This window comes from Synchiropus splendidus, chromosome 4 (genome assembly GCF_027744825.2).
Source record: "Synchiropus splendidus isolate RoL2022-P1 chromosome 4, RoL_Sspl_1.0, whole genome shotgun sequence".
NCBI classification, from domain to species: Eukaryota; Metazoa; Chordata; class Actinopteri; order Syngnathiformes; family Callionymidae; genus Synchiropus; species Synchiropus splendidus.
Window position 1 is genome coordinate 13,476,895 of NC_071337.1, and position 121,896 is coordinate 13,598,790.

Here is a 121,896-nt window from a genome sequence, read left to right on the forward strand (position 1 = left end):
CTACTGCTACCACTTTGCTTGTCAGGGTCATTCCGTAGTCTTCTTTATGCACCATGTGGCACCTACTTCAGTCTGCAGTTAGTCAGTTCAGTTCCATACAATTCAATAGCGTGACACTTTGACTGTTTGACATGCTCCTTTACTGAGCTGAATGGACTGATACCAAAAGTAGAACAAGAGGTGTCATTGCTTCCAAAAAGGCCGTCTACATACTGAACCTGTAGATGGTTGTTTCACCAAATGAGTCTGCACTGACCAGGGGTGAAATTACTGTGATGATGAAGATTTCAAGCAAACTGCACTTGAGATGCTTCTGTTTATGTTGTGTATTTTGTCTGCAGAATACATACACATAGGACATGGCTGGTGTATCCAGAATATGGTGTTGTATTTTATTTTAAGTGGAATATATGCTAGAGAGGTGGAGGTTTGCCTTAGAAAGGAGAGGAATGAAGGTTAGCCACAGTAAGACGGAATACATGTGTGTGAATGAGAGGGATCCAAGTGGACAGGTGAAGTTACAGGACCCAGAGATAAAGAAGGTGGGGGGTACTGAGACTCAACTGTCCAGGGTGATGGAGAGTGTGAGAAAGAGTTGAAGAAGCGGGTGCAGGGAGGATGGACTCATTGGAGAAAAGTGTCAGGTGTGATGTGTGACAAAAGGGTGTCGCAAGGACGAAAGGGAAGGTGTAGAAAACGGTGATCAGGCCAGCAATGTTGTATGGTTTGGAAACAGTGGCACTGAGGAAAAGACAGGAGGCAGAGCTGGAGGTAGCAGAGATGAAGATGATGAGGTTCTCTCTAGGAGTAGGATGGATAGGATCCGGAAGCAGTATATCAGAGGGACAGCACATGTCTGGTGTTCAGGAGACAAAGTCAGAGAGGCTAGAGGAGATGGTTTGGACCTGTACAGAGGAGAGAGAGACAGTACATTGGTAGAAAGATGTTGAGGTTGGAACTGCCAGACAGAAGGTGGAGAGGAAAGTCAGAGAGGAGATTTATGGATGTGGTGAAGGAGGACATGAGGTTTGTAGGTTTAAGAGAAGAGGAAGCAGAGGGCAGGGTGAGATGGAGGAAGATGATCCGCTGTGGCCACCCCTGAAGGGAGAAGCCCAAAGGAGAAGAAATTTTTTATTAAGTTAATGACAAATAACCTACATTTTGTATGCCATGGATTATTTTTGAAATGAGGAAGCAATGCCCCACAGGTTGTTTCATTCAGACGTGTTCAGTCTGTCAACAAGACCACCTTCCACCCGCTGCAGCCGGTCTGAAAACCTGACTCTGTCCCCCCTGTTGCCGTTGGCATACATGCTGCTAACCTGTAAACAATTCATGAGGAGCCGCTCCATTTTTCATGCTGCAGAAATGGATGTTTCATGTCAGGAGTGGGAGAGGGTGTAAAGAATGGAAGACAAAGCCCAAAACACGGAGGGAAGGACCGGTGACAAGAGCTGAACCATGGAAGTGAGAAGAGGGAGAATGAGAGGGTAAATACTGCTGGAAATTAAAGTGCGTGCGGTATAGAAGCGGCATATTCAGCCAAGAGAACGGCAGTTGAAGAATCTGTGCAATCTGTGCCAAGGATTCCCTCGTAGTTCATCTCTGATCTCGGCGCAATTAACTTCCACCTCACCTCATTCATTCACTGGCCGACTCCGCGGCAGTATGTGGAGCATTTTGGACTCATTGACACCGGTGAGAGATTGAGACGGTGAGGGAGAGGGAGAGGGAGAGAAAGGGACTGAGAGAGAGAGAGAGAGAGAGACATTGATGGAGAAGGAGAGAGACAGAGAGTCACACAATCGCCGGGTACGGCTAATGAATGCGCTGCGGCGGGTGGCGGCTCCTCCGCAGGGAGCTGCCCTCATAACCGGCAGGGCTTGGCTGGATGTAGTAATTGAAAGTAATGATAATTAATATCATCGGCATAATCACCATCGGTTATTACAGGGAGGATGTTTATGGCTTCCGTTGAAAGGGAGAAATAAGGCACTGTTTGTTCAAAAGAGTGAAATCTCATTAACCTTTCATCTATCCTAATCTTGTTTAATATCTGGGAGAGAGCAAACCGTCGGTGTATGGCTGTTATTAAAGATTTAAAATATCGCCTCTCCTCATTCATATTCTGGGGCTTTTCCTCTCCGCTGATCTCATCGCTGATGTTAAAGCAGGATAAATTGCGTTTGATGCCAAAAATAAGACTCTGGGATTAACCCGCATGATACTTTTTGCATCAGTGGAATAAAGAAAATGCATTTTGGGATGCAGGCGGTCTAAAATGGGACGTAATCACCCAGCTATGAACAGGAGGAAAGTAGGTCTCTAATTAATGAAGGCTTCTGGCTGGTTATGCATCAGCACGACTGATGCTCCGGTCCCCGCGATTAAGAACAAGGATGTCACATATATTACAGTGCCAGCATCCAGAGGCCGGAATATATTTTCATTTTTCTTTACGTAGTGAAATCGGAAACACGACAGTAGACCCATAATGAATTCAGTAAGCAATCAGGCCGAATTCATCGCTTCAGCCATTCATCCATTTAGGGTCGCAGAGCGCCGCAGTGAATCCCAGCTGATGCTACGTTGGAGGTGGGGCTGAACTCAGGCACACCACAGATAGTATTGGGACTAACTTGCACAGTCACTCACCACCTTTGTGGATGTTCAATCTAGGGGGTACACAGAAGCTTTGGCATTGTTTTCACTGGGTATACAGTACTCACAAAAATAAATAAATAAATAAAATTGACGGTGGATGATTTAATTCAAACGACTTTGTTGCAATATTAAAGGCTGCTCCAAGAACTTGTGCGGGCAGTCTTTTTTTTTATTAGATTAATAAATTCAGAGTAAAACAACATATTGTTTGGTATTACGCTGAACAGTAATAGCATAAAGTATAGCTCTAGGTGCAGAATTTGAGATAATGGTGTTATTTGTAATATACACTGTTTTCAGTAGCTTCAGGGTTAAGGGTTAGCATTTAGCGTTAGGGTTATGGTTAAGGGCTCTTGAGTCTTATATAGCTGCACAAGTTAAGTCCACAACTTATACCTTGTCATATATCAACATACATGATTATGAGCATCCATATTTACTATTACACCACATAAATACATTATGATGCCATTTGAATGTACTAATAATGCCTTATAGATGACAGCCTAAACTAAAATCTTATCAATTTTCTCATGAATTAATGTACAATAATACTTCAATCCAACCACTTTTATTTTGTCACGATTCTTCTTCCTCTGACATGTATTTCCTTCAGCCAGACCAACAACAGAAACACTGGTTCTATTTCGTACATGCTCGGAGAGTATAATGAAGTTCAATTCAAAGTGCCTGAGTGATAAGAGGGACAATTTCCTGTTGCAGAGGGCTTATAGTTAAAGGGTCTTCATGGCAAATATAATGCCTTATGGGGGATAAAGCAATGGTGATGTCTGTTGAGGGCTCAGCATGTACTCATAGAAGTGCAGTTACTTCCAGATAACTAGCGTGTTCAACTGTATGGCGACCAGTGTGCCATGTGGTCCACATGCAAGACGTTTGTTGTGTTGGCTCAAAGTGGAATGACTCATCAATCAGACAGTGAAAGCACTGTGCTGTTACATGTTGTGTTTTTCCCCAGCAAATTCCACAGTGTCATTCCATAAAGATGATGGATCTGAAGGACCGTAGGTCTCAGTTGGAATAAACATACACACACTTGCTTCAAGTACGATTATACGTCTTTCAATTGCAAATCAGACCGGAGGTGTGAAATAGAGCAAATGTAAATAGAGACTCAAGCAAGGGCTCGTCCAAAAAGCTGGCAGCATACGTTAGGCCAACACCAGCCTATTAGAGCCGAGACATATGTAGCTAAATTACACCAAATACACAGGGGAGATGCAAATACGCAGGACCTCCCGCAGGACGTACCTTCGTTTTTATCATGCAAACCATGTTGGCTTGATAAGCTTTGTGCCGAAATCCAAAGAGAAATTGGCAAACTGTGTGAAAACGCTTTTCTTTGTTGTGGAGTTTATCGCGTTATACTTCTCTACAACACCTGAACGCCACAAAGGGGTAATTATATTTATTCATTGAACAGTGAGGCTTTTGCACCAAACAATATGTGGAAATGTTTCTGTTATTCTGACTCTTACAGTAGCCTTACTGTCTTCTCGTTTCCCCCAAATTTTGTTCTACTTTTCCTAATTTTTTCCCATTTTCTTTCTCGCCCTCACAGTACGCATTTGTCGTGTACTGTTACGCAGTGGGGAAACGTAACGACTGTTTAATTGCTCGCAGGGCGATATTGAAACTAACAGTGGATGACTACATTTATGAACTATGTCAGGTGAAATATTATTTAATGGTTGTAATGGTACAATGTGGCCCAGGAGATCAAAATGTTAATGAGGGCTTTGAGGGTTTTGATTAATAGCCAATATGGCGCTAATATTAGGCGTTAATCTTGCGGTTGCCAGGCTGCACTTCTGTGCAGTACGGTCTTTCACTCAGCAAAGAAGAAGGTTTCATGAGTGAGCATATATTTATATGAGATTTTAATGTTGCACCATTTGTTAGAAATATCACTTCATAATAATAGGTCATAACCAACAGCCTTGCTGCGGTGCCATCATGGTTCAGTTTCCCATCACATCACATCATTTTAGCGCCATGTTTTGTGCCTCTTCTGGAAGGGCTTAATTTCAAAAGTAAACTCTGATGGGGCTTGTTGTTTATTATCAAACATTTATTTAGTTATCCACATTGTTTAAATACAGTGTGGTTCATCTTTGTCTTTTATGTATATTGTTGCATTGTGTACATCTTTGTAGTTTAATGTGAGTCTCTAATAGCTTTAATTGTTGAATTTCCCGGCTGGAGGACAAGTGAAGGATCTCTTACCTTATCTACTCTTGATCCACACTATATCCCTTGCTTACCCATTACTATCTTGTTTGGTCTTCTTTTTGAACTGTATCAGTCAAACCGCTGCAATTACATTGTCATATACAGTATGTCCCAACTGTAAGTGATGTCATCAAGTTTATTCATTATTTTCCCCACAAATATGAGAAGGGTGAGCACAGAAATATAGAAGAATATCTGGAGAAAAGGATGTTCACATCCCAGGAACTATGTTGGGGCCGTTTAGTGCTGGGGGCGCACCAGCCCAGGTTGCTTTGTGCCGACAATGCTCAGCCTATATTCAGAAAAATCAAAAATAATCCAAAATCTGAACTCAAGAGATCCAGGCTTTGGCCCCAGACGGGAGAGGTGGGTTTCAGTCACTGGAAAGCACAAACTCAACCTCGTCTTCAGCTTTCCAAATTCGTTTTGTTATGCTATGATGCTAGTTCAGCGCATAAGTTTTCTATGTGCATGCGCCATCTTTGTTGCTAGTTAGTTAACTTCCAACACCTGCTACTAGCCTGGGATATGTGTAACATAGTTTCAGAGTAGACTAGATTATATTTTCAGTGGACTTGCGTGGAGGCCTTTTTCAAATTGCTGGGGGAAAGATTGGATAGGAAAACACTAGTTTCCATGTGGGTGTAGCCCCAGTCTGACTTGGTGCAGCCTCACAGCAGGACACCAGTCAGTAGTATGAGACCCAAGGGTGGACAAAACCATTCTAAATAAGTATAAAACCAAAGGGTTTTATTAGGAAAAAAGACAATGAAGGGTAAAATGAAGAAATGGTGATTGAAGATACAGAAAAAAAGGACAAATCAACCCATCAACTCCAAAGAAAGAAAACTTAAATATCTTCTTGTGTCACTGCTCATATTTTCTCCTTTTGTGCTTAAACCACTTACACTTGCTGTAAAGATTATTTTTCCATCTGTGGGAGGTTACATTGAACAGGATTGAGGCTAGTAATGGGACTATTGATGCGTGGTCTTCTTTGAATAATTAGATATCGATGTGAATTGATCTTCCATAATTACCAGGATAAAGAGGAAACACACAAGTAGCTGCGTTCCTTTCTTGTTTTCTGCCACTTCTCTCTCGCTCCTCGTAACACCCTCCATTTTCAACATGTCCCTCTTGAACCAAAGCTTCTCCCTGTCTTTCATTCTCGCTCTTATTTCCCCTCCAAGCTTACACCCTCGCTGGTAACGGACCACCCAGACTGCCTTGCCTGTGTGCTCCAGCTGTTCCCCTGCTGTGGCTTGAATTTGTGTTACTTTGTTTCCGCGTGGCTAAGGATGAGGCAGCCCTCACAGCGACCCAACGAGCCCACTTTCTTTCTCTCGCGCTCAGTCCTCAGCCCTGCCTGTCTCCTCGTGTCTCATGGAAACAGGGAGAGTTGGCTTTTGTGCATGGTGCAGGTGTTCCGGGTGGGTGAAAAGGGAGTTGTGGCTGGGGTTTCCTACTGTTCTGCCTGGGATCCCCCACCTGTGGCAGGTCCTGACCCACATGAGTCAGCCAGTCACTCCAGAGCTATAGAGGGATCTTTGTGGCTGAATAGAACGATTCTCTGTGCTCACAAGCGATGGGAGACACGGCAATGTGGCCTGTTCCTCATCAGTGATTCACGCCTGGCCACTCATCCGTATGCCAGTCTAGACGGGTTTGACATGACAAGGAGAAGTTGAACGATTTCTCCGGTGCAGGAGCCACATATCCAGCATTGTGACTCAACACCCTCAAAACCATGAATATGGAACTTGTGGTCAAATCAGGCAGTCTGACTTGATTCTTGGCCTTGTACAGTAAATAGATAACATGGCCTCATTGTAATGTAAGAGCTGTAACGCCAAGTCAACAGCTATGATGAAGGCAGCAGTTCCTATAAACGCCAACAGACCATTACTAACCACAAACCTGAACATGTAAATCTGAGACAAAAATCTGCTGCACACATGTTGTAATGACTGGATGGATGCAGCGTCGAACATGACCGTTAACTTTTGCTTCCCATTAAAAGACCGTCTAAAATGCATTTTCCTAATAAAAAGTGGCAAAACACTGTTATCTTGGTTCAGGTTACTTACACAGATGAAGTGATTAAAAATAGTTACATTTTCAGACATGTGTTGCACTACTGTGCATTTTATTTAGCAGACACTTTCATAACATCCAGTCAGAGCATTAAAACAATATGGGGGTTGAAACCACAATAGCAATAATAAACTCAGTGAACCACATGTACAACAATAAACAACACCATCACTAATACTGAAAATTACCAAACATGTATCTAATTGTTTGCAGATAAACACAATTAATTATATTTTAATATTTGACAGAAGAAAAATCCAATTTAAGTTGAGTCAGCCCAATGCTCCAGTGATGGGTCAACTCCATGCTGCACAATCCTAACTGAAGAATGCTTTTCTGTGCTTTTATCCTGGCGTTTTGCTGAACTAAATTTAAGTGCAATCTCATTTACTTTCTTTCTTCATGGGTGTTTTGCTTATGACATCATATTGTTTTATATGGAGCGCCTATGGAGCGGTGTACTGAGAAACATACTCTGTCAAACAGACTTTTTATGCACCTCATCTGCTTTAAGTAGGTAAATTCTTTTTGTGTGTGTAATTGATTAACTGAAATTAACAGCTCAAATAAAAATAAATCCCGTCAAAACGGTTGAAAGTAAACAAGTTCTAGCTGTTGGGCTCACTTGTTTGTGAGCCAGAGCCACCAAGGCTGTGACAGGATGTCAGCTGACAGCAGTAAATAAGAGTGAATGCTGGTACACTGACAAGTGATTAGATGGTCGGATTTAAAAGATAAAAATGCTGGGTGACAATGAACACCCTCTCTTGTTAATGTGATGTCATGAGCAAGGTGAGTCAATGAAAGAAAATAATCTGACCACTACCGCATGGCTGAAAATGAACCCAAATGCGTAAAGGTGAATGTAAGGGAACAAAACTTTGTGTGTATTGTGTATTTTGTACTGTGGGAAAGCACTGACAGTGAAGAAGCTTTATATCTCCAAACAGCCAGATAAGTATGCTCCATAGAAACAACAAGAATTCAAAGGCAGACTGATGTTTCAAATTACTTATTAAACTATTACCAGTTATTGGAGGCTCAATAAATATTAAATCTGTTTGGCCTGAAGCTCAGACTGTGCTTTGATTCAGGACCTCCACGATGGGGTTTGACAAGCCTGCCTTATTGTAGGGCTACTAATGTGTTCGCAAATATCCAGGATGTGAGCTTGTGGTGAGTCACAGATGGACGTATGTTCTTGATGCTTAGGAAACACATATTGAGGCATACCTGGAAATACCTCGGAGGATACTTTAACGTCTCCAAAGCAGCCGAACACATGTAACGACTGCAGTTAAGCTGTGTAGGCTGCGGGGAGGAGGGTTGCCAGGTGAGCCTTGGGATGTCTGCCTCATTAGTAAAACACAACAACAGCCTTGAAGGCAGAAGTGAGGGCGAGTCATCCCCTGGCTCTGATCTTCACACAGCTTTGCATTTAGCTTCCAGATGGGTCAACTTAGGGCGCAGAGACGAGTGCGCTGATCCCAGATACGGTACATGCCCTGAGGAGCATTTCGCCCCGGAGCCTGGGGGTGTGGATATCCCTCCTGTTGATCCCCCTCCACTAGCCTACAGCCACCAAAACACAGGAAGTCATATATTTAAGACGACTGAAGCTGTTATTCACCTGAATGTAAAGTAAGGGAATCTGCCATGTGGCTGCTGCTTTGGTCTTTTATTTTAAATGACAAGATGTAAGACAGGACAGAAAAAGCCCATGAATGTAAAGTAATGGAATGTGCCACGTGGCTGCTGCTTTGGTCTTTTATTCTAAATTACAAGATGAAAGACAGGACAGAAAAGAGCCCATCAATGTTAGCAAATGTAAACATACAGTAAATCACAGGTGGAAAATTCAGGTTTAAGGTGGAACAGCCAGCCGTGTTATGAGTCAAGACGCGGAGTGGGAACCAAGGGCAGTGGTGAAAGAATCACAGGGAGTCTGGAGCGAGTAAAATACAAGTTTAATCCTTCACAACAATAAAACCAGAACAGAACACGTCACCGAACCAGCAGAAACAAAGCGAAGTCAGAATGTCCAAAATCAAAGAGTCACCAAACCGGCAGAAGTCCATAAACAAGAATCCAGAGAGAGTCATGCACACAGAAAGCAAGAACGAACGATGAGAGCCAATTTACCACGGGAACAAGAGGAGACGATCTGGCATATGTTGCTGGAGTCCTGGTGCTCTTATACATAGGTGATCAGCCGTGTGTCACAGGAACAGGACGAAAGGAAGGAGAAAGCAAAACAGGACTCAAGGGACCAAAATAACAGCGGAATCATGACAAGCCGGGTGATAAAAGGATTAGCCAGGTGTCATTACTGAACTCTTTCTTGTTTTAGATGGAAGAAAAATGGTCAAAATAGATTCCCATCCATCATTTCCATCAGCCGTACTGAAAGATATCACCCAATAAAAAGGCCAACTGCGATGGCAGGCCAGAAAGAACTCCCCTAATTAGCGACTCACACATCAGTAGACGACAGTTTTTACCTTCCACTGCATCCTTTTTTTTGTTGTGAGCAGATGTGATTACACTCTTGATATTTTCTCTCCTTTGAAGGGAAGTCTTTGGGGTTTATTTTCACACCGTGCGATGTATAGCCATTTCATCTTTCAACATTAATTTGGGATTCTTTGGCACCCTACCCATGCTATTCACACACACACACACACACACTGACAAACACGGAGCGAGGGAGAGGGAGAGACTCACCCTTTCCTTGGCTATCGGACATCAATCTAGCCAGCGCCGTCTGCTAAGCCTCACTGGGCAATTAAGCACATTGAGAGTGAAAGCTCTAATCAATCCCTGGCCTTTTCCATCACATACATTTAGATGCACACGTGCAAACAAACACACGCTTATATCTGTTGATGTCAATCTTTCTGATGTACGTAGGAGAATCTGGATTGAATGCATCTGATAAACGATCAGAATGAATTATCATGGAAATATGAATCAATTAAATATTAAAGTTAAGTGAGACATTTTATTGTTATATTCAATTATGAACTCAACCTAATGCTTCACTGTTTATTGCTATAGAATTCAGACAGAAAAGATTTACTTTGAAGTGAAAGGACGTGTTGTTTAATACACAAATTGCAATGTTATCATTATCCAATTAGAACATTTCTTAAAACAGTGATTTAGCAAGTATAAAATAGACATTTGATCACACAAGATCAGGCTGAATCCATCGTGACACGGCGACCCCGTTCACCGCACGTAGCGGGGGCTAAATGTGAAAGTTGGGGAGGTCTACTATGAAATTCAGGCATCCCTCCTCGGCCTGTCTCATTGATTCATGCAGGACTAAATGTCAGCACCAGCGGGGCAGAAGACCCTGGTAAACCCCCTGAGACCAAAGGGTGAAAGGAGGCACAGCCAGCTTTGAAAATAGCCTCCCTGACTCGGAGGCCATCAAAGGACAAACCATCATTGATTCATGCTGCAAAACAGTTCAATTTCAGTTTTGGGAATCTGACAGGACTCAAAGCTACATCGCATATGATCATTGCATTTTGATCTGTTACTGCATCAGTATGTCATTCAGCTATGCTTAATGTAACAGAAAGTGGGGGGGTTGGGGGAATGACTACATAAATATCATGTCACCCACAAGCGTTTCGATGGATTTATTGACCTGCCAGTCATTGATTCGGGCTCTATGCACATGCATTCATGTTTAAGTTCAGCAGTTTGATCACTTGGGGCGTTATGCAAAAATGACTTGAGACAAAGAAATCAATATCTCTGGAACACAAATTATAGTGGAATCATTTTAAGGCTCAGATAGAAATGATTCATTGAAGTTAGACTTGCTGTATTCAATACTATTACACTGCCGAGGATTAGTTCAGGAAGAGAAAGGTTATTTCAATTAGGTGAACTGAGAAGTGTATTTTCAGCTGTTACACGAAAAAAATGACTTAAACGTTAATATATAGATTTGGAAAAAAGCTATTAAAATTGAAGACCCATGCACATAGTTCCATCTTTTTTTGGCCTTCATATGATACCTAAATTCTTGAAATGTTGGTGATAGAGACGAAATTAGAGAAGTGAAACCACTCGGGAAATCTAACAAAAATTACAGCATTAAAAGTGAGTCGCGGCGTGAGTTTAGAGACAGTTGCTCTGACAGTGCTGACAGGAAGCTGGGTCAGAAGAGGCAGTGACTTGACTGTCCATCTCCTGACAACTGAAATTTGAATGACAATGTTGGAAGGATATCCTAAAATATATAATCTATTTCATCTTTGAAATCACTTGTTTTATGATTATTTAAATGCATATACTTAACATGTATAGTATTATAATTAAAATGTATGTTTAAAAAAAGATCACTTGTGACAAACTGCAACTGAAAACTCCATCTACATATTAGCAAATGATGTGAAGCACCTTTTCAATAGGAAGTACAGTCTTCTCCACAACAACTGACTGTCACGTGCTATTATTGACCCAAAACACAGGGCTCTGAGATTCTGCAACAAGCAAATAAAAGTGACTTCACAAAGACTTGCCGGTGACCCGACCCACAGGTCTCATAGGGGGGTCCATTCAAATGGTTGATTTTATAATGTCCCTCTACAGCCTAATGTTTAACCACATGGTGCGAGTCTGTGGGGGTTGGAGAAAAGAGTTGGGGGTTGGGATTGTGATTTACATACAAATTTGGGGAAACCCTCTTGTTATACAATTGGTCTTAAAAACTGAATTGTATCGAAAGTCTGTGGTCTTGGGTGGAAAGAAATAAGTAAAAATAAGTATATAACAAAGAGTGTTTGTGTTATATCTGTCAAGAAAAGTTCTGCATGATTTAAAATTCATTTTTCATCTGATCTTGTCCTTGTTTTGTTTCTTTAGAAAAGAGGTCTTTATTAATTGTTGCTTGTTTGATTCTCAAGCAGGAACTGGATGAGCCTGGCGTAACAAGTAATCATACTGCTCTGCATTGTAGAGCTACTAAACTATAGAAAATGCAACACAGTCTCACTCTCTGGAAGTGTTTGGGCAGAACAGCTCAGTCACATTGTGTTTGGCCAGGGAGTGAAACTGCATTGGAAAATAATAACCATGATGAAATACTGGCTGATGCAATGGATAGATATGTTTTGTTTAATACAGGGGGGGAAAGCATCAAACTTGACACACCACCATATATGTCAGCATATAGTTCACAAAATTTAAACGCAAAGTTAGGTGTTGGTATATTTGTCACTATAATAGCTAGCATATATCAGTGTTTATTTGTGTTATCCAACCGTTTTGTTCATAAAGAGTGGATTTTTTATGGTGAAAATCTTATTTTTCTTTTTCTTTTTTTATTGGAAGATATGATGTGTTACAATTGTAATGTCTGTGTCAATGTCAGATCATGGAGGAAGTGCACATGAGTAATTGAAAAAGTTAACAAGTCACACTACCACGTTTCTCTTTAGCTGAAGAAATTCATGCAAACAAACACTCTAAAAATAAATCAATAAAGTTGCTGGTAATTGAATGATAGTTTCACGCATTCCTATCAATGAAATATAATTTGCTGACCACAAATATTAGTCTTAAGGGACGGAATCCAATGACCTGAAAAAGGAAAGTGTTACAATTGTTACCAATAATTGTATGCTTAATGCTGCCTTGCTTAAAAAAGAACATGGTGTCTGTTGGCAACTAAACGGTGGCTTGGTCGACTTCCAGTGAAGACGTGGCGTGCTACTAAAGATGTAACACATCCAGTTGGTCATGTAACTTTGCCTGGGATTTTCGGGAAGGCCAACTGTAAAGTACTGGGGTATGTTGGACGTTGTTTCAAAGTAATTTTCCCAGAGGCGGCACAGTGCTGGACAAGAATAAAATGTGAGTTAAATTCAAGGTGATGTATTGCACTTATGACAATGGTCAGATAAGGTCTGTGGGCAAATGTGTCATCTTGTAAAAGCCCTCAATATGAACTCTAAAGCCACCATTCATTGTTAAACCTGACCCTTCCAAGGCCTCCCTTGACTTGGTCCCAAACTTAACATCAAGGAACTGGATGCTATTGTAAACCCAAACTTTTGACTTCAAGGCTTATGTTTAACCTCTCCACCCCAGATCTTTGGTGGATCACGTCAGATCAGCAAAGACCTGTGAGTAATCGAGTCGAATAACCTCTAAACAAACGACAGTTCGACTGTTAAAAGTGACGATTAAGACAGCATCGCAGAGAATTATTTAGACCTTTAAAGGCTCCGGATTGTTTTGGAAGGCGAAGCTGGGGGTCCGTGTCACTGGCTGTTTAAAGTTGCCGCTGCCTGCAGAGGGACGTGATAGGCTGATTCCGGGGAAGAAAGGAGCTGCTCACAGTCAGCAGCGCAGTACCGCTGGAGAGCTCTCTCGTCGACCGCAGGCTCCAGCGCAACCGAGACGCCACGCCGAAATCTTTTTATTTGCCTTTTCTATTTATTCGCGTTTGACCGCATCTTCCCACCAGGAACAAGATGTGACTCCGTGACGTCAGCTGGAGTAGATTCATGCATGTGAAAGGAGCCGGGAGTGAGTGCGCAAACGGCGAGCCGCTCCGGCGAATGGAACTTATTGTTGTGCATTTGTTATGACTATGTTATCCTCAAGTGAGTTCAGTCCAGTGTTCGACGCCGACCCTTGACTACCCTCTCATTTGTCCATCGAGTGGATTTATCGGCGAATACAGGGGGAAAAGAGCAGCGACGGAGGTGGATTGTGCAAAAGCCAAGCGAGCTTTTTTTTCTCTCGACAGAGCCGGGGATTTAAATCGACGATCGGTGGAGCTTCGGCAGCGGCGAGAGTCAAAAGAAAAGACATTCATGTGGCCATTCCCTCTATAGCCAAACATCTTTTCAGTGCGGAATAGCATAATGACAAAAGAAAGACCTAAGAGGAATATCATTCAGAAAAGATACGTAAGTGAAACCTTCATTTGCTCTCAATCAAGTTCGACTCGATGGAATAGCGTCAACTTTCAACACGGACGTGGAGTCCGGACTGTTGGGGTTGAATGTGGTGGATGTAAGTGAGGTGTTGGATGCTTATTGTCTATAGTTAAGCAGGCGTCGGTGCTGTGATCGAATAGCGCAGCGACTCACAAGTTCTCTCTGTTGTAAATGGAAGGACTTTGGGGTAGAAGGTGTGCTGTGGAGAAGCACGTCGGCCATGGTCGATGTAGTTCCTTTTCATACCCAAAATATCGAACCTTAAATGTGACCGGGTGTTTGTATTCAGCCTGAATTACGACGAAGAGACTGGGTTTACATATATTTCCTACCATTCTGCATGTGGCTTTGGTATTCGCTATTATTTACTTTGCTCGCGTGTAGTTAAATCCACCAGGTAGACGTGAGTGCTGTTTAAATCCCGGTGGGGAAACTCGGTTTTTTTTCTTTTCCACCGTTACTACGGCCGATGACTTCTTTCTGCCGCGTGCTCTCGGAGACTCCGAGCTCGCGTGAAACAGCACATTACGGTAACATGACCGAGCATCGCTGGCTTGTGTCACATTTAAAGAGACGTTTAGTCGCATTGCAGAGGCTCCCAAACCCGTAGAAACATCCGGCTTCATCGTGTAAGTAGCACCGGTGGGTTAGTTAGACGAGTGGGTTTAATCTGCCCAGTCCTCAAATGAAGTAGTTATGAACACTCCCACAGCATCTGTGCTGAATCAGGTTGAGCTAAAATGCTAGCTCAGTGTTTGCGAGCTGGGCTTTATAGCAACGCCAATGCTTGACGTTTAAATGGTGTCTTTGCCTTCAGTGGTGTCTATTTTTGTCCTGTTAATAGATGACAGTACACTACTTTATTATTATTGTTTTTTGGATTTTTTTTTTTTTTACAAAAACGCCCCCACAACCTCCAAACGCGTGAAGTGTCCCCCGAGTGGTTCCACTGGAAATGCGCTCACTTCCTTTTGGGTGTTGTGGACAAAGACAGTGGAATATATTGTTCCTCAACTTGACATTATTTTGCTTAGTTTAAAGTATCTGTTTTAATCTGTAATTTTAATCAGCACAATCTGTCAATACTATCAACCAGAGTTCATTTCTTGCCTCAAGTCTACATAACAGAACATAAAAAATGAACAGTTGATTTAACCTACTTAAAAAATACCAAACAAAGTAGTGTTTAGTATTTAACACTAAACAATGGGTGGCTTCAGGTGTTGCTTCACACCATGTATTCTGTCTGCTGCTGGCTCAAATCGTTTTATTATTGAATTTTATTCAGTTGTAGTTTAGTAACATTGTCAATTGTACAAATATATTTATTTAAAGTTGGCTAGTATGTGAATGTAAATTACTCTGAATATGAGGAGGATGGGAGCTGCTGAAAAGTGAGTAATTGCCTATTTATCAGAAATTACTCATCACTTCTGAAGAAGTGGTGTATTCAAATTGTTGACAAATCTCAATCTGACCAAAAACCCTGGTGCGCTGTCCGCTCAGTCACGTGTGTGCATGTATGTGTGAATGTGGCTGTGTGTATCCGTGTCACATCTGTCTTGTGTTTTCAGCAGCTGCAACTGATGTTTTGAGTCTGTCTCGGGTCAAACTAGACTCTGAAACATGCATCTGCAGACTGGAAAGATCCAGGTCTCCGAGCTCCCCCACAGGGCTTTGAGAAAGAACTCCTGGCCCGGCTGATCAGCCTCCCTCCCCCGCTGTAGCTCCCCCTTAATTAGCGTAAGACAATTATACATGCTTGGCTTAACCATTTCCCCTGAAACATGAGCGTTAGCCCTCCAACTCCACCCACTGTCCCCCAAAACACCTACAATCTGCTAATGATTATGGAATACATCAGTCATAAAATGATTGACGGATGCTGAGTGAGAACTATCAGAGTAGAGAGGCACACTTTTCCAATAATAACTGATGTAAACAAAGCTACAGCTATATATGCTTTTTCAGAGACGCTTTGGGCCAAATACATTGACAAAGTCAGCACATTTCTTCCCCGTCCTCCCATAATCAGAGCAGGACCTGTTTGAAACGCGAAGTTTGCCCTTGACACTCAAAACAAGCCGCTGTAAGGAGGCAATTTGTCGTGTGCACCAGTGTTTTATCTAACAGAACATGACACGCTGTGTGTGGAGATCGTGGCAGAGTGCAGCTCATCGCAGTCCTGGCCATTTTGTGCAGAGTTGGCTCTTCCTGCAGGCCCCAGCTGGAGCTGCTAGGCCTCTGACTCTTGTCGGTGTGTGTGTGTGTGTGTGTGTATGTGCATATGGGCATGCGTGGTGCATGTGTGGGACAAGCCCAGCTGCTGCGAGGGCCTTTACAAATGTAAAGAGGCTGTCAGTGTTTGTTTCATCAGGCTCACAACTGATGAGGGCTAAGTTAGAAATCCAGTGCGAGTGCATGCATCAAGCGTGTCAGAGAAGAGGAAACCAAAATAGAGAGCGGGGGCAGAGTGGGGAGTGCTGTGGCATAGACTCTCCCCCTCCACTCCTGCTCTCTTTATCTCTCTCCGTGGCTTGTATCCGTCTTGCTCTCGGCCCTGTCCAAATGAAATGTGGGCCTCGTGGTGGACTGTGAAGAGAAGGTCGCTAGGCTGTGCTTTCAGTGGGCCGGACTCTCAGTGTGCCTCATTTAACCTTATGTTTCAATGCAAATTCCTCATTCAGAAGCTGCCGTCGTCTCACGTGTGCAACTCACTTTGCAACCTTCCTGTTTCTATAGCTACCAGGCCACGATAAAGTGAACTTTGGCAATAGCTGTGTTTAATTGATCGTTGATTTGACTGGGCAAAGAACTCGATCTGTTTAGTCTCTTTCTAGCACTGTAAAGAATACAATTATGTTTCAGAGAAAGTTGTCGTTTTTTACTACAACTATTTGTTACTTCAATTCAAACCAATGTGGGCTACCATGCGCTGAACTCTATAAAGGAAGAAAAAAGGTAGCGTTGTAGTCTGGACTCTCAGGTCTGCAAAGCTTGCCAAGTCTCTCCACAGAAATATTGTGTTTAACTGGTAAGAAAGGCCTAATATATTTGGCCTGATCTTTTTTTTCTCGTAGGATGCTCCAACTCTGCCAGACAAATTTGTGGTGGTGAAGTTGGCAAGCAAAGCACCTTTTAATTTAGCCGTCTCAATTTTTGCTGAAAGCAGAGCGGCGTAACACTTTTCTTACGCTGATGGAGCCTAATTGTTGCTCCTTTTATTTCCTTTTTTACAACAGTGTGATGTCACACAGGAGGAAAGAATTTATGTTATGTAATCTGACCTTTTCTCTTGATCGGGTTTTGGCACAGAGACTAATCTTTGTCTGTGTGCCGCCACCAGCACACACGAGGGCAAAGGCCCTCAGGTGTACGACTGCAGATAGTGGGAGGGATAAACCTGTTTTAAGGCCAATGTCACGCACAGGTCTTGTGCACACTTACTATGATGACGTTTTATAGCCATAGTGGCATGAAACTAGGTGTGACTGCCTTATTCATCGTGGTTGTGTTTTACTGATTTGACTGAACGATTTCTTCAATGGCTGTGTTTGGATAATATTGAGGGTTGTGTGCGTCACTTACACAGAACCAAAACCTTCTCTGTCTTCATTCAGCCAAGAGATTTATATCCTCCCGCTGTCCCGTGGGTTCGGACGTAGATGGGGGAACGGGACAGCTGGTCAGGCCAAGAGCGCGTGCGTTGGTTTTTGTGTGTGTGAGTGAGTGACTGGTTGCCAGAGCTTATCTGCTCAGGATCCCCATGAAGCTGAATCAGCACCCTGTCTTTTCTTTTGTATTGAACAGCAGAACAGCATACATTTTTAAAAAGGAAACATTCAGTTATTAACAGTTATTAGTACCCATTCGATTATGATCCGTTACAGTGAATTGAAAAATGAACCACTGAAAGCCTTCGGATGGCAAATAAAAGCTTAACCCATGGCTTCTTTTTAATCTCTGTCAAGCTCACATCAGGAGTATTAACTTGTTTTTCATTGGTTTTGGAATCCGTTTGTTTTTTTGTTGAGACTTATGTTAACTGAACAGTTTCTGTCACTGCTTTTCTCACATTTTTCATTAACATCCTAGGTTTGAGAACTCCTCACACTTTTACCATTGTTCAGTCAGAGCTCATTTTCGGTTCCCATTGACTGGACCAGAAGGCGTCAGAGTGTATGCACAGACTTATTGATCGTTTCGTACCGCCACCCTTACAACTGTATGTATGTCTAAAGCCTGTGGTGACATTGTACAGCACAGTGCTTGTCTGTCGTATGGTTGAAGTGGCTTGGAAAGGGGAAGTGACAATCAGACGAAACATTGTTCCTTGTCGATTATTTTCTTTCTGTCCTAAAGGCATTTTAGATTGCCAGATTTTGTCCATACAACAGCCTGAAAACATGAATACTGATTATACCTAGGCAAGACACTTTCTTCCTTTTGTTTGCCCAATTCTTATACATTTTCAGGATTGTTGCATCATATTTTGGAAGCATGAAACCTGTAAAACCGGTTTGCTGTCTTATCTTACCACAGTTATGACTCTGACCAAGAGCAGAATTTTAACAGTCTTGTCATTGTGCCATAAGGATTGGTTTATGGCAGGAACCACCGGGCGTTTAAGGAAGGCTGTTTTAGCACTGCCCTAACTTGGCCTTTCAATTATGTTATAACATGGTTGTAGTGTCTGCAGGCTGAATATGAGAATGTTTAATGGCTGTGGTCGCATCATTCACGGAATTTAATTAATTTAATATCTACAAAAACTGACCTTTATGAGTGATACACAAAGATCTGTGGAAGAATCAATGAAGTCTCTCTGTTTTCATCTTCCTTTTGTGCTCCTTTTTTAAGAACTGACACACATTGTCAGGCAGTGCAGAAAAGCAATAGAAACTGTTCAAACAAAAAGTGAAAATGCACACCAGGGCACAGTTTTATTAATAGCAGTCGCCAGTTTTGCATTTTAAACAAACTGTGGAGACAGATCTATGAGGCTTTAAAGACTAGAACTGAGAAATGAATGGTTGAAGTAGTGGGGTATTTTAATACATTTCATTTGTAACACAATACTCACAAATTATTGAGAAACACATAATTTCCCATCTACTCTTTTGATAGAAACATGAGTGGATTTCCCCTTTCGCTGAGACTAATTTTTCTGTGTTACTCAATGGAAGGCTGCTGTCTGGAAGGCCCGTGTTCACATCCTCATTTTCAGATGTGAGAACTACACACATTTGTTGCTAGAAAGTGTGTTCCTCAATGTGACGTTATCAGTGGCCTAACTACAACTGTGTCTGTGTCTTCTCTTGCCACCTCTTATATTACTCCGTCCCATTTTATTTTCATTCCAGCTGCCAAAATCATGATTTTGTTAAAAAAAGGTGATTTAATGAAAAGCTTGTTGACAAACCCCCTGATCCGACAGATATTCTGATCTGTTGTGGTCAGTTTTTCTTGGTGATGCTTTCCGTCCTAGATAGTGAGCCACCTGTTCTTCATTGGCAGCTTTTGTCTAGTTTTATGATTTTACAATGCCAAATGTCAATTCAGCCATGGACAATAGCATTTACATCTTAGCAGGCTGAATTATTTCCTGTAAGCCTAACGGCAGGCAACCCCTGGCTCTGGATAAAACATGACTGAAACTGAAGGCAGAGTATCATGACATGTCACTGATGAGGAGTTCTAGCTGTTCCTAAATGCCGTTTTAGTATTGTTCAAGTCGCAACTCTTCATTCAGTGTAAATGCTGATGATCAATCCATTTACTTTACTTAACTGATCCATTTCTTTCATACTCTAAGATTATTTACAGTAATTTTCTTTATGACTAGTGAGAAGTTGAGCTCTTCCGCTGAAATCGAGAGTGGAATTTCACATGACTCATTTCAGGGGATTACCTCTTAAAATCTGGGTTAAATTCTTGTCACTACTCTTTTTGAGAAGAGAGCGTTAACTATGTGGCTTGCCTTACAAAAAAAAGCAAGATAAAATAAGTTGAGCTGCTGTATTACTGATGTCTGTTCAACATTTTTACTTTCCTTTATATTGAATTCCTTGTTTTTTGGCAGGTCATAATTTGTGTTTTTTACTTTTGATTATTGATCACAAGATATACTTTCCTTAACACTGTGAGCCTAGGCTAGTGATGGTGCTGCAGCCATTGGTTTTCTCTATATTTTCTCCTTTTTTCTTATTTTCTTCATCCCACATGAGTCACACCATTATTTAGCCCTTTTAATCCTCCTATTTTTTACTATTTTTCCTTTGCTCCTCCCTTTTTCTGCAAGCTCAGGTTCCACCCTCAGTTCTGTTTCTCCGTCTTTCCCCTGGCTCTGAGGCACTTCAGTGGGGATCAGGGTTTTGTCTCAAACTTTGAGGTGAAGTCGTGGCATAATCGCCTTCTGTTGTGGCAGCATTTTCGTCGCGCGATGGACTGACAATCCACTGGTGCACGTCCCTGAGCAGTGGAAGACCTGTGGCTAATGTTTTGTTTTGTAACAGCCTCTGTCATCAGCATAACCTTCCATCATATAGCAATACACATACAAACAAATATGTGCAGTGGCGTGAATGAGAATAGCAATCGAAGTTCATTTTTGCTGTTCTGACTTTGGCTGTATCCTGTATATACTGTATATGTAGTAAGCAAATGTGCATATGTGCCAACATATGTTTCGAATGGAGCATTTATTGAATCATGTTGCATGTTTTTGACCTATTGTCAGAGGGTTGCTTGGCTGTCACTTAACTTCCAGACGAAATGCTGAGCCTATCTTGCAGACAGCCAGCATTTGACTCCGTCTGCAGCTGGTGAACCTGCCCCAGACTGATTTAACCTAACAAAAATTGCTGAAAATAAGCAGCAAGACTAGTCTGTTTCATGAACATCTGCAAATTTCTCAGAGATTAGCTACGTTATCAGTATCTAATGATGATCTAATGAGATCAAATCTGCTCGTCACTCTTCCCTTTGAGCTTCCGACTGTCATGATCCGACTCCCCGTTAATTTTACTCTGCGGCAGTATCCAACATACCACCTGATTGTTGTTTCCTGTGAGCCGGCATGATGTTGTTGTAACATAATCATTTAGTTTCCCTCCTGTGGTTCTGGCAAGATACATGCCGAAATCTATCCACAGCTTTATACCCTTTTTTTTCTGTTCGCTGCTGCCGCCACAAATGGCTTGCCAGAACCGTATTTACTGCAGGGGATGGATATCTCTCTCACTAAACGTCGGAGGAATGACACATGTTATATAAACATTTAATATACCCCAGAGGTCATGCTTGTGAATTTGATTAGCACCAGTGAGAAATGGTAATTGTGATACCGGCTGGCTGGGCAAGTATTGAATTTTTAATCTCAGTTTCAGATGATGAGTTGTGCCATTCATCGTGATCTTTGCTGCTGAGACGTAAGCTGATAATTGCGACCACAATGTGGATGATGGGCTTGAAAAACAAATATCTGTAACTCTGATTTATAATATAGACTTCATAATTAAATCTAATTGAAACAACACTTTCATTTTGATGTTTCCCTTACCATTCTCGCGCCTCTCCATTTTTCAGTGTATGACTGCAATAAATCCTATATTCCCACTTCATGTTATTACACCTGTAGCACATTGTGGAGACTATTGATTCGTCCTGTCTGTTGTGTCAAAGGCAGCAGCATTGCATAGAGGGAGGTGGAGAGTCAACTTTTATTGATTTTCTGGGCCTTGTGCGACACAAGGGGCCCTAGAACATGACAGGGATTAAACATTTATTGTCCCAGCTCTGGTGTGAACTGGTGAAATGGGTCTTATTTTTATTGTTAGCCTTAGCTTATCCAAACCAGGCACACAAGTCTGCCTTTGCTGACTGAAAACATGCTAAACATTTACGTGCCAATTGTGATCCATAAACTAGCTTGTTTGGTTGCTATCACTGGCAGCTGGCTGACTAAGAGTTAACAGGAGACTCATCCAAACAGTGCTACCTTTTTCCTCCTGTTTCTCTTTGTCCAAATCACTCCCCTTTCCTCCCTCCCATTGGTAGGTGTTGTCAATGCAGCTACTCTCAGGCTTGAAATAGCTGGGGGCCTCGTGCGACCCTTGACAATGGGCACATGCTCTGTCTTTTGTGTGCGCATGAATGAGTGTGTGTATGTGTTTGTCTGAAGGCAATGATAGGGCCTTTGGATGTCTGAAACCCCCCTTCCCCCTTTTTCAAAACTTATTTTTACCCTTTTTGTTACTGCAATTCAACTCAAAAGTCAAGATGATAATGAAACTTTGCGAACTAAAAGTACTAGTGTTGTATTTCTGCTCATGAACCTTTTCTCCTGGATAAGCGTGAACTAGTTATTAATCGCTAAAGAATTGAGTTTCAGTCATAAGTACTTGTCTTAGCTTAATATATACCCGTTTGATTTATTCTTTAAAACATCATTCCGTATTTTGACCAGGGACCTTTTGATTGGTCTGAATATTGAAAGGCTTTTGACAACACAAGAATTATTAGTCTTGAATTCCCAGGAGTTAGTCATGCCCTGAAGACTAACAGCAAGGGGAGTAGACAGAGGCCACGATAAGGACATTAGTGTTTGAAGTGCCTTGTGCTTAATATATTTATAGACAAAGAAAGACTTCAGTAATTCTGCTGCCCTATTTTTTTTTAAAGCAAACACAATCTATTCCTTTTGCAAGCAGAAAACGTGCCAAGGTTGCAAGTGGATGTTTTAAGACTGTCGACTGGGGGTATGAAAATGTGACAGTATGAGTAGATTATAAGGTATTGTTAAAGTATCATCTTCAATGACAAAATAGATGTCATTAACTATACTTTGGGTTTCATAAGGGTTCTATGCAAACTCATGGTTAGTGCTTCCAAGACAGCGTTTTCCTCCTAAACTCGCTCTATTATGCCCATAAATCCAGATTGTCAAGATGGCTGCTTGAGGCTGTTAACACCTCCAGCCTACCCAAGGTGGGACTCTTGTTCTCTTCACCACAGGAAGATGAGGGGGAGGCTCTAAGGTTTTTAAACACCTACTTATCCTAAATGTTCACATCATGCGAACAGCAGTCATCGCTGCTGTGTATGTTGAGTACGCATGTGCCCGGCTTTGCCTCTGAATGACAGTAAAGAAGTAGGTCAATAGAGAGACCTTGTTCAACCCGAGCTGAGCTGCTTGTGTGTCAGCCAGCATGCACATATGCACTTGTGTCAGCATGTGGGGGCATATGTAGCGCAGTGTGTTGTTTCCTTCCGCTAGGAACCAGTTTGACCTCCCTCAGTGAGCTGCGTGTGTATATGGCTCTGAACAAGGCTGAATCTTCGACAAAATTTTCTTCATCGTATCAGTGCCCATCAGCCGACTGAAAAATGGAGAGAGATTTATTTTCAAAGAGGCACCAAGTCATTTCAGTGGGTGATGTGTAGTGAAAGTAAATAGTTGTATGAGACATGTTATTCAAAGGTAAGATAGGGTCAAAATGTTAAAAAAAATTGAAATGTATGACATCTCTGGCTCCCTCAGTCATTTCACAGCATGCTGCTGTTGTTAGGGGATGGCTGAACGACCCCACCCCTTACTCTTTAGTAGCCAATCCACTATCAGGCTCCACTCTATCCTGCCCTCGGATTGGTGGGCTGTCTGAGCCAGTGGAATAAAATGGGATTGATGGGTAATCTGGGGCTGGAGCTCAGGAAAGAAGGGTAGAGACTCACTGTAAGCCTCAAAGCTGGTGTGGGCAATGATGAAGTCAAGACAGCACACTCATTGGTAAAATAGATCACATTGTCAATTTTCTGTGCTCCCACTGCTGAAAGAGACCCAGTAGGTGAAATTGCTGAGTAATTTTTAACAATTTCAATCCAGTGTAGTGTCTTTAATGTTGTCTCTCTGGGTTGTATCACTTATCACGCAGGAAAGAACAATGAAAAGAAGACAAACTTTCATTCACTGAATGAAAAATATCCTCTTTTAAGACTCACTGCATCTTAATGCAGTGGAGAAAGAGAAGTGACTAATGTGAAGGCCTTGGCTGAGGGGAAAAGCCAGGGCTACCCTGTCTCCCCTGTGGGTATTGTCATGCCGCTGAATGGCTAATGGGGAGTGAAACCAGAGTTGGATATTGCTCTGTAATGTCTTCTCAGCTAATGTCCTTGAGTAAGTTGCAATTTATACACCGTAGAGTTTTATGCAGCGATGTTCAATAAGCACATATCTGCATGTCACCCCGTCATCTGTGCAGGTTATTTCTACCGATTTGTCAATACTTTCGTCCGACATACGAACAACTACTTTATGATCCGCAAGACCGAATAATATCTCTTATTCAATGACACTTTTAATTTGATCATTCATTGGAATATTTAATGCTCTTGTGAACGTATGCTTCAGAATCCCAAACTTGGCTGCCTTTGAAAACTTGGTCACCCCAAATGAAAGCCGTTCACGTCATCATTTTATCTTTGTATTTACTTAGAAATGTGTTGTTTCAGTCAGCTGCTTGACACTATCTCACTGCCACTTTCACTTGGCTGTGATGACAGGAAGGGTTCGTTCTTAGTTGTTTCAATATTACACAACGAGCATCTATATACATCACAGTCAGGAATTGATTTCAGACGGAAAGTTTTGTTGTGTCACTAGAACGCCTCTCTTCAAATTGAAGTAGTTGCCAGTAACAGAACTTGACACTTGCCACAGTGTGGTGCATTTGGCTCTCATCCCACTTTGCTAGTAAGAAAAGAAAAATGGCACCCTGATGTGTTTCTATAGGCAGCTGCAGCATTATGTCCTGTGGATGGTCATTTTGTTGAACCTTCCTTTTTATATGCTTGACACAGTGATATGACATATTGATGTCGTGTGGCTTTTCCTCTTGACTTCACTGGAGAGCGCTTGTTGCATATTATTTGCTCAACAGAAGGGATGATCAGCTACCTTTGTCCTGGTTTCCCACAATATAGCTACACCTTGATAACCACTATGATACAGCTTAAAGAGCTTGTGTCATAAGCCTGGTTTGCTGTAAGACTACTTTGAAAAAATAGTCTAAAAAATAGTTAAAAAAAAAAAAGTAACTTTTTTTTACAATTCAAAATTCATTTTAATTTATTAAAATAATTATTTTTAGCTGTCAGCTTTTTCATCTGTGGACTGGTCTGTGTGTTTGCAGTCCAATGAAGCAGTGTTTTTTTAATTGTTTTCTATGTAGGAAAAAACAATTATGCCTTTTTGAACCCACATGAAAGATAGCTGCCATATTCCAATTGTCTTGTATCTGTCATTGATATCCAGACGTGTGACTTATCCGTGATCCTTCTACATAAAGAAATAAACATTTGTGTTGAGCAGCGTTTGAATCATTTGTTTATTATGTGACGTCTGAGTGATGACAACTTATCAGTCTTTGCTTGTGCGGTACCATGTGTGGGTTGCTTGCTGGCTGGGTGACAATGGCTGTAGTGTACCGGCCTTTTTCCCCCACTGAGTCCCCACTGTACTTGCGGTCGCGCTGAGAATTCCTCTATCTTTTTGACAGGATACCATCCCTCCCCCTCACTGTGAAGTTTCTGTGGGAAAAGTGTATAGGAATAAAAGGGAGTGCGCAGGGAGCCATCAAAATTCCTGACCGTCCCAAATGGTGGTCACTTGGTGAATTTTATAGTTTCCCCGCATTTCTCATTATTCTACTGAGCTTTGACAGTGTGGGAAAACAATATTGGCAGGAGAGAATCAAATACATCCAAGGTTCTTTAATGTTCACATGTGGTCTGCACAGCTATCAGCAGGACTGTCAATGTTAGGTTGAGTTAAATCAGCACCCTCACCACAGAAATCCACAGCTCAGAGGGAAGCAGAGGAGCAAGATAGAAAAGTACAAGATTAACAAAACAAGGGTGAACTGGTGTATCAGAGAACATTAAGCAGGAGTGGGGGTTGTTGAGAGGGAGATTAGTTGCAGGGGCACCTAAATGAAGGATGTTTGGGCTGGCAGTGCTGTGGCCTCTCTTCCGCTGTGTGCAGACACCAGCAGTTAACCTGTCTCCAGTGTACAAGGAGGCGGCACTACTCTGTGTAAGCTCTCGCACACTTAAACACACACACACACGGTCCCCTATGGCCTTTCCTGTGCTAATTCTGCTTAGTCTGGTTAGAGAGCATTTTCGCCCCAGACTCCCTGACTGGCCTTGTGGTCAATAAATCCCCTCAGTTCCCTACGCTTGTGGTTTTGATGACCAAAATCACAGTGGACACTTCTTTTTATCCACTCGATGTGTTGCTCTTTTAACTATTTATTTATTTCACTATTTCACTGTAGACGTCAGATACACATTATTGAGCTGAAGTGCACAACACCATGCTTCTCTGCTTCAATAAATTGCTATTGTTTGTGAGTGCAACTTTGTCTCCAATTGATTGCCTCAAGTGACTCAAGCAGAAGACATTTGCAATGCCTGCAGACTGGCGTTAGGACATTAGGGCAATAATAAATACGTTGCAAATCATTTGAAACTAGTGTCTCCTGCTCCGGCGAGATAAGGACGTGCTACTGATGTGCACAAGTGAGCATTTGATTGTCTTTTTGTAGCTCTTAACTTCCATGGAAAATCATTATGAAGTTGAGTCAAAGTGACATTTGAGGAGAAGATCCGTTTAAGTCTCCCTCTGATGCTCGGAAAGTGCTTCACCCAGCGCTACTTAGATCTGCTCGTCTGGCACTTTTCCAACTTGTGTGTGCTTGTGTTTGTGTGTGTGATGGCGAGACAAAAGCAAGAAGACTGAGTTGTGAAGAGTAGAGACAGGCTGCAAAGACAATTCACCTTGAACTATGTAAAGACTTGGTTTACGCACTGAGTATTGGGAATCATTATTTCACAGCACTTTGTTTTTGTAGACACAGTTCTACACCGCTGTGTAAATCATCTGTCTTTGTTTCATCCCTCTCATTCTAACAGTGAGTTGTGTGTTCTTTTGTTAGAATTTTAAGTTCACTTTAGTATAGAAATTGAGTATACCTTAAAGACTGTTGGACTGTTGGAAGTACAAGGTGCATCGTAGAAAAATTAGATCTTAAAAAAAGCGAATCATTCATACATTTCATTGCTATTTCTGAAGGATTGGTGAAAGATAAGTTTTGTCAGTGTTTCAACTGTAATGTGTTAACTAATTTTGCCCTTCAAGCATACTTAGAAATCATTTTCGTCTCACAGGGGCTCAACTCACTCACAGTTTTGTTGGAAAATTCCATCATGTACAGAGTAATCTATAACTGCCTTGACTTCTCACAATTGAAGCCTTTCTTTTCTCCACTCGTTGATCTCATACCTCACATTCCCACATAGTTTCCTCTTTAAAAAAACTCCTCAGGGCTTCATTAAATAAGGACTTTGACATGAAAGAGTGATTCAGATGACTCAGGCCTGGAATCGCCGCTCCCCCACCACCTCCCCCGTTGCAGAATCAGCTCCAGTCTCTGTGAGCTTGTTTAAAAAGTGTAATCAGTGGAGCAGCGTGCCTGAGTAGTGGCTGACACAGATTTGAGTCAGCTACATAATTTCCTTTACATAATTTCCTTTACATGCGATTTTTTTTCTTCCTTTGTTGTGGTTGATGTTGTTGCGTCATTTCCTTGAGATAAACATGAGGAAACCTCCCGAGGTATTTTCCAGACACAGGATACACCAAATAACATCATGGTAAGTGCCGCGGTGTGACCACTTGGAGAGACCGTTTTTTTTTCTTTGATCCCTATGTTAGACATGTTATGAACAAAGTGTTCATGAATAAAGGGTTTGCTTGCTTGACTACTTAGCGAAAAGTGAACATTGTATCAGCATCTAAAAGGTGTATTGCCAACAAGATATTACCAAATGTACTGGGATTCCTGTTTGACATGCTCTTCACACAGTCAGCAAGGGAAAAAAAACAATCCTTTACAGAAACCACCAGCTCCGTGTCAGGTTCCCTCACATATCGTCTGACGTATCAAATCAAGCATATGAAGACCACGAACCAGACAGCTCATTTCCCTTTTGACACGAACCTGACCCCACTCCCCGGTGTCTGCTGTTTTTCGTCTGCAATATCAAAGTGCAGTCTAATCTTATTCACCAACGTCGCTGCCTACAGTGTTTCCGACTTTCATTAGGAGCCAATTTAGCTCCAGTCATTTTGGAGGCCCAATAAAACGGTGCCGCCCATAAATCTGGCAAGTTTAATGTGGTCGCTAACACCATGAAGAGGTTTTATGACAATACAGGGACGGCCTTGAGTCTGAGCTGTAAGCTGGCCCCCGCGAGCACATGTGAAGTCTCTCACGGCGCTTACACATCACTCACCTGATGTGGTTGCTATGGCTATTTAGGTCTTTCTTTGGGCTCGCTTGGATTCCAAACACAAAAGCTGTCTGATTCAATGAAAGGGTCAGGAGGATCACCTGTGGAAGTTGTGTTTGTGCAACTGGGGATGCAAGCACTTATGTCTGTGCTGCAGGATTTAAGTAGGATGATCATTTAAATCCATTTAAACTGGCCAGCAAGGAGGTTTGCAGATACTTTGGTGCTTCAGAAAGACTTGATGATTTAAACATGGTTCACTATCATATCAATATCTTTCTGAGAAACCAGAAATAATTGTGTATATTCTGTATAATTCTGTATTCTATATGTCATGTCTATATGATCATGTGCACAATAACATGATTAATAACATGAACATGAATAAGATTGCTTCTGTTTCACTCTCACCTGAAGTGTCTTTTTTTAATGGTGATTTAAAATGTCCTGGGCTCTGTGTTCATATAGTGGCTGTAGAGAAACACCACTCTCTTTCACAGCTTGATTTCAGTGCATCTCTCTCTGACTCCCTCTCATCTCCTGTCTGACTCACAGCTCTCCAGCACAGATCTTCGGGATGCTCTGTGTGTATACATTCTTCCACTCCTTTAGGTTTATGATCTGCTTTTTGCAACATCAAGTCATATTCAGTTGCCCATCCATGATGAACAAATTGTTCTGGCAAAGTTCCAGCTAGACCATGAGGTGAACATAACATTCTCAATAACCGATCGTTGTTTCTAAATGGAGCCACAAATATAAGGCTTTTCAGAATCGCAAGTGACTTTCTTATCTTGCTTTTATTTTTTTTGTGTGTGCATTAAGATTCAGTCCCAGCACAGAAAATCTTGCATTACTACAGTACATGTGATGAAAGAAAGAAGAAACGTCACAACTGGTGGAAAACACAACACAGATTTTTGATCATAAATATTGAACATGTTTGGCATTTATAACCGCAACCGTTTTTGGAGCCTATTGTCAATACAAATTTACTCTCAACATTTCCCTGACCGCTGGAGTATGTCACAGGATAATTTTAAGAGTTATGATAATTGGGTGTTTACGATTCATGGTCGGAAAGGGGCAGAAGTGAGGCTGACAAGACTGATTATCACGTGGGTGGTCCTCTTAAGAGGGACAAATGTGAGATTTGGATTGTGTGAATGGTTGTATGCATTCTTAAACCACACCTTATGATGTAATGCATGCCAGATCTACACGTCTACAGCGTTTCTGCCAGTGTTATATCTTATATCCTCATGAATCCTCCTTGTGGTAGTGGCTCATACTTGACTTACGGTACTCAGGATTGTGTTGACAACTCACCCGGATGTTAGTTCCCAGCAGAGATTCAGCCCTCTCTAACTGCCGTGCAGTACACATAGACCGGACCTTGTGCACACACAGCAGTCGTATCTCTCCGTCACTCCGTGTCTGTCAGTAATGCACTACTGACCCCTCCCCAGCTCTGCGGACCTTGGGTTTTCCTGTGGCCTCAACCTGTTAAGTACATAGTCACGCGCACATGCAGACTGTGACCATACTGACCTTTACTTCGCAGAACGGGACTTGATTTCCAATATGGGTTTGTCTTACAGCACTCAGCCTCTGTCCCTTCTGCTCCACTCAAGCCTTCCGCCAGTCAGCGTTAATGTGATTAGGCGTGTGTGTCTACTTTCCTGCACGCACATCTACCGTCTTTGCTTTCTCTTTTTCATTCAACACTCTTACATTGTGATCATCACAGGGTTTGGGTTTTCAATGTTGTGGGTCAAACTTACACCCTCCTATCAATCTGATCTTGCTAGACTCAATTCTCCCAAACACTCCAAATACTGCTTAAATTGGATAAATGCAGTGTATGTGTACTTTTGGACTTCATAAAGTTTGAAGTTTGGGATGACAAGAATTGAAGAAAACAATGGTCTACTTGTTATAAACAAATGGATTAAAGCTCAGAAATCTGGAATTCAATTACTGAATTTAATATTTAGTTGCTTTCCATGGTTTCCTTTGACATTGCCAAGTAGTTAGGTCTTCAATGGATGCTCGAGGATCATGCGCTCCAACCTGGCTTTTTGGTTATTACTGACTGCAGGCACGAGATGAGCATGTGTCAAGGTAGTGTCGAGAGAAGCATTTAGATACTTTGCAGGCCCATTTATCTGAAGAGCCACGGGTTGTTTTTCAGCCAGCAGTGCCCACTTACAGCAATATTTACAACCAGTTTTTGGCAGGTGAGAGTAATTGAACAAGCGTTTGTTATTTGGCGAACAAATCTCTGGCACACTCTCAAAACTCCCCTTGTGCTGTAGTTTTTAACACTCAACTAATTGGACTATATTTAAGCAGCAGTTGTAATGTATTTAATGGGCAGGGGTCTCATTTTACTGCCTGGTGTTTTATTGTTCGTGTAAACAATTATTGCTGCTTTCAGCCTCTTATTACATGCATTTCATTTTATAAGTCATTTGATTATTTCCTGCCATGCACTTTATCTTTCATTGTTTTGACAACATTGAGATTAGATGTGGATTTCATTCTACATGATACGTGACCGTCTTTCCCCTATAACCTGATGGTAAAGACAAGCTATAGTGCTAGATGTAGTTGATGCACACGAGGCCAGTCTCGGGCTCATGTCTGTACTTATAAAGTCTTGTTCTTGTAGTATGTTTCACTAATAAATGAATCCAAGAGTTAGAATGTAACCACTTTAGTCTTTTGTTAGAGTTACACTGATCAAGTAGCAAGGATTTTGACCCCAAACACCGGAGAGTTTTCCGGTGCTTTTGTCAATATGTAGTGAAATGGAACCCGCCCTTTGCACTTGCCCTACCTCTGTCTTGTTCTTGACCTGGTCTTGTCTACAGCACTGAAAGTAGGTGCACGTAAAACCCAAAGGCAGTTGAATCTTTGTTCCCAAATAACCCCTAGTTTTATTGCACTTCAGTATGATGTTTCTGTGTTATTACCAGTCCACAGTATAAGATTGGTAGGTAGTCTTTTGTGTTTCAAAAAGGTGATCCATGCTGCTGTGTTTTACAAACAAGTGAAGAAAAGTAGTGAGCAATTCACCTAAAAGAATGCTGATTGTAAAGAATTAGTTTTTATTGTCTCATTAAAATACAGCAAGCAGAGATTTATACAGTTAGTCGCAATCTAAGCAGCACGAAAAAGACTCATTTTAGTTGATTACAAGTGGCGTGCAATTATGCCCTTGTTTTCTCCACAGTCTGGACTCCCCTTCTCTTTTTCCGATCACCAAACTGCAGACTCCTCACCGAGGAAAACCATTGTGCACTTTTTCTAACAGGCTGAAATCGAACTGCACATTTTTATGAAAGCTGGAGAAATCACAAGACTCAGCTTGACATGTAAAAACACAAGCTTCCGTTTAAATGGTACACAGTGCGCAATTATCTGTGCTCACTCGATGGCCTGTAATTTCTTGGAAAGGTGTAAACGGTGAATGGAAAGCACTGTTAATGGCTTCAGACTAGGAGCGAAGCGTTTTTGACTCAGCATGTTTCTATAAGCCTTTTCTGCTCTTGTTTCTGCTGTTGTCATGGCGAATGGCTGTTTTAGCATCGGCTTTGTTGGAGGACTGAAAGAAACAGGGACATCGGAGCAGAGTGTCACGGTGCCATGAAGCTACCAGCCTGTGTGGGTAAACCGGGCCAAGGGAAACAGCTGCCCCACACACAGCTCACAAAGAACGCCTATCTTTGACTCATACATACGCAGCTTAAGAGAAGTGCAGTTTCCACCGACATTGGCACAACTGTCCGCCGTGTGTTCGCTGCGCATCTGTGTGTCTCGCTGGTTGGCCTTGAAAGACGCACGTTGTTCTCACTCATGTCTGATGATTTCATGTGACAGGTGCATTCCTCTTAGCTTTTTATTAAAGCACATGGATCAATTAAGACTCACGGTGATGTGGGGCTGAAGCGCTCACAGCCTTCTACCCAGCATGCAGGTTCTTGCCAGGAAAGCCGAGCAAAGCTGGCCTGCATCGAGGCAGGCTGTGCCACGCATGGCTGAGTGTCAGTTACCAGACTGCCCAGTAATTCATGAGGCGGTTATGGTCGATACTACAACACAGTTGGATAAATAAGGTTTGGCAAGATGAGCGGGTCTTGCATTATTAATCAAGTGACTCATCACCCAGTCGGGTATTGTGAGAAATCTCAGGATCCTGTTTTTAGATTTTTATCCACAAGTAGTAGTGTCCTACTCTTCTCGTGATTTACACATCCTTGTTAAACATGTCTTTTGTGTTACATAGGGTAATAGCCAACCTTTAAAACATGGACGTAGAATTAAAATTCCAGGCCAGTGAAGGGACTTGTGAAGTACTAATGTCAGTTTTGTTTATTATTACTGCCAAAATGAAAGAAGAAAGAGAAGTGTAAGAAGACCAATAGGGAAGCAATTTAAAATAAACGTTTTTGACTACAGATAATGAAACTGTTTGACTATCCTACAATCTTGTATGTTGTAGTTTACTTGTTTATAGTTTATTTAATGATTATTAATATAGATTTTTGTGAAAGTAATTAAAATGTGAAAATAATATCAATCACATTAAAATTAATGAACTTGAATCACAGTGATCATTTTAATCAGAGATGCTTCTGTTTTACCTAATTGTGGGTGGAACTTGAACCGCACACTCGTCATTGTAGATGCTGCAAAAAATTGTTGTCGTGCAGTGTAAGATCTGTAATCTCAATCTTCAACATCTGTGTGATGGTCTTTGACACAAATAGCTTATAGGTCGGACATAAATAAACCTTGACCAGTGTGCTATAAAGAAACAAACTGAGTTGTGTTTATATCTGGCGTCCCAGCTACATGTAAGTGGTCTGAGACTTTTTGTAAGAGCGGTTGTACTATTAGGCAGCACTAGACACGTCACCCTGGACTCTAAAATTGGAGAATGTTAAATATTTAGAGTACAGATTAGTATTCACGTTGAGAGAAATGTAAGCATTTGAGACTGTATATACATTCATGCGCGGGGCGTCTGCACGTGGCCCCCTCTTCTGGCCTAACCCCTCTGAGTCTCGTCAGGTTAATAAAATAAACATACCAGTGGCAGTAGCTGGCATGTCAGACTCCCTTAGCTGTCATCAGCCATGTGTGTGCGTTATTTGATGCTTGTGTGAATCTATTTCCAAGGCAGACGCTGTCACTTTTAGCGATGGCTTGTCTATTAATGCCCCTCTCTGTCAACGTTGTTCCCTCAACACAATAGAGCACATATGGGACCCAGCATTAGCTCAGCGCCTTCTGGGTCGGGACTGTAAATGGTTGCCAATAACCAGGGCAATGTGTTGTGACTCTACATCGGTTGGTTAAATACTGAACCCCCGGTGGGACACTCGTGAAATTTGGAAGCTGGGCAACGGCTGTCGTGCGTTTGGAATGGGATGTTGTCATACTAAGGAAGTTTGGTAGGTACGTTGACTTGATTTCAGAGGAAGAAGCAACATATATGTTACAATTTTCCAGCACTTTTTTGTGACGTGAACATTTGTGTCCTTTATGATTCAACTGTTTAAGAAAGAAAACGGTGGCATGACGTACCAATCAAAAGTTGTATTGTCCAAATGTAAACAATGCTGTTTGAATGGGGTGTGAAACCGTGTATCAGCACATTAAGCTTCAAGGTTTGGAGCATATCATGTTTAGCATCATTTTGGGTTAACAGGATGCATGGGCTGCATTTGGCTGGATTCTTCATCCTAACTTGATTAGTGAGAGACTGAAGAGGATGTTGTTGGGTTGGTGTGTGCGTTTGTGTGGAGGCTCTTGTCCTCTAAAGGCTTTATAGTGTATGCCAAGCACAACACAGCTGCCCACCCACCCAATCTGTTCGTCTCTCTTATTCGCACACACATACCATCTCGTCTCCCTTTTTCTTTGAAGTTGGTCCTAGTCCACTAGAGTAGTACCGGGTCAGGATGGAGTGGGGGATTAACGAGACCTCTGGCATAGGCGGATGAAAGGATAGTGGGATGAATGGTCTTTATGAAGTGTTAGATGAGAGGAGTGAAGGCCAGGTGATGACGGCCGGTAGACTTTGGTTTCCTAAGAGGACACACAGATAGAGAGCCTGGATCTGAGGTCTAGATTAAAGACGGGATCAGTCCGGCACTGCTGATGTGAGCGGAGCATCTGATGCACTTCTTTTTACTTCCGTGTCAGAGGCTTCTGTTTCAGGTGAAGCTGTCCACTAGAGTCCTGCTGTAGGTTTGTATATTTGGATAGATTAAGTTTATGTATGGCGGAATTATGATCAGGAAATATCTGTGCGGATTATCTGATGTAGAGCTCGACTGACAAGTGTATTCATCATTGTCTCCTGAAAAAAGTAGACAATTACAAGTATTTTTTTCACAAAGCATTTTCACACGGGCCCACAGAAATCCTCAAAGCGCTCTGGCTTCTCCCATCAGGGGTTGCTATGGATATATATTAACCAACCTGCTCCACTTTATCCTGTCTCACCCATTCTCTAGAGTCACAACTGTCCTCTTTGTGCTGCCTACAAAAATCAGCCAATTTTAATGTGAACTCAACTATAAAACAGTTAAACAATAAACCAGAAAATAGCTTTATTTCATGTCAATAGCAAGTATTTTTTTTCATTTCATAACATTACTCAACTATAATAAACATCACAACAAAATATATTTTTTCTTTGCTATGTCAATCTTACGATTATGTTTTGGAAATATATATTTTTTAAATTATTTGTGGTTTCTACTATCTGATGACCATGGTGCCGTTGCAGTTCTAGGACAAACACAGGACTTCATAAAATGTTTTTTAAGTGTCATAATCCCAAATTGTCTTATTGTGGAAATGCAAGAGCTGAGACACAAGTTTCATTATTGCACAAACCCACTGTCCTGCGTTCCGACTCTTCATTTAAGCACATGCGCCGGGCGCACTACAGTGTTGAAGCTCCACGTCCCGCCACCGCGGTTCCTCGGCACATTAAGCAGGCAGTGATTGATCTGCATTATGATTTTTTCTTTTGCCTTCTCGCCAGTGATGGATGAAGATTTGTGAGTATTTGAAAAGTCGCTGTAAAATATGGAGGCGAGTGTGGGATGTAAAATAAACTTCAAGGAAAAGGCCATGAAGATGACCTGCCACCCATCCCTCAACCCATCTCCGAGTAAATGCACCTTTTAATGCAGCTATAAATCGCAAGCACTCTATCTCTTCCTCCAACAAATGTTAATAGGTGCTAATTGTTTGCATATCCTTAACCTTTCATTCTTTTCCTGCCCTCCTGCTATCTAACATTTCTCTTTAATGTGATTGTGTCTTTTACCAGTGGAGCTTGTAAACTAAAGCTCTGTCATGTCCCTCTTTAATCCTGACTCAACTAGACTCTTGGTTCTGTTCCTTCGGCCTGAACACAAAACCTCTGTCTGTACAGCGATGACAGCCTCAGAGCAGCGAGACATTTCTAACACCATCTTCAGTTACGATCCTCTCAAGAGGCCGTAAAGGAACCAGTGTGAATGAATAGAGGGAGAAACTGGAGACACAATGCCCACCTGTCCCCCCCCTTCTCTTCTTCCTCCTATCAACTCCCCCGTGACACGTTCTTCTCCGCTCCATTCTTCTCTGCTGGCATAAATTGTGTCCTCTTCCGATGACTTTTACCAGAGCAACCGGCTCAATCTCGATTCATCATCTGGCTTTGAAAATGATATCTAACTCCATCCTGCCTTGTGTTAGATCTGCAGTATACAAACTTCTTATTATTTTATGAGAAGCAGATGTGTTTATGTTCCTCTCCAGATTTTTTAGATTATGAGAACCCATTTCTTTATTCTCACATCTTTCTCTCTGTTGAGAACAGTTGCCTTTACTTGCCAAAATATCCTTTTGAATTCAAGTGTATTTGAAGTCACATTAGTGCTTCAGTCTTCTTCTGTCTTCTGCGATGTGACAGTCGAAGCATGTTAATGCTGGTTTTAGAAAGAAAGATCCATGTTTTTTTTGTCTTGTTCATGGTTTGCTGTATTGTCTGCATCAGTTGGATCTCAATTAGTTAGTTGGAAACAATGCTCATGCAGCCGTTTTGTGCAGTTCCCCTTTAAACTCTCGCCTTTTATTGTCTATGTAAGATGATTTGTTTTGGACATTATTTTGACTTAAACTTAAAACGAACAGACATGTGATCATAATCCATTCATTGTATAACTCATATAACACAGGCTTTGGGTGTTTGTTTTGTTGTTAATATAACTAAACAGGACCATTTAAGAACAAACTTTTCAATCCCAGCTTGATCTACGTTGTAGTCCTCTTCAACCCTACAAACTGTAAAACCTTATTTTTATTTGTTGGATAATGTTCGGTGATGAAGTTTGAGTTTGTGCTTAAGTAGAGATAGGCTTCAATGGATTCTGCTGTCAGCCATTACAGACAAAAGGAGTTTAACCCATTATATTCAGGTACTTTATGGCAACATATTTTGTAGGACAGAGTGGATTTTCTGTTCAAATATATAGAGGATGTGCCTGAAATGATTCCAAAATTTTGACCTTGCAAAATCTTTCCTTTTATTAAAACACTATTTTCATTTGAGATTCTGCTCGGCTGAGCCTCCAAAAATAGCTCCAAAAAGAGCATAGGTGATGGTGATAGGTGTTTTTCTGCTGTTTGGCTTTCAGTCAACTCAGGCTTTGATCAAAACAGTTCAATATCTAATTGTTGACATTTAATTCATGGACATCTAATGCCTTAACAGTTTGATTATTTTGTGAATATGTTTATTATACTGCGAACATAAATCACCCTACAAGTGATAGCATCTAACTATTACAGGATGACGTGCAGTGGCCAGTGTGAGGAGTTTTTCTTTGAATTAGGGAGAGCAAGATCCTTGTGATAATGAACCTTTCACTTTTAAATTAGAACCATGTGACCTCTTGTGGGGAGAGGATTTGCTCCCCATCTGCGATTGAATAGGACTTTTTTTCTCCTTTTACTGACTGGGTCTTCCACAGCACTTTGTCATGTAAAGCGGCCGTTATCTGGCTCCAGTTGGGGGGTAAAGGCGCAGCACAGAAATAGATGGCCCGGTCCCAGGGGAGTGCAGAGATTGACGCATGATAAGTGACAGTGATTGACATATTTTTTTAGTTGGTTAGCTGTTACCCATCCGCTTTTGTCTGAGGGGGAAACTTTAACCCCAACTGGCCACCTGCTTGCCTCTGACCCTGGACATTGCTGGACTCTAGAAAGTCCATGACAAAAAGCTAAGGTGCAGGTTAAAGATTTTTTTTGGTAGTTTTTTTTTCTGCAAAACATTCAGAGTTGAATTTAGTCACAAATAGGCGTTATTTTTATTCTGATCATGCGCCTCCCACCCACTGAGCACGCTTCAATTTCCAGCATGTCCTCTGGCTGTCCGCGCTGCTCCTTGAGCATTACATTCGTTTTGCCGTGTCTCATAAATGGCAGCCCAACAATGACAATTTAATGGACAAAATGCGAGCTGGGAAGTGTTGCGCTTTCACAAGACCTGATTTAATTTCCTTCATTCATGCTAAATTGGACCAGGGTGTCAGGGTAAATAAACACAATGTATCTAGACAGCAATAAAGGCCGTCAAACTGTGTGCGGGTGTGTGAATCAGCGCTGTGTAAAGCTTGCTTTTTTCATTCCCTCATGAACAGATATAGATTTATTGCACAGTGCTTTGCTAGCACTTTCGCCTGTGAACCTGTTTAGCCTTACAAATGGTGCAGTAAATAAAAAGTTGTTATTTATTGCTGCTTACTACTGTGCTATTTTGGGTTCAGGATCATTTTATTTCAGTCTGCGACACTGGTTGGGTGCATTCTGACCTTTTAATTAACAGTTTCTCTGCTCGCATTGCTGTTCAACCGATTGCTGCATTTGTGTCTTAGAAGACGGTTATTATTGAACATCAAATCAGCAGCTATATTATTGTCCACCTTTTTTTACGCTATACATCCTTCGCGTTAGCTGAGAATGAACCAAGATGGATATGAATACCTTAATTCTTGCAGAACATCTTTGCCATATAATTTTTCTAAATTAATGAATCGGTTAATGTTCCTCATTTCACAATGATTACACAATCATTACACAATGATTTTAAAATTATTAGCTTAATTTTTTTATTATTATCCAATGTCTTTTAGATCATTTCAGCATGATGTTTTAAGTATTCCAATTCATATTCTGAATGCAGGGGGTGGCACTATGTAAAATCTCCAACCCCATTTTTTATTGTAAGTTGCCAGGGCAACTAAGTAAAACCAGATCTTGACCCAATCTCAGTCCGCCATGTGACCTTTTGTTCTAGCGAGTCTGCTGACTTCAACTTCCTCTGCACAAGTGAAGCTTTCGTCTGCACACAAATCCCATTTCCATATCGTAAATAGTTGTCCCGAGGGTGATTATTTGTTTTGTTAAATTGTGTAATTAACTTGTCGACCGAGTGATATTTGTAGGTTTCCCACCACATTCTGAATCCTTTTTTTTGCCCACTGATGCTCTGGCAGTGTGGAGTAATTGTGTTGTCCATGAAATAATTGTTAGGTTGACAAATAATTGCTTTGTTTGAACGCTCTTATTTGTTGTCAAGGGGTCCACGATGCCACTGTCGACTGTTTCCCTGATTCTGAATAAACATATTAGCCTCCTGTCTGTGTTTAGACAACTTGGCCTGTTAGTTGGCTTCAGTCACGGATGCACATGTGCTCCCTGTAACCTTATAAGACACAGCCACAAGTCATGTGTCATCATATTCATCGGGACGCAGCACGTTTATTAAAACAGCCTGTATAAGCAAGCAGGCTGTGGATCAAAATTGTGCTGCGTTTAGATATGCTTGTTAGTTTGACTGTCAGCCAGAGAGAGACTTGACCTTACATGATCTGCACAATCCACTCTGTTATTGCTGTCATCAGCCTGAGTCATGTTGGTGGAAAACGAGTCTCTCTGCTTCAATAGCCAAGTGCAGCAGATGGAATCTCCTGGTAGAACAGCGGCAGTGTATCTCTGACATCAAGATAATAATCATCTAGCTGGCGACCGCGTTGAAAAATGTGGAATTTTAGCAGGAAGCTGCAGGCTAATGCCACTGATGCAACGTCAGATTTGTTGTAAGTGACTGGCCCACGAGGTTTTACGTGCACCAGCGTCAAATGAGGACACGCATGTTTAGCCAGAGTCCTGTTCTGGCCTTAGCACAAATCGCCAGGGCGTCCCCGACAGTCGTCTGCCAGCAGGCACTTGAACATTGCCACCAGCTGCAGACGATTCGATGCCAGGCTGTGTTAACCACCGGCCGCCACACAGGAGCCACTTTGTTTCTCCCTTCTGTGCTGCTTCATTTCAACGATAAACCTTGATGAAAGACTATATTGGTTGTTGTTCAGTCGTGCGTGAAAGAGAGAGCATTTCAATGTCCATCTTTGTTGACAAAACTGAACTCGATTGATGATCTTGATGAAGGGTCTAGTGTGATGCCCTAAAAGTAGGGTTGTTTGGAGCTTGCAATGTGCTAAAGTGTGTGTCAGTAGTTCCTTTCTCTTATTGCTGCACAATGTCAAACATTTCTGATTCTCTCTGTTATATATTGGGTCTTTCCTCCATCTATATTCCCTCCCTTTACAATTTTTTACGCACAAAAAAAACCCCCATCAACTTCTTGGATTGTGTCATAAAATAGACCACCATAAAGTCCTGCATGAAAATGTGGACAATTGAAAATGAATTTGCTTGTCTTTATGTTATGAGAATAAATATCTTATGTATCATTGTTGAATTAGCACCTCATTTAAAGTATGCAGCTCTAGTGATGTCAAAAAGTCATTTAATCTACAACAGCTGAGTCTAAGAGTGGAATCCTTTGGAATAGAGGTTGAACATCTTCATCCGTGTCAAGTCCCGTCACTGGGATCATCACTTGAACGTGTGTGTCAATACGTTGCTGGAAGAGTTGAACAAAATTATGCCAACCAATGTATCAATCCGCTATACGCTCCACATGTGTGGCCAACCTTATTCACATGCTCAGCATTGTTTCATGTTGTAGCGGAGGGAGGAATTAATGAGAGCCGCAAACTTGCTCCCAGAATATTTCGGCAAGAGCAAATGAGTTCACACCCTCAGGCTATGAGTTGTTGTTGAGTAAATCTGTCTACGTGCACACGCGTGATGGTGCTTCCTCCTGTCTCATTGTTCGCAGCCATACCTGCTTGGATTCCAGACATAATCCAGCAGCTGGTCGGATCAGTCTGACTGTTCAAGGCTAACAGGACTTTGGTAGTCTCCCTCAGGCGTGGCCCTCACAAACCACCATTTTTTATTTACAAAATAAAACTGAATAGCATTCAACTGTTGTATAAACTGTCTGGATCGAAATGTATACGTTAGTCTGCTCGCCTGCAGGGTGTTCCTGTCAGACAAGGCACAAGGCTAATGGGGTTACTCTGTTTCCTGTTACTGCTTTCCGGTCCCTTTTTTTAGCGGTTAGGGTGACTTTAGTGTTGCAGCTCTGCATTGTATATTTGCTTTAACCATCAATAGTTATTTGGGTGTAATGGAGTTCAAATGGCAATCAATGTAACATCTTGTGTGAAAACTTGTATGAGAGAAGTTATTACAGTGACCCACCAAAATCACCATTTACAAGCTGGGCAACACGAAAGGATCATTATACAACAAATATTTGGGCCATATTTCGTAAATAAATTATGACAATTAATGGTTGTCACTCCCAAAATAGTCTTCTGTGAAACAAAAAGTATTTTCTTTGAAGTTATGACAGCTGTGGAGAATCCGTTTAAATTGGCGTGTGTGTGTCTCAGTCTGTAATGGAGTGATATTACATTGTTCCATCCACAGTGACATCATTAATGTCCTGTCGTAGTTCTATTAGGATTTTTATGATCTCCCTTGAAATGGTTGCACTGTGATGTATAACTCTGAGTACAATCAAATGGCAGTATGAGCCCATGAGTGTTGCTATATCCCCCCATCATCAGAAGTTATGTCTCATTTGTCTTGGCGCAGCAGCTGCTGTGCGGAGGTGAGAGGGTTAGAAGTGCCATCCTGTTAAGAGGGATCAACTGCAGGTTTGACCAGAGCACGCAGGGAATTGCAGCCAGGCAGAAGAGCTATTCCCACCGCCGACCGGATCAATGAGAGTATTTGTGAGGCGCTGTCAATTGCTAATCACGTGAATGTGCTAGGAGTCCAGTGAGGCAGAATCCAAATCATATTGTGACAGTGTTATTATTAGAATGGTTGCGCAGCACTTAGGCAAAAGTGTCTGTATGAATTTGTGTCAATCGCTTGGAGCACTTCATAGCTGAGTCATCAAATATTCACAAGCGTTACATTCGATTCAATATCCTTTATTTGTCCCACCGTGGTCCCTCACACCTGAGAGTGTAAGTGAAGACCAAATATAATTTAACACAACCGTACATTTTAAGAACGAAAACCAGAGTTACAGCAGACCACGTGTTTTTCTCAGTATTGAAGTGTTCTTTTTTTATACAGTTTTTTAAAATACATTGTGGAGAACCAGAGGCCCTGATACGCCAGATATGTTTCATATTGGCTGCATTTTCCTGTTCTCTTGATCATGTGATAACTGCAATAGACGGATAATTTTGGGGAATACAAACATGCAGAAGGTCATTTAACCTTTTGATTTATGTTCCTGATATTGATTACTTTTTTTTGTCATCCATGGTGCCAAGGATCAAGTCAGCTTGTCTTTCATCTAATGTTGCCACATTAAAAAAAGAGTATTGTGTGATTTTCAATATTTTGAAACTTGACCTGTTCCACGAGGCTTTTCATTGACTTCGGCCCTGAACAATCGCCTTACCTCGAGATTGACATGGCTATGTCGCAAGCGTCAAAAATAGAACAGCCTAGTATTTTAGGACAAAATCTGTGCCACATCACATGGAATGCTTCAGAAACGTGGCGCCAGATCCCCTTTCATAGTCATAGATGTTGCATCTGTAGGGAATCAAGCAGGTCATGAGCATGAAACCTGGAGATAGTATATAAGCTGTGGATGTGTGCGAGGATGGGGCGTAACATAGAGTGTCAACTGTTGCAGTGCATCATGGGATCAGATTTTTTTAATTACCTTCAGCCTTAATTCTCGCAAATTCAGCCTTGAGTTTAACACGTCTGAGTTAGCCTGTTGAACCTTGTCTAGACTTCAGAAAAAATGCACAAAGGTATTTCTAGTGATGTGACATTTATCAGGAGTAAAAACCAAACTGTGTGCGTTTAACAGCACTCTTTTTCCCTCTGTCGGTGCTTGGCTCCTGCCAAGCCATTGGCGTTCTCTGCTTGGCAGAGTGATGCACGGCAGTCTGTCAGTGTCACAGCTAAAATGATTGACAGTGAAGAGCTCAAGGATGGTGTGTGTGCTTGTGTATTGTAAGCATCATTTTCTTGTAATAAAGTGTAAGAATGATTTCAGCCTGTTTCCTGCTTTCTGGATGTTTAAAATACAACCTCCTGTCATATGCTGATAGAGTCCCTCCACCAACCCTTTTTTTTCTCCACAACGGAAAAGAGAATTGGTTAAATTAAAAGTATATTTGCTTAAGGAAATAAGTAGTTAAATAGAATAGAAACACAAGCACCCTTTCCACCTCTCCTCTCTGTACACATTAAAGAGGAGGCCCCATGGCTTCACGCACACACACATTCACCTAGGCACACATTCCAGTGCAGTGAGCTTGTGGGGTAATGAGGCGATTATATAGGGTCTCATGTCCCCGGCAACCCCACGAGCTTGCTCTGTCCGTCTCTTCGCTGATCGCCAAGCATCCGTTGGACTTGGCTCTATAAAGGACGAGGAGTTCATAGCGGAAAATGAGCCTGAAGGGGTTTTGTACTTTCAACTTGAGAAGAAGCTGATGGTTTTCAATCATTTTGCTGGTGCAATTGAAGGTCTAGTCTGCTGTAAATCCATACTGGAAAGGGAGTTGTAGATGCTTCCTGGAACACAGTGCCGCTCAAAAGTTGGTTGTGTCAGCAGCTGACGTCTGATGGTGACCTGGTTGTTTAAACATGAGACGTTTTGTTGCTGTTTTTGTTTAAGTGAATTAGCTGAGCCACTCATGACTATGTCACAAACACCTGTCCTTCTTTTTTTGCTCATTTTTCATGCCATTGTCACAGTGCCAGGATTAGATAGTGATGATGATCGGCACATTACAGCTTTAACTGCAAAATCAAGCAGGGACATTAAGGGGATCTCTTCTGAGCTTACCAATAACCCGATGAGATGATTAAATTCATATTAAATAATGTGATTATAATACTGGGCAAACTGGTTCTAATTTTATTTGAGGTTTGTTTTTCTTGTAAATTACGTGGAAATTCTAGTAGAAAACTTATTGACATTGACGTAAGTTAACCATGTTGGTTGCTTCTGCTGGCTCTATGAAACTGACTTTTGCAAGTGGTTATTATTAACAGCATTAACAGTGTGTACTTAAATGTTTGACTCTGCCCACTAAATACTATACTATAAGTGTTGGTGACAATTTTTTTTTCCATATCATTTTAGTTAGCCAGTTATTCTAAGTGAAGATGTCTCCCATATTCGTCATCCACTTATGAGCACCAGACCAAGTGGACCCAGTCATTTATTTTTGAATTGAATCACTGTTATCAGTGACATCTGTATTATGATGTCACATCCTCGCGGGCAGTCATCTGGCCCACATGTGTGTGTGGGGGGGAGAAGCAGTATGGAGTGATTAACTGGAGGAAGGAAGGTAAAAATCTGGGCAAATACTCTCCTGACTACTGGATACAATAAAATCAAGCTTTAAAAATAACTTTATTCTGCTATTGATGCATCTCTCCCCTTATCTCTCTGTCCCTTCACCGAGAGGAATCGTGTGCTAGAATAACAGATTTGGAGACACTTTTGTGGAGCAGATCGCAGGCTGGCGAGTGGCCCACATTCCTCCACCATGACATCCGCACAGTCAGGACCAGCGCTGGGATGGGATATTTTTAGAACAGCGGATGTAAATGCTAAGAAAGTAAACAAAAGCACCATCCTATTTTTTGTACGTCATGAAAACAGTGCTCTTGCTTGGAGCAATAGTGTTAATTCTGCATGGGAAGACCAAAAAGCAAGTCCAGCACCGTACAAAATCAACCGCCTTGTTCCAGATTAAACGAAATATGTCTGTTCATATTAATAGAAGATAAACTCTTGTTCAGATCTTAATATACCCTCCGTACTTATTATCGTTAAAGATCAGTTTTACGCTCACTCTAGTGTTTTCAATGTGCTTCTGTGCTGTTAAATTTTAACAATGAGGTTTGTCAAGCTGTCACAAGTGAAATATGTTGTGACTGTTATTAGCCTGAACTGAATCTTTAACTGCTGGCTTGTAGTGTCTCAACAGCCCAGTCAACCTGTCCTTTTAGTCTTTATGGGCAAATAAGGATAAACGCTGTCTCTCTGGAGAACGGGTAGAAGCAGAACTCAAAATAATGCTGTGTCGTAAATCATAACTAATTTCATTAGTTATTCATTTCCTATTGAGTTATTCATTAATTGTTGTTGTGATTTCATGTCTTTATTGTGTGTGGCGTGTTTTATCTATTGCAGCGGTCACACAGGGAAATTTTGACCGAGAGGTACTGTGTGTCTCTGTGATATAGGATATTGCTGTGTGTTTCCATTGCCAAAAAATCCCTCCATTTTTTATCTGTATCGGTCAAAATTGATGACAACCTAAACTGACCTGAAGTGATCCAGATGTTGCTGCCTTTGTTCTTGTGTAAAACCGTTGATGGATGAAGTTGTTTTCTTTCCGTGGCGTATACCTACCAGCACGTTTGGTGTATTTAACATGGACAAGATAGAGCAATGTTGTATGTCTCCAAGATTATTTTTAAAGGTGTTTTAATATTCTAGAGTTATGTCAAGAAAGTCGCTTGACAGGAACGTCACTCTTCAGATGTGACTGTGCGCTGACTTCTCCCTCTGGTTTTCATCTTTATCACAGTAAAGTATTTCAAGAGGAGGCCCAGCGGGAAAGGAATTACGGAGGTATAGTCTCAGAGTCGTGTCTGTCTGCTTTTTCCTCGACGCGTGTGTGACAGGAGGAGAGACGGAGCCAAAGATGTAATGATCTCATTTGGCATTTTCAAGCTCGCTCTCCCCATGGATGCCCTAAAAGGTGTCTGTCTGTCGCATGGTTGTGGATTTTTGCAAGCAGGATTACCTGTGTACTCCAAAGACGTTGGGGGCAGGGTTGCTGGGTGACAGCGTAACTTATCTGTACACAAATACACACAGAGACACACTCACACCTCATTAGTGTGTTTCCGCCAGTTGTTAAGGAGCTGGTCGGAGTGTGGATGTGTGTGTCTGTGCCAGGTAGAGATCTGCTGGTGGGGGCTTTTTCTAAAGAGAGAGCTGGCAACACTTTCCAAACATGAATAGGGAGAAGAATTGGATGTTTTATTTCATGATTGTCCCTCATGACTTCATGATCTTATCATCTTAATCATAATTTGGACATTGGCCAAGTTTGGACCTCGAGCCACAACCAGGCCTCTGTTTTTACGTCTCCAGCCCCATGAGATCAGTGTCACACTATGAAAGGAATGTGTCATTGCTTTTTGTTCTGACAGTTCCAAGTGCATGATATTCAAGATAATGCTTCTTTATATTTCTATAGCGTCTTTATTGATCATTCAATACATTTTATTTATAGCTGTTTTTGTTCTTTGATTCACCTACTTTTTATTTGTTGGATATTTTTCCTCAGTAATCATGTGCTTATGCTTTAAATATGTTTTCTGAAAAAGTTTTAAAATTCTTTAATCTTATCATGAGCTTTCTCATCTGATTGTGCTGTCTTTTCACAAATAATGTTGTGATTATCAATATATTTATTTTGGCGGTCCCTCGCCACAGTTTCAATTTAGCTGATGTTTATTTCAAATTAATAGTTTCTTTCTCTCGGCTTTAACCAATATCCGTCAGTGTCACTCCCCAAGCCCTTGATTCTTTATTTATGGAGTAAATATTTGTGGCTTTTTGCCAACAGTTGCGATGACATCAGTGTGATGAAAAGTTGACGAAGTTCATCATCTGATGTGACCCACATCAGCTCTGTTGTGCTTGTGTGTTATGACACTGATGCCTTCATGAGCTCAGAACTGTCTAGGTGGTGCTTATTTGGCCGTGTGCCACACTCAGCGAGAGAAGATGCCAGGGAGGCGTCTAGGTAATAGGTGTGCGCCCGGATGCTGCACACGCAAGCATGCACACACACAGTGGATAGATTACGTTATATTAACTGTAGGAGAAACTGGCATAATTGAATAGGTGCCTGTGTGGAGTGTGTGTACCTTTGTGTGTGTTTTGGGGTGTGTATTTACAGACCTGCTCAAGTGTGGCGGTGTAATGAGGTAGTGCATGCTACACAAAAACACACCCTATCAACCACTGTCAGAGGCTGCAAAGCATCAGTGCTCTCAACAATGCACTCCACACTCTGTGCGCATTATACCTGTGTGTGTGTGCCATACACTGGCATACGTGGCTGTCAGCCATCAGCCCCATCACATGCAGACACCCAGCATTTCATCTTGGACCACGCCTCCACTGCCAAATCTCTGCGGAGACCTCTTCCCCAAGGCCCAGAGCAGACCTGGGAAATCAAACATTAGCCTGTAGGAGCTCATTTCACTCTGCTGAAGAGACGCGGAGATGATAAACACACGGCCTTCACTCTTGTCAATACTGTCAAAACGTATAAAGAGTTGTGACTTGAATGAAGTGAGTGAATCAGGTCATATTGTTTGTGTCTTTGTCAAGAGTTTTAAGCTCTTTAACTTGAGTATATCCCAGTTTGGTTTCTTGTCTAACATCCAAATGCAGCAGCCATATAAGAAATCCCTCATCAACCCCCCTAAATTGTCAGATGGTCCAAGCTTTGCAACACTTGTTTAGAGATATTTAAGAATGATAATAGATGCGGTCAGTTACAGAGAGTTTTGGGGATGCCAAATGAACTAGTGTATTTGCTTCTTGTCCTAAAATAATCTAATTTTGAAAAACAGCGTCACTCATCCTCCAGTTTTGCTGCTGAACACTTTTGGTGTATATGGTTCTCCGAAAACTATACAAGATTGATGCATTTCGTGGCATAGTATTTAACCTGTGATGATGTTTGTTGTGTAATAATGGCATCTTGTCGTGTCCTCTTGTTCACCCATAATTATCTGGACTCTTCTGTCTCACCAGCAGAGACTAGCAACACATGACCCCTCAGTCCCTTGATGCTGTTTTCATTGGCTTCTCACCGATTCATCACTGCTATCAAAGCTTTGTGTGGAGACGCAGCCCTTAATGTATTGTTATGCTAATGCAGTCCCCTGTGTGTTGCTGTAAGCTAATGCTATGTTATGCTAATATGGCAGCGGCACTGTAGACTTCTTGTGAGACTGAAAGAGATCTTTACAACTACAAGCATTCTCTGTGATGTTTCATTTCTCCATTTTACTGTAGAATAAGCAGGGATGTACAGTATGCTGTATTCCCACCGACTTTCTGATAGAATCTCAAGTGTTATTGTGTACTCATCCCCTCTTTCCTTCTGCTTCTTCAGGATGACAGCGATGGGATCCCGTGGTCGGAGGAGCGGATGATGCGGAAGGTGCTTTACCTCTCCCTAAAGGAGTTCAGGAGTGCACAGAAACGGCAGCTGGATGGTGATGGAACCACAAACTCCGACGGTGAGCTCCTTTCACGGAACAAATGGGTTTGGAAAGTTTAAAAAGTTTTTGTGAAGCGTTTGCTTTTTGTTCAGCCGGGCGTAGTTGAAGCCAGCAGGAATGGAGTGATGTTGCGTTGATACTTCAGGTGGCTTAGTTGTTGTCTTATTATGATGAGTAATAATAATGATAATATTTAAAAAGCTTTTAATGTTTGCATATACCAACAGTGTTAAATGAAGGAAATAGTTGACACGCACAACTATTGTTATGAGTCATTAATTTTGTGTTTGACCTGACCTAAATGTCGCGCTCACCGTTCCCTCGTCTGGTCCTCTCAAGGTTTCTGCCGCAAAACTAGGTAGTCTTCTTGCACTGTACGATTATTGAAAAGTCTGAGCTTTTTTTTTAGAATGTGTATGTGAACATAAGAGAAGGTTTGAGTCAGAAAGACTGGATATATTTGCTTTGTTTTTAATGTAACATTCTTAATGGCATTACAATGGAGAACTTAGATCATAGGTTTTCAGCTGAGTTGACTATCTTTTAGGGATGGGAATAAAAGAAAGTTAAATGATTGAAGAATGTTATCCAACTCTGGATTGGACACTCATGGACTTCAGCCATGAGATGCCAGAGCTCATCAAAGCAAACAGAAATGTAAACATTTTGACATGACGGTAAACAACCGTGTAATAATGATGCTTGATTTTGCTTTTTTTTTTAAGAACAAAAATGGCTTCCTGGTTGTGGTGTGCCTTGTTAACAAAAATAACAACCAAGCACAGTAAGCACAACAGAACAAACCGCCACTCTGTCTTTGTTTGACACGGGTGCTTGTACACAATGAACGTCAGCCAGCCAGAAGTCTCGATGTGACTTCACACGTGCCTCAGAAGCTATTCTCAGCTGACACCAATGAACCTAGACACTGAATGAAGGGAAAAAAAGGAGCCTCTGAAAGTTCACAGCCAGCAAAGGAAGCAGCCAGTCATCAACAGGCAGCGGAGGAGACAGACGCGATAGATGATTCTGAATGCACAATGGTGTTTTCTTTATGATATTTCTATTCACACCTTCCTTCATTTCTGCATGTGCTTATTGCCTTGTGGCTGTTATTACTGTGTTTATGTGTGCGTCTGTCTCAAAGCTTCCACTCCACAACTCCTCTGGGCCTTTTAAGCCGCCGCGGGTAGCTGACCTTATCGGCTGAATAAAAATGACTCATTACAGAGCGGCAGCGGCCCCGTCACACTGGGGGTAACGACAGCAGCCCGAGCTGACACAAAAGGGATCCGGCTCTGAATGGACCGTCCCCGCTGTTTTAGAGTACTGTGCGCTTGCAAAGCTTTGGAGGTTGTCGCGGCACAGTTCCCCGTCTCGCAACAGACCTTGCGGTGGAATCGTCAGCCATTTTGGAGGATCATGCTCAGCGTGTGCTACATCTTGAATTGGAAGCCCCTGCTGTTTTAGAAGCCGGTGTGTTTGAACGACGAGGCTTATGTTTGGTCCAGACATGTGCTGTAATATTCAGCCGAGATTTAAGCAACATTTTCATGTTTAGGGCTTAAAATGTAGAGTCTTGGCGGCACATGTCCATTGTACTCTTTATGTCCTCTGCTGCTGGCCACTGTTTTCAAACTCTTCAATTAAAACAAGAAAAGTATAGACAAGCGAAATCCTTAAAAAAATACGACTGTCTTAAAGCAGATGAATTAACAGTTTATCATTCTGAACATGGACACAGGATAAAGTAGTAATAAATCAACGTATCAACAGATACTTTTCTAGCTAAAATAGTCGCAATTGTCTACTGAATTTGTTCATTTCCTTTCTTTACTGACCTTAAGCAGGACACATCAGCAATCATGTTAGTGAGTACAGAATATTTATAAGTGCAATTAAAGGGCTTTATTATGTGTTTCTAAAGACAAACAAGGCACATATTAAAGTAATGAAGCCAATATTGACACTTAGTACACAGTTCAAACCCTGTGATGATGAATGAGAAATGCAGGGTCGTTATATAGAGAGAAATTTACTCTGCAAATTTGATACATTAGTGGTTAGCAATTGTGTATTGGTGATTTTTATTGAGATGGTCATCGATATTTTTGACTTGTGTTCTTTATGTCTGGGAAGAGGGCGTTAATCCTTCAGCCACTGGCAGAAACATGAATCTGCGTCAGCGACGTGAGCGGTTAAGTTTGCCTCCCCATTATTCTTCCGTACATTCCCCCCTCTTTTTGCAGCCGCCCTGTGGCAGCTCTGGCTATCTGTTTTGCAAGGGGGTGTGGCAGTCTTGTCAGCTTGCTGCATGTGTGTCGGCGTGTGTGTCAGTCTGTCTCCCCACCCACCCAGCCTTTTCCCCTGCCCATAACCAGCAATCATGCCATCTCCCCAGCCACTTCACCTCCCACTACTGGCAGCCATCCATCTCTGTGTCCATCACACTTCCCGCTTCTCCCACTCCTTCCTTGCATTATTTAACAAATGACATAATGCCCTTTTGTATCCCGCGCTTCCACTTGTTTACCATCTCACTTTTCTTCTCATCCTTGTCTCTGTGCACCCATCTGTCCTTCCGTTTGTGAGGTTTCATTACACATCAATAAGAGTCAGGTTACCGCGTCCCCACACCCTCACATCTCTCCTCCTGCTCAATCTCTTCAGCTTCAGTGTCCTACTCACACCATCCATCTTTATCCCTCTTGTTTTCGCTGTATCCCTCTTCTACACCCTGTCCTCCCTGTCTTCTGCACCGTCTGTCTCAATTAACCACAATATCCTTCACGATCCCTCTTCCTCACTTATGCCAGTCTCCTATTCCTTTCTTAATTCCTTTTTTTGTACCTTTTTCCCTGTTTCTACATCTATGCTTCCTTCATCATTCATCCCCTTTTCCCCAGCCATCCTTTCTCCTCCTCCTCTCCATTTCCCTGAGTGCTATTGATGGAGGAGCTGGACGGTGGCCAAAGCAGGAGGAGGTCAAGAGAGAGCTCTGTGTTTGCCGTTTCTCTGTCCCCTCTCTACTTGTCCTGCTGTCCAAGAACATGCCACTTTGCCCCTTTTTAAAATCCCTTTTTCTTCCACAGCTTCCAGAGCTCTGTGATTCAGCTTGCTATTTTTTCACTCCCACAATAAATAAGGAGATTTCTAGACAACTGTCTCCAACAAATTAAGCTATTCGATTGTCTTTTAGGACAACGTATATCTTGATGATGACTGACTGAGAAGATATGATAGCGGAATGTGTTCATAAGGTTGCAGCTATTGGTCGTGGCTGCCACTTTCTCACCTTACCGACTGTGGGGTGATGTATCTCAATGTACAGTGCATCATACCATTGGCTAATTCCTTGTTCATGTTGCACAGTTAAGATATTTTTTTCTGATAGGTTCTCACATTTGAAGTCTTAATCACCTCATTATTTTCTGAAACCATTTGCTTTTTTTTCCTCACTTGGACTCTTCTCAAGAACAGGTAAAGTTCCACTCATTACCGCAGCACACAGCAGTAGTTTACTCAGCGCTGACTCTGCCTACCACTGCTCCCTTTGCTCACTGGCCCCTGCTCTCTTGAGATTGAGGTGAACGTTGCGAGGCGTTCGGCTTTGTTAAGCACGCTGAAATCTGATTAGAAGCAGCCCATAGGAGATGTTATTTGGATCGTACATCACCGCTCTACCACCCCACCCCCCCACCACCCCCCAGACGCAACTCGCTGAAACACAGTTCTCTTACTGGCCTTCAACGGCAGAGAAGAGTCAGCTGTCTGCTGCCACACTTTCCCATCCACAGCTTCCCAACATTCCCAGTCCTGCCCCTCAAACAGGCAGTCATGTGCAGCCAGCATATGCCAGACAACTCTTCGGAGAAATGGATGGTGGGGGGGGTGTTGATGTATTGAGGGAGACGAGACAGAGAGAGGATGGTTAATGGGCCACTGTCTGTTTGTTTGTGTTCTGTTGGGACATCAAGCGTTAGTCATTTTTATGAGCACAATTAGAGTTAACGAGCACTATCCACTTCTTTCTGGTCTCGCTGCTAAAACTTCAGATTGTCCAAAATTCACGTTGAAATCCGTTGTAATGCTTTCTTCCTTCCTTCCCTTCCTTTTTTTGGGGCGGAGGCGAGGGGGAGACTTTCAGCAAACATTGGTATTTGGAGTAATTCCAGTCATAGTTTCAGACCAAAAAAAATTCCAACTTTTTCAATGAACTTTTTATTGGCAGAGATTAAGTCACGTTCCTTGTGTTTTAATTACAACAATAAGAGAAGGTACAGAACTCTTCCAATTATCCAATTACAAATAGTATATGTTAATAAATATCCTCATGGATATATAGGTGAAATAAGGTGGAGGATAAGCAGCTTTGGAATTTGAAGTGATCAAAATCGTGATAATGATGGTGATAATGTTATATTAAATAGATTTACATTTAGAAAGATTGCATTCAATGTTCTGAATTGGACAGCAGGTGGCAGTGGCAGAAACTGTCATAATGACGGCTGATGGACCCAAGTACAGGAAGTGTTGGTCGGCAGAAGGCACGGGAGACGAGGTTAAGTTACAAAGATTTATTCGTTGGAACGTACAAACAGACAAATAACTAGAAACTAAGGACGCCGGGAACCAAAACGCGGACCGGGAACAACACACGGGGAACGAGGTGAATCTGGAAAACCAGAGGCGGATTAGAATCAACAACCTACTATATAAATGGGAAAACAGAACACACACACCCGGAGTTAAGCTCAACGTGGTGGGTGCTCAAAGTGAGGCTTAGATAAACAGCTCACACGCGGACTGAATTGAGAGTAGTGAAGTAAACACAGGAGTAGCAAGGAAGAACAAAAGGCGGGGACAGAATAGGAATTCAGCACGGAGCAAAAATCTGGAAAAGGTCAGGGTGTAAAGCGAACACACAGGAGTCTTGTAAGAGTTTGACCTTGACGAAGCCCGAAGCAACAATCTGGCAAACAGGACTGATGTTGACAGGTTTATATCCAGGAGAAGTCTGACGAGGAGATTAACGACAGCTGTGTTGCCAGTGAAGCTGGAGACAAAGCAGGAACAGGAAAGAAAGGCAACCGGAGGTAACAAAATAAAAGCACGAGTGGAAAATACAAAAAGGAACAGACAATAAAGTGCAGACATGACAGAAACAGTGTTGGATGAATGAGAAAGCCTTCTAAGCGTTAGCAAACTTCCATTTTGTCGCCATAGTGTATGTTGGTTTTCAGTAATTCAACTGTATATTGTGTTTTATAAAGTCAGGATTTCCAGGCGTTACATATCAGTTATCGTCACGGACTTTTCCATCCTGTGTTGATGTAGAGCCTTCTACCATACATGTTGACATGAGGGTGTTTCAATAGGCTTCGGTTTAGGACAGTTGTGATCTTTCAACACTTCTACTTCTTAGATGTTACTAGGCAAATGTAGCACCTTGGCCATGCTCTTCACTCACGTTGCTTTTCGCATCATACACCTAACCTAAACCCCAACCACCGTCTTTCTTTTACACAACATACTGCCTTTGATGTCAGGAAATGCAGCTGAAGGCGAAACATGCTACAATAAAAAGCCTGAGGTGTCAACATACAAACAAAATATATTGTTTGTATTCATATAGTACAGAAGATTGTTCATGGTTTGGCACATCCAGAGTACTTTAATACAGACTGACTAAGTTTTTTGGACTGTTCTTATGTGTGGAAACTGGGCGAGGTACGTACACTCAAGAATGCTGTCTTATTTTGAGAAATGTGTCCAGGTTGTGAGTGTTGCTTACCCCAATAGTCTGGATTAGACTAGGAGACTGAACAACCCCCAGATAATAGATAATGAATGGAACTGAAGTGTGACACTTCTTGGAAACCATTCCGTAGATGTACACGAAAAAAAAGACACTGTGGTTGAGTAAAACAGTGAAACCGCTACTTTTTACATTGGTAATGATAGAGGAGAAGCAATGTCCTGTCAACTCACAAAAAGACTATGTGAGGTGGAGCTGAACTTAAGGCGTATGGATGACTTATGCTAAAAGAGACATAGTGAAGCGATGATTCACGGCCTCCTCTATGAACTCTTCAACGTAAAGAGCTTGCCTGCAGTTCTTTGGCTTTACTCATCACGCCAGTGCTTGTTAGTGCTCTGACCGCAACGATGTGTCTACGATGACTGTGCCTCCGCTTTCAAGTACTGACCTGCATCGCATGTGTGAGAAAAATCAGCAGCCTTCAATAATGAGAAGTGTGAGCCAGCGTATTTGTGTGCCGTGTTTTAGCCCAGAGCACATTGAAACTGTACGTAAATCATAGGTTTGGAAAATCAGTTGACCTTCTCTGAATTGCTTGTCTTCATCCGCTCTGGTGTCAGGCGACCTCCCTGTCCTGTCTCTCATTTAGACGTCTCTCTGCCCAGACTTGTTTGACCATAGTCTGCCTGCTAACAGCAGTTAGCTCAAGTTGCCACTTATCCAGACCACCCGTCCTTATTATCTTGATTAATCTTTCTCTTGACACCCACCATTAGGAGTTTGTGGTGGAGGTTGAGTGACACATCAAGCGAATGGAATTTTACTGGGAGTGTTGGGGTTGCAGTGAACCACCCAGTGAGAGAGTGACACAGCTTTAGGAAGGTGAACCGGAGGGTATGTTAGCATTGTGCCCAAAGCTGCAGGATTCACTGAGTCATCGTTTGGTTGTTCAAATCCAGATAATCGCGCATGAATTCTTATCCCTAAAATTTATCTTGGGACCTGTGGTAATTAAAAAATTGCACCCAGATGCCCGTGTTATGGTGACGGGACTTAATGCGGATAATTACACCGAATTTACTTATGTTAATTTTTTGAATTGGTAACGTAATCGCTGGGTACGCTGTTCCCTTTGTGACTTCACAACCACCCAGTGGGTCTGGAAGAGAGGCACAAGCTAAATTCAAAACAGTAAAGGATTTATGTCTCTACCATTATCCTCTCTGCTCAATCCTCTTTGTATCCTTTGCACCTGTTATTGTCTTTGATTCAGGAAACTGCCCCCTAGCCCGTTTTGTTTTCTGAGTTGCTCACTAAATTCCCAATTAGCACTCCCTCAATTGGATGTCAGCGATGTCAAGTCTGGCAGTTTTCCGCCCCGGGCTATTGTTTCTAGTTATTTATTCACTGAAGTGGCTACACATCGCGTATATCAGCTGAGGGCAGTGATTCTGTTTGACAATTCCAAATTCATGCGGGGAAATAATTGAGGGAATGGCACCTTCCGCCAATAAAAGATTCAACAACCTCAGGAAGTGTGCGATGGTTTTTAGATATTTTTGTTTACCGCATCTGTGGTTTCTGTTGAGGAAAAGAATGGACGGATGCTATCATTTCCTGCCTGTTCCCAAGGTGTGTTATCCTAGATTGATATTCAGTCTGGTAATTAACCTTTAGACTTTTGTATTTCTATTTGAACAGGATTTCTTTAACATGGTTTCAAATGTAAAAATTTGACTTTTGCTTTTCCATTTCAGGCTCCTTGGCTAATGGGCAGCTTAATGGCTCAGGGTCACTGGGAAGCCACAAAGATGGCGGATCCTTGCATTCTCAGAGCAGCTACTGTGACGACATGCCGGCTAAGAAGAGGTGAGCTCTTGGGTTCTAACGCATCCCATCTGAAGACCTTTGCCTGGAAGTTCACATTTCGATTGTACTCACTTTACAAGACTTTTGTTGCAGATATATGGTTCGTTTCATGGCTTTAACTTGCTGTGAAAAGTTGCTGCTCTTCAGTTATTTCTATTGTTTTATGGTTGAAGTTTATTTGGTCTAGTCTGACAGGATGTAATAAAAAGGGATTGCTAAAGTGTTTCCAAACATTTGGTCGCTGCCTTTGGTTAGTGGAGTCCAATCACACCCTGTTTAACATCCCCATAACCTTTAAAACACTCAGTCTTAGCAAAGTTAATGCTGATGCTAGCAATATGACATGAGCATTACGAATAATATCTGACTACCTTGTAACTGATGCTAACCTCCCTGTTGCTAACATGTAAGTTATTTTGGTGCTTGCTTCGTCCTTATAATCACATTATGAGTGTGGTCACAATGTTTCTTATCCTATCTGTTAAATGGACATTCTATTGGCGACATTCACTCGTTAATAGCGATTTGCATTGACATCACAAATTGGAGCTTCATGAATTTATTGCTATAAATAAGTCATGCTTTTACACATGCTCATTTGCTCATTCAGGAACTTGTAAATTTATATAAATGATCAAGATTAATGACACCCAACTTTCTGTAACAAGTATGTTGCCCGTACCTCATTGCTGATTCAGCTCTGCTTTAACTGTATTGAACTTGTCTTTGTATCTGAAGGGTCTTTGACTCTTATGTTTCACTTGGCACCCTCCTGGTACTCAATCCGAAATGTAGAAAATAGAAAGGCTATCTGGTGTGGGTTTGTTTTCTTTTGGAATTTACTTGTGTTGTTTTGGCTTTGACTTGAGCCTTTTTATCTTTATCACTGATATAAACCCCAATTTCTGCCATGACTGTTGGTATCACCAACAGTCATGGCATTATACACATTGAAATTCACAGCTTAGCAATAATGCGCACAAATGTGTGAAAGACTGAAATTCTCATTAGGTTGACATAAATCTCACTGAAGGTTTGTGTGTGTTCTCTGTTTTTGTCATCAAAACATTCAAAGAATTCACTCATTAGCCTTAAAATAGATTGTGTAAATGGAAATTGTACCATCTAATGAGCAAAATACACTCATTATAATTGGCATCATGACACAAAGCTGGCTGCTTAGAATCGCAAATGATCATGGTTTCAAGTGCATGCGTCATGTGTATATGGTACACATTGTATCCATCACTTACAATATATAGATGCAAGATTTAAAATAAAATAAGATTTCACCAGTTGGCACTCATCAGGATCCTTCCTTAGTTGGTTTATAAATCAAAATGTCAGCATGTATTTGTGCTGTATCGGTGCTAAAAGAAGCTGTCGCATTTGATTTAGTGGGTGAAGTAAATATAGCACTTGTGTGTCATGATACACCGGAGCACTCGAACTGTGAATCGCCAGAATGGATTTCATCACTGTTAAGCTTGTGATGGCTTTAAAACTTTTTATTAGGGGTTTGGCACAATCTGCCACATTATTTGCCAAATTCTGTCAACACTAGCTGTTAAAAAGGAATGACTGAAGTTAATTAAATTCCAGTTTACACCATGCTCTTGTACCAAACATGTTTTTAATTTGAGAGAAGAATATCTGAGTGCGGACTGCGACGCGCCCATAAATGACTGCGACAACAACCAGTCAGCCTCCTGGTTGAGTCCTTTCAGACTGTCATAATGATTACATGTGTTCTTCAGTAATATGTTTATGTTTTGATCACAGCTAAAGGGCCAGGGTCCTTTCATCCCTATCTCTGAATATTGGACTCCTGACAAAGCTACATTATTGTTCTTGGCCCATTAACGCTTACGTCAAGGTGAAAAGCCTCATCATTACTTGATCTGTCAGTGTTTAGGATGATAAGGATGATTATTGAAATACCGGATGACTTTTGTGACACACAGTCATCATCAATAAAATAAGTTCAGTCAAGTCACCCACGTAGACTGCGGTAATTGAAAATCATTTGGCCATCACAATAGAAGACTCATGAGAGAGAATGTATTGATATTACAGTTGAATTGCTTCTGAAAAAGAGGCGTCTATGGCGAATTAAAATGTTAATCCCTGTCATTTCTTTTGTCGCCATGTTTGTATTCATTGGTTTTGGGGCGACTGCGCTCAGCAGGTGTGAGCAGTGGTTTTGGGTTGTTTTGTTCGGCTGCTTGCTCTCGCTCACATTGACACGGCATGAAAGCATCAGTAAAGTAAGGGGAGGAGTCTGGGGTGTGGGGCAGACCGCAGCAGATGTCCCTCTGTAATGAGCGGACCCTACAGGCTCCATTCACCACTCCAACACCTGCCCGAGTCCTTTTCGCTGCCATCTGATACTGTAAGTGGGCCACCTGAGATTAGCAGTTCACGTCATTAACCTGGACGAACACAGTTGAAGTCAGGTTTGAGAGGAAGTTGGCTTTAAATTCATTAATGGAAATAAGTTGCGGTAGTACACGCAAAACAATTAAGGCGAAGACCAATTGGTTTTTGAAGCGTTGAAAACAAAAGTGCACCTAATCTGGACTATTTAAGGAGTGTGTGATTCTTTTACATAGCCAGAAGGTTGAAAGTTGAATGACTCCAAATTGTCTGTCGTGTAGTGTCTGTGGCCTCTTGCCCTCTGTAGCCAGGATAGAGTCCAATCTTCCACAGCCTGCGGGAGATGAATGAAGAGAAGGAGAATTGGTACTTTCCAACTGCATGCTTTCAATATTCAGCCACCACTCTCCTCAAGGTCTGAACTAACTTGGTGATAAAGATTTAAAACCAACAGCTACCAAAACAGGAGTGAACAGGGGCTCAGGAAAAGATCATTACAGGTTTTTTCTCCTCCATTGAGTAGAGCAACGCAGAAATAGGCCCTGTGTGTGATTTTGCTGTGTGTTATAGCAAAATCTATTATAGAAAAAAAACGTTCTGCTTTACTGGGGAAGGAAATCACTGAGCAAATAAGATTAATCAAGGACAAAGTCTCTTATTTCTCTGTTGGCTTGTTCTGGCAAAGTTGAGGTCAGAGCTTTCATTAGTTGACAGATTCACATGTACTCACTGAAGGATGGAGCGGAGAGGAGCCTTCTCGCCGATGCCACTGAAACGCAGCGCTTGCCAGATACTTGGCAACAGATCATGTCCTCCTAAAAACCGTGTGTTTATGTGTGTGTGTTTTGTGCTGACTGTGTGACGGATGACTCGTGTGCCCTGGCATGAGCCTCGCTCTGAACAAAATGAGACGACACCGGGGAGCTTTTACACCTGGCAGCGACCAAAACAGAGAAGGGAGGAGAGCTGCTTCCCATTTTGGCAGAAGAGGAAAAAAAAGTTTCGCATAGAGGATGAAGGGACAGAAAGACTGGGGAGGAGTAGCGGAGGGAGACGGACGAAAAGCAGAGACAGAAGGACAGGTGCAAGCGATTTTTGGCAGGAAGCGGCACCCTTTAGAAGTCTTTGAGATCAGCTCTGTGTTTGCCTTCCCATGCTTCTAATATCGATAGAGAGACTGGCGGTCTTCAACATGCCAGCTTATTGTAAACCTTCACTGACGTGGCTATACCACGGATATGGGTTTTGCTTGCCAAAAGTACGGCCAACTCAGGAATGCCCTCTATGGAGAACCTGGTCGACTGACCTACTTAAAGTTCTGCCACACAGTTCCCCTGCTATACTAAAGCAAAACTATGGACCTTTATTGCATTTCTAATTCTATTATTATTTCAGATTTATTGATTGCATTACAATATAATTGTTTGTAAATGTGGGCTTCTTCACAAGAGGGAGCAACCAACGGCTTGAGATTAGATGGCATTGTTGATGGACTGAAACTTTGTGGATGTGTAAAAGTTTGACTTTTACAGAGCAAATGCTTATCTTCTTTGCCGATGTCATGACTTTGGCATGCTAAAAGCCTTGTTATTTTGTGTTAAAAAGACATTTGTTGTGGTCTGAGTTGATATCCAGTACATGACTCTTCCCTTTGTTTTCAGCTCAGTCATCAACCAGTAGGTGTTCTGAGTAAATGGTTTGCTGAGGAATGGAGATTTCTGCACAAAAAGGGCACTTATGATTGATACAATCAGCAAAATGTATGTCTTCTTACCTGATTGAATTCGCAGTGACTCAGGGAAGCCAAATTTATTTGCTGAGACATCAGACTTCAACTTGTCTGGTTAATGTTTACACTGGTGATGTGCTGTTGCCTCCTGCCAGCGTGTTAGTTCATTTGGGGTGAGTTTCAACGAGTGAATTAAAATCTGCAAAAGAATTCACAGTCTGTGGAGCGGATCAGAAGTTGAGAGCCCCTCTTACTCAGATTTGAGTCTGGACTCCATCGTTTTTGGAGCTTTTTTCTTTGCTCTTTATACTGAATCCAATTTTGGCTGTCTTTGAATCAGTTTTCTCTGTTGTCGGAGCCAAGACACACACTCACTCTCTCAGCTGCTGCCTCTTTCTTCTGTAGAGAAAGTGCCAAATGTGCTCACTGACGTATAGATATGCACATGCTGGAGAAGTGCACACACAGTATTACATTGGCAACATTATATGCTGGGATTCTTCCGGGGTGCAGCAACTAGCTACATAAAAGTCTGTGTCATGCTTTTAGAGAGCGATTATCATGAAGTCTATTGCTATGAATGACTAACCCCAAATACTTCCATCCCTCAACTCCCAGCATCTTCATTCTCAGAAAACATTCACAGAAATGCCCTTCTAACCGCATCAACTGATTGTTGACTATATAAAGTATTCATAGCATCTGTGTTGTCTAAGACCATGAGGATAAATTACCTCCATGCCACGCAACATCTATGTTTACAAAAACACTTCTGGCATCCAAAGTGCAGCATTAAAATCCAGACTGAAAACCTGCGAGGCTGTTCCAGGTCAGACATTATGAGGCTCCACAATAGACAGGGTGATGCAATAATAGCAGAACTCAGGGTGTACCGCTTGTTTGGGGAGCAGGGCAAAAAATGTTTCTTAACAGAGTGCTGTAGGAGGGTCAGCTGTGTATCATGAGCGTCTATAACACACAGGTGTGTCTGAACCGTATCGCCTCGGTTCAGCTCTCTTACAAGAGTTCATGACCTTAAATGTAAATTTTTTAAGTTAATTTAATTTAAGTTTATTTAAAAATGTTTTCTCCTTCTGCAACATTGAAGTACCTGAAATTCATTGTTAGGCTGAGTCAGCAGTGTCTGGTGAACTCACAACTGAATTACAACAATATTTTTTTCTTTCCTTGAAGCTTTAATTGATGAAAAATCTATTAAAAGAAGGACACAAGAGCAATTGTGTAATTGTTGCACACAATGATAAAACTAAAGGGTTTGATTAATCTTAGGATTTTTTTTGTTGTTTAATTGAAGCAGCTGTTACTTGATTTGTTTTGACCTTCTGCCCAAATCGCTCCTGATTGAGCTTCTACTTTTTGTGATTCATCATGAACAGACCAGAAGAAAACAGATGTTGGACGCCATATCTAAACTTGTCGCTCACTTACTTAATTTTTCATTTCCAAATTCGCCAACCCCCTCAAAGAAAAACAACCTCCTGCCTGTATTTGTAATTAATCTACCAGCACCGTACTAATCACTGGATGTACATAAACAAGCCGTTGACACCTCCAGTGATATTTGGGCTTGGGAAAGAGGAGGCATGAGCTTTGGAATAGGAAGCAGATTTGTGTTGTTTCAAGCTGCATGGAGGGTGCATGAATTACCTTAGTGGCTCAACAGCAATGTCCTTTGTGTTTATTGACCTGGTCAGCAGCTCTTATGTTGAATTAAGATGGAGTGGAAGGCCAGGGGTTATCGGGTGAAAGTTCAGCCCATGGTAGTGTGAAGGGGATGGGCTGAGCCATTGGTTTGGACTTTGACCGAGAACAAAGAGTCTTTTCTCTTTCTGGCCTTTTCCTATTTTTGTTCCAACAAAATCTGTTTTTATGTCGCAAAACCTAAACCTGTGTTTCAAACTCCGGAGAGTCAATGCTGAAAACATGAGGCTTTATATTTATGTATTCACAAAACAGCAGTGTGGCTTGATCTTGTGTCAAGACGCCTGTCTGCCTATCTGACCATCCACCCCCTCTTGGTTTCATTTACAAAACAGGCCAAGGTTATATTTAAATATTCAGACAAGCCAAGCTTAATCTGTAATCTCCAGATAAATCCTGTCCTTATTGTTATTTTTGTCAGACCATTATCTGCACGCAAATGTTTCACCCTTGAATACCTCCCATCCAACAATCAAAACAAACAAAAACAAACAAAAAGTAAATTAATGAACCGTCTAAGTACTGGCAGTCAAGTACACTGAGTGGATGGGTTGAGTTAGCATTCTTCTACTATTGAACAATAGGTTTACTGAATGTGTATACTAAGTGTCCTTGCATGTGATCGAAGTCTACATAGTTTACATAGATGAAGGACCTGAGGTCAGAAGGTCACCATGCTGCAGCGCCATGTTGTCTCTGTCCTCAATGCTGCAGACAGAAAAGCAATAAACAGGACCAGTGAAGTGAAATTTCTCCTATGTTTGTTGACACTGGACACACACGGACTCTATTTTCACCTCAGTTTGCAAATGAAAATGAATGTAGTCTTGTAAATTTCTCTGCAAAGATAAATATCTTTTATATTTTTTTATGCTTATGACTGTATGACCTGCCCCTTTATTAATATATAATAGAAATAGCAAAAATATAGTCCAAGATAAATGTTTCAAATGGCTTGCAGTAGATGCAAAGTATGTTCAATTAAGCAGCATACAGATGTGATAATAATGAGACAATCCTGAACGTACCACTCCTGTATAGGGAGACATATCATATCTCTAGATACCTGCCAATACATAGCCCTAGTACGATGGGATAGCCACCCACTCTGGAATTGTGACATTGAATGGAATATCGGCAATCATGAAGCAAGCCACCACAAAAACAAGGAGGGGAATTTTTATATTTATTGATTTATAGGCAGTCTATACATCGGCTTTCATGCCCGAGGACTATGTCTGACTCCACAGTTCACCACAGCTTCAAAAAAATCCTGATAGAAACCCTCTCTAGCGATGACTACTTACAAGGCTCTGCAAACACAACGACCACTTTTGTGACAAAGGTTGCGTATAAACTTGACAAATGAACTACAGCATGATCAAATAGTTAGTGTGTTTGTTCTGTTCAGAATTCACCGCCCAAATGAGCTTTCATATTTTTGCATCTAACTGAACTGACTTGACAGGTTGTCCACCACAAACCCTGATGGAACACATATCCACTTGTGAAGTTAAATCCCCTCATATAAACATTCGCCCTCTTTCGATTATGAACATAAACATGTATATTTAGTTGCTCGGATGTCAACGCAACACACATCAGCAGACTTCTCACAGTCAGCTGCAGCGAGGTAGTTTTTTTTATTTTTTTTTTTATCAGGACCATGTGGGCCATCTGGAGCCAATTAATGCGGCCCCTGAGGTACAAACTCCGGATCAGTGCTGCTCTCCCCACACAATAACCTTTACCAGGAGAGGGAACACAGAGTCTGACTGGAGCGCAGCCTGGTGTCAACATTCATCAAACCTCGGACAGGTCGTGGTCTAGCTGGAGGCTCCTCTTGTTTTGTGTGAAGGAAACAGACAGTAGCCACGTTTTCTAACATCACTCCAGATTTATTTACACTGTCATGGAACGAGTTCCGAAAACGGTTACTACGTATACAGAAATATTTATAATGATTGTCTCTGTTAACACTTTTTTTTCCAAAGCTTTCGGCCTACTTGCTTGCCAAATGTGCGAGTCCTGCTAATTCTGTCATACTTGTAAATGGACGCTATTAATTAGGATCCATTAACGTTGCATTCTTTGGCGTCTACCACGAGCCCTTCCTCTTCAGAGGACTGAGAGAGCAGTGTGCTGGAAGAGAGTGCGGCTGGCACACGTCTGCGAATCAACACTCCGACTGTAGCTCATATTGCACTCGCGGCTTTTTACAAATATCAGGTTGCAGTGACACAGCAAAGGTCTGAAACCGGACCGCATCGCGACTGCCACCGCCAACAGCCGGGACATAAATGACTGTGGTGTGTGTGACCCCACAGTCTGGAGACATCCACATCGATCCTCACACTTCTGCTTGCAAAAGTTGTTGGTAACTTAATAATAAAGTATTTTATATAGTTGTTTAATTCAGTCACAGTTAGATATCCTCTTGCCGCGAGTCAACAATAAATGCATATATATATATATATATATATATATATACACTACTATAGACATACTAATACCCTCACAATGTACTAATGATTGATCATATTTATGTGTTAGGTTGAATAACTAGCTATATGCATGAAAGTTTTAAGCTTAATTGGTACAAGTACATTAACCAGTCTTTTAATGACAAAATGATTCAAGCTGATAAACGACCAATTTAAGTTAAATCAAGGTGAGACCTCATTCTGAATGTATGTGAGATGATCAACTGAGTCTGATTTGCACTGTCAGCATCTTCTTTCGACTTGAGACACAAAGAAAAGGTGCCCAAAAAAAATCTTTCCCAAGCTGCGCCAATTAAAAGCAGACTTATCCATTCTGGCTGGTTAAGTTTCTTAAATGAATGTCAGTGTGCCTCTATTATGGTTTCTCTGCTGTTTGTAATAAATAATGGAAATGCGTTGAGAATAGAAAGATTATATAATTTATCAAATGGCAGCAGGAGGCCTCTTTTTCACCGGGGCCTAATTGGTGTCTGAGGGCCTTTAGAACAAATGACTTTTTCTGTAGTCTACTAGTTCTCAGTTGTGCCTGCTCAGCTGGTTTTGTGGCGTGGAAACTTGAAGTGAGGTTATAGACATGAGTGTTTTGACAGGGAGATTACGATGCATGGAACAGAAATGGAGCAGCTGCTTATCTTCTTTTGTGTGGGTTGTCTTCAGGTGCTCCAGCTTCTTTTTACTATCTTATTAGTACAAGATGAATCCGTGTTACATCTGTGCCCACGCATGTTCTGTGATGAACTGGTCTCGGTTGCTGTCACACCGGAAAATATTGTCGATGAATGAATTGATATACTACTACTACTTAATATTCTAGACTTTCTAAGCTTGACACAATGCCTGTATTGATACAGGCCATATAGAAGCACAAGCTTGTTTGACCATGGTCAGCTCGTGATGGCCACGTCCTCTGTCCACTCGCAGCTATCATCCATCTTCTCATCTTATTAACCTAATTCTGCCTCTTTCATCTGACTTGGTTTAGTTGTCTTTTCAATGAGTTCCCGTCCGATGATTGAATGCGTCCTCTCTCTGAGGTAATCATCGCCGCGGCAGCTCGGCCCACGGTGTAATGTTAGATATTACCGGCGTCCTTTGAAGGCTGGATGGTTGCGGGATGAGGCAGGAAGAAATGGATGAAAGGGGGATTAGAAAGAGATGAATGAAGATATCCTGTTGCCATCATTTTTTTTCATCTTGCTGTTGAATTTCTACATTTACGCTACTCTGACTCTCCTGCAATCAGTGCAATCTGTCTTTTTTTAACTTGCATATACATCACTTTACCCCAACGGCGCAGTACCCGGTTGTAATCTATAGCTTGGGAACATAGTGTACTCTCACTTGTGCACACCTACAAACAGTAATATAGACGAGCCGCCGTCCTCTGGGCTCCTCACTCAGGACTGAATCTCAGGCTCATGTTACCGCTCGGCCCCCAGCACACTCCCTGCACTCACAATGAGTTGTGTCATTGAAAATCGTTCCCATGCTGATTTTGCTGATTTTAGCCCGACAGTGAGACCATGACGGCGTGCACTAATGTGACTGATTTTAATCTAAAGATGGCCGTCATCGTCTTGTTAAGTACGTATAATGAAAGGACTCATGTTCCGTTAAAATGTCAGAGTTGACTGGTGGGCTGATTACTTTATTTAGGTTGTGTGAGGAAGACTGAAGTCACTACGAGCAACAGACCATAATTATGAGCGACAAGGTTTTATTGATCTCTCACATTAGTGAGACAGAAAAAGAGAACAAGGAAGTGAGTGCTGCGGAAGGCTGTCGTTGACATTCAAATATTGCATTCACAATTGAATTTATTTTTGTCTCGAAAACCGTGAAAACAGTGATACTGACGTCATTCTGAAACACTTTCCTGACATAATCCCTAACATGTTAGTGATCTACTTTATTTGAAGCTTTTTCACGCAGGTGAAAAGAAAGATACATGCCATATTAATGTGCTTGCTCCAAAACCTGATCACTCTGTGGCTGGTGTCACAATATTTACAGAAATTCTACTTCTTCACTTCCAACAAACAATTTTTTCCCTCATCCTATCATCCATCATCGTCTTTAAAGAAATACATGCTTCACAGTCAGAAGTTTTTAAACACAATGCAACTGAATTATTGGCTGAAAACCGTAGCGATGATGTCACATTAGGTATTTTCTTATGGGTAGGTTGGATACACGTTATAATGCACGCCAATAAATAAGTGGCAATGCTGCCCCTTATAAAAATTTGATTGACAGTCTTGATGTTTTCCTGTCTCATAGTCAAGATGCAGCAGCCAGAGTGAATCAACTGTTGTTAACAAATTCAGGGAGAATCTGGATGAATCTATTGTTATAATTTCCTGGATGCTGCCTCAGCTCTAATAACAACACAACGATTTTGTCCCCGTGCCGCTGCTAAGGAAGGTGTCTGTCAGCCAGCGATAATAGCATGTTCGTGAAGTTTCAAGGTGTTAGCGTGTTTTTTCTCTTCCGCCCCTCTGCTGGTACCTTCCTGCCAAGCCGCATCATTGTCAACAAGGCTGCTATTAATTTACCTCAGATCTGCTGTTGAAGCAATAAACCATCGAGACACACACAAATTAATGTGGATGATACACACATTAGTGTGATTACAAGGATATTACCTGTAACCACAAATTACGCCGATGCACTGTTTGGGCTTAGATGGCTAATACTTCGGTGCAGAACCTGAGGCGTGTCTGAAGATGCTTTGCTTGACTGTCTAGACAGGATGTAGTAAGCACATGGCTTTATTAGCTCATCTATCTCTGTCCTCATTTCTTGCAGAGTTTGCTTGTGCGCTCATTTTTTTCCCTCTTTTTGTCACATTAAGTCCCCCATTCTCTTCCGTGCTCTCTGAAAAGCAGTTAAATAGGATCCCGTTCATCTGCGGCAATAAAACTATCCAGGGTTTAGCTTTCCAAAGAGGCTTTTATGAGGAGCTCAGCTTTCTTCTCTGCTTACTATTTAGGAAGTTTTCACAGCAAAGCCTAATCTGTGTGGCTCCCCCTCCTCCCGCCTCTCAGATATTAAATTGCCGGAAATTGAATTCATAGTAGAGAGGGTGAGACAGGTCTGTGTGGCTGCACTTTTGATCAGGCGCCGCAGCTACTTAGCTCAGGCGTTAAAGTGTCATAGTTTGCAGTCTAGCACATGACATTCTGGCAAGAGGTTGCACTGGCGAAGATGGTGTTAAATTCATATCCTGAGACGGTGAATGTCAATATTGATAATAAGATGATATGATACTCTACATAACAAATATATAAGAATTGTATCACAAGCCATTTTATTTAAAGACATTCACTGAAAGTAAGACGAGCAGTTAAAATGAATTAAATACATTACAGCTTGCGCTTCATTCCAGTTGTGCAAATTAGTGCAAAAAAACGTGCACAAACAAATAAAGTAACATCTTTAAATGGATTTGGTATATTGTAAGTAAATGTCAAAACAAAAAAAAAACATATAAATGACTTAAATATGGACAAGCCACATTTGAACTGTGTATATGACTGAATTTGAACTTGGCACTGAAGCATCTTGCAGGTTTTTTCACTCATTTCAGTCATGTTTGGATTTGTGTGATCTAACATGCACACGTTAGCGGCAGCACTAGCAAGCTAACGTGTCATGTGGCTTCATATAAATTCAAAATGGAAACATATATCGATATGATGCTATTGCCTCAACTTCATATCTCTGCCTGAATATCTACATATTACCCAGCACTAGAGACCCAAATACATACTGGCTCTTCTCCCAGCCTCTGTTGATGCAACCTCTCATTCAATTATTTATGCGATCCATTCCATCAGCCTGTTTTTTCTGTGGTGTTATTGCATGTTCTAACTACATCCAGTGTAGTTTTAGTAACACTTACACAGTAGCAACTTGTCATTTCTCAAAACAAAAAACTGAGATGAGAATAGTTTTCTCTCCAGAAGTGCGCACCAACTCTTAATGTACTTACAATATTGGATCCATGTCATTCATTTTTACCCTCAAAGTCATGCGAGCCACAATTCTTTTTCTGTTATAATGAACAGACTGAGCATGTGCACCATTTGTGCGCTCACTTCTCACCTCACGCTCGAATGCAATACTCCGGCAAGGTGGACACAATCATCTTTCCATTTCTCACATATTGAGCGTACACCCGTGTCACGCCAGGAAATTGACACACTTTGACACTCTTCGCTTCACTGATTGAACTCTAATCGGAGCGCTGCACCTTTCTGTGTTTGAGCCAAATGCATGGCGGGTGTTCTGCAGACATGATCCCATTTTTCTTTACTTTACTGCTGTCCGTGGCAAATTGACAAATATTACCTGGATATCGCATTGCTTTTATCAGTATTCTACTGTATTTACAGCCTTTCCTTGTTTTCTCTATCTTGCTATTGTGCCATCCCTGATCAGTAGAGGCCTGTCACTGGCTCCTGAGAGTCTAGAAGTTTCACAGTTTGCATGCAGCTCCATGTAAAATGTCCAAGCGTGTGTGGGAGACAGTGTGTGGCTTCACAATTCATCGCCTTCTCTCACATTACTTTAATATTCTCCGCCATCCCTCGCCGGCATCAGCACACACTGTGACGCAGAAAGCTAGAATAGAGCCCAGCCGAGAGAAAAATGAGAGACATCTTCGAGCTATTGTTCGCCATGGGGACACGCCATCGCATAGACAGCTGGGAGATGTAATGGTGCAAAGTGAGAGGTAAAAAGGAAACAGCAAAGATGAATTTAGATGAGATGACGACAGCTTTTCTCTTAGATGGTCTGTTTATGTTTGTTAATGCACAGTGATTTGTATTTAGTTAGTGTGATAAATGATTGTGGTGGCGTCTTGGTGTATTCTACCGTGTGCTTTCAAGTCACATTCACATCATATGTTGCATTATATAGTGATAAAATACTGACAGTATTCAGTGGAGAGATGATTTGATGGCGTAGGACAGGGTGTGTGTGGGGGGCACTGTTAAGGGGAGAAAAATTAAGTGTAAGCTTTCAGGAAGATTGTGATAAAGCGTCTTTTTCTTCCCGATTTTGGGCAAAGAGACAGTGTGTAGCCTCAGTTTCCACAAAAGGAGGCATGTAGCTTATCTAAACTACAACTGTTGCTCCCTCACATCAGGCTCTTGCTTTGCTTTGATGTTCATAGTGTTAGTTCCTCCATCCATTTTTTTTTTATTCGTGTTCAGTATGTGTAGAAGGACACTAAGAACATCTCTGTTCTTTTTTTTTTTTCAGACCTCGGCTACAGGCCCAGAGAAAGTTCGCCCAATCCCAGCCCAACTCACCAAGTACTACACCTATCAAAGTGGCAGAACCAGGGAACTTGAACACCAGCCAAGCCACTGTGCCCACCTCATCTCTGTCATCCATCTCCACGTCATCACTGTCCTCCTTCATCCAGGATCTGTCCAGACGGAAGCCCAAGACCGAGGACTTCCTCACATTTCTCTGTCTCAGAGGTAAGAACATGTTTCAAACTTTCAATAGTGTCCTCTAACAGAAACCGTATTATGCTTCACATCTATGGACTGAATACCTGCTCCAAAGTCAGTCAGTTCTTTTCCACGTCATCTCCCCAGGATACAACCCACCCACCCGCCAAAGCAAAGGCTGTCATCAGATAGTTATTCTTCGTCAAAATTGCCAAACCAGCAGGGAACCTGAAGTCACACTTTTGGCCATTTTTTTAAAAAACAAAGCACACTTGACATATTTATGATTGACTTTATTGCTTTGGCTCAATAAAAAAGCAGCAGTGGGGTCATGGTGAGAGCTGAAGCCTCACAGCCATAAGTTTCCAGCCTCACACCCACATGGAAAGGACCTTCTGTCCTCTCTGCATGAAAAGAACCTGGTGTAATGTGGAAGTATTGATAACGTATTCTCATAGCAAAATGTGAATTCAACTGAACACGCATGAGCAAGTGCTTGTGTTGAGCTGACAATTGAACATAACAAAAATGACCCAAAAATTCCAGTTTCCGGGCTTTCCCCTCACTTTATGCTTTAGTTTATAGCTGAATTATAATGCATACAAAAACAAAAACAAATGTATGAAGAGGGGGATCTCGCCAGATGACTGTGAACTTGCCCACGGCTAGTCTTAATCTGTGTCAGTTTACACTTCTCCTCTATCCCTTTAACACCGTGCCTATTGCCTTCCACTGCAGCAGCTGTTCATATCGAACACTGATGCACTTACACACAACACTGATGCTACACGAGTTTGTCATCAATACACAGAACCTTAAGAGTCGACTGCGCTGTAAACACAGACTACAGAGTTGGGCCACTGAGTGTCTGCTGCTCAGCTCTGTCACCTTGTGTTGTTTATTTTAAGTGTCTTCCTCTGTTTGGGATTAGAGCAGGTAGTGGGACATTGACCAGTGGCTCATATAAACACGACCATGACGGACATTTGTGAACGGTTCGGCTTTCTTTACAGTACTGTGGAATCATTCACAACAGGGGACACATTCAGGATGTAATTCTACATTCTATAATGAGATACTGACCTGTGTTCGAACCATAACTTAACACTCCTAGTGTTTTTATTCATGTTGCTCTAATTGATACGATTTTTTTAAGATGATGTGCCCAGTAGCACTCATTGAAACGATATCTTGATTACAGATTCATAACTAATCGATTTGTTTGGAAATAAAACCTGATCAGTGCATCCCTAGTCCCTAGTCCCTGCTTCATGAGATATTTCTAGGGGCAGAGGGTTTCCACACTGTCCGTCAAGCAAGGCTCATATTTTCCTGCTCAGGTCCTCTGCTCAGCTTGGCCTCTCATGCAATCCATGTCTAACAGTGGGAGCATCCCAGAATGTCACAGGCCTTCAGGTTATATACGTCTTCACTGCCTGTGTGCGGTGTCACTCATCTGTCGAGTCTATGGTGTGCCAGGCCCTTGCTGCGTGTATGAATGCATGCAGGAGAAATCCCACTCATGTTATTGGAACTTACTTACATTTCAGTCTTTTTAAGTAGACCAAATATCTCCATTAAGCACCTGAGAGCAAGCAGCCTTTATTCATGTACACCTGTGAGACATCCATGATGTATGTGAGAGCAGTGAACAACGCCTGTCCCATAAAGAAGTGTGACACACTGAACAATCCAAACAAGACAACTACAAAGAAAGAACATTGTGTGTTTAACTGTTTGCAGCTATGTTGCCAGTCAAACCCTAGTTTGACAGACTATGTCAACATTGCGTAAAGGTAAGCCATTGCTTGTCAGCAGTGCTAAAAGAGGACGGAGGTTGAATTCAGATACAAGGGACACTTGGGTCACAAAGTTCTTAGGTTTGACTGAAATGCTCAGAATTCCATGAAACGTAGTTTGTGGTTTGTGTTGTAAATATGGGTGGTGCGTTGTGATGCAGACGACCCGTCAGTCCACAAAATCTCATTCTCACACGTACGCACACACAAGCACAAGCCGCAATGTTTGCTGATCCTATCAAGTAAACATCCACCCATAAGCTTGTACCCATCACTCATTCTAAAGGCCACAAAAGCAAGTTCACAAGTTCAGTCACACAGGCATAAGAAGTAGTGCTCCTGCATCGTTCATCCGGTCGGGAGTTTGGCGATCTCATTATGAGATTGTTGTGGTGATAGTCAATGTGCTGTTGGTGCTGGTTGTTGCTGCGTCCATGCAAGTGTTATTTTTAATTCCTCCTGGGAGGAGAAGTAGAGACTGATGCAACGTGGGAGTAATGGGAGAGAGTTATAAAAAGCAAGATGTCTGTCTACTGTATAGAAGGATGCACTTCACGCACCACCCACATTGTCTAGAGCCATGTTCCAATTTTGTTTTCTTTCCACATACACACACACACACTCAATGGAGCTGAAGCATTCGGTGCTACTTTAACTGTGTACGCAGAGTGGTGTTTATGTGTGGTCCAGGCTTGTTTATATCCGTGGATGAAGATATTTTGGGTGGTAGCCAGACAGTCTGCCTCTGGTCTCGTCTGCCACTGGTAACCTAGATGCTGCTGGTTTGCTTTAGGCAGGGAGGGGGCAGCACTGAGAGGAGCAGGAAGACCTAATGGGTTTAAAGGTTCAGATTTTATCCATGTGTTTAATATCAACAAATCTGTCTACCTGTGTTAACATTTTGATACATGCGACATATGATGCTTTTAAATCATTCTGTCTCCTGGGGGCAGGTTGAATATCTACTTGCAAAATATAGTCTACTATGAAAAAGTCACGATATCATTTATCAAGTAAAATACGGTTTGAGGGCATCACTCGAACTCAATTCTCGTGTGGAATACAGAATTCTAGTTCTTATGTTGGAGGAGCTTTATTTTCAATCCCAATTATTTACTGTGTGTGTGTGAGGAATCCGTTGCTGTCTTCAACTCAACCTCCAGAATAGTCTCTTTTACATTGTCGTGACTTGAGACACTGTGGATACAATAAACACTTCCATTTAGACTCAGACAATTTACTTTCCCCCCTTTCTAACCTTCCTTAAAAACACAACGTGCACCACCACTAGACTCTGTGGTGCCTCCTGATTGACTATTTAAATTCTCTCGATTGTTTCACTTCTTGTTCGAGGGGACAAAAGAAGGGTGGTGGGAGAATGGAGGGCTTATAATTAATCGCCACCCCCCCCACACCCACCCAAGAGCCCAGTTAAAAATGACAATCCTAATAGACTCTTTCAGGGCTAATTATGAATTGTCTGTGGTTGGAATGAGAAGGATGAAAGACTGGAGTAATGAGGGGATTGGGTTAGAGTCCTGGTGGAGGATATTGGTTTGTGTGCGTTACGGTGGTTTGGTTTTTGGTGGTCAAGGTACAGGTTTGCTTATGGTTCTATAGGTCCACCATTTTTTTTTCATGGATTTATTTTTTTAATATGATGTCCATGAAAACAAATTACGGATTCTCAATTTGACAGCGTCTCGGGAGCTTGAGCATATCATAGCTGCAACACAAATGTCTCATGGACATTTCGGTAGAATTAAGGAACTGTGGGAAGAGTACCCATAAGTCCCATGGAAGGGCATGGGAGGCATACAAAGTCCAAACTTTACTAATCTGTGACAGCCTAAACTAAACATTGTCTTGTGTGAGGCAAACCAGGGAGTGTCTTGTTATGAGGCTGCTGTGCTGACTGCTACTTAACCAAGTAAATAATGTTAATGAGTAAAAACTAAACATAGAAATAGACAAGTGTGGTTAAAAAAAGATGTCATGGCTCCACTGCCTGAGCTCCCAAACAAACATATGCCTCTCTTTTCCTGCCTCTGGCTGCCCCTGTGGTCTGTTTGTCATTGGCATGCTGACCCTTGTTCAGGCCTCCAAATTACTGCCGTTTAGCTAATGAAGCGAATCATTAGAGGCTGATTGTGCCGGTGTGTGTTTCACTTGGTGCGGTTGTTATGAGTTTACAACGGCAAATCTGGCATCTCGGCTGGGTTAAAGGATGTTAGTGTGTGTCACTCTGCACACTCCGCATGTGTGGTCAATAAAACCTCAGGCACAGTCCACTGGGTAAGTCACTGAATTGTTTTAGAATACTAGATGTGTCAGTGTGTGTTATCAAAGCAGAGTTACGTGTGAGTCGTAAAGCCACATTTACTGTTGTTAAACACTTTTCCTCAAGGCCTTATTCAGACGTGAAAGCACAGTTTCTGCACAGTGTTTTTTGAACACATTGTTTTCTCTTCCCCGCACCCCGAGGAAACAATTAGAAATTGGCAGAGGAGCTCTGTAAAAACTTGGCTCTCCAGCAAATAAATTTAAGTCTGGCTAAGATTTAGTTTCTCTTGGAGGACCAAGTGTCAAAAAATGCATTCGCTATTTATCTTGATATGACAAATGGTAACTGCAGCATAAATTACTGGGTAATAGTTGCTAATATTCTTCTCTCTATCGATTAAATTTGAAAGTAGTTGGCATTTTTTTAGAACAATTTGTATGTCAGGTTTCTTAATGTTTCACATTACAAGGAAACTACTTCTTTAGCTGAAGTAACTGAATGGACCAGGGGGTTAAAATTAGTGAACAAATTGTACTCATTAGCTGCTGCTCGTAAGAAGTTTGGATCCTAACAAAGAACCGTGAGAAATATACTTCTGGACCATCAGGCACTGCGAGTTGTTCCTGCTTTCCTATTGATTAAACTGTAAAGTCTCACTACAGTGTGACCTCACAACCTTCAAGATGAGATCAGAGCCCTGAGGTTGTACCGTAATGATTGTGATATAAAGCATGTCATTTTTCTAGTCTGTGTCAGGATATATGCTGTAACAGATGTCATATTATCGTACAAAAAGCCATCACAATCCGGTAAGATCCAGTTTCAGAGCAGACCCACAGGCTCACACTCTTCTCAGACTGAGAAGTAAATAAAACTTTCATTACACGCCATCCTGCAAATATTACTGCTCTAAAATTCTGACGTAAATAGTCACACCGTTCCTGTCTGTACTATCTTACTTGTCCAAACTTGTTTGACATATTGTGCGCCCACGTTTCATCTTAAATTGTGTTTGAGTTCTAAAGCAACAGCTGTATCTGGGAAACCCTGAGAGATTGATGTGAAAATTTCAGTTTCCCTGGTTTCTAATTCTGCCTCTTATTATTGAATCAGCTGTGCCTTATACAGTTTATGACAGAACATTATGAGAAATCATAAAGCAGCTTTGGGCTTTTTTATTAAGGTGTGTCTGTATGAAGCCAAGTGTTCTTAGATAGTCAGTGTTCTGGTAACAACACGACTTCCTCGCTTGCATGTTTGGTAAAACAAAAGAGTGGGAGAGCTGGACTTCTCAAAAGATTCTGACCGCGGGGAAAGCTGCAACTGATCTAAAGTGTTTGATATTTGGGGACATGCAGTAAATCAACAAGATGCCAGTAAATGTCATTGTTTGCTTAAGCTGGCAGGGGGTCTCACTCTCTCTTCTTTGTCTTTTGAGCAGTTTGAGTTGTCACAGCAAGTCAGCCTCCCACCTCAGACTATATTGTCTAGCCACACCTTAAAATTGACACTAACCTTAACAGGGTGATCGTAGTTGTACATCAACATAAAATCTGCTTTATTTGGCTGAGAAACTTGTGTAATGACCATCTTGTTGCCTCATGACCACATGGCCTGCAGTGTGTTTTCTCACAGCAGACTGAAATCGCGACTCACCCACATGCATTAAACACCTGCGTCAAGACGCTGTTCGAGTGACCTCATTGGTTTCATTGTGACATCCTCCTTATGTTCAGACTGTTGCAAGCTCACCTTTGTTTATTGTCACTGAATGAAGTTCTATCTCATTAATGTCATCCACCTGAAAAACGAGCTGCTCTTTAATGCATTTGTTTGTTTTGTTTCAGTTAATAATAAGATCCGCTATTCATTGGTCAGTTGGCGGAGTGTCTGAATCTGACACACTGATAACCTGTGTGTTTATTTTTGGGGTAAGATTGTGGCTATGTGAGAACAAAAGAGTGAGGCGTTTCATACTTTCATGTTGGCTAGCAAAATAGTTGTTTTTCTGCAAGCACAGTCAGGGGAGGGAGCATATCTTGTCAATGTGGCCACCTTGTATCATTTTATCTGTGTCTGTCGTATGTGGTTCAGCTTGTTCTTGCTCAACTTTTTGTTCATCTGGTGTTGGTGCCAGACTGCAGACTAGGTAGTTTTGGGACTACTATGTTGGTTCTTGCGTTGTCCCTCCTTTCCTAACTTGTATTGTTGTGTGGCATCTAAAAATCCTTTTTGTTGTGTTATGTTGTTTCCCCCTCTCCTTTTTAGGTGAATAATGTAAAATATCTGAAAACAGTTTTTTTGTTTAACTGGAAATGTGGCTCCTCTTAGGTTCATCAGCCCTGCCCAACAACATGGCTTACTTTGGAAGCTCTCAGGAGGAGGATGACCTGGAGGAAGACCAGGAGGAGGATGTGGAGGAGGTGAAGAATGGAGTTCACTCCCATGGTGCAACCAGCAGCAACCAGGCCTCCGTCTCCTCCTGCCACTCAACACCTCGCAAAGGCAGGATTCCTACCAGGCAGCCACTCAACGGACATGGTAGGGGGCAACTGCTGTGTTTAAGTTTTTGTCTTTTTTGGCTTTGTGGCTGAACGAGTGAGAGGTCATGAAAAGTCGAAATACTGATGATGTGCGGGTGGAACCGCAGGAAGAAGGAGTGATGAGGCACAAGGGGAAGATCAGCAGAGGAGTGAGAGATAATAACAGCGAATACAGAAAAGGGCCGAACTTGAGAACAAGTGTTTTGCGAGTGTGCTCAAGCGTGTGAAATCTCTTAAGATGACACTCTCGTTGGCCGACAGGACCATCGACTGTTTCCACCCCAATTAACACTTAACTTGCTAAGCCCTTACAAGGTGTTTATGCACACGCTGCAACAGCTGGCCACAGTCCTTCACGCATACACTCTCATCATATGCTTGCCACTCTGGGCTCAGAGGCCTGAATGCGCTCACTTGTGTATCATGAAACTGGGGAGCCTCTGTGAGCTAGGCCGCTGTCATAGTCCCAACAGTCGTAAAATCCAGTATGTTTCACAAGAAAAGAAAAATCATCAGGCAAAAGCAACAGTTGAGCCTGTTCTGCTGCTAACATGGTAAATATTGGTGCTTCAGAAAGTTGTGACTAGCACTGTCTGTGTTATTACAGTGTTATTATGTTACATGTTTACACGTAATTGTGCACATGCCTGTAGCGATGGTGGGTTCGGGGGTTGAAGATAGGGTGGCCTTGCTGGTCAGGATCGCCCCATACTGTCTTGTTTTTCTACATTTTTGGCCCTGTTCAGAAGTTCTCCCTCCACAGTAGAGCTCATAGTTATTATTGTTGACGTGACAGTGGTAATCACGTTGGTGAAACTAATCGCTGTATGACCCAGAACACCTGGAGACATGTCAGTGATCCAAAATGGAGTGTGATAAAGTTAACTGAAGGAAAGGAGGGGGCGGGGGATCCACAGCTTTCTCCGACGATGCCGCCAAACTTTAAATTTCAATGGGCACTGTGTTGCAGTTTTGTTTCTGTCTGTGCTGTCAGTATTGACAGTTCAGATACGTCATTTAGATCTGGTACAGGTCTGAACCTGAACCCAGCCTCTGTGCCAGTAGCGAAAGTTACATCAACACCCCGAGTTTTTTACTTTTTTTTACTTTAATTTTTTACTCTTCAGCGCAAGCTTTTTAAAAGAGATACTAAAACGAAAGTTAGACAACCGTGCCAGAGACACGTTCGGAAAAGAATCCATACTAGCCGGAGTTTCACAGCTGATTCCTCCACCCCTCCCGCTCTGACTCCATCTCGCTCCCTTTTAGTCTGCAGAATTGCAGCCAGTAAAGTTCAAAAGGTGAACGTTTTACTCAGCTCTTTACTCTGTCGTCCTATTGAGTGGAATGTGGAGGAGTGAGGAGCCTGGTGGGTATAAAATAGAGACGTGATCGCAGAGAGACAATTTGTAGAGTCGCTGGCTGCAAACTTATGAAGAACTGTGTGTCTGTGGTCCATCCACAACAAACGGAAACTTTTCTCCAGCCTGAGAGTTGTAAAACCAATAAATGTTATAGTACTGTGTGTGTGAGAGAGAGAAAGAGGGAGAGAGCAAGCGAGAGGGAGAGAAATAGAGAGAGTCAAGTCTCCTCTTATCTTCTCCAACAACAGTGTTTGCAAAAGCATCCTGGCGCCGTCACTGTGATATGCTGAATAAATAGATAAGGGGAGAATAAGCAGATATGCACAGCAGAGGACAACACAGACGATAGGGGTTAAGGACAAAAAGATGGATGATTGTTTACTCATACGAAATGGCGACAGTGTTTTTAAGCTCGCTGTTTGATATCTCGCACCTTAACATGGGACAACACACGCTCCTGTATATTTTGTTGTATTACGGCAAGTGTCAAACGTGGCACTTTAATATGCAGCACAGTCAGAGGGAGGTTATATGGGCTTGATGGGAGGAGAAGGGAGGGAGAGTGACGATAGATGGGGGTGTTGATGTAAAGCAAGAACGGTGAAATGGAATTAGAAGAGAGAGGAGTCGTTTTTATTTGGGCGGATACAGCCCTTCGTTGTGAGCTTTTCATCAACACTCAGGCTCTGTTGAGCCACGTGCCATGTTGACGGAGCTAATTTTAACAGATTTTATTGGTCACTCACTCCTGAAGGATCTATTTTTTCATTCAAGGGTTTGAGTACTCCCACTGACTGGAAGCCATAAGTGAACACACATTTGCAGACAGAAAAAGAGCTCGAACAACATGGATCATGGAGGATATTGGAGGCTCTGTTCTTTGCTAGTTGGTCATTATTTCTGTGCATGTTGTTGTATAAAACTGCGCAAAACTCTTAATTGGGACATTTTTCAACTTTGCACAATGATTACTTCAGAACTTTTGGACTCTCATACTGAAATGTCAGCCCCTGGGTGGCCTGAGCACATGGCCTTATTGGACAAGTTGAAGAGGTTTTCATGAAGCCTTCAAAACGTTTTGTGATTGGGAGTCTTTAATGTGAAATCTGTGTATCGCCGTTGTGGATCGATGGCAGATTAGGTATTGTGTGATGGATTCTTAAGCAACAAATGCGCCCCTTAAATTTTTTTCAAACTCTACTGACCGATTTTTCTGTCTTTCAGGCAAGACTTTCTGAGAATTCAGTAAATTGTAGGGTCAGCCATCCTCTTTTATGAGCTATTATTGCTGAATCAGCACTGCAAAAATAGATATGGGAAGAGAATAGTTTTCACTTTTGTTGCAGGAAATATCAACTGTCCACATGACACCAGAAGATTTCTTTATTGTCAAATTTTAAAACAGAACATACAGTTTCATCTGTTTGATGAGTCCAAAAAGGCGTATAAATAGTATCTTCCTAGCTCATGTGAATTAAAGTTCAAACCTTTTCCTTCAATATATGTCAAAATATCCTAACAACTGATCTCTCTGTTTGTCCTGCTCTCCCCTCCAGTTTTCAACAACCATGGAAAAGCAGGAACCAGAGAGAGTCCCAGGCCCAAGGTGGGAGCTCACAGCAGGGATGTTCCTCCTCCGCCGCCCCTGCTGAGGGAGCGCAGCGAGCGGGCAGAAGCTCGGGAGCAAATCAGGTTGCAGCAGGCCTTGGCCAGCAGTCGCCGTACTGCCAATGGGCTGCCACCGAGAAGAGCTGCTGAGGAGCTACGCAAACAGGTAAACCCACAAACACGTGTGTGTTATTTGCAAGTACCCTGAACTGACATATTTTTAAAAGCTGTTCAAGCCTGGGAAGGTGACAGTATTTGTGGCTCAGAGTGTCCAAAAGCTGGTCCTATTTTTATTGTCACGTGTTCTTCTTTTCTTGTCCTTTTTCTGATGTTATCTCTTTAACTTTTAGGTGTGACGTTAGACTGCGCTAGTACGTATTTAACTATGGCACGTGAGCAATGTCCGACTGAACATTTGAGTGGATATTATAACTAGATGTTTTTTTATGCTTCAAGCTTCCTGATATTGTTACAACACAGTGACTTACGATTATAGAATCCATAAACATTCAATGATATATTGCTTCCTCTCTTCTCCTCATCACTTCTCACTCTATTGTGTCTGGGGGAGTAATGATTTTATTTTGGCTGCAGCTATATTTAGTAACTGTGGCGTGGAGCTCTGAAAGCTGCTGAGCGCTCATTGCTGGAATTTTCACAATTTATGCCCGATCAAGGAACCTCAAAGAGTTAAAAGAAAAAAGGCGTGAAAGAAGTTTGCTACTTAGCCGACTGCTTCTTTGATGTGTTCATTTTCAAAGATGTGATAGTGTGTCTTCTGCTAGATTCCGCCTTTTCGCTTTCAACGTCACTCTGTTGTTTGTCGCGCGGTAATTCTCTGCTGATGAAGCGCACTCATGCGTCGGCTTCAGGTTGTTAAAGTGGCTTCAATTGTCCAGGAGGTGCGGCAGTGAATCTCAATGGGAGCGAGTAACTGCCAAGACAAACTTCGGCCTCACTTCCTCATTAGTCTTTGATCCCAGACTCCTTCACGACTCTCTTTCAAATCACTTTTGGCACCCCGTGTGATGCGTTCGCTTCTTTCATGCTCTGCTTTCATTCCACATTCATCCAACCTATTCCTCTTCCTATCTGTTTCACTCATTTTTTGTCTCGGTGCTTTCAAACAGACGGATCCTGCCCTTGACAACATGGCTCCAATCATTCGGAAGGATTAGTGCCCCCCCCCTTCCACTTCCCTCACTCCCCAATTAACATGTACGCGTGTTCAGTGCACGTTTTTTTTTACACACTACCGACTGTGGAAAAAAAAAGAGTCTCAGCCATATAAAAGGTTAAGTGGTTATGTTGCTGTAAAACCAACTCGAGGTTGTGCGTGTAAAGGCGATGGGTGCAACATTATCATAATTCAATTCACTGCGAGTCTAATTTAATAGCGCCGTGTATCAACAAAACACATGCCCCATAACTCGGTCTCGTAATAAAATAATACCTTTCTTCATTTTAATTAAATAACACAAGTGGAGATATCAGCCCGTAGCAGCGGGAAGAAAAGGTGGACTTGTCTTTTTTGTATTTAGTCCCTCTCAATTAACCCCTCGGGCTCTCGTTGTATAGGAATGAAGGGTGAAAGAGAAATTATTGGTGAACACAGTCAGAGTAGTTTGAAGGCAGTAAACACTCTTTTGTTTATCTTGAATGTGTAATTTGTTAAATGCAGCGACCAGTCAGAAGTTAAAGCCACAGGTCAGGAGTGGGAAATGAATTAGGGGGGAAACCCAACTTTTAATTAGAAACTGAACTGTTAAGAGCTGAATGAACATCATGAAAAATAGGAGAAAAATACTAAATAATAAGTGATGAGAAAGTCCCACGGCACATACAGAGAAGCAAGTTGTCTTTGTCAGAGTGTGAGTTCCACACAAAGACAGAACCACATGGGATAAAACTCTCCCTCTTGGAGTGTGTATTCCGTCTTCCTTTTGGGTCTTGGCAACTTTGTCTTCCTCTGCCGGTCTTCTCTTTCTTCTTCTCAGGGACAGCTCTGCGCAGATGTTGCCTGTTAAAAAATCTTCCTGCCAGACCTCAGCTGGGCTATAGCAACACATGATGTCATCTAGACCCACCTCCCTCCTCCATCTCCTCCCACCTTCCTGTTCACGTGCGACCGAAATCCAGTCCAGTTGCTGCTGGCTGCTTCCTCGTCTGTGCTTTTTTTCCTCCTTCCTGTCTTCTTCACTACTTTGTGGTTCTTGCTTTTTTATCGTCTCTGTCTCCACTCCTGTCCTCCACTTCCTTCCGTCTCTCATTGTTACCTTTCATTACTCTCACGCCATCCTGCCGAGCCTTCAGAAGAAAATAATTAGTCATGTCTGTCATAAGTGGAACCTGCGATCTGAGCCCTCTAGTGGCGAACTGTGCTCACTCCATACTGTCTCAGGGATGCTTTGTCAGCAAACATAAGCAAATGTGTCACCGTACATTACATCAGTCTGAAAATCAGTGACCAATGTATGCTTGCTTTAGTATGTAAGGGTTATAATAGTTAGCAAGCTCAGCCTCTCCTCTTTCCACACTCCCTGTTGCTCTGTTTTTCCTTTGTCATGAATGTGTCGGGGGGGCAGTGATTGACGGAGGCTGGGTTAGATTTCAGCCCCCCACCTTATCTTTTAATGGCCTGGTCTTTGTGTCTGCCCTCCGCCACCTGAGACGAACACAACACAATAAATAGACACACACACACACGCACGTACGCGCGCACATCACGCGCACACACAAAGTCCTTTAAAAGGAAACCTGTCAGTGGAGCGGCTGTCACCTCCCTCCTGTGGTGCTCGGCTGTGATTGATAACTCCATCTCTGACATCCTGCATTGCTGTTTTGTTTTGAGGTTCGCTGCCAGGAGGTGGAAAGGACTAATAAGCTTGCTTGAGTCTGTGTAGAATTTTATTTTCCAATTGCAGAATTCATTTATCTTACAAAACATTCAGGAACTTGTCCACCTCAGTGCTGAGCATCTCCTAATGAGCGCTTTATAGTTCTATCACTCCAGGATACGTATACACACTTGGGGTGCGGGGTGGAAGTGAGACTCTCCAGGCAGCAGGGAAAGTGGGCCATGAAAACAAGGAGATGTGGATGGAGGGAAAATGGATATTCTTAGAAATGCATACAGCAGAATGATGTAAAGCAGAAGACTCGGGCTGCTTATCGTCCTTTTGTTCTAGATTGGTGCTTTCGCAACCCTCTTTCTTGAGTTTTCTTTCTTTAATAAATCTGCTGCGGACTTCCTTCTCATTATCCTTATTGTAAAATACAGAAATAACCAGCTCCCACCAGTGTATTTGGGATAAAGTAGAAGAGGGTGAGGTTAGATTATTTATTTATGAGGTTTAACACATTTATAGATTGCGTTGGAGACAAAGTAATGGACGCTCTTCTAACACAGCTCTCCCTTTGGTTTCAGTTTACCAAGGTGAATGGACTGACTCGAGCAGGATCGGCACGAGCTGCCATCAATGCCAAGAAGGACCGTGACTTCCGACTGCCGTCCAAAACTGTGAAGAAGTACACAGCCACTGTGTCCAAGGGCCATGTCACCTACACCAAAGCCAAACAGCGAGAACTGGGCAGGAAAACCAAACTCCACAGCAGCAGCAGACACAACTGCGCCTCGGCGTCAGCGAACAATCACAATCAGCACAGCCAGCCAGCAGCCAGCAGCAGGCTGGCCCACTCAGGAAAAGCAGCGGCAACAGCCCACCACAGCAATGCAAAAACACGCAAACAGGTGCTACTATCTAACGGGCTTCACAATATGACGGCCGGAACCCGCCTCAACGGTCGGCTCAATGGACAGCGGCACAATTCGCTGCCCAAGGACTTTGAGAAGAGACATTTGCAGAATGGTCACGTGGAGTGTTCGGTAAGGGAGGGCCTGCGCAACTCCAAGCGACGGCTGGAGGTCGTGCTGACACCAGTGGGGCCGGGGGCCGCCGAGAAGACCAGTGGCACTGAGGCCAAAAAGGCCAAACTTCTGGCTTTGCCTCTGGAAACACGCAGCAGCAGCAGCAGCAAGAAAGCGCTCCCTCATGAAAAGATTCAGACGCCAACTGCCAAGCCCACCACTCCAATTTGTAATGGACATGTGTCAGAATCGCTCCCCTCTACTCCTAAACTGACTCCATCCTCACTTCCACCCACTCCCCTAAACAAACAACTCCCGCCTTCTTCTACACCAGCAGCCAACACAGCGTCGGTGAACCAGCGACCTAAACGGGCGTCGGCGGGAAAGCTGATGTTGATTCGACAAGCACAGCAGCAGCTGAGCAGGTCACATGGCCGCAGCTCCAGCTCCTCCCCTTCGTCAGGGCAGAATCACGTAAAGACTTCAAGCACTACCTCAAATCCTCATCTGACCTCTGTCACCTCCTCCACCACCTCGTCTCTGCTTCCTTCCGCCAACGGCCCTGGAGAGACCAGACAAGCAGTAGTGCGATCTGCCGAACGCGACAAGGAGTGGGAGCGCGAGAAGGAAATGATGCGTCGGAAGGAGCGTGAGCAGGAGAAGGAGTGGGAGAGGCAGCGGAGCTGGGCAGAAGGCTGGGGCGCTCTTGGGGACGTCCCCATCTTTAGACCGGTGCCCCGGGAGTTCCAGGACCCCCTGGTGTACTTGGATGCAGTGAGGGAACAGGCTGAGGCAGCCGGCATGTGCCGCGTGGTGCCACCTCCAGACTGGCGGCCGGAATGCAAATTGAGCGAAGAGATGCGTTTTGTGACACAGGTTCAGAGAGTGCACATGCTGGGACGGCGCTGGGGCCCCAATGTGCAACGGCTGGCGTGCATCCGCAAACACCTCAAATCTCAGGGCATTACCATGGAGGAGCCACCCGTCATCGGTGAGTCAGCCAAGTCAGCTGCAGAGCGTGTTTGAAAAGTGGCACAAGTTTCACTCAGGATAACAGTTGAGCCACTCACCATGGCCATGCCAGAATAACACCTGCGGTGTCAGACCAAAATGTCTGACCCGGCTTTGGTTTTGGGTTAAATAGGAGACAATACCTACCATTATAATATATGTACATAAGGTAATTAAGTTTTAGCAGAGTAATTCCAGAGCTGTTTATTACCTTTATAAGGTCAATTTCCAATGTGACGCCTTGACCTTAACAGACTTAAGAGTTCCAATAAGTGTTTCTTAATAAGTTCTCAGCTGGGTTTTTCAAGTGGAACATCTGACCCACATCAGATTGTTCCTCTCAGCCCCATACCTCCGCTCCAACTACCATCCCCGCCACCCCAGATGAGCACCACTGTTAAATGACTCAGCTTCCCTGCTCAGGCATGATCGCGATGCACATTGGATATTTCAAATGAGATTAACTTGTTGGAAAAATGTGAAGTTCTCCAGATGCTTGTGGAATTGATTTGATTTTCATCTTCTCACTGTGTGACAAGTGAAAACAAGCAGACTCCTTGTTTGGGAGCCTGTTAGTCAGGTGGTCCGAATATTGTTATTGTTAAACCATGGTGTGCACAGTACTGTCTTATTTAAGATAAGAGTGAGATTAACATGTTAGTCCTAATCGGCCCTGATCTATTAAAAATAAGCTGAATTCCATATGGTGAAGTTTTGCTCTGAGTGACAGCTACTGTGCACAAATGCCTCTATACACCTGAAAGACTCAAGTTACAACTGCATGTATTGAGTTAGCTCTTGAGATTGCTTCACTACTTACACTTGCAGAGGGCATTATAAACAATGGAAAATAAATCACAGTGAGAACTGAACTCTGGAGACTGGAAGTCAGTTTGCTTGTTTCTTCTTACTCAGCGTTGACAGAGTGCATCGACTGAACCCTGCTCTTGTTTTGCTCCTGCCAGGCGGCTGTGAAGTGGACTTGGCTCGTTTTTTCCAGCTCATCAACGATATGGGCGGCATGCAGCAGGTGATGGACCTGAAGAAGTGGACCAAGCTGGCCGACCTTCTGCGCATCCCAAAGTCGGCGCAGGACCGGCTGGCCAAGCTGCAGGAGGCGTACCTCCAGTACCTTCTCTCATATGACTCGCTCAGCGCGGATGAGCGCCTCCGGCTGCAGACCGAGGTACTGCAGGAGAAAAAGCAGCTGGAGTCTCGGCGGGGACCTTTGGAAGGGTTCTTGGACTCCTCAACTCCAAGTGCACTGGCGCTACCCCGCTATGAGCCCAAGAACGGGCTAGTCGGTGGGATAGTGGGAGGGGCACAAGTACCACACCGCACTAACGGAGTCTACCACCGTCTGAAGGAGCTGGAGGCTCAGGTCAAAGCAGGCCGGCGCCGGCTGTTTGCTCAGGAAAAACACGGCAAAGAGGACAAGCAGCATGTGGAGGAGCAGGAGGAGGATGACCAAAGTGTTGTGGGCGACCAACACAAGTGTATTTACAAGGTGAGAATGAAGGCGACTTGTTCCCAGCTGATCCGGCAAATCCAAACTGGTCTGGGAGCGGTTGTGACTTGATATATCCTCTTTGCTCTTCCTGCTTTGTGCTGGTTCTTATCTCACCCTGCCAACCTCGGCCGTGTACAATTGTCAGTCATTTATTGTGAGAAAACATGAGCCCTGTCATGGCGATAAGTAGAAGTTGTTCATCTCCCAACAAAAGCCAACATGCGAATTCCGATTGTTCCAGCAGCGTTGATCAAAAGCTTGTGTTAAGAAAAGACAAGATACACAGACTCTTCTGAGTGTGTGTGTGTGTGAGAGAGAGAGAGGATCCTCCGGTACTTTTTCCACACTGCATATCCTGTGGCTTTTGGATGTTTGTGTGGTGAGCGTGTGTGTGAGTTTTGGCTCATGCTAAAGATGTGTTTCCACCTCTGGCTTCTGCTGGCAGCTGTGTTGATTCTGGCTGGCTGAAATGTAGGTCAAAGAAGAGGAAGCCCCCCGAACCAAACCATCCCTCTGACAATGTCCCACCCTCTTCAAACCCAACCTCCTCCTCCTCCTCCTCCTCCTCCTCCCCGGTCATTTAACCCCTCCAACTCCACACATCTGCCAGAGTGGGATTTGGTCCGGCAGTGTCCATTTTTAAACTCACAGTTCACATGACAGCCATTGAATGGACTGGAAACATCAGATTAACAATTTATTTTTATTTTTATTTATATCAAAAATTGTTAGCTAGCTGTGAACCTGGTTAACGGCTAAATGCAATCTGGTATTTCAATGGTAAATGAATAGCAAGTGGGGCTTTGCCTCTAAATGTTCATGACATTAATATGGAGATTTATAATATATATGGAGGTTTAGGTTGACCTTGGAAATGTGTGTTGATGTGTCATAACAACTCCCATTTGGACTAAAATTGTAGATGAGCTGTCAAGTATCTAGGAAGCACCAGCTAAGATCATAAAAGAGAAACAAAGAGCAGAAGTGACTTAACTGTGTAGTTGTGTGACAGAACTGTGTTGTCACACATTTAAACATTTCTGGTGCAGGTTGTGGTTGTGTCTGTTTGTAACAATGTTGTGATATTTTGTGGCTGAAGGGGAAATCGGTGTCGTTGACGAACTTCTTCAGGATCGCCCGGAACACCATGACTATGTGCTTTAACAAGGAGCCTGGAGCTGCCGAGGTGGAGGTGAGCCTCCTGGTGGTCTTCACCACGAATGATTCATTTCCGCGTCATGTATAATTGACCGTAGTCCCCTGGAAGATGGACGCGTAGCTGGGTATCACTTCTGAATGCCTGGTGTTTTGTCTGCCACAGCAAGAGTACTGGAGGCTTGTGGAGCAGAGAGACAGCCACGTGGCGGTGCATTGTGGGAAGGTGGACACTAGCACTCATGGAAGTGGTTTCCCGACAGGAAAATCAGAGCCATTTTCAAAGTGAGCGCTGCACGTCTATGAATATCAAATGTCAGACCTAAGTGACTCATCTCTACTGTATGTATTCAGACACGGATGGAACCTCACTGTCCTCCCCAATAACTCTGGATCCATCCTGAGACATCTTGGTGCTGTGCCAGGTAAGCGGAGACGTTTTTCAGACAGCGTGTCTGTTTGGGGCATCAAAGCTGCGACGGTGACATAGACGGTCATTTTTCCTGTTGTTTTGATCGTGTCAGAGTGGATATCCTTGGCTGTTTGCTCTCGCATGTCTCCTGCTGAGTGATGCAGACAGACCTTGCAGCTCTAGCTACAAGCATCTGGAATGCATTGCTCGGTTTTAAAACCACGCTCAAAGTTTGTTTCTTTAAGGATGGCAGTTTGTGTTACGGCAGCAAACAAAATTTTACTTCTCAACAAAACATCAATATGTTCCCGCTCGGCTCATCTGTCCTCTTGGTTCCACAGGGGTGACCATTCCCTGGCTAAACATTGGCATGGTCTTTTCTACCTCATGCTGGTCTCGAGACCAAAATCGCCTTCCGTATATTGATTACTTACACACTGGTGCTGACTGCATTTGGTGAGTTGTTGTGTTGTTGTTGTGCGATCGCTGCTGTTCTGCAGAGGGCTAAAGTGTGTGCTGCTGACAGGTATTCTGTCCCTGCTGAGGAGAAGGCTAAACTGGACAAGGTGGTCCACACACTGCTGCAGGCCAATGGGACCCCAGGACTGGAGATGTTAGAGAAAAGCATCATGGTCAGTGACTTTTGTTTTTTATCTTTTGATCTTGTGATTTTCGTCTAAGATCAACGACATTAGCATAAATTGTAAATATGTATTCAGGTTTCAGTGACATCATTTGAATTGTGCAGTCAGACTGCATCAGCATCATTGTCTTATTCAAACAATGAACCTGTCAAACGTCTGATGTAGATCTCTCCGGAGTTGCTGTGTCGCGAGGGTATCAAGGTTTACCGCACCGTCCAGCGGAGCGGTCAGTTCGTGGTCTGCTTCCCCGGTGCCTTCGTCTCCAAAGTTTGCTGCGGCTACAGCGTGTCAGAGACGGTGCACTTCGCCACGCCACACTGGATGAACCTCGGCTATCAAGCAGCAAAGGTCAGTCCACTGCCTTGTCTGGAAGTGCAGGAAGCTTATGAAGCTGCGCAAAACGTAATAAATAATCTAGTTCTGTTTAAGTTATGTTGTGTTTTTTTAAATATCAAAATTAACTTACATTTGATTAATGTACGGTACACTGAGAACATTTCCAAAAGACATGTCCAGTATAAAAATGTTAAAATAATTCATTCAAAATAGTTCAGTCCAGCCAAGAAATTCTGATTCTGTTTTGCCCTTCAGCTGCTGCACCAGGAAATTAATTTATCATTAATTTTAATTATTTTTTAAATCTTTATTCGTTTAAAATAAAACGTTTTCCTTATATTCAGATGTTTTCGGGGCGGCAGGGTCGTTATTTTCAAAGTCTAAAAATGAATTGCTGGTAAATGAGTCACAACACTGACATCTGGCGGACGGCGGTATTAACTACAATAAGGACTCCCACCAGACGACTCTTGATGTGACGTCAATGTTTTGCGCAGGACCTGAAATGTCGGCGTATCGCCAAACCTTTCTCCATGGAGAAGCTACTGTACCAGATTGCCACAGCCGAGTCCAAGCGAGACAACGGTCTCCTCCTCACCACCATCTCCTCCCTCCTCAAAGACCTCAGGTGAGCTGAAAAAGCCATGGTTCTGAGCGTGAGTCCGGTGTTCTGACCCCGTTGTGTTGCGGTCCGCAGGAACATAGAGATGCATCATCGGCAGGAACTTTTCAAAGCGGGTCTGCTCTCCTCCGCCCGCTACGGCACTCACGACAGCAGCCTGGTGCCCAGTGAGGCGCGGAAGAAAGCTCGCGGTAAATGGCTGGCTCTGGAGTCGTCGGAGCGCCGCTGCCAGATCTGCCAGGACCTCTGTTACTTATCCATGGTGAGATCAGGCTGGCCGCCATGGCGCCTGGCATCCAGTGTTCTCACACGTCTGCCTGTCTGTGCTCAGGTGGTCCAGGAGACTGACAACGTGGTCTTCTGTCTGGAGTGCGCCCTGCGCTACGTGGAGAAGCACAAGTCCTGCCGAGGCCTTAAGATGATGTACCGTTACGATGAGGTGAGCCACGTCAGAAGAAAGGTCTTCTGGCTTCCAATGCTTTCTTCGAAGTGACTCTTCTGTGTGTCCCTCTCTCAGGAGCAAATTGACAGCTTGGTGAGGCAGGTGTGTGGGAGAGCCATGGTGAAGAACGGAGGCAGCGGCGGCGCCGTCATCGTAGGAGCGATGGGCGATTCGTGTCACTCCCCCCCACCGCAGAAGCGAGGGCCTCGGAAACGCTCCTCTGTGGAAGTGGCCCTGTCCCGCCTGTCCTCTAGCCACATGCCCAAGGCCGCCGCTGTGTCCTGAGGGAGGCCGCTCACACCCTGCTACATCTATCACCGACCCACCTCCCCCTCCATATTTAAGATGCGTTGGCGAATATTCACCTCCTCCCTTAGCGCGACGCGCTTGTTTACACATTTAAACAAGGTGTCATTTTTGCACTAGTGTGAAAGAAGAATTAGGTCACATGTATTGGGACGCCTCCGAAACACAACACAAAACCTTTTTAAGTTCAGTTTTGCGACCGAGACTGAAGACACGCCTCCTCATCATGTGACAAAGTTGGACTCCCCCCCTCCCACATCCAGTAGTACCCAAAGTCTCTCCCTTGTTCGGGGCATCAGTGAGGGGGGTAAAACTTGAAAGACAGACAATGTTTGTTTATTGTTGGTTGGCGATATTTCCTCACCTTTTCATTTGAAAAGTCTAGCTTTGTTTTGTTTTTTTCAATAGTTTTTCTTTCTGTGTATTTTATTGTTTCGGTGGATCGGTTGGCGTGTGAGTGTCGGCGGAGCGACCTCGCCGCTCGCCTCACTTCCTGGTTGTGTGGAGGCGCTTCCTCCTCTGCTTGCGAGTGAAAACTGTGCCTGATACTTCGCGAGGAGATCCGATTCTTGGTGCTGTTGCTTCCAATTACTGTATAACAACACAAATGTTCAAATCCCGCCTGGCCCCCACCTCACAGGGCGGACTGGCCTCCAGGCTTCTCTGCGTCTTGATGTGCAATCGTGTTAACATTCCATTCTTCCCGCAGTTTCATCTGTACCAGTCAACATGAATTATTCTATTATTATTGTTATTTTTATTATTATTATTTTATGTTGCGTTTTAACTTTTCCTGATGTGTTTAACTGCCAAAGGCTGTTGTATTCACCGGACGGGGGAAAAAAAACATGTTTTTCTGAATGATCAGCCAGGAGCCTGTTGAAGGTGAGAGAGAGCAGGAAGTGAGTTGTGTGCAGGAGCACACATGATCTACCTCTGGACCATGAAGTTGGTGCAAGAGTTTAAAAGACATAAATCCATACTAAGAATGAAAAGTTACATCCGCTAAAGCTTGCTCTTCAAAAAAAGGTTTTGTCAATTTAAAAATTCATCCTCAGCAATTTAGCGAAAGACAGAAGGCTGGATTCAGAACAGCAGATTTCCCGACCGGAAACGCAACACCTGCCTGTGCAGTTATCTCCAGTAGAGCCACTAGTGTGAGTGTCAAATGTGAAATATCAAACCCTCTTACTATCTTTATTTTTTCCATTTCTGTTTTTGAAGAAACATTACGACCACCACCACATTTTTTCTGTACATAATCCTGTAAATGTCTTTAAAATACGAGCCTTTTTGCGGCGTCGAGTGGGAGAGAAGGAAGGATCGGAGAGGAGGATGAAGAAAAAGCCTTACATTACCCTTTCTTCATCCGTGTGAGTGTCACGCTTACAGGGTTGCTCTGCTAAACATGTATAAAATTTGAAGTGCTGCTTAAGAGATAAGATTATGAGTAGCCAACAACTGCCCCCCCTTTCCCCCTTTAACTAGTCTTTCTTTGTTTAGCTTTACTTTTTTAAAGAAAAGGGAAAAAAGTGAGAGATGTTCACACAAAAAAGATGGGTTTTTACATTTTCATTGCTGAAAATTCAACAACAATGTCGTAGCTTCTCATGTTGCACTGAGCTTGTCAGTGGAGACTGTCAAGAGAAATCCACTTTGTCGTCGTCCCTGCAGAAGACTGAACTGTTTTTGGACTATTTAAAGAAACTGAAACGGAATAACAGTGGTTGTCAAGTTTTTATGGCCTTACCATATTTCTCCCTCTTACGTTTTGTTTGTTCAGTTTAGCTCGATTGTTTCCATTTTTCTACAAACGACTTGCTGACAGCGGGATCTCTGGTGACTTTATTTATTAGCGCCGCAGCTCGGCAGCTCTCCCTCCTCATGGAAAGAGTCTCATATTGGTTTTATTGACAGTTTTTTACTTTTGCAGTTTGTACCTGAGGTTTAATAAAAATGTACCGACAAGTCTTTTTTGCATATTTTCCTGAAGCTTCTCAAACTGCTCCCAGATCGATAACATCACACCTACCTTCTGAAGTTGTTTTGTGAAGGTAGACATACATTTTACACTGAGTGAGAGGGAGAGGTTCATAGATGCAGCTGTGACTAGGGAGGATGGTCAAGTTTGGTTGAGGTGGAGGAGACTCTCATGTGGAATTATTACGGTTTGCATGAGATATATTATGATGTTTAAAGGAGTTATACTTCACCAGAGCGGAAATGATGGAACAACCACGGTACGGTGCTAGCGACCGACCGCTTTTTTAATGTTGCGCAGATCAATAGCAGCGTCTTTACTAGGTAACGTGTGAGTGATGTATTCAAGGACAGACGGCGACTTTCAACAGCAACTATCCGGGAGTCGTGAGGAAGGTTGGCCACGCCCCTCTCCAGTAGTTGGTCTCAGCCAACCCAAAGCGAGTCCACCGTCACATGACGGGAGGTACTTCCGTGTTGTCGCGGTGAGCACGTGAGCCAATGTTTTGCCTCTAATAATGACATAATTTCAATTTGAGCGCCAAAGCTGAACAAGAGCAAGTCATTGAAGTGAGTTTTACACACATTTTTATCTCCTCAATTTGTTGTCGGTTGCTATTGAAACGCGACAGAACGTGCGGATGCATTTGTTTAACTAAGAAGTTACAGAACTACAGAAGATATATATATATATATATATATATATATATATATATAGTGCAAATATAAGTGTCCTCCAATTACGACGTTTTAAATTGTAGTACTGGCACATTCGGAATATATGGCACGGTCATTCCTAATGTTATCATATATAATGTGTAATCTTCGGGCAAAGGAAAGTAAAATATTGTTCATAGTGACCTTCATTTTCATATGTATATATTTTTTCCCGGTTGTAATCCATTTTGGGGGGTAAAGACCAAAGAAAGGAGTCTCAGACACCAAGAATGGCTGTTTAATAATCACAATACAGACTCACGTCCACTCGCTCAACCGTCAAGTGTCATTTACGCTCAACTCAACACTGTATTGCTTTTCCTTATTCAGAGAAAACTGACTGCATACACACAGTAAAATCCCCCCCCCCCCTCTCTCAGCCTGAAGGGAACACAGAATCTCACCAGCTCATGGACCAGGAGTGAACGGACATGCTCCTCAATGCTGTTCCTCCCTTTTGATTTGTTCCTGGATGAGTTGTTCTGTTGTGGTGGAGGGAGACATCGAAAACCAACGAGCAGGAGACAGTTGAAGGCAGGAGAAGAAGACTGGGAGGAGTAAAGCTGTCACGTCACATGACTCAAACATTCTGTACAAAAGGTTTTTCTTCCGGTGCGGGATTTGGTCCTTGGTATCCATGGAACATCAGAGCTTGTGCAGCGCGACCCAAGACCCAAGGCTTGCCAGTGGAAAGAGAAACTCAGTGAAACAGGAAATGTAATGGAAAAGAAAAAAAAAAAAAAAAAACATTTTAATGTGTAAAAAATAGAAAACAATTATCAAAATAAATATTTGATGGTAAAAAAAAGGCTTAACCCAAACTATATAAATGTATAATTACATGGGACAATAATAATAACGTAATATCAGTGCAAGTATATGCATGACTAAGCCTCTAATAAATTCATAATGTAATTTGTCTAAAATGCGAAATATCTGCTAAAGGTAGTTCCATTACTGACCAGCAGGGGGTGGTGCGCTGCTGCGCTGGTCTAGTCAAGTCGTCATGTGACTGCCGGAATGGAAAGAAGATGAGCGAAGTCAAAATACCTGTTAATATCGCTGAGAAGACGCACATATTTGCTAGTATATTTGTTATTAGCTGTAGTTGAAGGTTACACTGAACACCAGCGTGCAGTTAAACAAAAGTAGAAAGAATGAAAGAAACATGTTTTGGGCATCAATATAAAAATCTCTTTATGATGAATGTTTTTAGCATGTTTTAGAAATTGTGTTTCAGTGGAAGGTCAAACTCATGTCTGAGGAATGAACAAATTTAAAGAGCATGGCAGTAGTTTCTCTCTCACTGGCTGAATTTGGGGCCGAACTCTAATGGCGCAAGAGTTTGGCAGCTCTGAGGGCCCTCGGGTTCGTCCCCATTCAAACCTTGGGTGGAACCTTCTCACAGTCTCTGCTGCTGGAGTCCACCAGCGCCGTGTCGGGGGTCACGTCCTCCTCGTCCAGGGTCACCACCACAGGAGGTCGCCTCCTCCTTCTCCCCTCCGCTCCGCCACCTCCCTGGTGTTCAGGCTCCTCCTCCTCCTCCTCCTCGTCCTCCCCTCCCTCCGTGTCCTGGCTGGCCGAGTCGGTGCAGGTGGAGGAGAGCGAGGAGAGTTTGTGGCGAAGCTCCGTCTGGGTGGGCACCTGGAGGCTGATTTCGGTGGTGAAGGACTCGACATCGGGACCTGAGGGAACCGTTTTTCATGAGAAATCGTCAACATGAGCAGAGTGTTGGTTTGAAAATGGCGACTCTTAGATGGTGTCTGAGCTGTGAATCTTTATGTGGCTTGTGAGGCACTGGTGCCTGCCCTGGGTGTCGCCCTCCTCTCACCCCAGGTAGCTAGAATAGACTACCTCTTGAGGGAATAGGCAGAGAAACAGGAAGTGACACCTGCCAGCTGCTGCAGCTCTCAGTGCCCCCTGGTGGTGAAATATACAGGGGGTCGCACACCCTTGGTGAGAATGGATTTCTCATCAACTGTGCTGTTACATCAGCAGTCACTTTGATTTGTGCGTTTGCCGACACACTCCAGACGTGGACAGATGTCGCCTCATACCGGAACATGATGCTAATCAATCTCAGGTGTCACTTCGGCTTCGCTCCACCGCACATAAACCAGATGTGAGGCATCATTCTGAAGGACGTTACTTCGTCCAAGCGTGAGATTTATAGACTATTACTCTCCAAAGTTTCCTTCAGAGGGTTTCACCATTTCCCCAAGTTCACAATATGTTTGACTTTCGTGATGAAGTTTGATTGATCTTTTTTTTGCCCTCTGTGTGTCCTACCAGCAACAGGTGAGGCAGCACTGTTGTCTTCTCCACCCGAGTGTAAAAACACATCCAGAGCCTCGTGGTCGGACATGTCCATCAGATCCATCTGCTCCAGCATGTCCACGTTCACCTCCATGGACGACATGCTTCCTATTGGCTCTAGACAAAACACGGGAGAATCACAGAGTTGGACTGGAGAACCAGGTACAGCACTTGCCCTGAAACACAGGCGCCTTGTTTTGTTCCACAACTTCATCACGAGTTTCAAAGCTGGATGGCAGTTGGAATGACAGAGGCCACACAACAAGGGAGCGGAGAAATGCTGCAGATGCAGGTGAGGGAGATATTCAGGGGTGAGAGAAGGAAACGCTCATAGCGTTGTCTTTCTCTTGGGTTCCACTGTCACTGCGCTGGTGTTTAGAATGTGCGTTACAAGATGGAATCTGAAGCAAACTACTCATGCTAATGCTGCTACCGTATTTTCACCACTATTAGGCACTTAAAAGTCTTAAGTCTTCGCCAATATGGACGGTGCGCCTTATGTGTGCACTGAGTGCTGCGCTTGACTGACTGAGAGCGGTTCCAGCCCGCGCGCTGGTTACGTAGTGGAAACGTGGACGTGAAAGGGGAAGTGTGGGCGTGAAAGCAGACGCTAAAGCCACGCCCCCAGGAGGTACCCGGCAGGTATCTGCATCATGCAAAACAATATTGGTTCGGCTAAGAGACACGCCTACGAAGCACAGTTTAAACTGGAATCGAGCTGCTGCTAGAGAATTCAGCTTCAACGAATCCATAGTTCGCAAGCGGAGAAGCAGGAAACCAAGCTACGCCAAGTCAAGAAGACAAACCTGAGTTTCCGCAGAAACAAGGGGAGATGGTCCGAGCTGGAGGACCGACTCGATCAGTGGATTATTGATCAGAGGACAGCTGTGAGAAGCATCTACAGTGACTACGGTGGCGCAGCAACTTCCGGCGGATTACAAGGAAAAGCTGGCCATCTTCCGTTCAAGCGTATCCGGCCCGGCCACATCACCAACATGGACAAGGTGCGACTCACTTTCGACATCCTGCTGAGTCACACTGTCGAAAAGACGGGGACCAGCGCGGTAGCGGTACACACAACAGGGCATGAAAAGTCGGCTTTTAAAGCTGTTGTACCGTTTCGTATCAGTTTTACCATGCCAGAGCTTTATGATCCGGTGCGCCTTATGTATGTGTCAAATACCTAAATAAGACCCGTAACTGAGACTGTGCCTTACAATACGGTGCACCTTATGGTCGTGAAAATACGGTAAATATATGATCCATATTAGCTTTTCCTTGTGACAAAGCCATATGTTATGTTATGTTATGTTATGTTATGTGTATAAAGTGTGTAACAGCATACAGAAGTAACACAAACATACAACTTAGTTAGAGTTTAAGTACAATTTACATCTTCATTGGAGCCAAAAAACGTGATTTTATTTCCTATGTAGAGTTGTTCAGTGATGTACCTAAGTCACCTGCACTTCCTGCTTCTTTTGTCATCGAAACTGCATGAAAACAAATCTCTTTCTCTAGTTTCATCGCTGTTGGTTAACTGTAGGAATTTCAGATCAATATAAAGACGACTGAAAGTGGGTGAACTTGCTCTCTGCAGGTTTAAAAGTGTCTGAGAAGATATTCACATGGTAACAAACAAACTCTTAATGGTTTGGCCTCGTGAGCATGATATCACTGCATGCAGCAACAGCCAGTTAGTACAGTGGCAGCGGTAAATGGACGGGTTATAGGGGGCAGATACTGCATATGAGCACATGAAGACGTGAGCGATGACAGGGCAGCGGGGAGCAGTGAGAGATTACGTCATGGACTACCGTACCTCAAGAGAAAGAGAAGAGCAGAGGAGGGCAGCGTGGAGGGAGACAGTGAGTAAGAAGAAAGAGTGAAGAAAAAGAGGGAGAAAGAAAAACGTTTCTCTCTGTGGAATCATTCAAAACATTCTGACAAAGTGGTTAGGGGAGGAAAGAAACACATTAGAAATGTTGTGGTCAACTTCTCCTGCACAGTCATGGTTTCATGAACAGAAGTGAGAAGATCCCTCTCACATGCAGAAACAGTGCATTCTGTTTTGTGCCTCTGTCTAGTTATAATGGCTTCCCATGTTTTACGCAAGATATGATGTTAACTTCATGTGTGTTAGAATGTGAAAGAACGATGCTCATCCATCTGCATCACTTTCAGTAGTCACCAGCTCCTTTACACAACAGACCATGGAGGTAGATGAAGCGCCACCAGGGATAACTCACTCCACCACTACGCAAACAGACTCTATGGAAAGCCTCCTGCATTTGCATGCAGACACGCCCCTTTTCTAAACACCTCGCTCCAGTCACTTGCTCCGTGGATGGGTTTTTCTCCACCGGCAGCAGGAGCCAGGTTCTCAGGGCTCTCACTGACTTCACCCCACAGGTGTTGTGAAATATTCATGCTCAGTTAAGAAGCTTTTCCGGCAATTCTGTCCTGGATCTTATCGCTTGTGTCCCGAGTCCACAGCGCCACTGAAGTGATCTGGTGCTTCACCAGATGCTAACACTGTTCGTGTTGAAGGAGATGTGCGCTTCACAATACGTCTTCATCACTCATACACACACTTTGCTTTTGTTTTCGACGCTCTGTGAACTTAACATATTTCAGAATGTCTACTCTATAGAGCAGTGGCAGACACTCTGTGCTCCTTAAATCACAGCATTTCAGTCAGGAGAGGGTCACGTGTTTTGTGTTTACAAGTTTCAAAAAGTGCAAAAACAGAAGAAGTTTTTATCAATGGTTTAGTTTGAAGCCACTCTAAATGCTTTGCAGCTAATAGATATATTGACTGTCAGCAGGAATATTAATCTGGCTACACATTAGCAAAGGACTGTGGGGTTGTCAGGCAGCATCAGCCATTTTTGTAGTCGTTTGTTGCTCATCCCATTTTCCCATTTGTTGTTTTTTTTACCTAGCTACTCAATTCAATTGCAAGAGAAAACAAATGACACTCTAGGTCCCCTTTAGTAGGCATGTCTGAGGGACTCTCATGACTCAACATCCTCAAAAATGGCGGTGAACATCTTGCTCCTAAAAGCTTTAAGAGGGTCCATCAGACTGACTCGGAAATGCTCTTTCTTTATCCCCAGTGTGACCTCATCTAAAAGGTTCCCCAGCAGGAGATCTCTGTTTTTGCCTGGAGTTAAGACTATAGCATACACAACACAGAGTGTGTGTGTTTGTGTGTGAGAGAGAGAGAGGGAGCGAGTGGGGGTGTCCAAGCCTCTTGAGACTGGATTGTAATGCCTCAGTGGCTCCTGACATCCGCTGGCCTTCCTCTTTTTCTTGACTGCCTCCTTTCAGTTCATTCTCCATTTCAGACCCTCTCTTGCCTCAGTGGATCCTGATTTATCTCCTCAGCTTCCCAGACGATTTGTAACTGCACGAAGAGTCACAGTGTTTAAACACTGGCTTCATTTTCATATGTGAGTCGCCTGGAATCATTGTGAGAGGCACTTCTGCAGCCATTTGGTTGCCGGTGTCTGTGCGAGGACGGAATGTCATTTTCAAGAGACTTGAAAGAACAGGCTGCTAAAACATTGGTCTGTTACTCACGCTGGAATTTCACCCACCGCTGCTAATACTTCTGCTTTGTCCTGACACAGCTCTACTGACTTTGCAAGTATAGTACTATACTGACTTTGCTACCTGTTTTACTGCTGGATTAACAAGTACTGGTATTACTGACTGTGGTTACATGACGCCTGACTTGGAGGCTTGATCGAGCTATTGCCTTAGCTGCTCAAGGCTCTGCTTGGAACCACAGTCACTGTCTGTCCATACATACGCCCGCTCAGGGACGTGTTAGAGGATGACATTTCTCCTCTGGGTCGGGAACCTCTTGTGCTCTCCTCAAAAGTATTCATCGACGACAAGTGGTTGAGAATATGACAAAGTTGTCTGCAGGCAGTTGGAGCAGGCGCTTTAGTAGTCAGGCCCATTCGTGCCACGGTCGTCTATTATAAACCAATCCAGAGGATTAAGTCAGGAGCTGAATGAGAAAGTCGAGGCTGCGTCTCTGCAGCATTTGTCTCATGACTGATTCAGGCGGTGTGTTTAGCGACAGGTGCTGAGATTGTGGCGTGGCAGAAATTCATTACGTCTCAATCTTCAGAGAGGGAGTCGAAGTGTGAAGATTTGGGTTGATACTATCAGCAGTGAGGGATCAGCTCATTCAGGGTGTCGTCAGCTTTGCATCGGCCGCTTAAGTGTTTTTCACACCTCCGCTGAAACCTCTTAGTATGCTAGCATCTCTGAGGAGCAGCGGCGTACTCAACACGGGTTCGAACTCACCTCGCCTCTCTGTGATCTGGAGGTAACCTGTTGACAGGTACTGCTCCATGTCCTGCTGAAAAGCTTCCTCAAAGAACTTCTGCCGGTCTTTCAGCTTCACCTGGGGATTCGGGGCGCCTCCCTGCTCGGCACCAGGAACTCGCTGTGCGTGCTCCGCGTCCAGCTCCACTGAAACACACAAGCATTTCACTTGTTAACTACATGAATCCCACTCACCAACTACCGAGCTGCCGAACATGATTTCTGATAGTATCTCATGTAGAGTGCGGGATAAGTCATTGTTAAACACCTCTTGGGGGTAGATCTTCTAACAAAGACACAAATTGACCTTGCTGCAGTGCAGTATTTTCTCTCTCCTCCCACAATGTACTATTTAGTCTGTAATATAAATGAACAGAAGCTGCAGCTGCTGTTCCACATACCATCCTCCTGTGCACTTCCTGCATGCAAAACTGCAAGCTTTGCTTGTCGACAGTCTTGATAAATATTTCTGCCGCTCTTCTTCATCCTCGACCGTAGCACAACAATGCGAAGCGAACGGCTCTAAACGCTTGGTCTGAATAAAGAGACCACATACACGAAGCACCCACATTTGAGAAAACCACATCCTCTGCTCACACGATCGGTAGCACACTCGTGTGAAGAGGTTGACAGTAGAAATCAGAGAAATGAAAATATACATTAGCATAGTTTGTTGTTTATGATAGTGACGTCAAACTGAATATAAGACACCAAATCTATATTTCAGGCGTGCAGATGTATATGAGACTCAGTAGCTAACACAACATCAGCAGTCGCAGTTCAGTATTGTTTCAGACGTTTGGGTTTGTTGAGGCTCTTCAAATTACAATTTAGTAATTTGGGTTTGAGTGGTTTCACGAGGTAATCAATTAAATGATGAAAATGTTTGTCTCAAAATCTATCAGAAGGTGAAGCTCTCTGCTTAGTCCAGTGTTTCCAGGGGTCAGAACAGAAAAGACTCAACTGCTAGAATAAAGTGGTGCAGACTATGAAGTGACGTCAGCAGTACGCCGTCCATTTTGATGCTTGTTGCTTAAGCATACTTTTGCCATGTTTAAAGCTTTTATTTTATTTTATTTCATTCCCTTCATGGGGCCACAAAGGGTCTCCCCTAGCTCCTATAACCAGTCTGTGGTCCAGATCAGCCGTGTAGCATTGTATGTTTTTGGACTGCCTCAGGAAACTGTTGTACCTGGAGGGACTCACACAAGCACAGACAGAATGGGGGGAAAAAAAACAACACACAAAGGAACACAAGTTCAGCTCCTAAGATGGAATCGAACCATCAACCATGACATTTAATCCACCATTTTCACAGCGACACCAACAGGTCAGGAGCTAGGATGCAACCGGCAAGCTCTCACTCATAGGCTGACCACTCTGCCACATGAGCGGAGTCACTCATGTACAGTTACACCCTCAGAATATTCACAAGATGAATCTAATTCCAGCACTAGCTAGCAAGACGACCCTCACACAAAAACAGCGTGAAACAATGAACTCCCACCGGAGACCTGTCATGATGTAGGTACCACCAAGAGCGTTCAGAGACCGGGAGAAGAAAAGATCTGTCGTTTCTCTCCAAGAGTCTGATTTATCTTCCTCATCTGACGTGTCGTCTTATACCTCCCCAACACTCCCTCATCTTTCCCTTTCATCTCTCTCTCTCATCTCCTTCCTCCCCTCGGTGATCGCTCTATTACATTAGTGGACTGAGACAAGATTCCTTGTTGGATTGGTTGATGAAAGAAGGAGGAAGGAAACGGTCCTAAGTTAACCTCATGGCGAAGAAGAAGAACAAAGATACGCGTGATTCTGTGGAATGAAACACAGTAAATTTTAACGCCATGATGAATGGTCCTTTTTCAGTTGTGGCTATGATCTTCACCTGGGGGTCAGTTTGTCTTTGTTCTTGAATGTTTTCCTTTTTCCCCATTTATTTGTTTTTTTTCTAGTTAAAGAATTGAGCTAAATTAATTTACTCCAATTCATGGTCAGTCATTATTAACAGTTCTGATGTGGAGTTGCAAAAAAAACGAGCAAAAATATTTATCCAAAAAGAATACTGTGTGTGTATTGTTATACTGTGTCTGAGGGAACGGCCATGATGAATTTGCCGATGAAAATGCAACGCTAACTACGAAACAGTGAACTTGTGTTGGCAGCATGGTGTGTTTGTACAAAGAAACTATATTAAATGATGTCAGCATTTTATCACCCGTCAAGTCAATTTTAGAACAAAAGTGCCTTATTTAATAGAAACATAGCGCAGCATTTTGTTATAAATGTTCAGAATCTTGCGTGAAAAAATAGACAATCAGTCTATATCACTACAACATTTGTCAATGTGGCAAAATGTCATACATTTGAAACATGATAAATAAAAACAAATATTTTTGAGCTTAATACATAAATTTAAAAAAAATAAAAATGCTTCTCTCTGAACACACTGAGCCGCTTAGTCATGATATTTAACAAGGGACAACGCGCTTGTCTTTCAAAGACAGCAGTTTATCTTCCCATGTTTTGAGTTGAGTTACCGACCATCTGCAAAAAGCACTGTAGGAACTCTTAAAGCTCTTCCCACTGCCTGAGACAACCAGGATTTTAAGAACCTGCATTTGTTGCCTAAAATATGACTTTTTTTTTTTTTTTTTACCTTGGAAAGATTTCACCCTCTGAAGACTAAATGAGGTCATTAAGAAGCTTCAGCTTGAGCTTCTTATCTCCTCAGCCATTCTTTGACTTAAAACGATCCGCTATATAACCTTCCTTTTTCACGCAGCATCTTTCTTCTCGCCTTCCTCCCACTTCCTTCCCCACCATCTTCCTGTGACACGTGTTACTGTATCTACGGGCGCTATTTTTAGCTTGTATTTAGCGCGCAGGATTACGTTTTTGCTGATGACTTCAGTGTGGAGTCATTAAGTTCACAAAATGATGCTCTCTGCAGATGGTCTTCCATCGAGCAGAAGAAGATTTGCACAGGCGTGTTGGCATCCTCACAATGTAGTAAATTGAAAATACACACAAGATTCATGCCACAAGTACACAGCTGCTGGTGAGTCACAGGTGCGAGAATGGAGCGTTACACTTGTCTCAGCCAATTCTTTTTTTTTTTTTTATAAAAAAACAAATGTGGATAATCATGTGTTTCACAAGACTGTGATCTATCTGTGTTTGCTTCCACAATCTTGACACCAGTCCTTTCACGTCCTGCGAGGTTTGCCAGGACTAACACACACAGTGAATTTGCTCAGCTCTGGTCCTCGACTGCAAGCGACCCACAATCCCACAGGGAAAAGATGAGAACAAATAATATTACATAACCTTGTTCTGCCTGTTCAGGTGGCTATTTGTGCTGCTGGATCGATGTGAAATGAGACTTTCACATGTGTAATTACAGCACAGAGGCAGATGCAGGAAGCAGAAGTCGCAGGAAAGGGCTGGTTCAGTGTGGTGGGGTCTATGTGTCAGTGTTGGTGGTTAGGTTTGTGACTGTACAGTTGAACCGACAAACTCAACACACAATGTTTGATGGATGTATTCACTGTATGATAAATGCCTCCCAAAAGAAACACCAAACACTGGTTAAGATGTCCCTGCTTTTGACGTTGGACTTCATTATGTCCAATAATGTGACCAACACTGGATCTAACAAGCCTGAAAGAAAGCAGCTCTTAACGCAGACAAACCTCCTTATTAACACCCAAACACCACATCTCATTACAGCGCTTACATCACACACTCTCTACAAACAGATGAAACGCTCGATATCTCGTGTGCGATAGCGCTTTGTTCTCCTCGTCACTTTAAATGAGCTGTCGAGTCTCCGACAGAATGTGTCCGTTGGCTTATGAGCACCTCATATTTCATCCTCACGCAGCCGTGTTCGGACCAGGAGGAGCGGCTCGACAGAGGAGAGAGCTCCTTCTATTCCAGCACCGCTCACTGAGCCGTGGTATTTTTAGATGCTCACTACACCTCACAAGTGCTAAGGTTTGCAGCCACCGGCGTCACAACAACAATGGCACAATCACTTCTGCCTGGATGCTACACATGGAGTCAACTGGAAAAGACGACAACGCAAAGTGACACAGGATCGGGGGGTGCCGTGTTTCACTGGCACTCTATGGAATATTGCAGATCACGCTCTGATGACCAGGTGCACTACTAAAAATAAAGCAGGAGTGTGTGGCTAAACTTGGAGCTTGACTGCAGACCTTCATTCCCTTATGCACTGAAATAGACAACAGAAGGAGGAACCATCAATCGGTCGGTTAAAGGTGATTTCAGGACGGCGCTAGGCGTCGTCTCCACGTCTGCATCATCGTGCCCATGGCAGCGTGATCCCACGTGATGAGTTGTGTAAGTTGGTACCAGGTTTTTTTATGATAAAGACGGAGCTCAGTGTGTCTTCTTGACTTGAAATGTGTGAAGTGGTCACGTTCAAGTGGAGTGGAAACTTCCAATTTGGTAACAAAGGAGCATTTTTATAAGCTGCAAGTTTTAAATTCATTATTTGAAACTGACTGCCGCGAGAAACTCTGCACGTTATGCCTCGGCCAGGTCTTTCGTCCACACAGATCCAGAGTTTTCAGTCACTGTATCTTACTACTACTTTTTGAAACTAGGGCTGTGTCCCATTTCTCACCCTAACACTCGTTTTTGACCCTAACACTGGGTCTTGCGTGTTCACGTGTAAGTGTAGTGTGTCCCAAATCTCCCAAGACCAAGGGCACTCGCCGTTCACCACTTGAAATGATCCCTTCGAATCGAAGAAGATCCTGAGCTGACTTGAAACCAAGTGGGAATATGAAGTGTGGATAGACAACAGGGATGTTTTAGTACCTTCGAAACGGATCTATCACCACAACATAGCGGCTTCGCTGCTGCAATTTCTTCTCTGTTGGTTCACCAAACCAAGTGCCAAGCCGATGCAAGAGGTTGCAAAAACGTTGGGGCTGGCATGTCCAAAACGTCTCCAACACTCGATACACAGGACACAAAACACGTTGTCTTTACGCGTGGCGTCATGAAGTTTTGTCCCAATTCTCAGGGACGTCAATCACTTCACTTCGTCGTCGGAGGGCGGTTGATAGTGGAGAGCACTCAAAACCAAGTGCTAGTGTTAGGGTGACAAATGGGACACAGCCTAGGTCCCGGAGTGAATACATTTCAACACTCCTAATCCATGTCTCTGTATTGAAAACAATGATGACCCGGCCCCGTCTGATTCAGTGCCAGCGAAGAAGACAGTAATATACATTCAGCAACAACTGCTCTGGTTATTGTTTACATTAACAGGAAATCTTCAACTGCTCATTGTCATGAGCAGCTTGTTTGTTGCCAGAACACTGCAGTGCCTCTACAGTCCAAGTATATGTACTACATCGACACAACCGCTTCGTTTTTACAGAGCACAGGCACGGAAAATGTTCGGATAGGAAAATGTGCAGCTCCGCATGGATGTAGCCATAATCCCACAGTAGTAAGGCTTGAAGTGGGCTTTTGCAGCCAATGTTGGCGCAGTCAGCAATTTGTCCTACTTCGTTTCATGTTGATGTATTCCAAAAGAAGCAAATGTTTCTCCTCCCGTGACATTTCTGAACGTTTACAATAATGGTGGGGATGAAGATGAGGGTCGACAAGGGGTCAAGACGTCAGTCAAGTTTATGATCACATGATTAATTTGACTCAAAAACACATTAGTGCAGTAGAGATTCACTTTGTCCTCCCCGACTGCCCAACATTCATTGGCAGAGATGCTTCACTGAGGCGCCAACAATCCACTCCCTGGACTCAATTTACTGATCATCACATTTGAAGCCTTTTCACCATTTTTCATGGAGTACTTGAGGGACGAAATGTTGCCCTGTTTGCTGGGTCTCTCAAGTGATGAGTGCAGGGCTGTGAAACAAATATGGGGGAGCTTGATTCCTCCACCAGCGCAGCTGATGGTAATGGTGCAATTGTTCATAAGTGCAGGTGTTTTCACACTCGTGTCCAGTTTTAAATAAGCATTTCTTTTCCAAACATCACCACACCAGATACTCAGAAATAGATAGATACAGCAGAAATGGGATCACAGCAACTGGTGATGAAAATGCTACCAATGTGAAACCACCTGGTGATGATCGATGATGAGCTCCAGTTTGGGAAGTCTGTGGCAAAACATTTTCATCAGGTGTAGGGGACAAATCCGCGCTTCAGGTTGGTTATCTGCCTTCACACGTCAATGCATCCGTTTGGACCGCTCTAATCCAGACACAAGACTACATAACATTGGTATCGTGACTTTTTAAAGTGATTTGAAAGCTGACACCCCAAGTTAAGTTCAGCTATTTGGAGGACCTGTCTGTAATGGCGGCCCATCAAAGGTTAGCACCGTTTAATAGCCCCCTTAGTTCAATTGTTCCTCGAGGCTGCGGAACTGTAAAACCCTTCAGAATTCATTCACATACACATTGAGTTGATTTTGTCTCTTTAGTCACTTGGATTCTAATCTGACGGGACTGGGATCAGAAAAAAATATATCTTCCAAACAATCATGAGACGTTTCCTACTTAAACAAAGCGAAATATCACTGTGACAGAGAGATTTGCGTCATCTCTCCAGAAGCTGCAGGACGTGAGGCTTTGTTTGTCGTGAGGTAAATGAGTTCAAAATCAAAACATTTTGTAAATAGCTGGCCCCAAGCAACAACCAAGGATGACTGCAGCAGTAAATGTACTCAACGGATGAAGCCTATTTTTGACTTTTTTTTTTTTCAGCATAAAGGCAGCTGACATTTACAACATTTCCATAGCTGCCAGGCATGTGGCATTTCAGAGCCAGCGCGATCAGGTACGTGTATGTATGTCAGCGTGCAACTTGTGATGATGCAGAATCACAGAGATTCCACCAGCAGGGGCACCGCGGATGCCAGAGGTCACAGAAGACAAGGACGTGGGAATCAAGCGTGTAGTTGATGGTTAACACATTTTACTATAGGTAAAAAGACTCTAATGGTTGTTCCTACAAAGGGTCAATCGCAAGAAATTGCCAGTGTGTTGTTAGTCTGGAACTTAAAGCCCATAATAGTCCTGGCGTTCTTGTAGACTAAACTACAACACTGTTGAGGGAAACACCTCTAGTCAGCCAAGATGGTTCATCCCGAAGATTAATGCCCCGTTTGTCTTAAGCATTAACCAAATGAATCTGAAAATGTTTTGCATTACAATTTAAGACATGTTAAACATGGTTTTAATATGGTTTTCAATTCAATATGGGGTCAGCGAGCACGACAAAGCTTTGTGAAACGTCAGCAGTTTCACCCCCCAAAACTTTCTTATATGTACATAAGTTGGATGATGTATGGTTCCGTCCTTGGAGAGACATCTGTGAAATTAAAGTAGAGCCTGTGTGACTTGCACCCTCACACAACCTTGAATGTAATGTTGCAGTCTAATGTAGCTTGTATCCTTGGACTGGACCCCGCAATGAAAGACATCACCTGTCACCAACTGCAGGCTCCATCTAGCTATAGAGTTAGAGGGCGCTGTTGTGCGAAGGACTTTGATATATGAATCGAAATCAATGTAACAGAAATGCAAATAAATGTCAGAAATATATGTAAATAATACTCATCTCTTTTGAATAGGAAAGACATTAAGGGGTGCACCATAATCCTGAGGAAAATATGTAAAATGAAAATTGAAAACTAATGTAAATGAACACCAAACTATGATGAATATTTCTTTGTTCTTGAGGAGAAAAAAAAATCTTCAAGAACCAACCTTGTTTGACATTTATTTATTTTACGGTTTGACTACCGTGAAGTCATTTAACAATGCAACGGCTTCATTTTACACTCTAATTCAGGCCAACAAAAACAATCACAGCAGCATTTAATGTGTCTGACAGAGCGATAAAGAAGGGGGGAAAAAAACAACAAACTATTTGCCCGTGTTCTCATCAGGCCCTGCCAAATAAATCAGTATTCACCCATTAGGTGGCGAGCAACTGAGGAATTGAAAAGCCTGCAGTCATCCACCAGCCACGCTTCACCTCCTGTGTACTGAGCTCGACTGCGTGGAAAATGGCAAGAAAGAGAAGCGGCTGCTCAGGTCATGAATTCAAACCAGTGCAGGCAGTTTTTAGGGAGAGCTTCTAACAGGTTCATTGCTTCCTCGAAGGTAGCGTCACCCACGCTGATAAAGACGGTGTCCTGGGTAATGACAATGAGTCGGGTAATGACTCTCCCCCCCTGAATGAGGTGATTTTCCCTATCAGATCCTCGCTGCTGAGGGAGACGCTCAGATCCCCAGACAAACTCAGACTGAAAAACAAACTGAAACCTTCAAAAAACAACTTGTAGCACGACTTCCTCTGGGGAGGAGTGGAAAACAGGCTGCGCTCCAGCCCTCTGGCAACCGTGTGATCTCGCCAAAGCCACTCGTAATAAGACGTTTTGTAGGTGTTTTTCCCCTAGATGAACACAGTGCATGTGCAAGATTAGATCCTGGATAAAATAGTTCAGTCAGGTTCAATAATAGTAATAAAAAGATCAAAATAATACTCAGTTCTCATAGACTGAACTTTTTTTATACATTAATATATGTTTTATTTCCAGAATTGTTCCAAATAAATCTAAATAGCATATATAACATCAGTAATGGTCACAGAAAGATGTCAGAAATCTGTTAAAAAAACACAAGCTGTTCATTGTTGAAATAGTTTTTTCCTCACACACCTCTGTATTAAACGTGACCTGACATATGCTGGAGCCAGAGCCTGCTGATCATCACCAGCTCCAACAACAACACAACACCCTCACGCTCTCTTCGATCAATCTTTCATCAGTCTCGTCTGGAGCCTGAACACATCAGCTGCTGCGTTCGGGGTCCACCAGTTTGTTGGTGCCGATCAATGATTGATTATTTTACAGTGCTGATGTGGACTTGAATTCTCAAACAGATGCAGAGTTTAATATGGTTGTAGGGAGAGTACTGAATGAGTATCTCAGGAACTACACTACGAGTTGAGATGAGACAAGGTGGAGTCGGACGATGGCTTCTTCCTGCTGGACCCCTGTGTTTCACTTGGTTTTAGAATTGGTCATGAAGTGCAGAACATATCTCAAGTACCACTAAGTTTTGTGGGGCACCAGTAGAGTTTAGTACAGTGGGCTTGAAATGAGATAATATGCGAATGTGTGAACAACGCCAAAAGTTCTCCCAGAGAGTCATCGCTGAGAATCATGGACACAGACTTGAAGATCCTAAATACAGTCATGTATTCTTGTCTACAAAGTCCAGGCGTGATTCGCTAAAGACTATGCAGAGCATTAAAGCTAATGGTTCTATGGAAGGGTGACGGGTGGGTTGTTGTGGAGGAGGAGGAGGAGCAGTGACAGGAGAGTTTCTGCCCCATTTGTTCAGTGGCTGTGCATCCTCTGGGACAATCGGATCACTGGAATGTGGTGAGAAGGAGGAAGGAGAGGAGGGTAAGTCCATCAGTGAAAGAGTGCGATCACCTATGGAGGGGATGGTGTCAGGTAGACGTGGAAGAATCTAGTCCAAGAGAGAGTGAGGCAGACGGTAAATAGGCCTCAACCAATATGACCAAGTCAAAACAAAAGGAGAAAATGTCAGATGCTTCTTGCTGATATTCTAATGTTGATCATATTGGAGGAACTACAAGTGCCACTAAGCCCCACCTTTTTTGACTCTGAAGTCCATTCCTTTTCTGAAAACTCTGCTGCGAGCCAACTGTGCTCTTCACATCAGCAGCGGGGACTTAATATTTTAAGAGGTGTTTGTTCAACAGCGACGCTCGACTTCGCTCCTCTGTCACTGAGGATTCTTTGCAGCTCTCTTGCTGCTCCTCCTCCCTGCAGAGAGAGTGCCCCGCTGTTAGACCCAGCATGAATTGTTAAAAAGATAATCCCAGCCAGAGGAGAGAGTATTATAAAGAGCATCAAAGGTAAAATGACACAAAAGAGAATCGCAGGGCGGCAGGCTCTGGGGTGCCACGCAACATGGGAGAACATCAAGGCACGTGCTGTATGTTAGTGTAAACCTTCATCTTTGCCCTTCAAGCCATTAAAGAACAATTTCATTTATTTTTTTCTAATGAAAAAACAGAATTTAATCAACCAGTTTTGATGTAAATATAAAGATTAATATTAGTTTAGAAGAATTATTCATGGTTAAAACACTGTTGTACATCTCTTTTACCTACCTACTACCTGCTTTTTAAATATTACTTAAAAGAAAAAATGAAATCTCTTTAATGTACATTCTTCAATTCGACAGTTTGTGCCTGAGTCAAAGAGTTGGGGGACATTATTGAGAAAGTCCCATTCTAAACAACTAGGAATGCCCAAAACGTTTGGTGGCCAAATACCAAATGCATAGCCAGCCAAAAAAAAAGCAAGATTCGGCTTCAGTGGCGAACAGTCACTGAATACAAATAGTGCCTGTGACGTGATCATACACCGTGGAAAGTGTGCTCCACACTCTGCATACAGTGTCGACGTTTTGGGATATTTAAAAGTGTTGGAGGTGGAGAATAGAATTGCAGTTTGCAACAAGTGTTTAACCAATCTATCTGAAGTCTTATGTTTATACTATTGAGCTGTTCACTGTGGCTAAGCAGACATTTTTATCATTTATATTTCCATTTATTTTTGAAAAGCAAAGGCTCTTATGTCATACATAATATTCTCTAAAATGTTCTATAGAGATGCCTTCTAGACTATGCAATATTAAATATTAAATTAAAATGGGATTAGCACGTTTGTTATTCTGCATTCGCCCAAACATTTTAAATTTAATTCGGCTTTGCATCCCTATAGACAACCACTCACACACACATTCTTTATGGTCCTCCTTAATGGTCTACCTTAAAAGGCGGAGTCAACAGACTGTTGACAAAAACACCTCTACACTGGGAAAATACCAGCATACCAGGTGCTGCTAAAGTGCGAGGGAGAACCCTGGGTAAAACATGTGACACCTGGAATAAAACAATGTCCTGAGTGGCTCGACAGTTTCACAGCTTGTGTTCATTTCTTCGGGTCTTCATCATCATGTGTTACGTATCATCTCTGGAGGACACGCTTGATTGGTGGCCCAGAGCGAGTCTCTATTGTTATTCCATCTGTTGTTTTGCCGTGTTGGACGTCCAGCTGGTCACCTGGTGCACAGCGGGATCACCCTTCACACCTCAACGCAGCCTGGGCTGTCTTCTTGTCTCGTCCTTCTCCGCGCGCAGAATTCACGTTTCAGTATTTGTGCTCCTTTTCCAGACCGATCGATGAATCGATAGATAAACAGACAGACAGAAGGACAACAAACTCTTAGAAAAAACAAAGTCTTGCTGCCAGTAAGCACTGACCGCTCAACCGTGGACTTAATTAAAGTCTGACCACAGCCTCGCTTCTTCCTCGCCGTTCCTTTTCCAATTCCCTCTTGAGTGGGAGGAGTGGGTGAAAAAAAGATAACCCACCTGCTGGGGTACATCACACAGGGATGGAAATGTGTTTTTGAAACCATCTGCGACCAGGATTGGAGCCAGAATGTTTTTTGCTCAAAGAAAATTTGTGCTTAATCGAATTTCCTCCTTGTAATATTGTTCTGCTGGGCCATTTTCTCCTCAGTTTTAAAGAATGTCAACCGGTCTGCCACTGTTCATGAAGCGTCGTCTCCACTGAGATAAACCATGTGACAGCTAACATCACATGCCCCCCACATTCTCCTAATAACAATGATTTGGAACCGTGCCTTTGTACTTAAATCAGCAGAGCTGCTTCCTGCTGGTGGAGATAAAGAAGTGGCTCACAGTGGAAAATCTAGTTGTTCTGGATCAGTTGTAACAAGTAATTGCCATGTGAAGGTGATGCAGAGAGGCCTCTGTACAATCTTAGATTTAAATGGAACAAGTCCTCGGCATGGAAGAGCAAACCCACAACTTCAGCCGTGATCATCTGGGTTCACTTTCATGGTTCACAGTTCACTGAAATCCTTTGTGTTTTTCGCAGGAAAGACAGTACAGGGCAAACCAGGACAACCACGTCTGACTCTTCATGATCGCAACACGTTAAATCAATCTGATGCTTTCAGTGAAAAGCAACGTGAAACAGATCCTCCAGATACAGTGGTGCCTTGGTTTTCAAACGTCCCGGAATTCGAAGAAATCTGAGATCGAACAAAAATTTCGAGTTTTTTTTGCTTCTGATTTCGAACGAAAATCCAGAACTCGAACGCCCCTGAAAAAAGTCAGAAAAAATAACATGCGCGGGCCGATCAGCTGACCCACGACATGCTTTGTTGTTGTGTATAGCACAGCCTCTGTATGCAGACGTAGCTACATTTACTGACTGTTTTTTCTTCATATTGAGGTGTAAAACCTTTCCTGTCTCCGCACTGGACCGTGGTAGAGTGTCACAGGGGAGGTGCTCGCTCTCCACACCTCCGAGGCTGGAGCGCTCACTCCAGGGTTTAATGTCCTGTTGTGGGCTGGAGCTGGGACAGGGATGAGGCGAGTCTGGGACAGAGCGTTACTTGGTTTATGACTTTGTCACAGCCAAACTGCACAGAAGCGCACATTCAGAGCTGGACACGCACCGGGCACCTCTTCACTTCTGGAGAGACGTCACTCACTCGGCAACCCCTCCCACATGCAGCGGCCACACACATAGAGGAACAGCGCACCTGCAGCAGACACTCTACATTCACTCCTACAAAAGACTATTTTAAGGCTTGGAACACATCTTTTCTTTTTCCATTCATTGTAATGGGAAAAAATGAAATAATTGATTCAGATTTCGAACAAATCGCTTCTCGAACGGCCGTCTGGAACGGATTGTGGTCGAGAACCGAGGTCCCACTGTATTTGGTTTTTGTGTGATCATCCAAAACCTCAATAACATTTTCATCCTCACCATCCACATAAGGGAACCCACTAAACCAATGCACCTTCCTCCGCACCATCGCCAATTCAAAGAGTTGATAACCTGGTGTCTCCATGACGCTCTTCAATCATCTGTGAGTTTCTTTCTATAAAACACGTACCCCAAAACACTTAACTTGCTCCGCCATAGTCATTCTAGGTCAGTTGTTTTTCTCTTTGACTCTTTTGGCAACTTCTATTGCGCCCATATTTTTGCATCTCTGCTCTCCGGCATTCTCTTTCTTCCTTCCAGCAGAATTCTGGTTTCAACCGTTTCTCCCTAGTCGACTCCTTTTCACTTGACAGTGTTTTTGTTATGAAGTAAGAAACTGCATATTCATGTTGGGCAACAAACAGACCCTGCCAGCTAAGTGCACTGGAAAGACAGAGAGAAAAGAGGGTTTGACAACTGTCCAGAGCTGTACTCTGCATTCTGCTCGGCACAGCTCATTCGACTCCACAATTCTGTTGAGGTTTTGCACCAAAACAAACTCGTCATTTTTGTGGCTGGGATACGCTGTGACAGAACAGAAGGGGCTTTGCTTATTGGGAAGAATGGCCAGCTTTTAATGTTTGCTTTTTATCTTGTTGAATCACTGTTATTCATTGTAAAGACTAAATAACATGAGCGGCATCATTGAGCAGTTGGAGCCATTTGTTTCATCCAGTGCCCTTGGAGGAGCCTGCAGTTTAAAATAGGTCGGTGACCATGACTTTGAGGCTTTAAGTGGAGCGCCTTGACTTAGATTTGGATCTTTCGTCTTCATTCAATTAACCCCCCACACCAAAGGCCTGACTTAAATCATCTCAGCAGCCCTTGCTTTAACATAAACCCCATAAGACGTTGCAGTGTTGGTACAGTATATAGTAGTATGTAAAAATAAACACGTCTATATCACGATGTGTCTATGACTTTATACAACAAAGAGAATATTTTTTGTCTTTCTTGGAAATCAGAGTTGTGAATGACCTCACAGTTGAATTCAGTGTTTTATTTACCAAAATTTGGAAACCATGCTAGCGATGTGCAATTCAAATACGGTGGTACCTCGGTGATCGACCACAATCCGTTCCAGACAGCCGTTCAAGAAGCGATAGGTTTGAAACCTGAATCGATTTTTCCCATTACAATGAATGGAAAAAGAAATAATGCGTTCCAAGCCTTAAAATAGTCTTTTGTAGGAGTGAATGTAGAGTGTCTGCTGCAGGTGCGCTGTTCCTCTATGTGTGTGGCCGCTGCATGTGGGAGGGGTTGCCGAGTGAGTGACGTCTCTCCAGAAGTGAAGAGGTGCCCGGTGCGTGTCCAGCTCTGAATGTGCGCTTCTGTGCAGTTTGGCTGTGACAAAGTCATAAACCAAGTAACGCTCTGTCCCAGACTCGCCTCATCCCTGTCCCAGCTCCAACAACAGGACATCAAACCCTGGAGTGAGCGCTCCAGCCTCGGAGGTGTGGAGAGCGAGCACCTCCCCTGTGACACTCTACCACGGTCCAGTGCGGAGACAGGAAAGGTTTTACACCTCAACATGAAGAAAAAACAGTCAATAAATGTAGCTAACGGGACACGTCTGCATACAGAGGCTGCGTTATACACAATAACAAAGCACGTTCTGGGTCAGCTGATCCGGGGGCGATCGAGTTCTGGATTTTCGTTCGAAATCAGAAGCAAAAAAATCTCCACATTTTAGTTCGAACTCCGATTTGTTCGAAGTCTGGGACGTTCCAAAACCGAGGTACCACTGTATATTCATTGTTACAAAGTTTCTTCATGTTTATAATGAGGTACGCCCTGTTGTAAATTGTAAAGATTTTTTGTAGGAACACAATTAGATAATAGAAAATGTAATGTGAAAGCCAGAAGGAAATGCAACTTAATATAAGCATGATGTACACAGAAGGCTGTGTTTTGCAGCGTGAACGAAAAAAAAATAAAAGAAAAGTGCTGACTCGCAAAAGGCTCCTCTGATGAATAAAGCCAGCCTCCTGTGTGCTGATCACAATGCTCCTCTAAACTCTGGTACACTGCAGAAAGAGCACTGGAGGGAGTGGATGCGACTGAAGGACTGATGTCTTCTCATAAGGATCTCATGCCAATCAGTGGAATCACATAATTCACTGTTTTCACAGAGCGGTGCGCTCTGCTGACTGCATGTCAACAGAGCCACACAGCGCTGCGGAGGTTTTACTCTCTCAATCGCAGTATTGGCGTCATTAACTCAGTACAGCACTTACACAAACGATACAACTGTATTGTAACAGTATTTTTTATACTGTATATTATGAGTCATCAGTATGAGTCATCATTTAATCTTATGTTTTTGTACTGTGGGAGGCAACCTGTGCAAGTGTCATCATCTTGAGCTGACCTCCGAAATCAAGACGATCACATGACAAATACACATACTGTTCCCTGTATCACCGCAAAATCTCAAGGTAACTGCAGCTAGAATCATGACCACATTGTGTTCAGCAATAATACGTATAGGATCATTGAGCTCAGGCTGTCAGTGTTGGGGATGAACATCTCTGACTTTTAGAGTGATGATGGAAACTTGCATGCAAACCCAACAGGATCGGCATAAACACCAGAGGCCGGATGATAAAGCACAGGAGAAACACTTGGCAGTGTCAGTGACAGCGAGTGTTGGAGCTTTTAAGCCACAACAAATATTTGCTTGCACAGTAAGAAAGCAAAAATAACTGTGCTGTCTGTGCCAGACTCTGAAGTGTACTTCCTGCAGCAGGTCCACATATACAGCTCAAGCTTATTACAGACATTCTAACAGTAGACAGTTTACAGTCCAAACAAGGTTCACGAACGCAGGAATAATTAAAGAATAGTTTCATGCCTCACTTCATCTCTGCCACTGGAGACAGAGCTCATTGCCACGGGACTTATGAGATGTTATCGACTGCCGTAAAAGGCAACTGTAAAATCGCAGTTATAAAATAAAACTGCCAGAGCGTCTTGAGGCCTCTGTTTGGTTTAGTGGCGTTATTAAGAAGTCAATATTGCATGGAGAGGCAGTCGATGGGAGGCTGTAAAACGAACTAACTAGCTGCATGATGATTGAAGATCAAGGCAAGATTTAACCGCTGACAGGGGAAAAACTACTGTTATTTCCAGACGACAGTATGTGCCGCTTCTGTTTTCACGCGTCCTGAACCTCTCGGCTAAAACAACAACGCTGAGTGGTGGAAAGTGCGCTGGCAGCCTATAGACTAGTGTGACTTGGTTGGTGGGTGCGGCTTATTTTGATTGTTTGTATTGAGATTGTGGTATACAGTATCAACCACTTCTCAAAGCTATTAAATGGCACTTTTTTTGCAGTCTGTGTAACCTGTGTGCAGATCAAATATACTGACAATATATTAAAAGAAGGTGAGGCATGTTTAAAAAAGACAAGATAAGTACTTATTTGCAACACCAAGTCAACATTCCTATACATTGGGCCTGCGTGTTTACAGGTGTACCATGAAGGCAATGTAAATAAATGCTCATTGCAGAGCACAGGACAGTCACCATGACTGCAGTGTAGACCTGCAGCAGGAGTATGTGGGTGTCCATGGTGGACACAGGGCAACTAAGGACTACAAAAGGTGGAAGAGTGAAAGAGTGAAATCCAAGAGCCAATGGCTTATATCATGGTCGTGATAATAGATTTGTTGTTTGTGTGCCTCATTGAAATTCCCAAAGCTTATGACATTGGGGCCAAGATCAGGGCTCTGTGTAACCTCTCTGTAACTCCATGGATCCATGGACTTATTTAACACCACACACTGGTTACGAGAGTGGGATTTCAACCTGCAACTTTCTCCTCTAGTTAGGTTTGCTACCCACTGAGCCTCTTTTCTTACCTTCTCAGCAGTATAGTTCTACAGCATATCCAAGTATTATGAGAAACAATGAACCCGTGGAGAGAGTTTACAAAGTAATTTGGACCAACCTCCTCTTCATTAAAAATTCAACTTTCGCTATGATTCCTGAAGAGGGTTCTGGCTGCAGGCGAAGCCTGTGGGCAATAAACCAGATACTTCTTGAATACATTTCCAGTCCGACACATCCCTAAAACCTCAACTTGTTATCAACACTGCTTGGACGCTTCAATCCCAACCAAGGTTTCTGATGACGTAGCAGGCAACAAGGCTGTGCTAATGCTCCGATGATGGCCGCAGTTCTAGTTTTCGAGCTGAGAATATCAATGTGTTTTCCAGTGGAAGTATTCCATCGGGTGACATGGATAGTGAGAACAAAGGAAACACCAAAAATAAGCCGAATCCTTGAGGTACACATCACATCAGAGGCTGGAGATGAAAAGAGGACGGCTACATAGAAAAAGACAAAACCCTTAACACACACACACACACAAAAAAAAAATCCAATTGGACGACATCAAGAGGCTAACACTGCCCACAAAGCCCTCACAGATGGATCTGCAGTACAAAGACTGACACCCACATAGACACCAGCAGGTATTGACCCAAACAACTGAGGCAATTCTTAGTGTGAGTCCAGGTTTACAACCATGCTGACGTGGCCTGGAGTCTAGTCCAGTTGCCATGGATAAAAGATAGGGACACACTGGAAAGACCAGTGGTCCATCATAAGAGTGGTGGAGCCGATCAAGTACGCTATAACAACACATTTTCAGATGGTAGCTTTTGACACAGTCCTTAAATCACTATATAGCTCCAGCTGTGTGAGTCTCACAGCGAGTGAAAGCACAGCTAACTCACACGGTAATAGCCTGGACCTCCTCTCATTAAAGCTGCACAATAGACTAATCACATCCGCAGAGTTTTGATTTACATACAATTATCAGGGGAGGTGCAGGCCGAGGGAGACCAGCCAGCAGAAGACAAAGGACCAGAGAGAGAAAAGGAGACGTGAAATCACAAAGTTGGGGACAGCAAGAGGAGCGGCAACAGAAGTGCTGACACAGCACACATCCGTCTCTGTGGCAGACTCCTGCTGTTGCTCCTCTGCAGAGGACGCACGCTACTCCGGGGACGGAGCGCAGCGCCACACGCCGACGACTGTGCCACAGAGATTTACATCATATGCCTGAGTGTCTAAAAATATCCTGGGCTTTAAAAATACAAGAAAGAGCTCTAAAATGGTTTGAGAAGAAGATTTGTTACGCAATTTTTTATATTAATAAACTGGCTTTCATCAGGGAAGGATGCACGTCAGGTTATTAAGTGAGCTCCGCCCACCCGCTCTCTTCGGTCTCAGTATCCCAGGGTCAAGCGCAGGTTGAAGAGCCAGAGGACAATCCAGCAGTGTAAAAGTAATCTGAAAGTGAGTCAGGGAAGGAGTGCAAGGATTACTTGATGAAGATTTGAATCATTTCAAACCAACCAACCATCCATCCATCCATCCATTGTTGAATTGTTCTCTTCCACCATTGAAACTGACTCATAATACAAACACCTCACGACATGGTCCTCCAACCATTTGGGTGTGGCTCAGGCTTTTAGTTAGGACTCTGAAACCGGGCATCCAAAACCCCGCCCAACCCATAACTCCGCCCCTAACCCCACCCTCTCCCGACACACCATATCAACGACTGACAACTAACAACTCGCTTTGTATAAAACAAAGCTGTAAACATCTATTTTTACCACAATAACTTAACTTAAAAACCAACGTTAACAGACATGAACAACATCAGTAACAGTTGCCACTGTAACACTTTGAAATGCAGGAGTGCTCTGGGCGATTGTTTTACTTGGCTTACCCTGATTAATAAAATATAATAATAATAATAATAATAATAATAAAAACATTTTTACAATGATTGCTTCCCTTACTACAAACCATTGTGCATACAGCCTAGTGTCTACATCTTTTTTTCATGTATTCATGCAAGACAGGAATGCAATTGTACCAGTTGTGATGGTTTTCTAAACTTTCACAACCACAACATTCATTCACTCAAACAATACATTTATAAAGGCTTGTTGCTTGGTTAAATAAGTAGAACAACTCAAATTTTGATCCCTGTTAAGCTGTTTTGCTGTCATTCTGAAAGGGTTGTGTGTTCGTCCACTTGCCAGACTCATTGCTTTCTAACTCATTTAGAAAGCAATGAGTTAGTTTTGTGAACGATTATTAAAAGTTTGGAACTCAATTGTGCTTTCCTCCTGTCACGAAGGCCAAAATACGGTTGCAAAAGGTTTGAGAATCTGCGAATTTGGATCATATTTGGCGGGCGGAAACACAATTTTTATGTAAACCAGTGAGATGACACTACGAATTGGACAATATACAGGCACTAATAATACATTTAGGGCGTCCTGCTGAGGAAACAGGGCGTCCATTATTTTCATGTTTCGCAGTACAGGGCGTCCCTCTTGCTAAAAGCCAAGACCTCCATATAAGCACTTCCCAGTTGTTTTTTTATGAGATGCCCAGAATCCTCACAGCTGACTACATCTCTTCTGTGTAGCTTTCAAATGAAATCTCCTTCCAAAAAGATCGTTTCCGCTGAGAAGAACCGGAAACAGGTTACATAACATCTTGGGGAGCAAAGCCTGTGGTGAGTTGAATTCCGTCCACATGCATTACTCTATAAGAAGGTAACATGACAGATGCGTCTTGACAAGAGACAAACTAGCGAAGGCGAATGCGCCAAGAGCGAGACTTTAACATGTGAGTCACACTACAATAATCTTGCTCGTAGCTACGCACGTACACTGATGTGCTCCGAATCCACAACAGGCCATCAATGGTGGGTGGATGGGTGAGATCATGTGATAATGGGCACATTACGCAGACCCTCCATAGGATTTGAGATGAACGATATGCGAGACTGAGCAGTACATATCATGTGGAAACACACCAGGAGAGGAGGGAGAGTAATGAAAGCCAGCGGATAGACGAGAGGCCGCCGCCATAATAATGAAAGCAATAAAACAGATCAATTTCCCCAGGTGTGATACGGGCCACTAGCAAGTTAAGTCACCCTGCAAGTGTGTCTGTGTAAACCTGCGATGTGTGCATCCAGGTGCGAGTTTATTTGTGTCGATGCTCCTGCGACGATGAGTCAAGATGAGTCACCTTATTAGTCTCCCACTTGAAGTCCAATTGTTGGTTTCACCTGAGCACAGCAATAAGTCAACTATTAAAAATACACAAGAAAACTACTTACGAACAGTAACTGAGTTACACATTGCTGTGTAGCGACGCACAAAACTTATGTATCATATCATATAAGGTAGCTGTGTTTATGTTCTCGCCATTACTAGAACTAGAAGTCTCCGATAAGTAAGCAATGATTTTGTATTTCATTCTAGTTACATGAAAGCATAGACCGCTCAGGTCTCTATGTGTATGATGTTAGCTGACAAATTTCATCTGAGCATATGGTCATGTTTTCTTGGTCTCACTTATATCATAGGTATCTTTTATTGGTAGTTATTCTAATGCCTTCTGTTTGTGATATTTTCAATTTAACTGTTTTGGCCCTTTTTTTTGCTTTACTAGTAAGGTGTACTCACGCACTAGCAAACCAAACTAGTACGAGTACTAGCACTCAAAAATGTAATGCTTGTAGTGCAAAAACAAAGTTGATATCACCAATATTGCATTTATGACCAAACAGCTTTCCATCGCAGCAGTACTTTAGTAGTACCCCTAGCAGTAATAGTTGCAGTGGCAGTAGTAGAATTAGCGGTAATGGTAGTAGCAGTCGCAGTCGCCGTTCAGTAGCAGTATCAGTGGAAGTAATAGTAGTCGTAGCAATCGCAGAAGTAGTCGTAGTATTCGTAGATGTTGTCCTGCAGTGGCAGTGGTAGTACCAGCAGAAGTAGTGGTAATAACAGTAGTAGTGACATTAATAGCAGAAATGGTAGTAGCAGTAGTAATGCTGATGGCGACAGCATCAGTAGTAGTGCAAGTTGTGGTAGTAGTACTGTTGGTTATTGTGTAGTGATGTATGAATTCACACCAGTGTGTCACACTGGTCCCTCATCCATTTGAAGTTGACACCTCCTTGTCTGAGTCATCACCACCAACAGCTTTGCGTGAGCACAGCAGAGCACAGGAAGTCAAAGTACTATATGTGCCTCCAAATAAGACCCAAGCGCACCTTCACGGTCATGAGACAACTCTTGAAAGAACCATCAGAGCGTCGATACAAAACACTCCAGCTGATGTATTTTTCGAGGACACAACCATCTCCTGCGAACAAAAGCATCGCTCTCAAGAGTTTGACAGCTGGAGATGCTCCAGGGAATAAATAAACACACATTTGCCTGCACCAACTCATTCGCCCACTCCTGACATCACCTCGGGCTCTGGTTTGAAATATAGACTGTGTTCATGCAGAGACATTTACAGAGCGTTATAAACAATCTAGAAGTGTGAGTGACACGTACTGCTTCAGCAATGTTGTCATGCTGCACTGTCTATGCTTTGCATTTATTGGCCACACAAATAAGAGTTGTGTTCGACTCTCCACAACCATTCGTCCCATGCTACGTGTTATCTGGCGGCTTGTTGTGCGAAACGCTAACATAGCTAATGTGTCTTTGATACATAACATGCTTCAGAAGATTTGGAGTCAGTGGTTACTATTTGACTGCAACTCGTACAGTGATTGAATTTTTGAGGGCTAGTTTTTATAGTTTAAAGATGAGATTATTCAAAAAGGAAGAGAAAAAGATCACTGCTGTAAAGATGATGGATCTTTCCAGACGTATTTTTTGAATGTCACAGATCTCAGTGGGATGCTGCCATACACAAATGGATATATTGATGAGATACAAAAAATACCTGAAGATAAGTTGAACAAAAAGTCATGGGCATTTGTGGTCTAATGTCTTTTTACCATGAACTGGAGTGGTAAACTTGAAAACTGACGACGGATGGAACATGCTCACCTAGCTTAGGTGCTAATGTAGCTAGATTGACTATTGCTTCTGCATTTTCTAACCTGTAATTGAAACATTTTTTAGCGTAAAATATGTATATTCACTGCTCTTTTCTGCTGTGAAGCTACGGAATGAAGATGTCGCCCTTCCATTTTTCCCCCAACAATACAACACTCGCTTGAAACAAGTTGTTTTCTTCAGAATTGAAGCTAATAATAATTTGTCCCTCTCTGTCTGTGTCCAGCGTTGGGAGGAGCAGAAGAGCGAAGTTGCTTACGAGAGTTCCGTTGGCTCCCATCTGTGGATCCCGGGGTGGTGGTCATCCCAGCAGGATGCGATGAAGTCCTCTCTCACGACAAGCAGGAGGGAGCGGAGACAGCGGCACGACGACGGTATCACCCACAACTCCAGTGATCACAACACCTGCCTTGCACGCATCCTCACGCCGCCTCTGCCATCTCGAGCCCCCCCGCGAGCACGCGCTCCTGCAGACCTCTGCTTGTCAAGCGACGTCTTCGCGGTTCTGACAACCTGAAAACACACACGTGCAGGGAAGGAGAAGCGCTGCAGCAGCGGGGCTGAGAGCGAGTGTGGTTGCAGATGAGGAGGAGGAGGAGAGAGAGAGAGAGAGAGAAGACGAGCTGCTGCTGAGCGGAGGAGGAGGATGGAGCGATGATGGAGACCAGAGAGGGGGAGCGTGAGAGAACACAGATGACTGTGGCGTGCGTGCGTGTGTGTGTGTGTGTTCGACCTCTGAAGCACATTTACACATCTTCATCCAGTTTGCTGCGGCTCCATCTGGGTGTGCTTGACTCTCAGGTCACCATGATCCATAATTCATAGGTCTGACTTTGTCAAGTCAAGCAGACCCCACATTCTTACCCTCATAAGTCACCTGCTTCATAATGATCAGGTAAACTGTGCGGCCGATGGCTAAAATCAATATCCAATCTGCTCAGAGCATAGTTGTTCCCACATCACACCAGAGCCAGTCGCACAAAGGCACAAGTCCAGAACCCAAAACAGCCCGGGATAAACATGTTGAACGCAGATGCAGTCTTCTGACCAAGTTTGATCAGGAACACACTTGTGTGTCCCGACAGAACAGGCAGCTTTGCATTAACTACAGTAGCTCAATAGCTTTGCTTCTCATCCCAGCTGTGTTGACCTCGGTCTTCACCTCACCTGAAGCACATGATGATGATGATGAGGGTTAGATCCACACTCTTGTAAGCTTTTTTTGAGGCGTC

General features: G+C 42.9%; 2 protein-coding genes across 4 annotated transcripts; one reads left to right on the top strand and one right to left on the bottom strand.

The window, feature by feature from the left end:
- Positions 1 to 13,404: 13,404 nt before the first annotated feature.
- jarid2b (jumonji, AT rich interactive domain 2b) lies at positions 13,405 to 91,463 on the top strand. 2 transcript variants are annotated; one of them, XM_053864104.1, is made up of 19 exons: positions 13,405 to 13,566; positions 13,790 to 13,952; positions 48,038 to 48,164; positions 55,665 to 55,776; positions 69,379 to 69,602; positions 75,990 to 76,199; positions 79,122 to 79,339; positions 82,601 to 84,032; positions 85,018 to 85,559; positions 86,662 to 86,754; positions 86,884 to 87,002; positions 87,072 to 87,142; positions 87,471 to 87,585; positions 87,656 to 87,761; positions 87,939 to 88,121; positions 88,607 to 88,737; positions 88,807 to 88,993; positions 89,063 to 89,170; positions 89,249 to 91,463. In XM_053864104.1, exons 2-19 carry the CDS (start codon positions 13,908 to 13,910, stop codon positions 89,456 to 89,458), a joined length of 4,233 nt encoding a protein of 1,410 aa, XP_053720079.1. In that variant the 5' UTR covers positions 13,405 to 13,566; positions 13,790 to 13,907; the 3' UTR covers positions 89,459 to 91,463. The 2 variants fall into 2 exon arrangements, with proteins under 2 accessions (XP_053720079.1, XP_053720080.1); XM_053864105.1 differs by lacking the exons at positions 13,405 to 13,566; positions 13,790 to 13,952; positions 48,038 to 48,164 and adding an exon at positions 55,027 to 55,539.
- Positions 91,464 to 92,380: 917 nt separating this feature from the next.
- dtnbp1b (dystrobrevin binding protein 1b) lies at positions 92,381 to 121,261 on the bottom strand. 2 transcript variants are annotated; one of them, XM_053864106.1, is made up of 4 exons: positions 120,924 to 121,261; positions 98,816 to 98,983; positions 94,466 to 94,609; positions 92,381 to 93,861 (listed from the first exon to the last, which is right to left on the bottom strand). In XM_053864106.1, the coding sequence occupies exons 1-4, from the start codon at positions 120,967 to 120,969 to the stop codon at positions 93,557 to 93,559; spliced, it is 663 nt and encodes a 220-aa protein (XP_053720081.1). In that variant the 5' UTR covers positions 120,970 to 121,261; the 3' UTR covers positions 92,381 to 93,556. The 2 variants fall into 2 exon arrangements, with proteins under 2 accessions (XP_053720081.1, XP_053720082.1); XM_053864107.1 differs by having other exon boundaries at positions 92,390 to 93,861; positions 94,466 to 94,600; positions 120,924 to 121,258.
- Positions 121,262 to 121,896: the final 635 nt, after the last annotated feature.

Excerpts from the sequence above, each read along its gene's own strand:
- dtnbp1b (XM_053864106.1), bottom strand. The coding sequence starts at position 120,969 with ATGACCACCACCCCGGGATCCACAGATGGGAGCCAACGGAACTCTC. Across the intron at positions 94,610-98,815 it reads CCAGATCACAGAGAGGCGAG|AGCCAATAGGAAGCATGTCG; the intron begins GTGAGTTCGAAC and ends TGTTTTGTCTAG. Across the intron at positions 93,862-94,465 it reads TGCTGCCTCACCTGTTGCTG|GTCCCGATGTCGAGTCCTTC; the intron begins GTAGGACACACA and ends CGGTTCCCTCAG.
- jarid2b (XM_053864104.1), top strand. The coding sequence starts at position 13,908 with ATGACAAAAGAAAGACCTAAGAGGAATATCATTCAGAAAAGATAC. Across the intron at positions 69,603-75,989 it reads CACATTTCTCTGTCTCAGAG|GTTCATCAGCCCTGCCCAAC; the intron begins GTAAGAACATGT and ends GGCTCCTCTTAG. Across the intron at positions 88,994-89,062 it reads ACCTCTGTTACTTATCCATG|GTGGTCCAGGAGACTGACAA; the intron begins GTGAGATCAGGC and ends GTCTGTGCTCAG.